Source organism: Alosa sapidissima, chromosome 17 (assembly GCF_018492685.1).
Source record: "Alosa sapidissima isolate fAloSap1 chromosome 17, fAloSap1.pri, whole genome shotgun sequence".
NCBI lineage: Eukaryota > Metazoa > Chordata > Actinopteri > Clupeiformes > Clupeidae > Alosa > Alosa sapidissima.
The window spans coordinates 11,165,117-11,309,295 of NC_055973.1; the positions used below are offsets into that span (position 1 = coordinate 11,165,117).

Here is a 144,179-nt window from a genome sequence, read left to right on the forward strand (position 1 = left end):
CTGTAAATCATCTGATCATCTAATATTTGCAGATATCTAGGCTATATTTAACATTTATTTGATATTTGCCCTGTTATGAAATCATGTATTGAACAATTTAAGCACAGCTCAGCTTTAAGAAAGTCAAATAGCCTAGATGCATGCTTAGCATTTTGTGATCATTAAGGCTACTTTCACAAACTCTTAGTCAGCTGTCCTCTGATTTACCGATATCTAGGCGATATTTGTAATATTTATTTAGTATTTGGCCCGTTATAAAATAATGTGGAACAAACAAACACAGTGTAAAACTTAAAACCCAAATTTGGAGACATCCATGTATGTTGAAATTTACTGCAAATTAAAAACGGGATTACTCTGGAACGGCTAACTGTACAGGGGACTGTACACCTTTACACCTTACACTTTACACCTTTGTGATCGGTAAGGTCTGCTGTTTATTCTGATATATGGTTTGTCATGTGTTAAACGAGGGGTTCGTGAAGTATTCCGCCGAGATGAATGGGTAGGGAGATGGACGCAAAACCTTCAGTAGAATTTATGATTAAATTGAATGATATTATTTACTTTTCTCGCGAACCGTTCACCACAGCAATTAGCGGCTGACATCATTTAAAAGCGGAGAAAAAGCTCTTTACTTGTGATGTCTGTGTGATGAGTAGGCTACTTAGTTCAACTGAGAAGAATGGGTGAATTTGGATGCACTTTCTTTCTTGCGCTAACTTTCTCCACTGCGTAATTTGCGCTGTGAATGCTAAGATTGTTTTGACAGGCCATAGGCTAAATATATATCGCTATTAGTAGGACGCAAAGCAGAATATTGAAAAGGGGGCACCAAGGCCACCGTGGCCTGTAAACCTCTGATTCTCAAAGGGGCGTCACGGCCAACGCAAGGGGCTACGACGGCCATGGCCGTCGTGGACGCCGTGAAATTCCTACCCTGGTTGTTATCCTTTCTATCTGTGCAAATTAATATAAGCTTGGTTATTAGCCTACATATTGATGGGCTATAAAAAGGTTTTTCATTACCAAGGTGTCACACAAGAAACATTTCATGATGGATAAAAGCAAAAAGCTTTTTTGATAGTTTCATTGATATGTTTTACAACAATAAGGTTGCAAAGGTCTTGGGAGCCTTTGCAACCTTATTGTTGTAAAACATATCAATGAAACTGGTTACAGATGCATTTCAAAACATCAGAATCTTCCAGTAAGCAGCATGGGAGCCATTATCTGCAAGTGGAAGAAACATCACTGCATCATCAACCGGCCATGCACAGGATCTCGTAATATTTCTGACCAGGGAGTCAGAAGGATAGTCAATTCCAAGAGCCAAGGACCACTCGGAGAAAGCTCCAGAAAGACTTGAAGGCAGCCAATTCAATTAAATAGTTCTGGAAGTAACTAAATATCAGGATTCACAAGAGGGACCCCTGGAATCTGTTTAGAACAATGGGCCAAAATCAGACCTGATACTGCGACCAATAAGTTTTGTCATACAGGAAATGTCTTGAAACTGTCTTTACAAACAAAGGCTTTTCCACAAAGTATTGAAGAAATTTCAGTAGGCACATTCAATCCTTTTTTCTGTGTCATTCCACTTTAATACACAAAACTCTTATGTTTGGATTTTTTATATGTGTGTTAATATAATGTGTGGTGAAAATTTCAAATAGACTCACTGGAAGTTTAGGCTAATTACTGAAAAAAAAAAAAAAAAAAGCATTCAATACTTATTTCCACCATATATTTATTTTACCTGAATATTATAACTTCCAAATTAAATGTCAAAATGAATGTCAGACGAAATTTAAAGTTTGACTGAGTGGATTTTGTATACAAAACATAGTGAAAACTGTGTAAGGTCACTCTCACTCTCCCTTGCTAAAGAGCTAAATGGTTTAGTCCGCCTGCACGATTCATAAGGTAGTCTATCTTTTGTTTATTTAGTTGAGCATCGCTAGTAGTGGACCGCTAATTGTTTTGCTGCTGGTGCAATGTCTTTCTCCAAGAAAGCCAAGTCAGGTTACTAAAAACAAAGCCCAAAACAGGAAAAAGAGAGACATCAAAATGAGGGGAAACAACTGCTAATAAACTTCTTTCCAAAGAAAGGTGAGCACAAATGTCAAAACACGAAATCCCATGGTGTTTGCTTAAATATCTCCGCAATTATTAGTGCTAAAACGAACTGAGACAACCGATTGGAATAGCGGAAAATACACTTTCATAGGTTAGGCTAATCTGATGCATTTCGTGATCCAGTCTCCATCACTTTCAGAAAGACTGCATGGCGCCAGTTTAATTCATGTGCTGTTGTAGGCTACATGCTGATCATTATCACTAGGCTAGTGGTTTAGGGCGCGATTTTCTTTCTCTCCCTTTCCGTTTTCGATAGTCTTTTTTTTTACTCAAGTAACGGATGGGATTTTTGATGTAGCGAAGTACAATACTTCACTCAAAATGTAATCAAGTAAAATTTAAAATACCGATTTTATAAACTACTTAAAAAATACAAAATACACAAAAAAACTACTCAATACAGTAACATGAGTAAATGTATTTCGTTACTTTCCACCTCTGATATCTAGGACCAACTGCAACAGGTAAAAGTTGAAATAGTCTAAAAATACTGCGTGAAAGCAGTAGTTATGCAACTGTGAGTGGAGTTGTAATGTAAAAATGTAATGTCAGTAACATAATGTCAGTAATGAAAATGATATTAACATAACAAGCACCAGCTGTGCAACAATCTTCAATGACACTTTGAAAAAATAATGAAACATTATAAAAAGGTAACTAAGATAAATCAGGTGAATTTAAGATTAAAAATACTTGAATATTTCTCACTGATGTAATGTTAGGAATCCTAATTAAATGTCATATGTTGTACCTTTATGAAACTACCTTATAAGATAAGATAAGATTAACTTTACTGTCCTTCATAAGGGAAATTTGTCTTGGGCGAAAAAAGTACCTTCACTGTAACTTCACATCATATCCATAAGGCTGCAACAAACATATGTAAGACTGAGCAGACAATACAATGAAAACATAAAATGCAAGGCTGTGACAAACATACATGTAGGACTTATACAAAGCAAGGCTGTGACAAACATGTAAGACTGATACAATGCAAGGCTGTGACAAACATATTATTATTAGTTGTTTACCTTTATTTAGTTTCTCGAAGAGTTCATTGAGGGAATCCCTCATTTACAAAGATGCCGAGATTACATGGTCACAAACCAATTAAATATACAAGTAGAGGAAGAGGAATGCACGCTAAAATACAATAAGATATAACTTAAAAGAAAATTCAAACAAGTTCATTTTGCCTACTATTTAAACTTATAAGTGATTTTGTTCTTATGCGACAGGCTTAAAGTTTTTTGTCATACCTCTGCAGTCATCTTCAGAAGAGTCACGCGATGTTGCTGTGACATCTATTGTGTGTGTGATATAATTAGTTTGTGTCATTCCACCTGTCTGATGGGATGACGGTGTCCCCAGTCACAGCAACATCGCGTGACTCTTCTGAAGATGACTGCAGGGTCAGCAGTCAAAACTGTCAGTTATGACAAAAAACGTTAAGCCTGTCACTTAAGAAACAAAATCATTTATAAAGTTAAAAGACAAAGTTCAGATATTGTACTGCTTTCCAGAGTTTTGCCGGATTTGAGGAGGAGCTTTCTATTAGGGTTGTGTAATAATTAGCTTTTCTCACAGAGGAAGTACAAATATTTCGTAATTGTTTAAAGTCTAACAAGGGCGATGTGTCTCCAGACCCTCTTGCAAGAGACCAGGATATATTTCCTTCTCTCAGGAGGGCTAATAATTCAAGCATAAACCATGGGGTTACCCTGTCTTTAAGTTGTAGGGCTCTATTTTGCACACCAGCGCAACTGACTTTGTATACTCGCGTTTTTGTCTTTCCTATTTTGCAGTCAATATTGGAATTTTCCCTCCACAGGTACATGTGCGCCCACGGGGGCGTTTCAGCGAAAAGAGGGGGCGTGTTCCGGCGCAAATGGTCCCTGTTGATATTTTTCAGAAAACAATTCTGCCACAGACCAGGGGGGTATTCCAAGTACGTGGTTTAGTGACAAACCTGGGTAAGTTAACTCAGAGTAAGTGGTAAACCTCCTAATAGAAGAGCTGTATGGCTTTAATCTCCTAACAATGCCATAGGGCTCTTGTTGTAAGAGGTTTACCACTTACTCTTAGTTAACTTACCCAGGTTTGCCACTAAACCATGTACATGGAATACCCCACAGGAACCTCCTGGTCTAAAGTCAGTGGCGCAAATTCAGATGCTATTTTAAGGGCGCATGCATGGCCACAGGCCTGCAGAAATGAATGCTATGCACACCGATCTACAGACACCTTGTGCACAGATGGAAACATTCAAAGCCTTGATAATATTTGTCCAATTCCCGGCTTTGTTCGTGCATTGGTCAACTAAAAATTTAGTAGCCTATATAGTACATCGACATGCAATATCTTTACAACAACAACGCCTAATTACGAAATATTAATTTGGACAACTTTATACAGCCCTATAAAGGCTAAAGTTACCTTTAGTTTTGTTCCAATTTACCGTTGTGTATGGCTTTACACATCGTGTGCACTTTAACATCAGCCTATAAGCATTATTCCAGCTGCGCTAAGGTTTTGACAAGCACCACAATTTTGCCTACCTTGTTGTAGCCCATCTGAAATAACTCCAAACATTGCTATGTTCACTCCATCCTTTCGTTGTTTTCAAAAAATGTTTTATATCCATGAAGTCTTGAGTTTGTGAATTCGCTTAAATAAGCTTATTATGTGCTGTTAACCAGCAACCAAAGATGGTAAAAGAAAGCAGCAAGTAGCCTTCGCTACAATTTCTGTAGTTGCTGCGTCCATTCATTGTTATTCTCTCTCCTGCTCAAACAAAAGTTGCATTAAGTTGCGTGCATTAAGTTGATGATAACGTGTTTACAAACTCTACTTTACATAAAATAAATATTGTAAATAGCCCACTGTCATGCAGTTAATGGGATACTGTGCAGAGTTGGAAAGTTAGGTCAACTTGGAAAGTCGTTGCCTGTTGGTAAGGTACAGCCGTAGTCTACACCTGCAGGAGCGATTGCTTGGGCGCCTGTGTTGAGAACACATTTCCACGAATCATGGATGTGTTGACGACATAAATTAGGAAATATTAGAGGACTTAATGAGAACTGCATGCCGATTCCATTTAACCCAAATGCCCCAGCAGCAGCACGGGAGAGGTCAAGGGCGTAGGTTTGGTCTCAGCTTTGGTAGGGACACATCCACAACTCCTGTTGTCACGATACCAACATTATTGTTTCAATACCAATAGCAAGTGAAGATTAAAGATTAAAATTTGATTTGTGTAATTTGTGAGATCATTCACATCAGTGGTAATCATAGAATTTGATTGACCCTCCACACACACACACACACACACATAGAAAGTGATGGTTGTCATAGGTTTCTTTTTCATATTTTGGAATTCATATAAACTATACATTTATATTGATAATTATTTATAGTATTTTATGATCTACATGATTACTAATAGCTAAACATATTTAGTAATTTGATTACATCATATTGATATTTAAATTATTAGACTACACTTGTCTATATCATCACATTTGGTGTGTAAATCTAATTGAATGCCTGTCACTTTAAGAGGAACGTGAATTCACTGAACGTGAAATAGTTAGGGATATGTGGATTCAATTCAGCATGTTTGCTATGTCATTAGATAAAATACATTTTAAAAAAACTAACAAGTCAAAGGAAATCTTTCTGGGATGAGATCATAGAAGAGATAAGTGTCTCGCAATGTTCATTTATGAGTATGGAAATGCACCAGTTTATCTTTTATTTCTTTGCATTGTGCAGGCTACATTCACAAATACATTAGCCTATATAAACAGAATATAGGAACAGGAAAATGTCTCGGATCCATTGTTTATTGCGACTGCAAGATTGGTAGCCCAATTAACAGTCAGTGATGGTGACTTATAGCCTATGGGACTGTCCGTGCGGCACACCCTTATTCAACATGACATGGTTGAAAGATTACAGAAGATAGCTTAGCTGTGACAATATCATGGGTAATATCCTAACAGCTAATGCTATTTCACACAGTAAAATACGCATTTGAAAACCTGGTCACCAGTTGCCAGTTTGTATGGCTAATTATTTTGCCTAAACTGCAATGAAAAAGCTTCCTATTTTGGGGTGGCAAAGCTGATCTACAAACCACAAAAAGGGGCAAAGATGTACATGCTGAAGGGCAAAGGGAATATCACAATGTTTTACTCTGGCCTTTTTTGGGATAGGCTATGTATTGGCAGACAGCCCTAACGTACCGTTGTCCCCGCTCACACACCCGCTCGCTTGACTGCCGGTGCAAACAAATACAATAGTCTTTTGACACTTTCCGTGCGTGTAGGCCTACTGTAGCGTGCATGTCAGATAGCCCTTCCCCCTCTGTTTTTCAGCAAATCATATGACGACGTTTTTTGCACTGTTGTGCTGGCTGTCTGAATGATCAGCAGCACAAATAAGTTCGCTAAAATATTGGTGCGGACAATTCTGTCATCTTAAAATATTGATTAGGACTAGTCCTTAGCGTCCCACCCTAAATCTACGCCCATGGGTGAGGTAATGTTAGATTACATTGCAAAAATATCACCATGTATTCATAAGCTTGTGATTCAGTGAGAGTGATCCCAAAACATCGGAAAGTGACATTCCTGTATTACATTTTGTCAAGAAGAAAAATCAATAGCAAACTGTTCACAACTGACTATAGCACTGTGAACCGTTCCGGGTTGCGCCTGGCAAATCCGCCATCATAATAGCAATCCGCTATGGAACAAGCGTGCCTGTTGTTAAAGGGAATGTGAGATGACGCTCTGATTGGTTTATTGCACGTTACGCCCAAACCACACCCATGAATAATGTGCGCAACAGTCAATTTTCCGCCAGTAAAATAGAAACAGCGCCCATCCGCCCACAAAGCGATTTGCGCAAAGTCAATTGCGTTAAAGTGCAAGATATAGCCCGTAGTGTCTTAAAAGGAGCATGCTTATTTATAACAGTGACAATTTTTTTTATAAAGAAATCAAGTGTCAGTTCAAAATCCATCATTTCTGAAGTAAGATATAAATTACTATAAAAAAAAACATCAGATAAAAAAGCTTGGCTATTAAAAGATTTAAAATTTCTCATTGTGACCATGTGAGATCTGGTCCCATCAGGACTGCCTGGGGGCCCATCAGGACTGCCTTTGCAGGGGCCCAGGATCTTGTGCTACGCTATCTTGTGCTTGTGGTCTGACAGGTTTAGCCTAACCCGTTTGAGGTAGCCAGAAGAGTTGTTAAGCCAGTTGATATTAAAGTCACCGAAGACCAGAAGCTCCCCATTACAATGCTTTACAAGCAGATTTGCAAAGGCATCTAATGAGTTTGAGACAGCAGAGGGGGTCGATAGACCCCTGCTACAGTAATAGAGGTAGAGCCTAAAATAATGTTAACAGCAACAAATTTAAAGCTATGTTGAACCGATAAAGCATTTAAAATCATTACAGGGAGAGTTGATTTGGCGTAGTTTGCCACATCACCCCCTCTCCCACTCCTATCGACTCTGAACAAGTTATAATCATTAAAAACATATATGTAAGACTAAGCAAACAATACAATGAAGACATACACAACAGTCTGCTCTGTTAAAAAATACATGGTCCCATCCTGGTGGCGAGCCCCTGTTCCAGAGACTTAAATGCTGGGCACCTCACCTCTCTGGGCACCGCACCTGAGATGTTTTTGCATTTGACAACTGATATGCATTTATAACGTATGATAAATATTTTTTAATTAAGTGTAGGAAAACCGAACATTGATCCTTCATTAAAAATTCTACTAGTATTGTCATTGTGTGATTTATCCACCATTTTGCTGCAAGACACATGCTTAATTTGGTTCTACTTACTACACTGACAAAGCTGTTTCATAGCTTTGTGGAGTGGCTTGTGTATTCATGGTATAAGGATATTTTCACGTCAAATGTATAATTTCTTCTGGAAGCCTAAATAAACCTGAGTGTTTATCGGACATGTTTCGTTTTTACTGTACTGCAATAGCCTAATGTTGACCTTAGAGCCATTGGTCATCATCTTAATGTTACGTCAAAAGGTACCAAGTAACTTGATAATAGCACAGTAATTGTCTCCTTCGATTGTCATCCCAGAATTAGCTAATGCCATGGTATGCCAGTTTAAAATAACAGCAGGGCATAGATGCCTGTCTATGATGCATCCTTAAAAAACAGTTTCAGTCTTCAATTTCTTGTATTTCAACAAGGTGTTTACACCAAGTAAGGAAGTGCATGGTTTAAAAAGGCTAAAAGTAAAAGTAACAGATCGTACTTGTAAAATTTCTTCTTCTTTTCTTACATGAAGGGATAGCGTCATTAGGCATGAACTGTGAATAGCCTACAACGTAGATTGTGGCAATGGTGGTTATCAAAGACCCGACTATTTATTTCATAATAATTATTTAATAGATTACTGTATAAGAGCCTTTCATTAAGATAGCAGATAGGCCTTTTTAAACACATAATATCCCACCTTCATCAGAACTTGGCTATGGGAGAGAATTTGTATATTGTGTTGTTTAAAGATGTCTATCGACCGATATGTCGGTTATCAGTTTTTGAAACCTCAAATATCGAAATCTGTATCGTTCTTTAAAATGCCATTTTGGTCGGGCTCTAATGTATCGTTCATTTTTTTAAGTTCTATATTGTTGGTGATGGATTTGTCACTTTCTGTTCTTACTTTTTTTCCACAAACCCCAAAGAATGTCAAAAACACTGGGATAAACACAAGTCCATGGACAGCCCCAAAGGAGATGACAAGAAACATGATCTTAAAGAAGGTTCTGAAGATGTAGCTCTTTGCTGCTGACAGGACAATAACCCCAGCAATTGTTGATAAAGCTCCCTGGATTATTGGATACCCAAGGTTATAGAGAGCATCTATGGCTTTTCCATTGGCTGTTCTCTTTTCACTTGAGACAAAGGCGTAAGAAATGTGTGCAGAAAAGTCAACAGAAAAGCCGATACAGATTACCAGGTTGATCATGGAGATGGAGTCCAGATTAACGTCCCACAAAGCCATGAAACCGGCTACGCCTGCTATTACAGAGGCAATGGCAAAGGTCACCCACAGAGAACAGAGAGGGTGTGGAATCAGCAGAAGGGCAATGACAAGCATAGCGACAGTAGCCACTATGATGTTCTGGATGGTATTGCTGACAATGACGGCATACTGATCAAAGTAAATAAATGTTGGGTGGTACACCATTAAGTTTACCCCATTTGCAGATTCACCACATTTACTAGCGGTGTCTCTAAAAAAACTCAACATGTTCTTTTCGTCTACTGCAGTCCTGACATTAACTGTTGGTATAAAGATTCGGGAAGCTTGAATCACACCATCTTGAATATCAACATCTTCACTGAAGCCTGACAGTTTAAGAAAGCTTGGTAAAAAACTCATGAATGTTTTCTGGTCTGAGAAATCATAACCAGTACCCTTTCCATATTCCACAAAGGCATCAAGCCATGAAATAGTCACATTTTTGGGCACCATGTCTGAATTTGCGAACTGTCTAACACAACCCATGAGATTGTCTTGTGCAGTCTTATTCCAATACTCAAATGTTTTGTCTTTTATAATTACCATAACAAACGGTCCAAAGTCTTTGAAATACTGATTCTCATTATCATAGTAATTAACTACGTATGAGTCATCTGTAGCTAAGTTTTTCAGATCTATACCCTCTTTCATCTGAAAACAACCATACATGCTCACACCCACATATACAAAATAGAGCAAAATAACAAAGACCTTGGTGTATCTTTTAGTTAAGAATGGACCATAATACTTCTTGAAGAAGACATTGATGGGCATTTCCTCCTCTGCACCTGTTTGGTGATCATAAGCTCCTCCAACTGAGCAGGCATTGCCCTTGTTGTCTGGATTTGGAGTTTCAACCTTCCTGAATGTAAGCCAGTGTCTGTTGCTTCCCTCTCGTCGTCCATTCAGGGCCAGAAAAGCACCGAAGAATGTGATGTTGTAGATGTAGCAGAAGAGGATGGCTGTGCCGGTGTACATGCAGAAGGACTGCACAGAGCGAAAAGGAGTCAGGAGGCCGATGTAAAAGGCCAAGGCATCAGTCAGAGTGGTGATGGTGATGGAGACTGCCGCCTCCTTGTACGTCTCTGCCATGCGATCTTCAACCTTGTCATGAACCCTCGTCTTCTGCCAGCAGGAGATCATGATGAACATGTCATCCACACCAATACCTATAGAAAGGGTTTTGTGCACGAACAAAGCAAAATTCCTCAAGAGTTTGATTTTATAATGTGTTTATAAAATAGATAACACTTTTCCTAAGATGTGCAGAACAAAGAATTTTGTTCAGTTAATTCTCCAAAGCAACGTCTGCATGACTTACAAAGAGACAGCATTGTTTTTCCCCCGAACATGACGTACCACTGCTAATATACTGATCTTGACTGAAAAGTAGTACAGTACGTAGTACGCAAGGGTGCCATCACTTGTGTGAAAGTAGTATTGCCAAATATCTTTTCGAGTCCAATGTGTTGTATTTATTATATCAGAGACAATTCATTCGGAATGGGTCATGCAGGAAGCCTACCTATTTTCTTTGTGATTGCCTCTATTACATTGTAACACTACAGTCTTATATACCATATAGCAGGGGTCTCAAACTCAGGCCCGCGCCCGGGCCTAATGTCAAAATAATAATGTAATTCGGCCCTTGAGGGTATTTTTTAATTGCGACAAACAACTACACTGATTAAAAAACCAATAGATCCAAGTACGGTGACAAATCCCATTTGTACTCTCCTCCACCAGTTGCTAGGCATCCATATATATATATATATATATATATATATATATATATATATACACTCTTTTGATCCTGTGAGGGAAATTTGGTCTCTGCATTTATCCCAATCCGTGAATTAGTGAAACACACACAGCACACAGTGTACACACAGTGAGGTGAAGCACACACTAATCCCGGCGCAGTGAGCTGCCTGCATCAACAGCGGCGCTCGGGGAGCAGTGAGGGGTTAGGTGCCTTGCTCAAGGGCACTTCAGCCGTGCCTACTGCTAACCAGTAGGCCACGGCTGCCCCTAAAGAGCTTCGATTCAAGAGCTTGTATTTACACGTGAGAAACACAAAGACGTGCATTTGTTTGTAATGACGCGGAAGTGATGCAGGCCATAGTTTTGCACAAATTGAAGCAGAAATAGACCTACACCAAAAAACGTTCACGTGTGAAGTCTTGGGTAGGCTATGTTATTCACCTAGATTCTGATTCTGAAGGAGAATATCTGCCTTTTGGAGATTATGATCGATCGTCTATTGACGGTGATAGTAACAGTGCGTCTGTGAATGAAGGTGCGTCTTTGCGTGTATACAACGGTGTCCACTAAGCATAGGCCCTACCATGCTTATTTCGACCCTCTGCCCAACATAGCTGGGGGTGGCAGTGGTAATCGTGATGATAGTGTCCGTAATGGACGTGGTACAGACAGCAGGGGTAATAAAAATAGGGCTCTAAAGAACAGTCACCCACGATAGGAACCGATTTGACCAGGCTACTTTATTGTAGGCCTATAATAACGGTTTGTGGATATAGGCTAGTAATAGTTTACTATTGTTGGTTTACATCTTAGGCCTACTGTTTTCCTGTTAATTTGTTATGTGGGTAATATGACAAAACCTGTAAACCTGCTCAAATATGTTCAACATCCAGTATTTACTGAAAGGTGCATAATTTGAGGTGCTTGCCATCCAGTGGCAAATTAGATACATTTACCCCCTTCATAAACTTTTTTTTATACTCAAAGATTCACAGTAGGACTTTCAAGCCTTACAAAGCCTTACAAAGACCACTTTCAAGCCATTGGTCAAAATCCAATAGTGTTGTTTTCTTAACCCTGGTGCCTAAAGTTTGCCATGCAGGTTTAAATAAGTTATGAGAAGAAAATATTTTTTATTTGGAGTGAAACACACACATACCTGTTTTTATGCTTTTTGTTTTTTATAATTTGTATTAATATTTATTTTATCATTATTTTATTTATAAACTAAGGTTGTTAGCACAGGTGTCTAAAAGGAGATAAAAGATTTGCACTTTCTCTTTGCAGTTTTGTGTAGTATTTGAAAAAATAGCCGTTCTTTTTTGTATTATTCTTTAACACTGATGTGGCCCTCCAATCAGATGATGTTGGCCGAAGTGGCCCCCAGCTCATTTGAGTTTGAGACCCCTGCCATATAGTATACTCATTATGCATGTCACTCAGCAACAGGCAACAGGAACAGGATAACATCAGAAAAATGTGCATGGATCTCTTATTTGTTTTCGCAGAGCTATGTATAATAGCCTAGGTGTAAAATATGATATATATTATATTGTATATATATATATATATAATATTTCATTCATATATTTTGGAGTTCCTTAATAGCCTAAAATAATTTGACATTTAAACATTTCATATTTTAAACTTTTTTAACACCTACCTTTAAAGTCATGATTACATTGTATCGGTTGTGTGTAAATCTAATTAGGCGCCTTGTGCCTTTCATTTAGTAGAGTAACTTGTGTCCGTGTCTATAGGCTATAATTTGGAAATGAGATGTGCATATGAGGATGTAAGTCAGGATGTTTGCTATTGGATTAGTTTAAATAAATATTGAAAAACCAAACTCAAAGAGAACCTGTCTTGGATCGCAGGAGTGTTATGCAATGTTTATTTCTGGTGAGCAGTTGACAAGCAAACATGGCGTGAGCTAACTGATGGCTAGAAGGAGGGTATGTAAAAGTTTGCCAATAGTTGCGTAGCCTGTTACTCATTTGTCATTAAAAACCAACAGTGAACGTAATTTCATTGCCTAGGTTACAGACACAGATTTGAGAGATGCAAGTCAGCAGATCAGCTATTATTATTTGTTGACATCAAACCTGAAGAGGGACACAGTTCACTTGCATAGAGTTTTTTCTCTTCTCATCCTCTAATCAACAATATAACTCTTGATGCAAGGGAGAGGCGAGGGCCCTACGTGTGTAGTGTGCGTAGAGGGCGGTCCGGCTCTGATTAAGTTACATTATGCTGTTACTGACCACTTACAATTTAAGGTAGGCTATGCTCTGTAGGCAGTGTTGTGAACATTGCTACCTGCAGAAGGTTATCTCTTCATGGCTTGACACTACCTTGCATGGAGACATATTTCACGTTAACAATGGAGATGTTAGGAAGACTAGCTTTTAGTTAACAGAGATGCAGATCATTTTCCTAATTCATTCATATGCACAACAGCCCACATTCTGCGTTCACTCCAGCGAGACAAAATAAATGTTTTTTTAAAGCTGTCATTGCCATAGGCTATTTGCTATGATATTTACCACTGTCAGACCTACAACTAGTCGCAATTTCCATTTTTTTTCGTGCAGTGGATTAGGCTAGCTCTTTTCGTGGACAGTTACAGGAATCTTTATTCGTTGTTTTAAATGCCATTGCTTAATGGCCTACGCACGAGTGGTTCAGTTTCAATGGGCTCTCGTACACTACAGGCTACCCCAAAAATTTATGCCTACTTGATGACACCAAATTAAAAAGTATATCTTGATCGGGGAAAGTTTTAGTTTCTTTTTCTGTCGACCCCCGGTTCCATAATACCATTCAATTGTGCCACAAATTAACAGAAGCATGGCAGGGCACGCCCCCAGTGAAAATGAATGAATGGAACACAGAAACGCTTCTCACGCGTCAGTCACTGATAGTAGAATGCGTCGGGGAAAACTGTTCACCAAGATGATCATGATGATAAGCTATTGGAGCAGCTTCTGATTTTTACTGAGTTTAAAGGGAAACTTGGCAGGATTTCCCCCTCTGCTGGAGAAATTGTGCATTATGCTATTTCAAACTGTGGGAAAAGGTAACGATAAAGCACATGGATTTGTTTACAAGATAGCGAACAGTTAGCATAAGTTTGGCAGAACTATGTGGATGTTACAAGGTAAGAAACACGATTTAAAACGAGTTTCTTGTTTCTCACTTCTCTTTCCGGGACGGTAAGTCTCAATGTTGCAAGGTTGGTTTTCCGCCTGGGGACACTAGGCGCAGCGGGGAAAGTCACCATTTTCACCGGAACAGGTCATTTAACCATCCGAATGATTTCTAAACGGGTTTATTACGTTGAAATAGTTGCCAAGTTCCCCTTTAATCTTAATCTTAGGTGATTCCATGTATGAAAACTAGTATTGCCAGGCATTTCAGAAATGGCCTGAGACTGAGGTGTGCCCCCCTGTTGTCTGGAAAGGTAATATGTAACAAGAGAAGACGTCATGATCATCAATTAAAGATGACTGTCAGAGAATGCCCTTTTTCTCTTTTGGGTTAGAAGGAAATATATAACTATGTAGATCAGTTTGGGAGTACATTTGGATTTTAGATTAGCCTGTTAAAGTTAATGTGCGAAAAGAGAATCACTAGCTTTAAATTGCACGTTTGAATTGTATCGTAACAGATGTACATCTGAATAGGCAATCATGTGTGCAATGTCCCAACATGTGTCAAGTTTTACAAAATGAGCCTTACCAAGAATCAGGAAGGGAGAGGTCGTCACAGTTATTGCAAATGGCATCCCACAATACAGAAGCAGGCCGAAACTGGACAGCACAGACAGCCCTGCAGAAAACACCCCAAAGCAGGCCACAGATACCTTGTTCCTCACACAGTCCAACCTGGGAATAGATGACAGGTACTTACCACACAGACACTTAACCACCATCAGTTGATATCATCTGCCATACAATGGGAATTCATTTCTGGAATAATCTGAACAAATGCTCTAAACCGTGGTAGGCATACTGTATAAGAGATGACATACCTTAGGCAAGAAAGAATAGATATGTTGATGGCCAAAAAATATGTGATGGAAAACAAGGGGGTCACACTTTTGCTATTCTTTTTCAGCTCTTCTTCTCTTGACAATGATGTGAAAATGGATATAGAGCCCTGCAACAAACACATGGAACAGACACATACTCTATATCAAATGGATTCATTTACAGGAATTTATTCACATTCACAGGAAACTATATTTAAAAAGCAGAGCCTTCCATTTTTACAGAGCATTCCATCTCCACAAATGACCAATAAACTTACTTGCTATCATTTATTTTCTGACTACTTTGATATTACTAAATAGGAATGCTCCTTTTGAAATTCTAAATTCTTTTCTTTTCTGTAGTTTGGGCCTTTTTCCCAGAAGAGTGATTCATGATTTAATTTGTGTGAATGATGCAACTTGACCACACCTGGAGACGCCAGAGAACCGTAAAATACTCAACAAATTAATTCTATGACTCCTCTAAGGCATTAGGCCTGACGCAAAACCTGGCGGATTATTATCCCAACGCAAAGTTTATTCCTATCTTACACTCGAGTTTTGCGCTATGCGCGTCTCTTTTATTAAACAATGCACTCAGGGGTGGGGCAATTAACGACCTAAGGTGTGGTCTGGCGCATTATCTAAAATCGCTATCATACACTACCTGAAACGCATAACGCCGCATTAAGAGAAACTTGATCAGAAATCCATGGCGAGTTGTTTACATGTTATTTTAAGAGCGCATTATCAACAGTTATATGGGCGGGTGCATAACGCACCCTGCTTCTCTCATCCACAGGAACGTGCACCAGCGCACATCCATGCAAAACATTTTGCATGTGTGCGTGTCTGTGTTCACTTGTGAGTGGTTGTGTAGGGGTAATGGGGTGTGTGTGTGTGTGTTTATTACATTAAGGTACATTACATTTGGCTGACGCATTTTAAGCCAAAGCGACTTACAACATGGTAAACAGTTTAAAGCTTTTTAAAACAATTCTCTCAACAATTCTAGAACCATTTAAGCCAATTTAAAAAGGTAGCGTACAATAAGAAAAAGTGCTTCAGTGAGTGCTGTTTTTATGCAGTCCAGGGTCAGTTCTAGTCAGGTGTAAGTGTTAGAAATAGCAAGGCTAGTTGTAAGTAGTGTTACGAGGAGATTCTCTGAAGAGCAGGGTCTTCAGGAGTTTTTTGAAGATGAAGAGGGATGTCCCTGCTATAGTAGGAATTGGTAGCGCATTCCAGCAACGAGGAACAACAGATGACAAAAGTTTGGATTGGCCTGAGTGTACCGGTGGCAGAGCCAGACGTCGTTCGTCTGGGGAGCACAACGGTCAGGAGGTAGCGTATGCCTGTATGAGGGCATTCAAGTAGGTGGGAGCAGAACCGGAATCTACTTTGCAGGCAAGCGTTAGAGACTTGAATTTGATGCGAGCGGCCATAGGTAGCCAGTGTAGCTGGATGTGCAGCGCGGTAACATGTGCCCTTTTGGGTTGGTTGTAGACCGCGTTCTGGATCATCTGAAGTAGTTTCACGTTGCAGGCTGGGAGACGTGTCAGGAGGGCGTTACAGTAGTTGAGTCGAGAGATAACTATGGCCTGTACCAGGATTTGGGTAGCATCTTGGGCCAGGTACTACTGTAAGTCCTGATTTTCTGTATGTTGTGCATGTGTATAGAGTGTAATGTTCATGTATGTTTATGTGCATGTTCCTGCATGTGTGTGTTTGTGCGTGCGCGTACGTGTATGTTTGTGTGTGCGTACATGTGCTTGTGTGCGTGTGTGTGTATATGTGTTTATGCGTATGTGTGTTTATGTGTGTGTCTGTGCCTACAAGTGTGTGCATGTATCTTTATGTGTGTGTTTGTGTATGTGCATGCGTAGTGTGTCACTAAATGTACATATATTCATTTATTGTATGGTCCCCCATGAACGGAATTCCACGAAACTTGGCATGCATTCAGAGGGTGTCTAAATGATCCTACACTAAAAATGCTGTCGGTTTTGAACCTGTCAGCCAAAGATACCTGCGACTACAATGGCTCGTTTTTGCTTTTTCATTTGTAACTAGGTGGCGCTTTACATCAAATGAGTGGATATGATGGGATGGGTTGACATGACCCCTGGAGGCCAACATACAAAAAAAAAAAAAAAAATCCGGAAGAAAAATCAGACAAAAGAAGACAAAAAAACTGCCGCTTCGCAGCGCGCCAGTCATAAATAACGGACATAGGTGCGTGTCTCCCTTATAGTTTCATATTGCCACTGTACACAAAGCCATCAACGTTTTTCTCCCACATGCAACAAGACTCAAATTTCACACATGATCTTCTTACCCATTCAGCATATTTTGTCTCCGATGAGAAAGTGTCAATAAACAAACTCAGCCAGGCATCAGTTTCATTTCCGAGGTCTTCTTCTAAGTAGTAGAACAATCGTATCGCATCGGCGCTCTGAATTTCCTTAGTTTCTGGTCTATATTTAACACCGCCAATAACTGTTCCAAAAAATGTTTTTCCATGAAATGGGTAATATATAGTCATATTGTCAATGTTGCTAGCCTTATACGTTACAATATCTAAAACGTCATTCGAGACACATTTGTTTTTCTTCTTAGCACACAGGTTTTCAAATGTCTTGTTTGTACTTGTCTTGAGACTTTTCACTCGCTCGTCTAATGTCATTATTTCTTGAAACGCCTTTACAGTGAGTATATTAGGCTTCTTCACCAGGATAAACGACGCATACACGCCCTCGGTATAGAGCTTCAATTGGGAGAAATCTTTGCCTGGAGGAAAATGTTGTTTGACAAACGCCCTCTCCTCTTTCGCTGGGCCGTTTAGTGGCGTGAACTGGTCCTCAATGTTATGTACCTCTCTCTGATGAAGAAAGTAAAATCCTCCTCCGAGTCCGCACGATATCATCAGAGGAAGAATGAAAAACAACCACGGATATTTACCGATGCAACGCCCAAGTACCTTAAAGGCAGCGGCAACAGGCTTTTCAACGCAGTTTGTGTTACAGTAAGACATGTTTCGTTTCTAACTAGCCTTACAAAATGAGTGGTTATTTATCCAGTATCCATGCGCTGCAACTGTCCGAAAAAGTTTCAGTTTAGCGAGGGAAATGTCGTATAAACGAAATGGTTGCCCGTTGCCAACATTTCCTGTAACTCGCTGTCGTTTTCAAGAATGACCAGAGGATGCAAATCAGATAGCCTCGTGACCTGATACCTAGGCTACTGGGATAATTCTTGCTAGTGTAGCAGGATTAATGGGTGGGGCGCCCCATAATGGCTGCCTAATTGGTTAGCCAATAGGTATACTTGGCTACTATATTAAATGGTAGGTTGCGTTTGCCCAGGTGGACGCCTGGACCCCTGCCTCTGCCACATCACATCGCACTCACTCCTGCCTGGCCGCCGCACCATCCATTGTTTGCATCACTGGCCTCCGTGCTGCATTTTCCTTCACCGCATCGTTTGCTTCCTGCTTCACTGTTCTCAGATAACGTGGCACAGAAGGAAATGGCGGTGGCGGGCCCAGGCACCTGCTACATGTTATTATTTGTCTGGTAATTCTTTCACACAAACTCTACAGACGTAACTACAGACGTAAGTCACAGACCACTTGGAGGTGCAAACAATTGGATATTTGGTTATTTGACCACCAGTTAACTTTTTTTTTCTTTATTAAAGACATAATACAAATACAAATGAAGATAATATAAAAGTGAAACAGTACGGTTACAATTATACAAAATAAAATTACAAGTTGCACAAAACAAAGACAACGATTAATAAGTAAATAAATGAAAAGAAAAACAGGAAAAGAAAAAAGACAAATTAACAAGGGGAATTAACAAGCACAATATTGTAATGTTTAAGCAATGTTGTAGCTTTTTTGTTATCCAATCTTTTAACAATTTCAAGAAAGGACTTAAGTTCAGCGCTAAATTGTTCTACATTTGGGGTAGCTAAAGCAAATTTTTGCTTGTGTATATAAAACTTAGTCATCAAAATAACAAGATTACAAATCAATTCTAAGCTAGTGTCTTCCTCATTTTCATAGTACATAAAGACATCTTTCAAAGAAAATTGAAGATTAGGGTTCAATTGAAGATTTCCCTGAGAGTGGCTCACAATGTCTGCCCATAACTTAGTAGTTATTGGACAACTGTGAAACAAATGTGTCAAAGTTTCGCTATGACCCTTACAAAATGTACATATATCTTCAGTATCACAATATTTGGAAACAAGAAAATTTACTGGATATATTGTGTGCAAGATTTTAAAGTGCACTTCTTTGACTTATGCAAAACCTAAAGGGAGTTAACCAGGACTTACGCCAGTTAATGGGCCCAATTATTGCACCCCAGAAGACTTCCCCCTAGGAGAGATCTTATTTCTTGCCTGAAGCACAACTCCAATATGTTTGTTACTGCACTTCTTGTCAGTAATTGGAACGCCATTTAGAGAAAGTGTAGGGAGAGTAATATTAATTGCATAACAAAGAGGACTTAAGTAGCTGTAACAAGCCAGAAGGGATAGCCTTTGTTACCATCAGTTAACTTTGAAACAGGCATTTTACTTCGGATAGACAATAGCAATACATCATAGGAGTGATTAATGTCAAAAAATCTAGACTGGAGTAACTCAACATTTGACACCTCCGATATGTTTAGTGTTCTAAAGATGTCAAATAGCCTGTTATGGTTACCACATTGATAGCCAGCTCCTTATGTGATCTCAATGGCGATGCAGCGTTTGTTTGCTACGGTGGCTGACCGGTGCAAACGACATGCAATTTATGACAACAGATGCAAATCAACAAAACACATGCGAATAGACAAAACACAAAGAACTTCAGAAAACATCTTCATCTTACAACACTTGCACATAATTTAGAAAATGCACTGCAAATTCAGAAAACATTTACATTTCAGAAACGAGCTGCCAATTCACAACAGCAATTCAGAAACGCGCTGCAATATTCACAACACAACGGAAGTGTTTCCGGGGGACACTTACAAGTGATGAACACCTTTGAATAGGTGGCGAACGGGTGTAAACCTACATACGTACAGACAGTAAAGGAGAGGTGTTCATCACTTTTAACTCATTGAGTGCCAAAAACATAATATTAAGTTTTTAGCTTTTTTTTTATGAAAAAACACTCTAACACTCTAACGAAACTAGACACTAACACAACCTTATATGTGATTTTGGGAACTCTGTGATGAATGGAAATTAAATATATGACGATCGAAAACTCATGAAAATGCACAATCTGGACATTTTATCATAACTCGGTTGCTGCTTTGGGTCGAATCAGTGACGCATGCACGTCAACTCAAAACCAGGCCATTTTCGTGGGTCTCTAGGACAAAGCTTCCAAAAACAGCTTGGCATTCAAGTCGAGTCAAGTCGGCTTTTATTGTCAATTTCTTTACATGCACTGGTCATACAAAGAATTGAAATTTTGTTTCTTACTTTCCCATGCAGACATAGACATACTTTAAATACAGACATACTGTAGACATACTATAGACATAGCCATAGACAATAAACATTAAATTAAAGTGCAAGACTGAAATATAGAACATGTATGTATCAAAATAGAAATATAGGACATATATATATTAAAAAATAGAGGTAGTTGTGTTGTATATTTATATAGTCTTAACAGTTACATGAAGTTTAAACTTGTGCTTGTGTGACCTGTATATTTACATTGATATGCAGTATGCAGTAATTTCAAGTATATCAGGCTTGATGTGAAGCAGCAACACGTTAGGCTGCGCAGTCACAGTGCAGTTCCACAGGGCGGTGTTGGGGGGGGGCGGGTTTGGGTAGACAGGATCCTAGTTTCCTAGGTTCCTGGCTGGCTGGTGGGTGGGGGGGGCTGTCAGTGATGGGAGAGTGGGTAGAGTGTTCAGCATCCTGATTGCTTGGTGGATGAAGCTACTTGCCAGTCTGGTGGTGCGGGAGCGGAGGCTCCTGTACCGCTTTCCAGAGGGCAGGAGGCTGAACAGTTTGTGTGCAGGGTGGGTTGTATCCTTGACAATCATTAGTGCTTTGCGGGTGAGGCGGGTGGTGTAAATGTCCTGCAGGGAGGGGAGTGGTGCTCCAATGATCCTCTTAGCTGTGTTACCAGTGCGCTGGAGGGTCTTCCTGTTCTGATCTGTGCAGCTTCCGCCCCACACTGTGATGCTGCTGGAGACGATGCTCTCGATGGTCCCTCTGTAGAATGTAGTCATGACAGGAGGCGTGGCACTTGCCTTCTTCAATTTGCGCAAGAAGTAGAGGTGCTGCTGGGCTTTCTTCGCCAGTGATGCTGTGTTGGTGGTCCAGGAGAGGTCGTCGCTGATGTGCACCCCCAGAAATGTTGTGCTGCTCACTCTCTCCACAGCATCTCCGTCGATGGACAGTGGTGGCAGTTGTTTGTGGCCTCTCTGAAAGTTGACAACAATCTCCTTGGTCTTGCTGACATTTAGCAGGAGGTTGTTGTCTTTGCACCATTTAGCCAGCAGGTCTACTTCTTCTCTGTAGTGAGCCTCATCGCCCTTAGTGATGAGGCCCACCAGTGTTGTGTCGTCCGCAAACTTCACCAGATGGTTGGAGCTGTGAGTGGTTGTACAGTCATGTGTTAGCAGTGTGAAGAGCAGGGGGCTGAGCACACACCCTTGAGGGGCCCCCGTGCTCAGGGTCAGAGTGCTTGAGGTGTTGTCCCCGACACGTACTGCTTGTGGTCTCTGCAACAGGAAGTCCAGCAGCCAGTTGCAGAGGGAGGTACTGAATCCTAGCTTGTCCAGTTTGCTGATGAGTTGTTGTGGTATTATGGTATTGAATGCTGAACTGAAGTCTATGAACAGCATTCTCACATATGAGTCTTTATTGTCTAAGTGGGTGAGGGCTGGATGGAGGGCAGAGCAGATTGCATCCTCCGTGGATCGTTTGGCTCGGTATGCAAACTGGAAGGGGTCCAGGGTGGGGGGTAGGGTGGCTTTGATGTGTGACATGACTAGCCGTTCGAAGCACTTCATGATTATGGGCGTGAGTGCTACAGGACGGTAGTCATTGAAGCATGATGGTGATGATTTCTTTGGCACGGGTATGATGGTGGCAGTTTTGAAAAGTGATGGGATGACTGCTTGCTCCAGAGAGGTGTTGAAAATGTCTGTAAAAACATCCTTCAGCTCTTCTGCACAGTCCTTCAACACTCGTCCTGGTATGTTGTCTGGGCCTGCTGCTTTGCGTGGGTTAATGGTGGCTAGTGTCCTCTTCACGCTGGCAGAGGACAGGTACAGGGGTTGGTCGTGGGGGGGAGGTGGGGTTTTCTGTGGGTGAGTGTCATTTTGTGCTTCAAAACGGGCGAAAAAACTGTTCAGGTCATTTAGCAGAGAGGTGTTGTTCTCACAGCTCCGTGGCGCAGGCTTGTAGTCAGTGATGGCCTGTATGCCCTGCCATAGGCTCTGTGCATCTCTGCTGTCTTTGAAGTGTGTTGTTATTTTGTCTGTGTAATCCTTTTTTGCCTTCCTGATGCCCTGGGACAGGTTAGCCCTCGCTGTTCTTAGGCCAGCTACATCTCCAGTTTAAAGGGTTACACTTTACTTGACAGTATCGACATAAGAGTGACATTGTAGTAAAAATTATTTGTAAGAACATACTGTATACAAATGTAACATACTGTATACAAATGTAATTTTAACATCATCAGCCTGTCTCCCTCATATTTGCATTAACTGCTGTGCCTGGTCAAGACGCCTCGACCATTTGCAAATCAAGTCTTTTGTCATGTACAACGGCCCAGCTTTTGTCTTATGCCAGACTTCACCATAGGTGATCGGCACTAATTAAGCACGCATATCTCCGGGGCGTGTCTGAACTTTTCCACTGCAGCAGACAAAGAACCTACTAACAGATATAAGGCTGTGACGGACAATGTTCGGGAGGTGACTTGAGGCAACTTGTTTCATGTTTCTCCTCCGAGCCGGCTTGTAATAAACCTGGGAACGTTTCCCTTTCTAAACACATCTCAGCACGGTTTTGCTTCCACGTCATTTGTAATTCTCACCACAACATGACACTGTCATGAATGTGTCATAAACAAGTCATAAACGTTTATGACATAACGCTTCTGTTATTAAGTGACATTTGGTTTTTGTCATAACAAGTTAGAGTTAGGATTAGAGTTAGAGGTTAGGATTAGGGCTAGGGTTCATATGTTCATGTCGATACTGTCAAATAAAGTGTACCTTATAAAGTGTTACCTAATTTTCTGTTTAAGCCCATTCTAGCTTCCATACTGCCATACATTATTTTTAAGGAACAACCTCTCCTGATGTTACAGTGTGTGTATAGCTGACAAACCTGCCTACCAGGTTTGGTGGCCAACTAAATGGCAGAGAAATAAACAACTGTAAATATAATTTGTGATTAACGGAGTCCAAAGAGCATTGTAGCAGTTGCAACTACAGAGCAGAAGTCACAGCCAATGTCGGGTTCAAAAGTGGCAGTTATAGAATATAACAATTTGGTGGTTGCAGGCGTATTTCATTCAGCAATTTATGTACAATCTGAGGAAGTAAGAAATGTTATTCTGACCATGCAGTTGCTGAGATGTGAGTTACATCATTAAACACTGTCCCCTTGTGGCCGATTTGTTACTTAGCAATGCTAAAATGGTAGCTTGTAAAGAAGTGATGAAATATAGAATTAACTAGATGTACCGCATAGCGGTACAAAATATGACCGCCGCTCAGTCCTGTACATCCGTTCCGCGAAAATAAATCACACTTCAATTTGTCTCCATCTTTTACTCCATCCCCCACTCTTGAAACTTTTGTGTATGCTTGTTTGGCATGCCTGAGTGTGTGTGTGCGGCTGCACAGAAAGTAGCCTACTGGTGCTGAAAAGGTGAATAGATTGTAGAATAGCCAAAGAAGATGTAGCATTGTTATAAAACCTTTAAAATCTCTAAACAATAACAAGTAGGGCAGTTCATCACAGTTCATCAATTGCAACTGGAATGATGAAAGGTCACTTACACCTGTAGGCTACATTGTATTTGGGAAAAGCAAAAGGTATCAGCATAATTTTATTTATTTATTTATTTATTTATAAACAAAAACATCTGTCATGCTGTTTTCAACAGCTATCAAAAACAAAGGTCATTTTTGGATGGATGGATTTTTTGTGAATGTTTCTTCTTCTACATAAGATTTTAGTCATCTTTAGTTCATGTGATACTTTATTGTCAATGCACAAATTAAGTAACAGTAGTCTGAAACGTAATGCTGTTTTACATCTAACCAGTGGTGCAAATAACTGACATGTCCAAATGGGCCTTGATGAAATGCGTTGCTAGACTGTTCATACACATTTTAACGGGCCAAAGTTGAAGAGCTGTTGTCCGTTATTGTTCGTGCAAATATAGGCTGATTCATGTTCCCTTGCATTGTGTAACTGAGGTCCATGGCTAGTCTAGCTTTCACCAGACCAAGCTCAATCTTTTAAGAAATCAAAAAATAAATAGTGGGCAGATTAGGCTGGGTTCACCCAGCCTAGTCCATAGGCACCCGATATTGTTTAATTTTCCGATTGAGATATCCACACTCTGGCTATTCTAAATGCAAAAATGCATCAGGGAGTTATGACAAAACTGTAACTAACAAACTAGATCCTAATAGAAAGCTGTTAGCTTCCCTAAGCTACAGGTAGGCTTATAAGGTAGGCCTATAGGCTATGGCTATGCCAATAGGCTATGCTGGCGACACAGATAAAATCTCCTTTGGAAACCAATGGCTTACGCCTTACAGTATCAAGCGGACTTAAATTGCCATATCGTGGCGAAAAGTTGTAATAAAATTCACGCAGCTCCATGAGTCAAGGAAAGCGCAAATGAATTAGCCACTTCTAAATGGGACCCACTACACAGTAGCTTAAGGTGTGTTGCTAAAGCAGCCATAATGAAATGAAGGTGTCATTGTTTGGATACTTCACACACACGTGCTTTTTTATTTCACAGACTACAACTGCCAAGCTGGAATCAAAGCACATCGATTCCCCTCTCACACCCTGCACGCACTTAAAACAAATAAACAGGCGTCTCAGTCTCACGCATGTATAGGCAAAACTGTATCAGACCGGTGTAACGTTGGTAAATCTTCTATTGCACAGAATGATTTTTGTAGCACGTGCAACAAATGACAGTCGAAAGATACAATTACAGTGCTGCTATCAATTTGCTTGGTATAACCGCATTTATAGTTTTCTACAAATGCAATCAATCAAATTGGCCTCCATCACTCAACCAACGCTAACGGTAACATTACCTAGGTCCTTATTGATATTATAAGATTAACGTACCTGCAGTAAAAACCAAGCATGTCCGATAAACATCCTCAGATTTATTTCGGCTTCAAGAAGAAATGGGAATTACATTTCATGTGAACATCGTCCTATCCTTATTAGACGTTCTCTCCGGTAAACTACAGTCCTTGTAGGAAGCGTCCATTGTTTTTCCAACCCACTTTTAACTTCCAACAAAATTACGTCTCACTGCAACGATGCGCCATCTAGTGGACAAACGACTACTTATCGCCATGCAGCCATGATGATGATGATGAATATTTGGCTTTCTTTTAATCCTACTGAATTTGTAATTATGTATCGGCCGTTCTAATACCGATAGTATGTGGGTGCCAGGTCAATCATACACATAAAATTTGGTGCAGTTCTGAACATCTTAACTGAAGATAGGTGCGATTAAAGCAGAATAATATTGCATTTTCATTTTTTACCGGGGGGGGGGGGGGGGGTGATTATTATTATAAATGAGTGATTATGGGCCAGGTTGATGTGGGCCCTTGAGACCAACATACCATAAAAGATTCTTCATCCTCAGTGCCACAGTTCAGGTAGTTATTTAGGGAAAAACTGCTTTTTTTGCGGTTCGGGGTGCCTAGCACGGGGGGGCAGACTTCCGTAAAAGTCTAGTGGGGCTACATACCCACCAAATTTCATGTGCACCGGTGTTTCGGTGTCCCGGGTATCGTTGACCAAAAATTCAGAGATGACTGGGAAAAATAAAAAATAAAAACTTTGACAATCATTATATGACCGCTTCGCTAGCTTCACTAGCGGCGGTCATAAATATTCAGTCAGTCAGTAACATTGGCCACACAGTATGCAAAGATATTCAAAAGTTTATTGTAAACATTATAAAATCTGCATACAAATAAAGTAATTTAGCTAAATGTTTTTATGTACCATTTACACACATATTGCAACTACATAATTACACACTACAAGCATATTGTCAAGTTATAATAATTACACATTTCACATGTAAAATATATTATACAAATGTTGACCAAAAATCTCAACAGATGAATCCTTTCCTTAACGGTCTAGATTGCTGGCACTCTAGGACAAAGCTTCTGAAAACAGCTTGGCATTCAATGAGTTAAAGGACCAGTATGTAGGAAATAATGGAAAATAAATTGTAACCATTCCAAAAATTATCACCATATGTCGTCAGAGAATAAGGAAACACAATGAATTGAAGTAATGGCTTATTTGACAATATTACTATAGCCCGTAAAACCCCGTAAAACCTGTGAAAAAAAAAAGTGTTACGGGGCGGAATCTCTTGGAATTTTCGTTTATGTTGAATGATTAATTCTAGAATAGCATATTAATAATGGGCTGGCGCATCCTCCTATTTGGGGTGCCAAATTAGCAAAGGTCAACTGTCAACAGCTGTCAATTGTAGTCATGAACGCCTACGAGAGGCAGGCAAATTTGCAAAATTAAAACAAGAAACAAATTAAGTGGACATCGGAGGTGCTTCTTGAGACGGCGACGTCTTCGTCAAACGAAGAATAAGTCTGACACAGAGCTGGCCATATTAGCTATCTTCAGCTAACTTCAGCTAAATAGACGTTGGTTAGAGAGGTATTTTTTGTTTTCACTGTTTCTGTAATGCGTAGCTGGGTCATGGTTGGAGAAACGTTAAAGCTGGCAACCCAGAAGAGGCTTGCGTCTGGTAGTCTTGAGAACGTTCACCAGTGTTTTGATTTTGGCCTACAGAACGTTCGGTAACAATCCTACAAATCACTCCTTTAACCAATTTTACTACACTTATGCTGCCAATATTGATATCATGGGTGTCACTTCACTTATGTCAGTGATATACAGTATTTGATACCCCATCCCCATTCACTCTTTGAAGGGAGGGAGGGTCTGCAAATAAATGATGTGTCCCAAAAGCATTGCAAATATTTCAATTGTTACTGATCGCCTTAACTTGCCACTGCATATTTCCTAAATGGTGTATCAAATAGGATAATCATTTTGATAAAGAAGACTTTAAGCTTTGTCAGCAAGCTGGTTCAGAATTGTCACCAAAGTGCCCATTGTGCTGTTTGGGTCCAAGAATTTGACCAGTGGAATGGTCACACCTCTACCCTTGGAGAATAGATTCTGAAGAGTCATGGCCAGCATAGAATCAATGCCTAGAGCTGAGAGGAGTGTGTCCTCAGATATCTCCTCAGGTTTAACATCAAGTGTCTCGGACAAAACAGTCCTGACATATTCACTTGGGGACTGATGGGCATGCTCAAAAACTGGGTCTGGTCCCTTACTGTTCCTAAGTTTCTCCTTCACCAGTGGGGCTAAACGCAACCCTAGAGATGCATTTTGTGAATAAAAATGACTTCCAATATTTTTGAAATTAAACTTACAAATAAGCTGCTGTGGTTTGTTCAGTAACAGGCAATCCTGAAGGCTTTGCTGTATTTCATTCAACTCCAGGAGCATAATTCCTCTTGTCTCTAAGATTTTCTGCAGATGATCTTTATTTAGCAACAGTCCAAGGTTTAGGGCACCCCAGTTGATGGACTGTGCAGCAAGCCCAAGACGCCTTCGGTAATGACAGAATTTGTCCAGGAATGAGTTGGCTGCAGCATAGTTAGACTGAGAAGGACTCCCAATGAAAGAAGCAACTGAGGAATAGCAAACAAAATAGTCTAGGTTGCAGTGTTTGGTGGCATGGTGCAAATTTAATACTCCGTTCATTTTTGGCTTCATGACTTTTTCATAAAGAGACCTGTTGAGATATTCAAGGATGCCGTCATGAAGTACAACAGCACTGTGAAAGACCCCTTTAATAGGTCTGAAAGGAAAATTCTGTCTAATGATACCCATAATCTCTTCTACTTCTTCTGTTACAGAGACATCACACTGCAAAGCTTCAATAGAAGCCCCACACTGCTGCTTCACAGCATCAATCTCCTGTTGCATCTCAGAGCTGGGGCTCCTCCTGGAGAGAATGACAATGTACCCTCCGCCTCTCTCAGCAATGAACTTCACTGTTTCAAACCCCAGCCCAGTGAGACCACCAGTTACAATGTACACATAGTTTTTGTTGAAGAGCCTGTACTCTTTTGGTAGCAGTGGAATCTCGGTAAGTTTACACTTGTCATCACCCTCTTTATTCAGCTTCACCACAGATATGGTCCTGGTGCTGAAATAGGATTCACCTTCTTGTGCATGTCGATTGCCATTACTGTCAGGGGTCACACTTTCAAAGCAAATGCTTGAGAGATTCAATAAATGTCTGTCAATGTGTAAAGCCTTAAGCCAATTCTCAATGTGACTACAATGTTCTGTGAGTTGTCCCTTCACCAGAATTTGAGGCAAGTGAAGTATGTGGATGTAAATGCTGTCATAACCAGCTCTAAGAATACGCTCAGAGAGAAAAACTAAAGCCTGGCTGTCACAAAGAATCACAACGTGCCTCACACCAGGAGCTCTGAAAGCACTCTGCAACAATGATTTATCAAATGGAGGTAACAAAACACAGGCATCAAATTTCATCTCAGCACCACAACCATTGATTTCTGTAACTATTGTGCAATTCCATCCTGATTTGTTACCAGTCTGGACAAGGACTTTACTCAAGCTTGAATCTGTAACAGTTGAGAGAATGCCAAGCCTCCCCTCCCCCTCATTTTTAGGTAATGTACAATGTAATATGTTCCATGCAATTGCAAAATAGGACATACATGGAATATCCTTCAAAAATGACACCTCATTGGTTGAGTAGCACAGTTTTTCCGAGAAAACAACCTTGGAGGTAGCTGCCACAGGACAACAGGATGTGATGATGTCACCCACTTTAAGTCTGGTCACGCCATGGCCCACTGCTGTGATAGTGCCACTAAAGTCAAGAGCTAGAAGTGTGTGGTCTTGCTTAGTATATTTATTCCAGTACACTGTCTCACCAAATTTGAGGGCAGATGTGCTCACTGGAAAGTAATCTGCGGAATGCACACAGATTTTGTTGAGCTGGACCTCCACATGTCCCTCTGGAATCTCATTGACCTCATCATCAGTAAGACTGGCTTTCAAATGCATAATTTTATAAGGGTCAGCAGTCTTTAAACAGAAATTCTGTGATTCCAGACGTTGCACCCTTCCCTCTTGATGGTCCATACTAATTGCAGGGTGTGTGTGGACTATATTTGGTGCATAAACCAGACCATCTTTTATACACAGCTCTGGATATTTGCTGCAGGGATATGATCTTAAGACCCGAGCCAGAGCTTTGATATTCTCAGATGAGACTGAGCTGATGTCAATTAGCTGAAACAAGAGATCTGGTACCTCAGCAGCACATGCTCTCGTCATTCCTGAGAGCACAAATCCAAGACTGACGTGATCGATTGTGCTGTCTGCACATCCATGAGTCACTGTCCTAATGGATTTCATGGTATTCATTGCTTTCAGGTCTACAATGATTTTACGAAAAATCTCACAGCAGGTAACTCCACTCTCCACCACTGCATCCACTGAGTACGTGGTAATATTTGTGACATCCCACATAAACAAAATGTCCTCAAAGTCATCCATATTATCTGAGAGACTCAACTTCTGCATCAGTGCCTGCAACCCATTGTTCAGCACTTCCGTGCCATAAACAAATGGCACATATACAAATTTACAGCTCAAATGGGACTGCAGGGAATGGGCAATTCCCAAATCATCCGCAAACACCAAGGTCATTTTTGCCTCAACTGATTTTGGTTCCTCAACAATTTCAGTAAAGTTATTGTGGTAAAAATATTGCTCAACAATGTCAGAGGGGCTTCCAAGATATTTGACCACCACTTGCTTGATCTCAACTAAGACCTTACCTTGTTTGTCTGTGAACCAACCGCATATTTCAAAATGGTTAACTCCAAGCTCTGTTGCCCGAATATAAATTACCATTTCATCTTGCAGAGGTTCAAAAATGGTCAGACTGCCAATGCTTCCTGGAAATCCAGGTCTTGCTATATATCTAGGACCAACTGCAACAGGTAGAAGTTGCATAAAATAGTCTAAAACTACTGGGTGAATGCAGTAGTCATGCAACTGAGAGTGGAGCTGTTCAGGGATAGTTACAACTGTGACGACTTCTCTCAATTCCTCTCCATAGTGGCTGTATCCTTCATTTCGGAAAACAGAGCTATGCTGGTACCCACCAAGACGGAGTTTCCTATATCCTTCATCAGAGCTCTGCACAAGTGTACATCTTTCATAGATGTGTTCTAGAGATATGTAGGGCTCTCCAGCCACCCTGCCTTTTCTGCATGATATATCTCCAGTTGCAAAGGTTGCTGTGTCAGAATAAACTTTAAACTTGGTGCCATCTTCACATGGTTCAAGTTTTACTTTCATCTCTGATGGGTTCTTGTTGACCAAATAGGGGCTCTGAAACCTGATACTGAGCTCCAGAGTATTCAACGGTACCCTGGGTTTTGCACTTGCCATGAAAGATGATAAGCCGAGGTCAACATAAAATGAACCAGGGATAATGGCCAACCCATTATGTTTATGGTCTTGTAGATAAGACACTGAGTCTGAAGACAGATCACAGCAAAAGTCTGCACCATGTTTTGCTGTCTTGATGAGAACTGGATGATTACTTGTACTGCCACTTGCTTTGGCCTCCAAAGTAATAGGTTTTTTAACCACATCAAAGTGATACCTTGGCAGATTTGTTGGTGGGGTCTCACATCCTCTGTAAAATGTGTTCCAGTCTACATCAAACCCTCTCTCAAACAAGTTTCCTACTGCCTGTAGCATTGTCTCATGATCTCGGACTGGTTGGACAGAAGACAACACTGTGACATCAGTACCCAGCGTCTCGATGATGTTCCTCTGCAAAGCTCGCTTGGGTCCTATCTCCACAAAGACCACATTCTTCTTGCCTTTAGCTGCTGCCCTCACCGCTGATTCAAATAATACAGGCTCACGTATGTTCCGAGCCCAGTATTTACCAGTGCAAAAATCACCATCTGAAACAGCAGCACCTGAAACAGTTGAGTACAACTCTGTCTTTCTATCTCTTTGTTGTAGAAGATGTATGGTGTCTTCCACCTCTGAAAGTATTTGGTTCATATGATGACTGTGATATGCAGTAGAAACATCCAAGGCACGAAGAAAAAGGGCATCACTACCTTCCAAACTGCCCAGGGTCTGTTGTAGTTTGTCTATAGCATCTCCATTGCCTGACAGTGTACAAGACTGCGGGCTATTGAAAGCAGCCAAACAAACCCTCCCTGAGTATGGAGGTAAGAGTTTTAAGACCTCTGAGACACCCATATTCCCAACAACCAGCATCTTCCCGCTAGTGACCTTGTTCTGCAGTGCACTACGGTAATGGATGACCTTGACAGCATCCTCAAGAGACAACAAACCAGAACAATGAGCTGCTGCAACCTCTCCTACAGAATGCCCAAGAACAGCATCTGGTTTTACACCCCAGTGTTGGAAAAGACAGAAAATGGCAACCTGAATTGCAAAGAGGAGTGGCTGAACCATGTCTGGTCTTGAGAAATCATTGCCTTCATCAGTATCATTTTCCAGCTTGTCGACAATGGTAATATCTCTGTAGCTTTGTAAAAGAGTCTCTATTTCTTTTACTTTTTGTCTAAAAATAGGCTCTTGCTTGATAAGCTGTTTGCACATGCCTCTGTAGGTAACACCATTACCACAGAACACAAACACCAAAGTGGCATCTAGCTTGGATGGCTTCATATGTTTGGTCAGAACAGACAGGAACTGCTCTTTCAGATTTGCCAATGATGATGCAAGAAAAGCTTTCCTATATTTGTGTTTTGAATGACTTCTCCTGCATGCCGATGTATATGCAAGATTTTGAAAGCTCTCAGTACTTTCCTTTTCGATCTCATCAATCATATCCGCGATCATCATTGTAAGTGAAATTTCAGAAGCTGCAGAGAGCACAAAATACTGCTGACTCTGAAATGTCCTATCTTCATCTACTGCAACTTGTGAGTTTTTGTACTGCTTGATAACTGTATGGGCATTTGTGCCACCAAAACCAAAGTTATTTATTCCTGCCACCCTTCCAGCTGGGTAAGAGCTTGGCCAGTTCTCTACCTTAGTGGGTATTCTGACATTGAGAGCATTTGCATCTATACTAGCACTGTCATCTGAGTAGAAAACTGAGGGCACAATTGTCTCATGTTTCATCATTAGTAGAACCTTTATCAGTCCTGCTACACCTGCAGCTGATTCAGTGTGTCCAATGTTACCTTTAACAGAACCTATAATGAGAGTCTCTGACCCTGGTGGTCTGGCTTTGGCAATGACCTTTGAGATGCTACCTGCCTCTATGGGGTCACCTACTGGTGTTCCAGTCCCATGAGCCTCTATGTACTGGACACTGGTCAGGTCACTCTCTGTAGAGTAGATTTTACTCAGAAGCTCCTTCTGCTGAATCATGGATGGCTTGGTCATCGGAGAAGCAGTGTGACCATCCTGATTGACTGCAGTTTTGCTGATAATACCCCAGATATGATCAGAGTCCTGAAGGGCCTGTATTAAAAAGAAGTTGTAAACCAGTTATGGGTTGTAAAGTATACAGTATATTTATCATGTTAGGTAGGTTTGGTACAGGATATAGATGTTTCCATTTACATCACATTTCTATCAAGTTGACACACACACACACACGCATGCGTGCGCACACAAAATGGTTATAAGTGTACCTTTTTGAAAGGCTTCAGAAGAACAATTCCACAACCTTCCCCCCTGCCATAGCCATCTGCTCTGCTGGAAAAAGGCTTGCTAGTGCCATCAGGTGAGATCATCTTGGCTTTGCTGAGAGACAAAAAAACTCTTGGTTCTATGATACAGCTTACTCCTCCACACACAGCCATATCACAATCACCTGTGGAATAAAAAAAGTGGGTGTTATAATAAAACACATATTTGTATAGGACTGCTTTTACATTATGTAAAAGGGTAAACATCTACTGGTATAACAAAAATACATTGAGAGCTTGGAATATATTAAAGGAAAGGTTAATTTTGTGATATCATTTATTATCTTGGTGTAAACATGATAGCCCAGAAATAATGAATTGAGAAATACAGGGCATGAAATGTCTTATGCAAAAAATGATAAAGTTTAAAAAGATTACACAAAAGTCAATACAAAACTAGGTACTGGGTATCATGATACATGGACATGTTAAACTTTATTTTGCTGAAAGCAGTATTGTTCTTCTAAAGTTTTCTTATTCCCGTCTCCCTAATTTTTGGCCAGCTCCTGCGCCTAGGCCCTTTGAGACAGACAGGAACACCGTTCCAACCCGTGTAAGTTGCTCGCGGAGATGACATCACGGATCCACATCGGTCGTCCGCCATATTGGATTGAACAGAAAGCGAAATAAAATTTTCACAGGTCACAAATTTGGTCCAAACTTCACAAAACTTGGCGTACATGATCCTTGGACCAAGCCTCACAAAAGTTACTAGAAGGATTTTTGATTTTCGGAAGTGTTTGCCGAAATCAACGGCGTAGCCGCGAAACAGGAAGTTAGGTATTATCTCAAGAACGCTGTCACGTATTGAAACAAAACGTTGTACATTAACTCGAGGCTCCAATGTGAGGATGCACAAGATAAAAAAAGAAAAACATTTCAAAATGTCATATCATTTGGCAACACCCCCCCCCCCCAGCTATTTGGTATCCTCATCATCTTCACCTTTGCTGCTGTAATTCTGTCACAATGCCACAGAGTCTGTCTACACTCATCAACAGGGCCGGAGTGGGGCCACTTTTCAGCCCGGGAGTTTCAGGCCCAAGACCGGCCCACTTTTTTAGTGGTGGTGGAAATTGGATAAATAAGGCAACATTTCAGCTCTTAATATCCTATAGTTTTTATTATAGGCTAATATTCCACTATTCCACAAGGATAGGTTGATAAGTTAACAAAAACAGGAAGGAAAAAATAAAGTATTTGAAATGTATCCCACAATTCCACTAAGAGGCATATTGAACTACTGTATTGTTTACATGTTTTTTTCTGCATGGGTCAGCTATCATGTTGTTGTTTGGTGATTTGCTCCTTTACTACACCCACTTCTGAGCAAACAAGCCATATAGGTTGATCATGTAGCATACTGCTGTCATGGCCTACTGTTCTTTCTTCCATAAAATAACTTTAATTCATATGGTTAACTCTATTATCCTTTCTACTTGTCCCTATAGTCATAGTTAATTTCGGGCTCATCATTTTCAGCGGGGGACTGGCTGATCTGCTGCTCAGGCTACTTTTGTTTTTAGGCCTATAGGCTACTGCATACACAGATCAAGCTTGAGTTTTGTTATCAATATTTGCATAATATTTGCAAAGTCTATGAATAGCCATATTGGATGATACCAAAATGCTAATATTTTAATTAATTTAATATGTTACTTGCGAATTGGTTGACAACGCTATAACGTCCAGTAGGTTATTAGCCCAATTACGCCGTTATAATCATGGCTATCTCTTTACCAGTTGCCACTTATGTCTGTCCTCTTCAAAAAAAATTGGAAGCATGGCACATTTGGCAGCATTTCCCTCCAATACTTTTCGTCTTTTTTACCTGGCCTTTTCAGTCCCTCATGGCATCGTTCTACCATCCATCCTCCCTGACGCTTATCACTACAGTAGGGCCGGCCCGGCTGGTATCTGAGAAAACTTTTTAGGAAAGACGGGCTACAGTATATGGACCCAACCAATTAACTCTTCTTGGGAGGGGAGAACAACCCATGCAGAGGCTGCGGTGTTAGGCATAGAATGCGAACGTGTGTAGCCAACTTTAAGAGAAGATAGATTAACGTGACAAATGCCAATATTTTTCCCTCGACCGGCCCAAAAGTGGAGCGGCCCACCGGGAATTCTCCCAATTACCCACTCCGGCCCTGCTCATCAATTGCTCTGCCATGGGTGTTTATGGACTTACAAACTGAAGTTGCAAGGAGAACATAGCTGACACAGTTATTTTCCCATTCATGGTGTAAATTTTAATTATTGTCAAATGTCATGATGGGAGAGAAATGTAATGTTAAAAAAAGTATGCAAATTCATATGTTTACGGGAAATTATGTATTGTGTTGTTTTGTTGTAATGCAAGGCATTCTGGACCATGTAATAGACAAGCAGTGGTAGGCAGCATTTAACTTGATTTCCATACTAATATGAATAGGTGTTTCTGTAAACCTAGGGACAATAAACAACCATCTCTGTTACAAGAACGAGCTAGTATCGCTCACTGAAGAGGGAACTAACGATAAAATGGTTGTTTTCCTCAAAGCATAGTATTTTCCGCCTGGAGTTCACAGGGTTGCCAACTCTCACGCATCTGGCGTGACACTCACGCTTTCAGCGCCAATCTCACGCTCTCACACACACTCAAGCCAAATCCATTCTTTTTTTTTGCAATCCGTTCATTTTTGTTGATGACTAATCTAGACCACAGCATTGTTTCTAAATGACAGGATACGAGTTTAAGGCATACATATGTCTAGACCAACAGCAGGTAGGTCTAATATCCGCCTACAACGTTCTCAGCGCAGTTTTCTCTGATTGTTGATTCGCTGACTTATGCTGCGATAAACGGTTCGCGAAAAAATTAACTTTCAAGAAATAATCATATTAGGCTACTATAGCTCTGCGCTCATTTCAATTCATATAGGAGGAATATTTCACAAACGTTTCGTTCCACACATGACAAACCGTAAACCAGAATAAACAGCAGACCTTACCGAACACAAAGGTGTAATGCAATCCCCTGTACAATAAGCCGTTCCAGAGTAATCCGGTTTTGAAATGGTAGCAAATTTCTATATGGTCTCCAATTTTGGGCTTTAAGTGTCTTAAAACTGAGCTGTGCTTAAATACCTACATATGTGTAAATATTAAAATCAGAGGATATACAGCTCATGGCTAAGAGTTTGTCGATGTAGCCATAATGATTTGTTTTCACAAAATGCTAAGCATGCATGTATTTAAGTGTCTTAAAAAAATGTGTTTATATTGGTCAATGCATAATTTCATAACAGGCCAAATAGAAAATAAATGTTAAAATATAGCCTAGACATAATATTAAAATCAGATGATGTAGGATAGTATAGAGTTAGATAAAGTTGGATGGCTCCAGAACTCACACCAGTGGATTGGGTCTTAAAGGAGCCACACCACTTTTATGACACTATAGCTGTTCTGTTGACCTTTAGATTTGTTGCTACTGGGCATGAAGGGCAGGCCAATGAGTTCTGTCCAACATTGATGGTAGGTTTAGAAAAAAAGTCAGCATATTTTAATCATATTGCAATAATACCAATAACCGTGGTCATTTTGGTCATGATTTTTCATCAAATTTTCATCTCTAGTGGCTGGTAGACTTTGGAATCCACCAGCCACAATGGTAGGTGGAAAAATATTTTAGGCTATTTCCATCCCTGATACATATGTACACTCATACACACATTCATACGTCTCAATCTGTCCATTTCTTTCCACAAAACTAGCCAGAAGTCATCATTTAAGGGGTTATTTTTCATTTTTTTCTACTGAGCTACTACCTTTTTCAGGTGGGCAGGGGGGCCCTTTTCATGTCTGTGCCCAGGGGCCCAGTGGCTCATAATCCTTCCATGCCACAGGGTTAAAACACTGGTCTTGTTTTCAAGTGCAATGAATAATTTAATTGTACATTTTGAAGAAACTTTTCCATTCTATTAGGTTTTTTTTTAAATAAAAAAACATAAATCAGGGATTATACTGTACATAGCAGTCCAGCACATTTTCTCCACAAAAAGAAATCACGCTGAAAGGCCTATATGATTGTAACTGTCTCACTAAATTGCATTATCCACACTCAATTCTCACTGGTATCTGCTAGACAACAAGTACCAAAACATGATTAGTTCATAGATTTCACATGTAAAATTCATTTTATACAACCCCACCTCCATCTTGCCTGTTCATAATTCTGAGAAATTCTTGATTGTTTGTGTTATGTTTATGTTATGTGTGTGTGTGAGTGTGTGTGTGTGCGTGCTTGTGTGTGTGCCTGCGTATGTGCCTGTGCATGCAAGCGTACATATGTCTACTGTGTGAGTATGTGTCATACGTATGATTACTGTGAATGTATGTGTGTGTGTGTGTGTGTGTATCTGTTTGTGCACACGTGTGCACATGAAATGGGTTAACATGACCCCTGGAGGCAAACATACGGAAAAAATGGTCATCCTAGGCCCTACAGTTCTCAAGATATTCACAGAGAACTGTGTCTGCCCTACCCTCCTTTCGGGGGGTCCAGTCCAGCGGGGGGGCTACAGATCAAAACGAAAAACGATGGTTCCATGCTATCCATGTGGGGGTACATGCCCACCAAGTTTTGTTTACCCCGGTCTTTCAGTGTCCCGGGAATCCTTGTTGGTGTACGTCACTAAATGTACACATAAATTATTTTATTGTAAGGCCCCCCATGAACGAAAGTACAGAAAACTTGGCATGCATTCGGAGGGTGTCATAATGATCCTACACTTTTCATTTCGTGCAGTTTTGACCTTGTCAGCTAGAGATATTGTGATGAAAACACCTAATTTTTTGCTTTTTAATTTTTAACTAGGTGGCGCTATACATGAAATAAGTGGTAATGGGATGGGTTGACATGCCCCCTTAAGACCAACATACATAAAAAAGGTGGACCTCCTAGGCCCTACGGTTCTCGAGATATTCACAGAAAACTGTCTCCGGCCACCTACAGGCCAGTTGGTGTATAGTAACATAAATTAATTTATTGTGTGGCCCCCCATGAACGGAATTCCACAAAACTTGGCTTGCATACAGATGGTGTCATAATGATCCTACACTTCCAATTTCGTGCAGTTTTGACTATGACTATGATACCTTCAATTACAACACCTCATGTTTACTTTTTTGTGTTTAACTAGGTGGCGCTATACATGAAATGAGTGGTTATGGAATGGGTTGACATGGCCCCTTGAGATCAACATACAAAAAAAAAATGGTCCTCCTAAACCCTACGGTTTTCGAGATATTCACAGAAAACTGTGTCTGCCCTACCCGCCTTTCGGGGGGTCCGGTCCAGTCCAGCGGGGGGGCTACAGATCAAAACTAAAATCGATGGTTCCATGCTATCCATGTGGGGTTACATTCCCACCAAGTTTCGTGTACCCCGGTCTTTCAGTGTCCCGAATCATTGACGGAAATTTGGGCATGCGAAAAATAAAAAAAAAAAAAATTAAAAAAAATCTGACTAAACCTATATGACCGCCGCTTCTCTGCGCGGCGGTCATAATTAGGTTTAGGGAAAAATGTAACGCACACGCACTATGGCTTCACAAAATCTCACTCCAGCCAAACGCCCAAAGTTGGCAACCCTGAGTTCACGACAGAACAAGCAGGAAATGTCACTTTAGCTGCTAACTGAAATATGCAGGAGAGTTCAGAGCAGCTAAACTGGTAGGGAAACTCCCACATACCGCTGTTAATACTGCTATTTCTGCATGTCTAAATTTAAAGATTAAATATGCTTTAGATTTGTTATCATATATATCGCGATTAGCATCATGTTACTAAGAAAAACAATTAAATGGGCTAACTTCCGTTAGCTAGCTATGGAGTATACGTTTAAGTTACTAGCCAACGTTAAATGGTCTCTGAAAATGCAGTTCAAACCTGAATACCCTGACTTATTTACATGTATTATAAAGTTTGTCATCATGTTATATTCCTTAGAGCAGTGGTTCTTAAACTTTTTGTCTGGCGACCCCACAAAAAAGTATGGCGAGGTCTGGCGACCCCCCTTTCCCCAAACCCATTCTAAGTCCTTATGCAAATACCCCCCTCAAACGTTAACAACTAAATCAAGCAAAAACTAGAAAGCAAAGTCATTTGTTTTATTTACTCCATATGAACAAGAACCGAGAAAACCAAACAATAACGATTAAACCTGTAGGCCTACATAATTACAAATTGATTTTGATTTGACAAATAAATTCATACTTGTCATAATTGTTCTACAATTTTCGATGACAAAGATTTCACCTCACACCTTGATGTTGATGCCTCTGAACGCTAGGTGGCAACGTTATATTACATTTTACATCTAAATACGGTGAAATCATTAGAATTATGGTATAGAAATGTGAGCCTTCACAAGTACCAGTGCTGCTGCTACCACCACGCGCATTACGCATTATGCATAGGGCACCAAGAGAGAGGGGGCACCAAGAGACAGAGGGGGAACCAACTTTTAGCCAGTAAATATCTTTACTGTGAACTGATTTTTAATCTTCTTAGATAATGTTTACAATGTCAATATGCACCAACAGCATGCTACATAAGAATGATACTTTCCGGGTTCTCTCTCAATCTCCATTAAGATCTAACTTGAACGTTATGCTACTCCATTTAATTGGGAACGCGTCTGAGCGCGCATGAGAGGGAGTGAGAGGGTGGCAGGTTCTGGCTGGCTTGTCATTGTTTATAATTGATAGCTACTTTTTAATAAGAAACTTTTAAAAGGAAATCACAAAGGCAACAAAGACGAGGCTGGAGGAGATTGCGGAGTTATCCGATTCCCTCTAGCTCGTTGGCAAACTATGGCCCGCCACACTTTAAACCAGCCCGCAAGGCATTTAATTAGTTTATCATAGGCTGCTTGCTCTTTTTTTCCTGTGATAGACGACGTTGTGGTTAGCTTTACTGCAAAAAAATGTTCACCCTCCCTAGAAAATGTTTACAATGTCAACATTAGAACAGCATGTTACATAAGGATGATACTTTTAGGGTTCTCTTGCAGCAGATCTAACTTGAACATTATGCTACTCCATTTAATTGTGAACGCGTCTGAATGTGCATGAGAGGGATAGGGAGAGTGGCAGGCTCTGGCTGGCTTGTCATTGTTGATAATTGATATCTACTTTTTAATATAAGAAACTTTTTAAAAGGAAATCATGAAGGCAACATAGACAAGGCTGGGGAAGACTGGTGACAAGATATGCTGATTGAAACACATTCCACTCAGATAGCGAGGTGGCTACCAGGCTCATATATCACTTCTAATTGCAAACAGAAAATGTCTAGCTAGCATCATGCGATTATATGCTTCTATTTCCAAAGGCTGTTTATACCAACTTGCTTATCATGCTTATTATTAAAGTGCAAGTTCAGTGTAAATTGACCCATAGCCTTGTTGTATAAGCTCACCACATGCAGCTTGTGGACATTCCTTTATTCTGAGATGCATCAATAGGCCATCAAAACAATTCCAAGCAGACATAAGGTGCTTATAGAGCAGGGGCCGTATTCACAAAGAATCTTAAGGCTAAAAGTAGCACCTAACTGAGGAATTTAGGAGAAACTCCTAAAAATAATGGGCGTGTCACTCGTAACTTTAGGACTCCTAATTTTTTTTAACTAAGAGTAATTCACGAAGCATTGTAGCCCTAAAAGTAGCACCTAAGTCTGGGACAGCTTAGAAAAAGTCAATAGGACTCCTAACCCACTAAGACCTATTCACAAACAATCCTAAGCCGCTTTTGTGGAATTTCACGTTGCAATGTTTTGAATGTGAATGCAGCTACAAGAGCTCCCAATCACGAGGGAATAATTGTGCATTGTAACTAAGTGATGCAATAACGCCACCAACAACAATCAAAACCATTCATTGTCAACATGTAAACTAAATGTAACGTTTCACTGTAAATCAAATTAAACTGTTTCTCCTCTTTGCAAACTTGTCATCATTCCCACGTTACAATCATCAGCCAATCAAGGTGGTCACTTCAATCAAGCTTGTGCATGAGTAATGACGTCAACCATGGCTACGGAGCTCTTATCTTAAAAGTTGTAATTTTTCCTTACTAAGAGTAGGTCTGAGCGGCTTTGTAAATAGGTTTTAAGAGAAAACTCCTAGCTAAAAACTTTTATTGCGATTTAGGAGTACTCCTAGCGGTAAGATAAAATGCTTTGTGAATACGGCCCCAGGTCCATTTAGATTATTTGTCAAATAAACCAGTAAAACAGTACAATAAAATCACACCCAATTTCTGTCATAGCAGAAATTACCAGAAGGATTTTTGATTTTCGAAAGCGTTTGTCCGTCACAGCCAAACTAAATTGCCGGCATAGCCAAACAGGAAGTAGGGTCATATCTCTAACCTGACTCTCGCCAGATGAATTTCGTTCCGCCTAGTTCCACTCACATCCATCTGGGATCGGTTCCGTTGAGAGTGATTTCGGCATCAGTTTGTATGGTAGAGCCAATCAGGACGTAGGGCGGGAGTTTCATAGATGTGACGTAGCGTAGAAGCGACTGTAAGACTGTTCTCAGCGTCACAGGTTGGCTTCGATGTGAGTGGTTGAAGTAGCACGTCAATAGATGACGGACAAGTGGCTTATCCAATCATATGCAAGCATTTTTTGATTAGGCCCAGCCTTCTGAAGCACCACTCCAATGGATTGATCCCAGATGGATGAGTGGAGCTAGGCAGAACGAAATTCATCTGGCGAGAGTCAGGTTATCATATCTCAGCAACGCTTTCACATATCAAAACCAAACTTGGTACATAGACTCGGGACCACATCCTGAGGACGCACAGTACATTTGGCGTCTTTTGACTACTAGGAGGCACTATAATCACAGGAGGTAGGCTCACATCCAGGGTAGGAATTTCACGGCGGCCACGACGGCCAATATTCTGGTTTGCGTCCAACTAATAGCGTAATTTATTAGCCTATGGCCTGTCAAAATAATCTTAGCATTCACAGCACAAATTAATTTAGTCTTTTATGCAGTGGAGAAAGTGACCGTGCACGGCAAGTATCACAGCTTTGTCTCGCTAGTTGCTGTGGTGAACGGTTCGCGAGTAAATAATATAATTAAATGAAATCATAAATTCTAGGTTCTGCTCCTATCTCCCTACCCTATTCATCTCTGTGGAATACTTCACGAACCCTTCGTTCAACACATGACAAACTATATATCAAAATAAACAGCAGACTTATGTCATTGTTCATCATTTTAGTGATCTTTCAGGTTACAAGATATATAGGAACAAATCTTGTTTTCTACCACTAAACTTTGACCCCGTCTCTGTGCCTCTTCCTAGTGCTGCACCCATTGTAACATCATTTAAATATTTAGGTATAGACATATATCCCTCATTGCATGATATTGCAAGTGATGGGAATTATTTTCATGACATTTTCTTGCCCCAGACTAGATGGAGGCTTAGCTCCATTTACATTGAAAGTGTACTCTCTCTTCCTTGCTTTGATCTATTCAATGCAGATGTAGGTGTGAAATGCTCCCCACTGAGCACCTTTTGCTTATACCATCTGTTCCACAAACTCCTTTGTTCTATCTTTGGGTAGACAAAGACCCTGGGTTAAAACTTAGCTGAATTATATGTTTGTGTTATTAACTGTAAATGTATTCATGTTTGGTATCATTTTTATAGTCTCAGTACAAGGAGTACAATGATTTAAGTGTAAGAATGTTAAGAACATCCTGTATAACATTTCTACCTGAGGAGCCTGCCTAATATGTTAATGGAAAATAGGTGTGTGTAGGTGTGTTTGGGTGTGGCTGACTGAACGGCGGGAAGAGAAAGCCAATCACAGGACGTTGTACCTACAGTATGACGTCCTCTTGAACCACACCCTTGCAAATTGAGCATAAAAGGCCAGTCAGTAGTAGTTAGAATGGTAGTCGATGCTTCTGAGCTGAAGACTGTATTCTCCCTTGACGCGCGTTATTGTAAAGTAAAGCCTGAATCTTGGATATCTGGAATTCTGCCGAAGTCTGCTGTGTTTTTGTCAAGTAATTATATCCACCCACAATTACTTTCACAAGTAAAAACTTCTTTCTGAAGTCAGTACAGATCTATCAAACTGGTCATCTTTGCCCAAGTCATTATATGCACGAATTTCAGTCATCAAAATGGACGTTTTACCACGAGTTAATTTTTATAGTGCAATGATACCCTTGCCACACCCTGCACACTTTTGGGACAATATCAACTCCACAATAAGGAAATATATTTGGAATGGGAAACGTGCAAGGATTAAGCTGTCCACTATGCAACACTCTAGGCAGGATGGTGGTTTATCTTTTCCTGACTTTAAAGTTTATGCCCAAGCATTTGTGTTGCGCCCCATATCAGTCTGGATTGATTCAAATAAAAATGTGGCATGGAGAGCCATTGAAGAATCAATGGTCACCCCCTATAATTTAAGAGATTTGTTTTTTTGCAAGGTTCCTATTCGACAATGTGCCCTTCGTTTTGGTCCAATCATAGCCCATTTATTATCCACCTGGAAGGTTGTAGAAAGACAAACAGGATCTATATCAAAATGGCATCATCACTTTCCACTTTTTAATAATAATGGGTTTCTGTCTGGGAGTACCCCATTTAGATCTTCGCAATGGGCAGAATGCAACATTACAACTCTTGGAGACCTGTATGATGACAAAGGCTTGAGAACCTTTCAGGATTTAAGATTTAAGTACAATATACCGGCCAGGGGCGTCGCCAGCCGATTTTACCGGGGCTTCAGCCCGGGGTAAATTGAGCTCAGCCCGGGTAGCCAAAATTGTTATTTAAGTTTTTTTTTTAAAGTTGTGCGTTCTATCCCTTGTAGCCTGTTAGAAGCGAATCCCGAACACTAAACTCTGACAAGGAGAAGCAGAACGGGCCGGGCCGGACAGGGCTGGGGGTGGCTGGAGAGCTGGTTGCTTCGCGGTCTGGTCTGAGATCAGTGGATCTGTGCTCACAACTAACGTTACTGCTGTCAACTAGTCACTGGGTGGTTCAGCGTCATAGGTTGCAGTACCCTACGTTGAGAGAGCAGATGTGACATGGTCAGCAAAAAACAACTGAAACTGTTTGGCTTTTTCAAATGAAAGGCAAAGGGTAATAATTCATGTTTGCAAACTGAAATATAAGCTTAGTCCTGTCCGACCGACTCCATAAAGGCCAGCTATTAGTGTTGTTTACCTATCCTGTCGCTAGCTAGCTGGGTAGCAAGCTATCCTTAGTAAACACTAAGCAGGAGTCAAAATTAACTTTTTAAAATGTGAATATCTACTAGTCACTGACAAATGAAGTGGCGAAATTCACCAGCCATTCAATAGGTAATCCGCATTTTCTGTCTGAAATCTACTAGCCAACTTCAATATTTACCACCATTTGTCTGGTGCAATTTAGAACCCTGCTAGTAGGCTAAGCAAGCATTAGGCAACTGCAAGGCATCTGGTCAGGTAAATTGGCACGACACATTTCAGTGCTGGTTTTGAGAGAGGGAGCGAGAGAGAGATATTACACTCAGCTTTAAATAACTAAATTTAGCCAGAAGGGAACATTTGTAGTGATGTTCTGAGGAGCAGACGAGGATGTTACACTCTCTAACACTATAGCATATATCGTAACACCCCCAATTATCACCACTTTTGTTCAGAAATTCTAAAACAACGATGTTTTTTAACACTTCAAAATAACATTTACTAAATGAACCTTACATTTTTCAGTAGCCATAGTTGTGTAGATTTGAACAAAATCTGGTTTGGTTCTTAACGGGAGCATTTACTGCCTGAAATATCCGATTTTGTTTACCACGCTCGGAGTTATAGTGCTGGCCTGATGGGTCGCCTATTTACACCGTTTCAACGGCACATGGACGGTTAGACCGAGAATTCTCGTCGTGAAATTAAAATTCCACTGGAGCTCCAAGCGGTTGTGTACACGCAGCCTTACAACACTGTTTACAGCTCCTCGAGTCACGGTCAAATGTCATTTTTGGTACATAGCTAATTTAGATACACCTATCTTGTGGGTGGTTGCGTTTCTATAGGAGTCCGCTGTCTTGGTTTGTATAGAAATGGATATTAAGTGACACATACACGCAAGACGGTGGAAATACGGGACCGGTGGAAATAGGGGGAGTTACTATAGGATTTTTTTGTAAGGGAGGAGATGTTTTAACAGTGACAAACTATAAACCATTAAATATCTAGAGGGGGCTGAGACAGCTTTCATTCACCCTGTAATGAGCCATTTAACCATCAAAGTGATTACAAAGCTGGTGACAAACATAAAACAGCATTAAAAAACCCAAGTTTCATGGGAATGAACATGTTTCACGGGAATGTGTTTAAATGTCCACTGAAATGTATGCAAATGCCCTATGCATAAGCAAAGCATTTGTAATTAGAGCTGTAAATTGCAATCTCAAAAGTTCTTTGTATCCTGCAATGTAGTATGTTTTTGTTGGTTTGCCACACACTGATCTGATCCCATGATTTTGTAGAGGGTAACAGCAAAGATGGGTTACAAATAGAGGAGGAGGAGCCAGCAGCAGGAGCAGATAGGCTTATGTCAGGATCAGGCATGGACATTGGTAACCATTATTCAGAGAAGGAGAAGAGAAAAGTGTAAGTGATGAAGGACAACAGCAAGTTATGAGAAGGACAGCAGTAAGTGATGAAAGAAGAGAAAGTGATAAGAACGGACAGATACTGTAAACAGACTGAGACAGAACTGACACAGCAGCAAGTGATGGGGCAACCAACTCGCATGATGACAGAGAAAACAGGAAGTGATGAAAGATAGAAAAACTGCAAGTTATTACAGCAAAACAGCAAGTTACTAGAAGGACAAGAACAGTTGAACTGCTGATGAGAAAAAAAACAGCAAGTGATGCCAAAGACTAGTGCAGGGAGATAGTGTGAGAAAGACAGAGTAATTGATTAACCATAAGCAACTGATGAGACCACAGAGAGTGATGAAGAGAACAGCTAGTAATAAGGACAAAAAAAACAATAGCAAGAGGTGATTATGATGCGTTTTCTCTCTCTCTCTCTCTCTCTGTGTGTGTGTGCAATCCCATTTTAACATCAAACATTTTACTGTATTTTTGGTAGATCTCTGGCATAGATCAAACAACAAAAGAGCAGTCAGGTGATGGAGAGAGAAGGGAGATCAACAGAAGGAGGTGCAGAACATTTGCTTAATGATACATTACATGCAACCTCACACTTAAACGTGTATGTACTTAGTAATTCAATAATAAATAATTTGGGCAGTCTAATGCAGTCTGTTGTCTACTATAATAACACATTTTATGTACTGTGTGTGTGTATATATATATATATATATATATATATATATATATATATATATATATATATATATATATATATATATATATATGAAAAATCCTCAGCTAATCTTTAAATTTACATCCGGTCCAGCCGGGCTAAGCCCCTGATACCGGCTTCTACTTCTAGTTGCGCATCAGATCAGCTCTTAAGGCTCTTGGTGTTCCTTTTAACACGAGACTACCAGTGCATAGTATTCGCAATGTTATATATTTCAATGACTTCATCCCTTCTTCTGCGTCATCTATTTATTCCTTCCTGATGATGAAAGTACACAAGCCTCTTGGAGCAATAGCAGTTTGGTCAAAAGATTTAGAATGTGAACTGGAAGATACCTTTTCTGATCACACATGGGAGACGATCACTATGTCTTCTAAGAACCCTAATCATCAAATGATCCATTGGAAACTAGCACACAGAGTATATTTAACACCATTTAAGAGATTTCATATACGTCTAACTACCTCACCTAATTGTACTTTGTGTTCAGATGGAAAGACAGAAACCTTTTTACATTTTTTGGGGGAATGCTCATCTTTGGTACCTTTTTGGCAACAGCTAACTGGGGACATTTCAACTCTGATTGGGACTGATATTGTTATAACTCCAAGTCTATTTTTTCTAAATGATGATTCCAACCCCTCATTGACACTTTTCCAGAGAAGTCTACTGCTGGCTGCTTTTACTGCAGCCAAAAAAATGTTAGTCAGCCGATGGAACCCCCCACATGTTATGTGTAGACGTCAATGGGCTCTAAGTTTACTTAATATTATATCTATGGAACTCTCAACAGCCCGTATACATGGGGTCAGATCACAAACTCTAATGAGGTGGAACCATGCTTTTGAGGAAGTCGAAACCTTTATGGCTGATGGTCATGTCTAAGGTGCTGTGTACTGTTGTTTTGAAATCCCTCTTTGTTTTTCTTTTCTTTAAAATAATTGAACTTTTTTTTTTACTGGAAAATATGTTATTTTCTTTCTTTATAATTGTATACCAATGTACTTTAAATGTTTCATAACATGTAAGATTGCAGATGCTCACCACTGGGTGGGGGTGCAGGGAGGGCGGTTGGAAAGTGTTATACCTCTGTATTTGTTATTGATTGTGAATATGTCCATCATAATAAAATAAAAAACAATTGATCACAAAAAAAAATAAACAGCAGACCTTACCGAATACAAAGGTGTAAAGCAGTCTCCTGTATAGTTAGCCATCCCAGAGTAATCCGTTTTGAATTTGCAGCAAATTTCAACATGCATGCTCCAAATTTGGGCTTTAAGTTTCACAATGTGTTTAAATTTTTCTACATGATTTCATAACAGGCCAAATACAAAATAAATGTTACAAATATCGCCTAGATATCAGTAAATATTAAAATCAGAGGATATACAGCTGACTAAGAGTTTGTGAAAGTAGCCTTAATGATCACAAAATGCTAAGTATGCATCTAGGCCAGGGATTCCCAAACTATGGTATGCGTACCCCCGGTGGTACGTGAGCTGCTTCTAGGGGGTACGCGAGATACAAAGGGCTATGGCGGACAGGTGTAAAATGAAAATGTCAAATCTTTTGTAATTAATTCATGAATAAATACATAATTTCGAATCAGGTCATAATGATATGGAAACATGAAATTAAAGGATATCATTTATAAACTCTGTATGTGTTCATCAAAAAAAGGGCAGCTTATTAAACATGACGCCTGGAATAGCTAATAGAATGCGTTACTTTTGAATGCGTTGGATGGTCCGTGGTCCGTGGGGGGAAAGTTTCGCGGATATAACAGGCAGCCTAATGTTGTCCAAACGAATACATCCTTGTCAGGCGTTGTTGTAGGCCTATTATAAGATATTGTATGTGGATGTAGTTAGCCTACTATGCAGGCTACTTTTCATAAGTTTTTAACTGACCAAATGCACGCACCTAAAACCGGGAAACGGACAAATGTTGTCAACGCACGGGGTGGGGGGGGTGGTGTACGCGAGCCGAGTCGGAATGTAGGCGGTGGTACGCGGGGGGAAAAGTTTGGGAACCGCTGATCTAGGCTATTTGAGTTTCTTAAAGCTGAGCTGTGCTTAAATTGTTCAATACATGATTTCATAACAGGCCAAATATAAAATAAATGTTAAATATAGCCTAGATATCTGTAAATATTAGATGATCAGATGATTTACAGTTCTATGTAATATGTCATGTTTTTGTAATGTTTCATACAGTGATCCAGGTCTACTGCTGTGAATAGGCTAAATACAATTTTGATCATTTTTATAGCCTACTACTGTACAGTTAACTTTGGCCTTGGTGCCCTGACATGTGGCCTTGGTGCCCCCCACCAAATATGCCCAACTGAAGGCCAAGTGGCCTTGCCCCTAAAATGGTGATATTCCAAGCCTGCACACATCTCAGCAACGCTTTCACGTATAGAAACCAAACTGGGTACATTGACTTGGGTACCCTTCATGAGGACACACAATACATTTGGTGACCTTTGACCACTAGGGGGCGCTAGAGTTACAGGAAGTTAGCTCATATCTAAGCACTTTCATTTATCAAAATAAAACTTGGTACAGGGACTCAGGACTCCATTGTGAGGGCACACATATAATTTTGTTTCCTTTGGCCTAGAGGTCACTGCAACTAGCATAAAGGTGTTTTAGCATTTCGGATGTATGTTAATGTACGTAACCTTTGAGCTGTATGCCCGATTTAAAAAAAATGAGGCACTGTTAGAATTCTTTGATCAACCCAGGTTCAACGTAGCATATTCCACTTTCTGCTCACGTTAGTGACCGCACCAGAGCAAGCACACTTTCGCAGTTCCTCCGGAAATGCAGTCTAGTTTGAAATGTACTCAATCACTGAAAACTATTTAGCTGAGCAAGTGTAGAAATGTCAATGTATGAACCTGAAGATTGTCCACAAAAATGTTCAGACTTACCTTGTCTAATGCTTTGACATGCAAGGTGAAGGGCCACAAGGGATGAGGAACAGGCAGTGTCAAGTGTGAGGGACGGTCCCGTGAGGTTGAAGGTGTAGGAGATACGATTGGATGCTATGCTTGTGGCCAGACCAGTTCCAGTCCAATGACTGATTTCATTATGATGGAGATTTACTCTGTTGAGCTCAAAGTCTTTGTTCATCAATCCTGCAAAAATAAAATAAAAATAACAAGTAGGACCTTGGCTGATATAGCGAGTAGGCCTGGATTCTAAAAGGGGATTAAATGCAAAAACCCTGTCTCCTCGTGTGACCAGATTTGTACAGACTAGTAAATTGGCACATTTTTGCAATGATAATGTAAACTACAAACTGACCTATGAAAACTCCAGTCCTGGTGCCACTGGCCTTTTCCATGGGAATCCCAGCATCCTCCAGTGCTCTGTAGGAACACTGCAGCAGCAACTTGTGTTGAGGATCCATCTGGTCAGCCTCAGCATCCGTGATGCCAAAGAATCGCTGGTCAAATTCATTCAACCTATTTTACAAATATATTTACACATGAAATGTGAATGAATTATAAATTTAAAAATGCAAAAACAATGAAATACTTGAAGATACATTTTACTGTATATGAGGTCCTGTGATATTTAACTGAACTTTTTACCCATTTATGAGAGCAGCCCTGTTAGTCTGTGTCTTCCCAGGTTTGTTCTCATCTGGATCATACCACTGGGAGCAGTCAAATCTCTCATCTGGAATCTCTACTGCACAATTCCTACCTTCCACTAGAACCTTCCAGAAGTTGTCAAGGCCCTCACCTGAATTTTACAAATATTAATACATATTAATACACACATTATAGTGTGTGTGTATGTGTGTGTGTGTGTCAGTGTTGCGCGGGTTTGGTCACAAGCAGCCCGAGCTCGCCCGATATTTTAATAAACCCGACCGCAACTCGGACCGCGAATATTAATTAGGACAAAATTATACCCGACCAGCGATCCGACCCGCTTAATTACAAAATGTGTGCTTTTGGTTATAGCCTACCATGCAGTGTGACAGTAGGCCGTTTCTGTAAAACAAACTAATTTATTTGCGAAACGTTATGCAGCAGTATACTGTAACTAACTACACATATGCAGGACAAAATGTTTGCGCAGGAGAGAGAATGAGAATAAGAGCGCAAGCATGCACACAACCAGCAAAGGATAAGCTAAACACTAAGACAAGATGTCAAGGCCATGGACATACATTTTTCTTTTGAAAACAAAAATGGTGAAGGCAGCAAGGTAGGGAGAGATACATGGCTGGTCAAAACGTTAGCATAAGAACTGGTTGGCTGAATGAAGCACAAAGCTTTACTGAAGCACATACACTGTTTAAAGGTCACAGACACAATGAACCAAAGTAACTTTTATGCATGCGCGAACCTATATGGCCTATGCATACCGGTAGATACTGTATAGCTATGTAGTCTGTGTACCATAACATTTATTCCTGAAGGCGCCCGAAATGCACCCTAGCGGCAACAATGTGGGTCTGGCTCGTCAGGCTACCTGCTCACGGCTGTAGGCTAAAAGTTTAACATGGGCAGGTGGCAAAGTATCAGCATTATTTTACTGAGTGACTTGTCATCAGGTCTTGTACCTAGTCTAAAAAAGCTGTTCCGGGTCAGTATATAAACCACAAGCAAGCTATTGCATATATTGAGGTCTGGGAATTGCACTTAGGCTGCTCGGTTTGTCTAGTGCCGGGTTTATGACGAGTTACTGCATGTTGGTCGTGCCTGTTTTGTGGCTGTCATACTTTTAAATGGCTTCGCAAGAAGTACATAGAACATAAATTGCACTACTGTCATCTTCTTTAAGAACCTTTCCAAATATTTCCCATATATCGCTTTTCCTGGAGGGGTGTCTATTATTTTAACTTCTCGCGTCTTCAGCTCTTTAGGCCTACTGTCTCCATCTCTACCGTCTCCACCTATGTGGCATTAGGTCTACTGTAGCCTATGCTTCAACCAATGAAATCTTTGAAAAGCAATGATGAGTTAAATATTGATGCCAGCCTTCTCGTGATACTTTAAGTTTTTTAAAAATATATATATATATATATATATATATATTTAATTAATTTTAACTGACCTGCCCGCAAATGACCCGAGTATCATAAAAATCTATTTTTTTATGACTCATAACCGTGGGTGACAGCGGTCTCGACCGCTTAATTTCGGGCGGGCCGCGCAACACTGGTGTGTGTGTGTGTGTGTGTGTGTGTGTGTGAGTGAGTGCACGTGCATGCATTTGTGTATTTATGTGTGTGCTATTTTCTAAACCTTCCAGAAAACTTTATTTCATATAGAATAGTTTTAACTTAAAAGAGGGTACAACATCACATGCCTCCTGGAAAATCACATCCAACACCAATCACAGCAATGTCCTCATCTTTGTTCTCCATTCTTGTGGAGGGTCCTAAGAATAAAGTGTGTCACATTACAGAGCCTTCTAAGTGTAGGTACATAACATATAACATTTCACCTATAATATATTCCATAACATCTACAACAACATATAACATGACTTAGACATAAACAGCATGATAAAACACAAAAAGCTATATGTCAAATGCAATGTAAAAGCATTTTCAAATTTTAGGGTGGTATACCTTCTCAAAAATCACTATATGAGACTTATTCCCCTCAAATAGGCTACCGTTGTATCGCCATAAGTTGGAAGGACTTGCAGATGAGTAAATAATAACTTGCTATTATTTTTTATTATTTATAATTTGAGTGAATAATTGTTCTTAGTTATTTCATATTATTAATTAAATTTAACATGTTTAGATTTCTCTGGATGTCTTCAAGTTGGCGGCATCCCATCGTTCTATATAGGCTATTTTAGGCAGCACATGCTGTATGTGATTTTTAAAATGACTGAACTTCTCTAGTCCTCTGGTAGGCCTTTCACAAACATGGTTGCAAAGCAGGACAGTTAAACTAACTAACTAACAACTGAGTGTGGATCCGGGAGATCTGTGGTGTGTAATTGAACCAAATTAGATGGACAGAATCTTGTCAACGTCCAGATTAGCTCGGCTCATTTTGTGACAGGTAGGTGAATCTTATTTTATCAACTCATTGCGGGTTGTACTGTAAGCGTTGAGCTCATGTTCTCTCTCACGCACCTGGGGCCCTATACCTATATGTTAAAGGAGAATTCCGGTGTGATATTGACCTAAAGTGTATTGAAACATGATACCGAGTGTGAACGTATGTCTCATAGCCCATCTCGGCTTGTCCGCTGCACTCCAAAATCTGGCGCTAGTTAGCCGATGCTACCAACAGCTTTTTCAATAGTGGTGCTTCGGCATCGGGCTAGCCATGCAAATAAATCACTGTTTTACACCCATTTACGAGGTTCAATGTATCTCCACACTTCATTGGTAGACTTCCGAGGGCCCTGACATTTAAAACGAGACACTGAGAACTTTGAAAAAGCACTGGTAGTTTACTTACAAGACGATTTAAACAGACAGTATCTTCACGAAGTTTAGCGTTTGCAGCCATCTTGAATTTAGTCACGATAAGTCGAGCAACGAGTAAGAATGAACAGGTATGATAAGGGATCAGATTCCAAAAATAATTCAGTGGAAATGCATGGATTCCAGTTTCTTCCAGTAGCAGCAACTGGAATCCATGCATTGGTAGCATCGGCTAACTAGCGCCAGATTTTGGAGTGCAGGGGACAAGCCGAGATGGGCTATGAGACATACGTTCACACTCGGTATCATGTTTCAATACACTTTAGGTCAATATCACACCGGAATTCTCCTTTAACTTCCTATGCCTATGTTAACTTCCTTACTTCCCACCTTCATATCTCTGTGCCCATATGAAGAGTTTGGTTCCAAAACGCTAGCCATTTTAGTACATTTTCATATTCTTTTTACATTTTGTTTTCCAAGTAATTTCAAAAAGAACCAATTTGGTATTGTTATTTGATTTATCTTTACTCAATCAAAACAACAAAACTGCAATTTTAATGATATTACCTGAAATACACAATTAAATATTGTGTAAAAAAAATGTGTAAAAAAATGTTTTTAAAAACGGAGATATAGCGTTTTTGTATGTTAACTTTGTATGCCTTCCTTCCTATCCCTATGCTATGCCTACTGTATATGTTAACTTCACGATACAGACCACTCCCTTTTCAAATAGGGTAGAGGCTTGTGTTATCTTGATCCTCCAACAGAATCATAAATTACTCAAATAACTTGTCATTACTTAGAACTCATCATTACATATAACCCCAAGTCTGAAAAAGTTGGGACACTGTGTGAAATGTGAATAAAAACAGAATGCTATGATTTACAAATAAATTCTCTATTTAATTGAGAAGAGTTCAAATCATGGTAACCCTCTATTTAATTGAGAATAGTTCAAAGACAACATATTATAGAGTATCAACTACGGTCTTACCTCATCTATGTGATAAGAAAAATCCAGAAACAAAATCTGCATTTCAATCTGCAGAGGATTCTTCTAATGATCCCTTAAGCTACACTTCTTTAGCTCTGTCAGACTCCCATCTTTTATAGTCATCCCTGGATAAGGAAGTTCTAAAACATTGAGAGGTTCCGAGCAGAAATTAAACAAATACGAAAATGTTACTCAACATATTGTAAAAGCAGAAGTTATGATGTAACTGTACAACACATCTCTCACATGTTTTTGACGGAAGTACTTACTCTAAAGCAGTGTTGTGCGTGAACGAGTTCAAAAGAACGCGTTCATTGAACACGCTCATTTTTTCGTGAACGTTGAACTGAACGCAACACATTTTTAAATAAAGAACTTGAACGTGAATTAGTTCACATTATGTGTCATGAACGGCAGACATCACTGTAAATGAACGTTGGAATTTGTTAACTGAGTGACATCTGTTTTCTCTTTTGAAACGCAACGAGAGAAAGTTCCTGTATTCTCGCTGGTGCCGCTTAATGCTGCTTTCGAGATGTCTCGTAAATCATCGTACACTCACCCGTAGAACATGTACCAATGAGTGGCTTTAGGAACGCCTTTCTCTCGAGCCACGAGGGGCATTAGCAGGAGGCTAGTCATTGTTATTGTTTTGTGCTACATGTAGCCTCTAGCTAAATGGCTGGAAAACAAATTGTTACATTGTATTGCAGGTACAGCAAGACCGTGCAATGCATGAATTGGCGACCGGATTGAAGCAGCAGTTTAATCTAGTGTGTAAGAGCATTACATCAACTTTAACATGACCAACACAGTACATATGCAAAAAAATACATGTCATCTCATCTCAACTATGGGCGCAGCCATGTTTGTTGTAAGGTCGTATGTCCACCTCGGGGTATCCTCAAGTACTCCGAGGTAAAGTGGGCGTGCCTGCCCAAAATGGCGCAAGAAAGCTGGGTAATTTACACTTTCCAACTCGGCGGCGGATTTACGAGACATTTACGATACATCTAGAAAGCAGCATAAATCATGTATCACCAGACAGAAATGGTTTTGACATTGTGTGCGCAATGCATTGCGGGCAACGTAGTGTCCGGCTGAGAATAGTTGAATAGCATACTGGCTTCTGCACAACGTTACCCGTGATGAATTGCAGCAGAGCGGGGTAGGCATAGCAACGCCGCGTAGCAGGCAACGACGAGAGCGCCGAGGGCTGGATTTCATTGCACTAAGTATAGAACTGGTCTACCTCGTCTGTACTGCTGCAAGTTTCATCACCTGGTAAGAAACCCACAATTGCAGTGTCATGAGCAAATGTCTAATGAGCAGCTTCAAAGAACGTATAGTGATTTCTAGCTCGTAGTGTGAAAAAAAGTATTTATTTAAATATCTCATGAAAAAAGTAAAATGAACTGAACTTTGAACTAGTTCAGAATTAAAATTGTGAACTTTGAACATGAACTGTTCACTTTGAGCATGTACGAACTGAACTTGAACTAGTTCAGAAAAGCTGTGAACTGGCACAACACTGCTCTAAAGGCAGACAACCCTAATTAGCAAGCAGAAATGTCCTAGCCTGGTGTTTAGGGTGCATCGTAGACAGGTGTCTCATATCTTCCATCAGCGGCTACTTTGAGTAAGGTTGCCAACTGTCCCGAATTGTCCGGGACATCCCGTAATTATGACCGCCGCGCAGCGAAGCGAAGCGGGTTTAGTCAGATTTTTTTCTTTTTTGCATGTCCAAATTTCCGTCAAGGATTCCCGGGACACTGAAAGACCGGGGTAGACGAAACTTGGTGGGCATGTAACCCCATATGCATAGCATGGAACCATCGTTTTTCGTTTTGATCTGTAGCCCCCCCGCTGGACTGCACCCCCCGAAAGGAGGGTAGGGCAGACACAGTTTTCTGTGAATATCTCGAGAACCGTAGGGCCTAGGATGACCAATTTTTTTCGTATGTTTGCCTCCAGGGGTCATGTTAACTCATTCCATATGCACACATGTGCATAAACAGATACACATGCACACACATACATTCACAGTAATCATACGTATGACACATACTCACACAGTAGACATATGTACGCATGCATGCACATGCACAAACACACATACGCAGGCAAACACACAAGCACCTACACACACACACACACACACACACACCCACACACATAAACATAAACGTGTACACGCACACATGCACACAATTCAAGAATTTCTCAGAATTATGAACAGGCAAGATGGGGGTGGGGTTGTATAAAATGAATTTTACATGTGAAATCTATGAACTAATCATGTTTTGGTACTTGTTGTCTAGCAGATACCAGTGAGAATTGAGTGTGGATAATGCAATTTAGTGAGACAGTTAGAATCATATAGGCCTTTCAGCGTGATTTATTTTTGTGGAAAAAATGTGCTGGACTGGGCGGCGGTCATATTTTGTACCGTTCTGCGGTACATCTAGTTTGGATGATTTTGATTTGTCCCGACAGGGACAGCTCCAATCACAGCCTCATCGGCCTTGTCAAGTTGTCAATGGGCAATAGTAAGCTACTGTAAACGCACCTGGAACAAAGTGTCCAGTGTCGCCGCTACCACCATGCGCATCTCACACTCTGCGTAGGGCACCAAAGGACAGACCCGCTGGCACTAGTTTCATCTCGAGCATGCATGTTATTATGAACACATTTAAATAGATGTTGCCGGCATTCAAAAAACGGATATGCAGTTATGTCACAACTTTCGCGAAGTACTGGAAAAGGCTGGTAAGCAAGCCATAAACAGATCAGGGGATTCACTTCCCATCATTTCCCTAAAAGGGATGGGAAGTGAATCCCCTGATCTATTAGTGGCTTGCTAGTATAAGGGATTCACTTCCCTTTTAGGCCAGCAACTTAACGTTACTAGGCCTACTCAGATTATTCGTTGACATCAAGAAACGAACACAAGTTTACACGACTGCTGATTCACTTTATTTCACTAATTTACTCTACCACTTATGCGGTGAATAAAAGAGCATGAGCTATGCATCATAAAGCAAGAAAAACAAAACAACACACACATGCTTTTGATGCTTGCTGTATCCCCTTACACAAAATAACTGCAGTTTTTTCGAAGTAGCAGTTCAGTTATACTAGCCTACAGTAGGCTACAGTGCAATAGCCTAGTATTTTCAAGTCCAAAATACTGCAGTGCAGTTTTCTGTGTCCAAAATACTGCATTATATATGCAAATATTTCCTCCAAAACTGCGAGGAAATCTGCAGTTTGACACTTGAAGTATAATGCAGTTATTTTTGTAAGGGTCTGGTTGTGCTAGTAGCCTACTGGCTGACTGTTCTTCACCTGTGTGTCTGTAGTAGGCTACTTGCCAAAGACCAGTGTTGGGAAAGTTCACTTTTTCGAACTAGTTCAAAGTTCAGTTCACACATTTTAAAATGAACTAGTTCAGTTCATAATTCAAAATTTTGAACTAAGTTCACAGTTTCAAAAATGAACTAGTTCATAGTTCTTTTTTTCCATGTTGCTGTGAACTATTATTTTTCTAAATTATTGCCACAGCCCATATAGAATGCAGTTAATGGGATTTGGGTCAAGGATCTGTCTTGACTGTCTTGATTTTTTTATTGGCTTGCACATACCTTGAAAGCCTAGCCAGGTGCTTCAGTTCAATGTGCCATTGCAGGTTTGCTGTGGATGTGACTGAAGTGTGGATTTTCTTTTTGAAAGCCGGCGAGCAAAGTTTGCACAGAAGTGTAAGATTTCCCCCATCCTCACCAACCTTGTCATAAAACTCGTTTAAATGATCATACGACGCCTCTGTGCTGCTTTGTCGCCTAGTTATGACAGTTAGTTGAATACTTTTGCATGTAATGACTCAAGCGATGAAATTTGTTTTATGGGGTAGGCCTGCATTCTCCCAGTTATTTAACCATTTAGCATACCATTTTCCAGTTTGTAAAGTGACTGTTTTGGACAACAGTAAAATGTAATTATAAAAAAAGAATGCTGACTTACAAATCAAGTCAACCCTATATTTAATTGAGAATAGTTCAAAGACAACATATGAATTGTTTAAGGAGAAAAATTGTATTGTAAAGTTAATTTTGAATTAAATGCCAGCAACACGTCTCAAAAAAGTTGGGATGAGGGCATTTTACAACTGTGTTTCTTCACCTCTTCATTTAAAGAGGCCCTATGCAACAATTACCTTAATTATGCAGGTTGAGAGTCGTTCTGATGGTTCTACAACACTTTTTGGGTCATTTGGTGGGTGCTTCGTCTCCCCCTAGTGCTTCTCCGCGGAAAAAACGAATATGCAACTTTCTAGTCGCGGTCCGAGCACATCCGGATGTAACTCGGCCGAAATACTCGAAAATGTAGTCAGATTGTAGTTTCTAAGAAGACTGCAAAACGGACTCCGACTTAGCTTTGTTACTGTTGAAATTGTAAGTAGCCTACCCTTGGGTGAACTTCATTTTTGTAATGTGATTTGATAGTCTCTTGAACAATGTGTTTGCTCGTTTTATTGTGAGCCCTATGTGTTTAGCTTGGTTTATTGATGGCTAGCTCGCTAGCTAGTGGGGGTTTAGCGTAGCAGTCACTTGCTACCAAAGCTGCAGGTGGAGCTATGTCGTTAAAAATGTGAGCCCAAATCAGGCGAAAAACCCAGAAACAGCGAAGGAATAACCAGACCTGCATAGGGCTTCTTTAACAACATTCTGTGAATGTTTAGGAACTGAGGAGACAAGTTGCTAGAGTTTTGAGAATGAAATGTGGTCTCATTCCTGCCCAACAATATTGTGCAGGCTACGGTTACGGAGTCAAGTGAGGTGGAAAGTTAAATTAAATGTCTCAGACAGACCTACATATTTACCATGAAGCCTTGTCATTTTAATATAAATAGTATTGACTTATTTTAGCCTTCTACTAGGCCAAGGCGTCCCTTGATTGCAAATTTTTTTGTTTTTGTTTGTTTATTTTTCGCCAACCCATTTCATCCGAGTGCAGCAAAAGAGCCAGTGGTGACTTGCGAGCTCCAGGTTCCCGACCCATGTCATAGACAATGGGAATCAGAATTTTTACTGACCCCATACAATTATGTACAGAAAAAGGTCTGGTTTTCATGCAGTACCATCTGAGGTCCAAAAGCCATCCAATATTTGTTTCTGCCTTGTCCCTTGTTTTAAAGGTTTCTCTCGATTCTCTGAATTTTTAAATGATATTATGTAGGCTATTGTAGATGATGAAATCATAAAAGGCTTCACAATTTCATGATAAGAAACAGTATTCTTATATTTTTTATCATTTGCCTACACAGGTTTACACAGAGTGATGAATGTCGCCACATCTTTACTTCTGAGAGACTCAGTTTCTCTGGGATGCTCTTTTTGTATCCCCATGGTTCTAGTCCATCAACTGTTGAAGGAGAGAAATTTGACTATTTCATGGAAAATATCAGCACATTTTGAATTTGATGCCAGCAACACGTCTCAAAAAGTCGTGTTGGGATGGGGGCAACAAAAAGCTGGAAAAGTTGTGTAATGATAAAGACAACAAAAGGAGGAACATTTAACAACTTTTTTGAGACGTGTTGCTGGCATCAAATTCAAAATGTACTGATATTTTCCATGAAATAGTTCCTTTTCAACGAACAGAAAAAAGGAACAAGAAGCTAATGTTACGCAATGGATTTTTCATTTCAATGAACAGAAAAAAGAAACAAGAAGCTGATGGCACACAATGCTATATTTCTACAATGGAACATGCAACAACCACTTCCCCAATTAACCATACGGTTGTGTTAACATCTGTATATTGTAATATACAGATATTGTTAATATCTTATATTATTAATATACAGATAATCCCAAAATTGTTATTATTATTATTATTATTATGGAAAAAAAAATATTTCCATTTCACATTTGGTCAAACATGTAAAATGTAGTAATATACTGGTTCCATGCTGAATAGTCCTACCCAGTGCTGGTTCAGACCTCCATGGGGCCCTCCTACCTGAACTCTGAGCGCCAAAATGTAACCATTTTTTATAGTATCATCTGACACCTCAGTGCTCCCAATACAATCATCCCACCCAATTTTAGATGTCTATGGAAGTTACCAAATATAGTGTTTTTCCCTATAAAGGGGGCTGTTTGCTTTTGATGCTTGCTGTACATATCCCCTTGCAATAAATAACTGCAGTTTTGGCAAAGTAGCCAACAGTTCAGTTATACTACAGTAGTAGGCTACAGTGCAGTATAGTATTTTCATGTCCAAAATACTGCATTTCTGTAAAGTACATGCAGTACAATGCAGTTTTTTGCGTCTAAAATACTGCATTCCCTGCATAAGAGCTGCAAATATTTTCTCCAAAACTGTGGTTTTCATACTCAGAAATCTGCAGTTTGACACTTGAAGCAAGCAGAGGCGATTCTAGAGTCTGTGGGGGCCCCAAGCAAAAATTCCAAGGGGGCCCTACGACATGTGTTATCACCAATATGTTATATCGCCATTAGGTTATTATGTTAAATAATAAAAATACAAAAAGCGTATTATTATTATATTTTGACATGTATCTCACCACTGCAAGCTGGCAGCTCGACTTGCCTTACATGTGTGTGTAGAGCAGACTGTCCTGAATCTGGCAATATCATTGCCATGGTGGGAGGATTCTCTGGGGCTGAGCAATTTACAGACATATGTGGTGTGCGCCTTACAGAAATAAATGGGCATTTTTTTGAAAAATGACCTTTCTGCGCTCCATATCTGTGACACGAACTGATCTGACCTGACTTGATCCGAGTTTGCGTGTTAGTGGTGTACGCACTCATAATGATTCTCTACAACAACTTTTTACTGCATTGCCATGAACAAAGTAGAGGCAAAAAAGGGGTTTCTTTGTTGAACAAATTGGGATGCAATGTGAGCCTTGAATTGGATGCCATGCAGGAATTTGCTAGGATCTCAAAACCGGATTATGAACATGCTTTTTGCCATAGAAACACACGATAGCGTTGATTAAACATGCTTTGCCACAAAAACAGACAAAACGTGGGGTAAGTCCAGCTATATGAAGTTATTATTTTGGTGCCACTTCGTCGATTTTATAGAAGGATGTACTTGGTATAATGATAGCCCTGTGTCTCCTCTTTCATTTGATATGCTTGCCATATCTATGCGATCACGGGTTCGCGAGTAATTCAAACGAGAGTAATGGGTGAACGCAGAGAAGTATAATGTAATGTAATGCAATTTGGTTTAATTTCATGCTTTTTTTTTCCATACTTGATCGTACAGACAAGTGCGTAGTCTCGTTGGAAAGCCCCATCTGCTTTGTAACTCAATGTTTCATCTCGCTGCAATGAACTGTTGCGGTAGCCTAAATTACATTTGCTGCCAGGGCTAGTCTAGCAACTCTCCGTTGGCTTGTGAGCTCCAGAAATCGAAACTTAATCAGGCCAATGAAATCGTGTATAGAGTCGTTAGGTGGGCTTAACATAATGATTGATGGCAGAGTTGCAACGGTTTGGCTTGAATTCCCTGCTACTTGAAAACAAATAAGATGGATGTTGCTGCTGGCGAACAGTGTGACACGAGTTAAGCTTTTATTAAGTTGGCAAACGTTTGAACTAGCCAACTAGCTCCGCTGGTGGGAAACGCATGGGACTCATAGCGCTGCCGCTGTCCTATTGCGTGCAGAGGGAGTTTGAAAGACAACTGATTATCCCGCCCCTCGGACTGAGCACTGCGAACGGTGAGTGCCCAGACCCTACATTTTAATGTGGGTCTGGCTCGTCAGGCTACTGTTGCAGAGCAATGTAACAAAGAAGAAAGGGTGTGTTTTTGACGCACTTTGTGTCAATCGGGTTCTAAAAAATTAACGTGTATGCTTGGTCCTTACTGCATCGCGATTAACATGTTATGGCTGACAGCCTTAATACAAACATAAAATTAACCCAGGCTCGGACTGGTAATCTGTACAACCGTGGGCCGTTCCACATGTGGGCCGGTGACCTCCGGGATTTGTAAAAAAATGTTTTAAAGTTATTTAGCCTATTTGCGGCACGTCATGTAGGCCTAGGCCTAGCCTATAAATGCAGTTGCATCCATTTGGCTTGGGGGGTGACAGGTCAATAATTTTGGCTTACGATCGCGCCCCCCTGCCCCACCCCTCAAGTAGATTTGTCCAAGCAGGCGCGCTAGGTTTGTGCGGAAATATAGCCTACGAGTGCATGGTAGCCTAGGTTGTGTAAGTGCCCTCCGCTGGCTGGTGTTCACATCATCGCAGTTTAACCGTAAACAGCAATGAGAGGTCTAGTTTTATTCCATAAATTGTTTTTATAGACGTTAGTTGCACACGCTACCAAGAGCTTCCATTTACTGCACCATGTAGGCTACTGTAGTGCGGTTCTGTCAACATAAAAAAAACTACGGGTAGCCTACAATTTTCGCTTGGTGGAAAAGTGTAGCACAGGTTAAAGAAAACCCATTCATTTTTGAAGCTGATCCTACTCAAAAGGAACTTCAAAGTATTTCCCATATAGTAGGCCTAGCCTTTTAGCTCACAACGACAGTGAAAGTGAAACTTGGAAAGTGAAGTCTCTCCACCGAGCGTTACATTAGATGCACAATCAATCGCAGGTCGATGCAAGTAAAAAGTATCAACTGGCAGGTTATTAACGAAGGTAGCCTAATTTTGCCAAATGTGATGACGGCACACAAACTTGGGCAAAAACGTTTAGTAGGCTATACACTTGTGGTGATAGCCTACAGTTAATGTGAATCGCGGACTATAACCAAAGTAAAGGAGAAGATTTGCACCAAATAAAGGCTGTTGTTGTGTTTCTACAACATTTTGGCACAAAATGTAATTTCTGTCAACTATGACGATGTCCATGTTCAGTATAGAGTGCGGATCGGGCCGCAAATTTCTGTCCGAACCCAGCCCGCGTCCGACAGAGTTGCGTCCGAACCCGACAGGCATTTTCATTTTTATGTCCGAACCCGACCCGAGCCCGACGCAGATGACGCCTCAGTTATTCCCATGCTAGTGAATAAACGTTCACGTTTGTGGATATCCTGTCTTTTTAGCCCATTAAACGGAACACACAACAAATTGTCTACAGAATCAGATGAGCGTGCACGCACGCAGGTCACACACAGCGCACATTAACACAAGAGGCCCAAGCAAGCATAGCCTATTGAAATAGAATTCTTGTCTTACCATTGACGAAAAGTCTTAAAAATGAACTGCAACAGTTGTTGAAACTACAGTGCCTCAGTCACTGATCCATATGCAGCATCGACAATTGGGGCAACTCGAGGAAATCCTCATCCAGTTGAACGAGACGACCTACCGGTAGCCAATGTCTTTACCACAGTATGCAACGCAAATGATCTTAAAATCTCCTGATAGGCTAAAAACATTTTTTAACGTCACCCAAGACTGTGCTTATGTGCATATGTGCGAACCATTTGTTTATGTATTGTGACGCGTGTGCATTTCAGGCGGCATAAACAAATCTTGCACACAGGAAGAAAGCTATTAGGTCTTTTTTACATTTTACTTTATTCTCAAAAAACAAACGTTTGCATCATGTAAAGCAGACCTGTTGGTTACCCAACATAATAATGAATTTTAAATGTAAAGCTTCCAATGCATATCGCCCCGATGTGTTCGAACCCGTACCGAACCCGACTACAATTTCTAAATATTTGTCCGAACCCGACCCGACCCGTCGGGTCCCGTGGGGCTCGGGTCGGGTAGCCACACTCTAGTTCAGTAGCCTATATTTTTAATTTATAGTCAAGCATTGACATGTGGTTTAATGCATGGGGTAGGCCGTCCGGAGAGACCCCCCCGGACCCCCGTGTTATTGTGATTAAGCTATAGGTCCAAATCTAGGTCTCAAATGTTTGGGTTCAGTTTATGAAGTGTTGCTACAGCATAATACTGTGTGTTTGTTATTTATGGGGGAAATCAGGGGGGGATTTTTTTTATTTTATTTTATTTAAAAAAAAAAAAAAATTGGGGGGGTTGTTGGTCCAGTGGTGGGCCGGTCCAGGAGAAAATTGCCAGGGTCGAATTTTGTTCCCAGTCCGACCCTGCGTTAACCATCTCCTTGCTTAACTAGTTGTAACTGTTTCTGCCAATTAACATTAGCCTACTATAACTTCATTGAGTAGCCTAGGCTAAATGGCAAACTCCGATCCGTCATCACTGCACCGATTCAAGTGTTCAAGTGTGATCACACCTGACGAAGACCTGAGTCAAAGATAATGAATGCGTAGCAAGATGGGTCGTCCTAGTTCATGTCTATGTGGGCAAAGTGGAGTTCAGTCAGAGACGGGCTCTGGTTCAGTTCCCGCCTGCAGAGGCGTGTCACTGATGACTTCAAATGTATGAAGTCATCAAGTCATCATATGCCTCGGTTCCACGCCAGACAAGCCGGAGTACAAAACAAACTTGGTGTACACCTTCATTAATGTTGATTTTCTCCCGACTGGAGGGTCATACGGTCACGACATTCTACTGAAATAGGGAGGAGGGTTTGGAGATCATGATACTGTGTCCGAAATGTGCATCCATTGCTCAAAAAAAATAAGGATTCTGCCATAGACCTCAATGTTAAAAAGGGAGTCCGATCACTGCATAAATGTGCGGGGGCGTGTACTGCTACCCTATTTGCATACATTTCCAGGGACAGGAAATGGCCTCTCATGAAGTATCTTCGTAATCAACCATATTTGCCTGAGTGGTCGAAACGTTGTGTATCACCCACCATTAAACTGGGAGCTTTAGACACAGTGTGCGGATATCTCTTCTTTTGTTTTAGCCTACTTATGAAAAAGAGCATCCCAGAAATGCAGGGTCTCTTAGAAGTAAAGATGTAGGGGTATTCATCACTCTGTGTAAAACTGTGTGCACAAATGATAAAACAATGTCCTTTTAATGCTTCTTAACATGAAATTGTGATGTATTTAGGGAGTTCATTGTCTACAGGACATAATATTATTAAAACATTCAGAGAATCCAGAGAAATCTTTGCAAACAGGGGAAATAGCTGAAAAACAAATTGGATGGCCGTGGTCTTTTGGACCTCAGATGGCACTGCATCAACACCAGACCTGTTTCTAGACCTGTCATTGTATGGGCTCAGGAAAACCTCTGATAACCATTGTCTATGTGCCCAGTTTGATACTCAATTCAAAAACTGCAGCCAAAATTGTAACACCTAAAATTGAGACATGATAAAAAAAAAACACCACCCTCTTATCTGGGCCTGAGCTTGTTTAAAGTGGACTGAGGTAAGGTGGAAAGAAGTCCTGTGGTTAGACCAATCAAAGTTTGCCATTCTTTTTGGAAATCATGGACTCATCTGGGCTAAAGAGAAGAGGGCCTATCCAAGTATCCAACCCAGGGCCGGCGCTAGCCATTTGGGTGCCCTAAGCACAAATGCAAATGCTTGGTGGTGCCCTCCTTTCAGGGGGTCCAGTACAGCGGGGGGGCTACAGATCAAAACAAAAAACGATGGTTCCATGCTATCCATGTGGGGTTACATGCCCACCACGTTTCGTCTACCCCGGTCTTTCAGTGTCCCGGGAATCCTTGACGGAAATTTGGACATGCGGAAAAAAAAAAAAAAAAAATCTGACTCGACCTATATGACCGCCGCTTCGCTGCGTGGCGGTCATAATTAGGCCTACAATAGTTTCATTGTTTTTGCATTGTTGCATGCATGAGAAATACTTCTCAAAACAACAGCAGTTTACGGAGTCCCGGATATGTCATGGGGAAAAAAATAAGTTGTGGCCACGAAATAGCAATTCGTTCCCACAAAGTACTAATTTGTGGCCACGAAATATTAATTCGTTCCCACGAAATAGTAATTCGTTCCCACGAAATAGGTAATTTGTGGCCACGAAATAGGTAATTTGTGGCCACGAAATATTAATTAGTTCCTACGAAATAGTAATTTGTGGCCACGAAATAGGTAGGCCTATAGGCTGTGCACTGGACAGCTGGATGAGCAAATCAAGCGCAACTCTTCAAACAGGAACAGTCGCTGTCACACAATGGACAGGGATATGGTAGAGTGCTATTTTAGGCTGGGAATGAAATACAAAGACATTTTGAAAAGCCTGGCATTGGAGGGATTCATTATTAGCGAGAGGCATCTCCACAGACTATTAAGAGCCAGGTCGCTGCACCGGCGTAGGTACGACTTGAACGTGTCTCTCTCGTTTGTGTTTTTTTATAAGGGATAAATGAAACACTTGAATGAATTGAATGAAACGTAATTTACAAAGACATTGTAAAACACTGAAAGTTAATATTTTGTCACTAGCAACCTACATATGTCCTCTGTCAAATACAGTTGCATTTACAGCTCTGAACAAAACCGTTCAAGAGTTATTTAAGGAGAAGTCGAACGTGCGTTATGCTTCATTCGTCCCTCCTGGCTGGGACAAATGAAACAGCATGGGGGACGAAAGAAACATACAGCTTAAATTATGTAAACTTCCCACAACTTCAATATTTGACAACATACCATGAATGGTACTTCAAGTATCTGTTATTTTAGATAGATTGCTGCTGGGCTATATGTCTTGGTTCATGTCTGTTAACAACTCATTTCCGTCATGGTGATGCGAGTATTTCGCGGTTATGGAAATAGCATGCACTATGCCATTAATATAGCTAGAATAATGCATGTTTCGAATTATATAATGTTTCTATAGTACAAAATGTTATTTCACTCTGTTTTTATGTGGTTAAAGCCACCACACATCCAAATAAGTGCCCTTCATGACCCACAGGCCGTCAGTCTCCATAGGTTAACATGGCAAAACTCGACCCCCTACCTGATAGCCCCAAATATATTTGCATCTTTCTAAAACTGCTTTTCCATGTCTCACCTGCATAAAATATAGTATAAACACAGATATGTGTGCATTGACTTAGAATAAATGGGGTTTACTGCCTGGTCGGGACAAATAGGTGTTTCAATCGTCCCCCCATAGAAATTTAGCATTATAGGCTGTTTTGCATCCATTACAAACAAACATGCAATGTGAACGTCTGGGATTGGGGAGAGCACTAAATGCTCTACTGAATAAGCATGAAGTCAAACCTTTAAATGAGAAACACTCTTTAATAATAAAAAAAAATAAACCGCTAATGAAGTAAACTTGTGACCATCAGAAATCGTTTATCGCCTGCAACTCCGTGATAACAGGACGTAACAGGAAGGCATTTGGCTGAGCAACGGAGGTTAATATGCTCTATGTTTTGTCCAAATGATGTCTGTCTATCATCGTTGCACTCGGAGAAAACCAGAATGTTTCATTCGTCCCCCGTTTCAATCGTCCCGGTTGTACCCTACTGCAAACCAGAGAATTGAGAGCTGGTGGGGAGTGATGAGAAAAGACGACAGGCTTCTACTGGCGCTCGATTTGCTCACCCAGCTGTCCAGTGCACGTTAGATAATACATATTTCGTGGCCACAAATTACTATTTCGTGGGAACGAATTAATATTTCGTGGCCACAAATTACCTATTTCGTGGGAACAAATTACTATTTCGTGGGAACGAATTACTATTTCGTGGGAACTAATTAATATTTCGTGGCCACAACTTATTATTTTGTGGGAACGAATTGCTATTTCGTGGCCACAACTTATTATTTTTTTCCCCAAAGACATATCCGGGGCTCCCTAGCAGTTATATGGGTGCTGTTGTTTTGGAATGTTTCCCTCATGCAAGCATCATACACTGATAGAATATTTATATGCTAATTACATTTAATTTGAATGCCTGAATGTAAGGATTCAGGAAACACAATACCAGCTTTTGTGAATGGTAAATGGCGGATCAGATCATGCGTAAATCACTGATCTGGAGATCTTTAACTAAGACTAATTAATAGCTTTTGGCTGACTTTAATACTTAATGTAGCGCCCCCTAGGCCTATCTCCTGGTACTAAAGGGCGTTTCCCGGGTTCTTAAACTAATCCCAGTAAAGTATATATAATATATAGAATTCTTGCTGACCTTCTGTTTAAATGTCTGTTTGTGTCTTTACATGTACTTTGAATAAATAACTTTTTAACCCTTGTATACTTACTTGTGTGTAACTGACTTAAACCATATTCACATGAAATAACATTTACATAAGCAATCTATTACCCAATAGGGCTGTCACTTTTGTGAAAAAATCCTGTTCGATTTTTGAGACATAAGTGTTCATTGAATCGATTGTAAAATCGATTTTTTATGTCTAAAGACGTTTCCATTTTCAACGCCAAATATAGGCCAATCCACAAACAACTGCAGGACCAACGTAAAGAGGGCGCTTGTAGACGCAAGCCAGCAATATTTCTGATTTATTGGCGTGAAGTTTCGTGCACAATGACAAACAGAAGTGCAACATTCTCGAAAACCAGTAAGCCGAGTGGACTGCCATTACATCAGTGACATGACTGCAGGCTTCAACCTAGCTGTGTCTGTGTTTACGATTAGAAATGTCAAACAAATTTCGCCTACGTAGAACTCGATTGCACAGTTTGCGTAGCCTACCGCTTTGTTCTTCCACATCGAACTCCTCAAGTTATTAGGGCCCATCACTCGTCTCTCTACATGTCGCACAGGTTGATCGCGTTGTCCTCCATTTTTTGGCAAAACACGAGCAGCATAGCAGCTGATTGAAACAGCTGTTCCCGGTGCGTAAAATTGGTGGTAATTTTCTTTTTAGCGTTCGCAATGCTTTCTGCACTTCGGAATTATTTTATATTTGGTTAAAATCGATTCCCTATTTTAGTTTTCGAAACTTGTGTTGTTTGGTCCAATCGATTGTGCAATCGATTTTCGAACGTAAAGTGACAGCCCTATTACCCAATGGTATCTTAACACTAAGTAAACACTCAGAACTCAGTTATTAAACTGTTAAATAAAAATAGTTTACTGAATATAAATATTCAATTTACCAATATAAACAAAAAAATAAGATACAAGTGTATCAATGGAGCAAAGTATTCAACACATACTTTCTTAGCAAATGTAAAAGAAATCAAAATGTTACACGTACCTCAAAAGCCTCAAAATGCAGTAGGAGCTTAGAAACTAGTAGGCTACATTAGCCACACTTTAGCTAACAGTTAACAGTAAGCTTAAAGTACAGTACACAACACATTAACATGAAAACACACACACACACACACACACACACACACGCACACACACACGCGGGCCCACGCGCACACACACATTCACACCTGATTCACCCACCCCAGTCCTAGCCGGCAAATGAGCTAAAACCTAGCAGCTAATCGTTGCAGGCCTGGAGCGTCGCTTGTGGTCGGCGTGGCCAAAAACAAATGACCCCTTCACTCCGTTAGAGCAAGAGAAACAAATAACGATACCTTAATCCCAAGTGGTAGGTTTCCCGTCGAGTCACCGCACCGGCACAGGCAGGCAGTCTCTCACACGCAATGACCATGGACTGGCTGCTCACTCAATGACAGGAATCCTCTCGGTGACGAGATGACAACTTTTCCAAAACGTCAACTACAAAGTCTTCGGCTTCCAAGTTCACAATTTAGTCCGACTGGCAAAATATACGTTTGTCACGTTCTATTTCAAAGTTTAGTCACTTAAGCACGGAGCAAGTCCTCAACGTGGCTTCTCCTCAACTATCCAGTCTCCTCTCTCGCGCGGTTTGCAACCTTTCACCTCACATGTAATTCCATGCATACAAAAGTCATACAATGAAATATTTTTTAACACAACATCAAAATATTACATGTTACATTATACATTTCACTTTGCCAATGAAATATTTTTAACAAAAACTCTTAGAATGAATTTAAACACATACATGACTTAAACACAGTTGTGTATCAAACTACAACTCCCATAATCCCTTTCACTTACCCAAATTGAATGGAATGGAGATGAACTACAATAAGCTTATTTCTTGAGCTTACTCCTAAATTCTAATATTATATAACTTCAAGATAATTTTAGTTCTAATGAGCAATTATGAACTTTATTTAATCTAAGTTATGTAGCACTTATTTATTTAACTTAAATGCTTTTTAGCACTGCGCTACACCCTCCCCCTTCTAAAGGCTAGCATGTCCTCATGCGCTATCATTTAGACATGAATAAGTCCACTTCTTTCAGGGCAAGGATTAGCAAGAGAGCATCTAAAACACTGGGCCATAGGATGACACCAAAGTGTTTTGCACTTCCTCTTCTCAGGCTCTTGATTTATGTGAACCACAGTAAGGGGCTTATCGACTGGCTTCCCTGGCTCATCATACGTAAAGCGTGTCACAGGTTTTACCTGCCTTTTGGGAGGTTTTTCACAGGTAAGTTCTTCCACAGGCACTTCATTTTCAACCACTTCCCTCTCAGCAGGATGTTCTCCCCCTTCAGACTCTGAGGCGTCCACAGGGTCAGGTTGTGGTTGTAGACTACTTCCTGCTTCATCATCTACAGGCGTTTCTCCAACTTCATTTTCCACAGATGATTCTCCAGCTTCTCCAACTTCTTGAGCATGGCTTTGCTCCAAGTCATCAGACACTGGGGTACTCTCGGGTTGGATTTCTCTTTCAGGAACAGCAGGGGGTGTGGATCTGAACAGTTCGCTCACATCATCTCTCAGAGGGAAATACGACCCATCATATTCCTCATCAGATGAAGACTCTTCAAATCCATCTTCAGTATCCATCTCTCTGACTTCCTCATTCCGTGTTTCCTTTCTTTCCCGTTTTTGTTCTGTTTGGGTTCTGGTCACAGGGCGATGAGGGGCCTGTTTGCTCTCCTCAGGGGTCGTCAACCTCACAGACTCTCCTATGGGTAACAGGTGGTCTCTATGAAGTGTCCGTATACCTCCCATTCCTCTTTCAGGTTTCAATCTGTAAACAGGTAAGTCTGGCAATTTCTTCACAACAATGTATGGCAATGAATTCCACCTATTCTGTAACTTGTGTTTTCCTGTAAATCCCAGATTCTTTATCAACACTGTCTCCTTGTTCCAGAGTATGATGTCTCACTCTTCTGTCAAAGTTTTTCTTGTTTCTGTCATGGTTCTTTTGCGAAGCTTCAGATGCAAGCTTGTACGCATTCTGCAGTTCTCTTTTCATGTCCACATACTGCTGGTACTTCACTGCATCCTTCCCATCAGCAGAAGTGTTGAAGCACACATCAATGGGCAAACGGGCTTCTCTCCCGAACATGAGTAAGTATGGCGAATAGCCAGTAGCCTCGTTCTTCGTACAATTGTACGCATGGACTAGTTGACTGATGCTCTGACTCCATTGTGACCTTTTAGCTGGATCCAAAGTTCCTAGCATTGACAGTAGCGTCCTGTTGAATCTCTCTGGTTGTGCATCACCTTGCGGGTGGCAAGGCGAGGTTCGAGACTTACGGATGCCTAACATCACCAACAGTTCTTTGATAAGGCGACTTTCAAAGTCTCGTCCCTGATCTGAATGGATTCGCGAAGGTAATCCATAATGCACAAAGAATTTCTCAAACAGGGTCTTGGCTACAGTCATGGCTTTTTGATCTTTACACGGGAAAGCTTGGGCGTAACGGGTGAAATGATCTGTTACGACCAACACATTTGCGATCCCTCGGGAGTCTGGCTCAATAGACAAGAAGTCTATACAAACTAGGTCAAGTGGACCTGTACTTGTGATTTGACTCAATGGAGCAGCTCGTTGTGGAAGTGACTTCCTTGCAAAGCATCTCCCACAGTTCTTGACATAATTCTCAATGTCAGTGGTCATTCTTGGCCAGTAAAATCGTTCCTTCAGGAGTTCAGTTGTCCGTTCGACTCCAAGGTGTCCAGTGCCATCGTGGAGGGAACGAAGGACCATCCGACGGTATTTCTCAGGTAAGACTAACTGTTGTCTTTCGTCTCCAGATTGTTTGTTCACCACCCTGAAGAGAAGGTGATTCTTCACAATCAGCTTGGGACTTTGTCTTTGCAGGAGCACTATGCTTGGATCTTGACTCTTGGCCATAGCCTGAAGCTGGCCAGTCTCAACAGCTTTTTTTACCGCACCTATGACTGAATCTTGTTCTTGAGCTCTTCTCAATTCATGGTGGCTCAATTGTTCCAAGTTGCTTATCTCCAACTGTGTCGGACAGGCATAGACACTAGGAACACTCTTGGGGTTGGCTCCTAGTTGGTCTATAAGTCTGTTTGACTCAGTGTTCCTGTATGGAGTTGCTATTTGGCAGATGGCTCTAACCCCAGGGGGAGATATCTCGTTCCAGTCAGGAGACACTTCAGTGGATGGTAACTGACGTGAGCGCAGATCAGCGTCAATGTTGTGTCGACCTGGTCTGTACTGGACTTTGAAATCATAGGTGGCGAGAGCTGACAACCACCTATGTCCAGTTGCATTGAGCTTGGCAGTTGTTAGGACGTATGTGAGTGGGTTATTATCTGTTCTCACCGTGAACTTAGCACCATAAAGATAATCATGGAACTTGTCCACGACCGCCCATTTCAATGCTAGTGCTGCTCAGGGGCACTGAGTTTGCGGCTTGCAAATGCTACAGGCCTCAGGCCTTCAGGATATTCTTGATTGAGGACAGCGCCTAAACCATTCAGACTTGCATCTACATGGAGTACATATGGTTTTGATGGGTCAGCAAATGCTAGCACTGGGGCATGAGTGAGGCAGTGAATGATATTATGAAATGCCTTGGTGCACTCTTCGTCCCAGCGCTCCCCAAAAGGCTCTCCTTCTTTGAAATAATACTTCTTCTCTTGGGCAGCCTTGTGCCTATTCTTAGGAGGGTAGCCTTTTGTGAGCTCAGTGAGGGGTCGAACTATGGCTGAGTAGTTCTTAACAAACCTTCGGTAGTAGCCACAGAATCCGAGAAACGATCTTAAAGATCTCAGATCTGTAGGCACCTTCCAGTCCTTGACCGCACTCACTTTCTCAGGATCGGTGGCTATTCCTAGCGCAGAAACAATGTGTCCAACATACTTTACTTGTGGCTGACAAAACTGGCACTTGTCAAGTGAAATTTTCAGACCACACTCTTCAAGTCTGTCGAGCACTTTAAATAGTCGTTCTTCATGTTCCTCTAAGGTTCGTCCGAATACTATGATGTCATCTAAATAGACAATCACCTGGAGCAGATGCATGTCCCCAACGGCTCTCTCCATCAACCGTTGGAAGGTTGCCGGGGCTCCAGTTATGCCTTAAAATTCATAGAACCCTAGAGGACATATGAATGCTGTTTTTTCTCTGTCTTCTTCAGACATGGGTATCTGGTAGTACCCACTCCGGAGGTCTAACACAGAAAACCAACGACTGCCAGACAGGCAATCCAAGGCATCGTCGATCCGTGGAGTGGTGTACTGGTCAGGGATTGTTCTGTTGTTTAACGTGCGATAATCAATGCACATCCGTACACTCCCGTTCTTCTTTCTGACAATTACTATTGGCGACGCATATGGACTTCTGGATTCTTTGATGATGCCCGCTGCCAGCAGGTCTTTAAGGTGGCGGCGTATGTCATCTATATCCGCTGGGGCTATGCGTCTGGATCTTTCTCTGAAAGGTCTTGGGTCACTGAGTCTTATGTGGTGCTCCACACCCTTGGCGAGACCCACATCCCACTCATCAAGAGAGAATGCATTACCTCTTTTGGATAGCTTCTGATGCAGCCTGTTCCTCCAGACCTCTGGAATCGGAGATTCACCAAAGTCAAACAACATCTCCTCAAGGACCTTGGATGTAGATTTAGGTCTCTGGGCCATCATAACTGTGTCAGTGGGATACACATAAGCAAGTACTGTTCCAGCAGACAGAGTAACTTCCCTCAGTGTCTCATTTCTCAACAGTACTTTGAAACTGTTGACATTTAGCTCAGACGATGTTAGCACCACGGGCTGAATGAGAACTCGAGCAGGTAGCGTCATAGAAAGTGGTGTTTCAACCATGACAATGTCTTTTTCTAAGGGTTTCTTGCACCCAACTTTGCAAACTGCATATCGTTCACCTCTGGCAGGAACAGATAGAGGGCCCGGACCCATCCATTTGACCTCTCCAATGGGCTCTTCCACATCTATCTCTTGGCTACGGGAGAGGAGCACTTGTTTTGTCTGTGGTAAAATTCTGAAAGAGCGAGCCTGTGAGTCTGAAGTGTCAGCATCTTTGCACAGAGCAGCTAGACGATGGAATAAGTTGGCATTCGTCCCAATGATGACAGGAATATGGTCTGGGCCACTTGGCTTGGGACAAACTAATGCTAATACGGAGATAGACTCACTCACTCACTCCGGTAAGTGTGGCTGGAAACTCCACATCTACTACTATATAGCCTAGATATGGGTAACTGGAGGAGCTCAAACCCCATATTGAAAGACCAGTGATGGGGTGGATGGGAACATTGGGTAAGTATTTCTTTTGCCACTTGTCAAATATTATCGTGACTTGAGATCCACTGTCCAATAAGGCATTACACGAATGGCCATTGATCTTGACGCTTTAGTGAACGAAGCAGCTTTCTGATCACTTCCGGGGGGTTTTCTGATTCTTGGCACTGGCTGGCAATGTGCCCATCGCCACCACATCGGTAACAAAAGAAATTATCACGGCTGACTGAGGGCCTGCTTCTCTCATAAGAGCTCACAGCTTGTCGCTGAAATGTCTTTCTTCTTGGGGTTGCGCTGCCCTCTACATTCATTACAGTCAGCTGTTTTTGCAAATGCTGAACTTGAGCCTTCAAGCTTTGTACTTCAGGGTCTATTCATGCTTCAGCACTCGCAGAAGTCATCTTTGCTTTCTGTTCTGGGGCTTCAGGTGATACTGGGGCCTTGCATGACTCTTCCAGCTTGGCACGCAGCTCCTTGACCTCAGCTTTCAATGCTTGAATTTCAGCGGGTTTTGGCGGTGGTGACGTTTTAGGGAGCACAGGTTTCACCGTGGCATCAAGCTTACACCAGGCAGCTTCATTTTCTTCCTCCTCACGAATCTCGTTCAGTAGCTTCAAGAAAGTAGGCGGGGATTCTTTTCTCTCTCTCAGTCTTAACTTCAGCAACATCATGTCGGACTCAACAGCGCCACGAAGAAGTTGCTCAATTCGCACTCTATCAACTTGTGCAGGTTGTAGTCCACCTCTCTGAACTACTTTGGTCAATGACTTGTCTACTCGACGGAGAAACTCAGACAGCGCTTCACCGAAGTTCTGGCGAAGAAGTCTGAATGCAAAATACAAATCTTCACCGGACTCTGAAGTCCCAAACGCACTTTCAAGCGCAACAAGATACTCAGATGCACTTGCATCACCATTAGACAATCTAACTGCCTTGATAATCTCAAGGGCAGGACCCTTTAAGCTTTCAACAATGCGCTTACGCTTCTCTTTTTCAGCACAATCACTTTCTGCTATCATCAGCTTAGCCTGCTCAATCCAATTCTCCATGGTTTCCTCTCCCGCCGGAGTAGGCACCACACCTGAGAAAACACGCAGTCGCTTGTAAGCAGTGGAATCACTAGAACACTTTGTGGTCTTTTCCAAGAGCTCACCAACTGCTCGAATTACAGCTTCAGGAGAACTAGTAGGAAAAGGGGAAAGCAAAGCTTGAACATCAGTCATGGATTTGCCTTCATCTTGTAGAAGCTTTCTGAGTTTTGCAGAAAAATCATCAGGGACAGGCTCTTTTTCTCTGACGACCACAATCTTCCACACAGGATCACCATCTTTAGGTAATACCTCAGTAGGAACACGCGAAGGATCAATCTTTTCATGACATTCACACAGCACCAGCAAACTTGTTTTAGACGGACCTTCTTTTGAAGAACGAACACGTACTCTACCAAATATTTTCACAGTTTCAATTGTGCTCTCAATAAAGGCTACAGCAGCATCAACTGGAACATCCAACAACAGCAATGCATGATCGGGCTTAACCATTGCATCACTACACCAATCCAGTAGCTCTTGTTGCCAAGCAGAACTATTTCCTAACTCCATTTTTTCACTCAAGAATATAGACAGCAATGAAAGTTCAACTTAACACTCTTTGGAGCATCAACATTATTAATCGGAAGGAAATAACAGCAAGAATCATCCCAGCAGTGCCTCCATTTTGTGTAGCGCCCCCTAGGCCTATCTCCTGGTACTAAAGGGCGTTTCCCGGGTTCTTAAACTAATCCCAGTAAAGTATATATAATATATAGAATTCTTGCTGACCTTCTGTTTAAATGTCTGTTTGTGTCTTTACATGTACTTTGAATAAATAACTTTTTAACCCTTGTATACTTACTTGTGTGTACAGTGGGTCCCCGTTAAGTTTGGACGGGTTCCTTCATGAATCACGCACCCCATTTTCTCAGCAGAAATGGCACAAACTGCAGTTGACACAAACAACCACAAGGTGTCACTTGGGTGCCACTACTATTTTTGATGCGACTGACTTACTGCTTCCATGACGCAGCGGGGGCACGGGAACTTAAATTGATCACGGTAGTTTAAGCTTACACTTGACAAAACATTCTAATATGAAATTGTAGATGCAATTGTTGTAAAATGGTGCAGCTCCTTTAAGAAAGCACCGTGTGCAGGGATGGAGAGAGAGAAAGCGAGAGGGGATAGGCCTATGGGTGTTAGAACTTAGCGTGTGGAAAAAGTACGTGCTGTTGAGACTGGAGCGAGTCATATTCAAAATAATGCAAAAAAAAGGCAATTATCCTCATTCATTGCAACCAAAGCATGCCTGCTTGCCGACGTTCAAACGAAAAATATATCAAAGCACCTTTTGCGTTTGAATGTAGCACGAAAAAATGTTTAAACAGCTGGACAAATGATTTAGCTAATTGATTATATAACCTGTACACCAGCAATTGTTGAACATTTACCTGTACAAGTACATTGACAGTAGCCCAGCCTAACAGCATGTTGTAGGCCTACTGTAGAAATTTCACTTAAATTGCAATCGCAACATGCCTGCTTGCCAACGTTCAAACGACAACGAAACAGATAATAAAACAACAAGAGGGTTGAGTCTGAATAATTCCAAAGGGGGCAGATAGGGGCCATTGCACTTAAAACTTAAAAAGATGAAGCTTTCTGAACTTTGAAATTGCGATCAGTGACTGGCATCGGGTGAACGAAGCTTTTCGAAGTTGAACAGGCTATTAAAAACTATTTGCGCACCTCCATGTCACAGGAGAGACTGTGAGCCTGGAAAGACGATAGATGACGGCTCTGGTCATCCCATACCCTCCCCCCACTTCCTGTAGCCTACCATTATGAAGGCCTGTAGCCTAAAACGACTCGTTGCCGTTTTGTGACATTAAGCTTTTTCACGTTAAGCCCCCTCCCCCATCCCCTTCTTTCACAAGCAGTGGGGGAGCGCGGGGCACAAAGTAACACTTTTTGGTAGACAAAGGAGGGTTCTCCGCGCTTCTGTCGTTTGGCCACAATCCGTTGCAACCAGGCCAGGACAGATATTTTAGAGAGGAGAGACGCCGGTGCAGCTCAGATGTCTTCTTAATTTTCTTTATTCTTCAGTAAAAGGTGCAGAACATTATTAAACTTTGACTAACATTTCGATGTGTCGATGTTTTTGACTAACGAACGTCAAAACGTTAGTCAAAGTTTAATAATGTTCTGCACCTTTTACTAAAGAATAAAGAAAATTAGGAAGACATCTGAGCTGCACCGGCGTCTCTCCTTCTCTCTAACACTTTTTGGCTTTGGCTAAATATTTCTAAAATCATTTGAGTTTCGCTAGTCACATGTTTTAACAAGCAACACTTGTTATTGAACTAATAACAGACGTGTCGAAAATTGACTTTATTTTTTCATACGGAGAAATAACATATGCAGAGTCTAACCAAGGTCAATCTTGCCAAAAAAGCCCTCAAACCTGAAAACACATGAGGCAAAAGTGCAAAACATCACAAAACTAACTAAACTAACACGCGCATATTTTTGTATTGCAATCATTGTAGCCTACAGTTGTAACAGCGCGTAACAGTCGTTTTACTCCCCGGATGCGCTCATTATAAAGAACGTTTAACGTGTCCCAAAAACAGCTATCAATTAATCACCAAACGTCTTATAAACAAGTATTGCCAGGAGCAACACCTTGCAAAAAATGATAACAATAGGCCTAGGCCTTTATATGGCTCTGCTTCTGCCTAGATTCAAACTCAGAACTACCTGAAAGTTGCAGACCTGTTCTGGAAATACGTGCATTAACCCACTCGACCGTCAGACAACGCTATCTGCTTCGAGTAGGCCTATTGGGTAGGACTGTAGCCTACACTGGTTGCTGTGGCAGTCTTGAGTGACCGAATTCGTTTTTCTTTGTCATATGTGTAGAAATCTGGGGTATTTCTGTATGTATTCTGATGTGTTCATCTGTGTTACTTTTGTGTTACTTTTTGTGTGTAGTAGAGACGTGGAGAGGTACATGCCATTGTTTGTGTCTGCACATAGGATTTACCATCAACAGGTCAGACTGCCATGTTCCTGGCCGTAGTCATAGCATGGGCAGAATGAGATATCACCTTGTTATTCTGTTTTCAGGGCTAGTACTTTTCCTATTATTTTTGAGCTATGGCTGGTACCTTCCACGTTGGCATGATTTACGTTGACATGATTTTAGTATAACAGGCTTTGTCTCAGGTTTGGACTTGGAGACGGATCGAGGAAGCGACTCGGGGAGCATCTTATGCCAAGACGCTCAGCAGCAGCCCGCTTCTACTAACTACCACACCTGTTAGACTCTGTGCAGTTTTACTGTTTGAGACTTAGCCTGTGCTCGGTTAGTGAGTGTTGTACCATCTACAATAAATTCTTTTAATCACCGATCCTGATCCAGCCGTCAAGCTTTATTGACCATCTTCAGTACAGACATCAGAACTAAAACACAACGCAAAACGATCGTGAATCCAACATTTGGTGCCGTGACCCGAACGCAAGAGGAGGGGGAAGACGAGAACATCCATTCGGCGAGGTCAGACTGAGTCTTCGGGTTCAAACAGACGTCGAGGGCAGATTTTGAAACTTCACATCTGTAAGAAGAGTCTACTTTGGGGCCCCGGGCTGACGTGACCAACCCCAGCTGGAAGCCTACCAAGAGGGAGGACGCTGTGCGCGTGTGCACCCGCCGCAGTGAAGAAACTCTGACCAGGTGAAAGCAAAGGGTTTTCTTCTCCTCTGTGCGTGAAAAGAACCAAGAGTAAAGTTAAAAAATAAACATAATTTAGGGAGTAAATTAGAATTTTTTTTATTTAAAGCTGCACATTAATGAGAGTATTGAAGTTTGTGTCATTAAGTGTTTTGACAAGTAACGTACCTATATCAATGATTGATTAGCGCTAGATGTCATTTGATATAAGAAGTTTTCCGGAAAAAAGTAAACGGTTGAAGTGTACACATATTTTGGGTAATTGGAATAGATTCGTGAACGAATTAAAAGAAGTAATCGATTAACTACGGACAAGCTTGGGGGATTAAAGCTTTTCTTTTTCTGTACTGCCATTACATGCTGAGCTGTGTGAGTTTTGTGATAAAAGCTGTGTGGGTTTTGTGATAAATGCTGTGCGGGTGCCGAAGAGAAAATAGAAGGAGTTACTGTTGCTACAGTCATTATTGTTGCTGAAGTGAACTGTGTGGTTGTTTCTCAAGGTCTTTGTTTAGTTTAATGGCCTAGGACTAAACTTAGCGTTACAGTGATACGGAGAGGAGACAAAATCACCAGAGGGGGGTGTTTTGGTTGTGCAGTAGGTGAAAAGTGGAATAGGGTTTCCAACCTATGTTTTTGTTGACTTGGTCAACTGTGAATTTAACGAGAGATCGTTAAAGGTGTGTGTGTGTTTTTGTCGTTGTCCAGCCGGTTTTGGGGAGAAAGGAAATAGTCTGAGTTAAGTGGAACTGACACTGGTGAAAGTTATTGTTGTGGCTTCATGCTGTGAGTAAAATAATTTGCCAGGTTCCGGAGCGAGAGAGATAAGGAGAGAGTGTTTTCTTTTCCCTGGCGGGAGCAGCGAGCGTGTGTGTGTGAGTGTGTGGGAAAAAAAAGGAGAAGGACAGAGAGAGAGAGAGGTTTTTTTCTCTGGCCAAAGCAGAATCGCAAAAGTTGGCACTAAAACATCACACACTACTGACAAATTTAAGTAAAAAGTTTAAATAAAGGACCTCGTCCTTGTACGAACACATAGTCTAATTCGTATGGCTTCGGGCCCCAATAATAATTTGGAACAAGACATTGTGCAAGAGAGTAAGACATCAGAGATGGTTCGCGGGCGCAATAAGCAAAAAGAAGATAAGCAAGCAGCTGACCATGATGAGGAGGAAGTGAAGCCTCAGCAGGAGGAGACATTCGCTGAAATACAAGATTATGTGTCAGATTGGATGGCGAAGAAATTTCAATTGGGCAAATTTGAGGAAAAATTGAGAAAAGATTTTGAAATTGATCCAGCATCTATTGTCCAGGGGCGCTGGCCACCTAAGAAGGTTCGTGAGGTGTATTTGAGTTGGAAAAAGCACAACAGACATCGTGAGCCCTATGCCTTTTTGTTAATGAGCCAACTAAGGCGATCCTTTATGGGGGCTATGCGGGCATCCTGTTCGCAGGAGGTGGATGCCGAAAAACACCGTACTACATGTCTGGCAGAAGAATTGAAATCTCAAGCAGGGAAAGCTGGCAAGAGGTTGCAGACGGCCGCAATTGTGGAAGAGTCATTGAGAAGGAAGATACACAGAAATTCGAGAAGTGAGATGGAGAATCCGACACTGCACGGCTTGGACCCAGCAGCGCCACCTGCCATGGTGGAGGCTTCTGGAAGTGCAGTGGACATCTCTGACACTATTGAGCTGGGAGGCAGTTTCATCGCACACTATCCGGCTATTGGAGGTCTGTTTGAGCCAATGAACAGCACCCCACCTGGCGGGTACCAACAGCCAACAGGGAGAGGCCCCTGTTACCAACAATCTACAGCTGATGCTCAAGCCAGCATGGGCCTACCAACAGGCCCTGGCCTCTACGCTTCATATGTGACCCACTACCAACAACCTGCTCAACCCCAGCAGGGCCATTACCAGCCACTGGCCACTGCTACAGCACCCATTCCAACACCATCCATGCTGTTACCAGCGCCACCTGCAACCAATCCCCAATACCTGTCGCCCGAACAAGCCAACCAAGCACCAGCGAATGATGACGCAACTGCTGTCCCCGTGACTGACGCCCCATCCACATCTGATGCAAGCCAGGGAGCGGCTGCTCCCGTAATTAAGCCCAAGACCAAGAGGCGCAGACCACCAGCAGAGGGATGGGATGTCTGGGATGAATCAGCTGATGAGGCCCTCATATGCCCAGTACGCACAGTAGCCAACGCTGATGGTGTGTCTGTGTTCTACCAACCAGCAAAGGGCGACGAAATCCAGAAGTGGTCCGCCGCCATACAACACCCTCGGGATGCCGGACGGCATACCTGGACGAAGATAAAAGAACTCAAGGAGATGAGAGACCTGCACCCTTTTGACGCATTGAAGATCCTACATCGTTACGTTACTGCCTTGCTTGAAGGCAACTACCAAAAGACCTGGCAGTCGTAAAAGTGAAAGCACACACAAGGCAAGACGCCCTGGAGGCAAGAGGCAATGCATTGGCGGATGCGGCGTCAAGAACAGCCGCAAGAAAAAGAGAGGGAGGGGATAACGAAACGACTAACGAGAATGGACACGGAAATGGAAACACGGACGGATCTAACGGTAACAGGAATTTTTTTGAAAATGACAAAGAGAAATGCATGATGAGAGTGACCAAGAAGATCAAGGAAACATCTGAAGAGGGAAAACGGGAAAGTTTGGCCAACATCAAAGACATGCAGAACAGCGCAAGCCGAGAAGAGAAGTGGACTTGGATTGAAAATGCGGCAAAGCTCCATGACGACAACCTGTGGAGGTTTGGAACACGAACAGTGGCTCCAGAAAGTCTTCTGCCATACCTGGCGACGCAAATTCATTCGCTTGGACACGTGGGAGTGGAAAAAATGAGGAACAGATTCATACAGGTCTGGTGGGCCCCAAAGTTCACAGCAACGGCCAGGGACATCGTCAAGCGGTGTGCCACCTGTCGGCAAAACAACCACGACAGAAAGGTCAAGCTGCCAACATTGAAAACACCTGCTCCACCAGGGCCTTTCAGAGTTCTTCAGATAGATTACATCACCCTTCCAAAGTGCAAAGGCTATCGCGACGTTCTGATTGTCCTGTGCAAGTTTTCTAGGTGGATCGAGGCGTTCCCTGCACGATCCGGAACTGCACTACACACTGCCAAAGTCCTCGTGAAAGACATCATCCCACGATACGGATTGCCGGAACAGATCTGCTCAGACAACGGAACACACTTCACTGGAGCAGTCTGCGCGGAGGTGGCCCGCATGCTGAATGTGCAATGGTCCCTGAACTGCCCTTACCACCCAGAATCCTCTGGGCAGGTGGAGAGAGCCAACCGGACGCTGAAGGAACGACTGGCCAAGAAACATCAAGAAGGCATTCCTTGGGTTGACGCCTTACCAACAGTCCTGTGTAGCATGCGTGCTACAAGCAACAGGGACACAGGACTCAGCCCATTTGAGATCGTGACTGGCAGGCCTTTCTCAGCACCAGGCACGATCGATCTGAGGAAAGCCGACATCCACCTGACATCAGATGCAATGCTGAACTACTGTGTGCAATTGACAGAGGCGGTCCAGACAGCGGCTAACCAAGTGAAAGAGGCCTGGGGAGACCCCCCGGAAGGTGGGCACTCCCTAGTGCCAGGTCAGTGGGTGATGATTCACAAGCCCCAAAGGTTAGCGCTAGAAGCGAAGTACGATGGGCCGTATCAGATCTTGTTGATAACACAGTCGGCAGTAAAGGTCCAGGGCAAAATCAAATGGATACACGCGAGCCACTGCAAACTAGTTGATCCGCCGGAAACATGACACGCCGAGCAGGGTACGAATTATATCTGATTTTCCGCCCGTCTTCTTTTTAGAAATAGGGTGTAGACCAGGGAGGAAGATTCACGGAAGACTTTCATTTTGACGGTGGATTTGTTGTTTTCACGGGAGGTCAGAGGAAAAAAATGAAAAGGGTAGGGACACCAGTGTAGAATCTTTCCCTGTAAAACCGAGCCTGCTTGGAGTGTTGTGCTAATTGACTCTTGGTGACACAAACTCATGCTCAGAAAGGTGATAGACTTGGACAAGTCTTACCTGTTTTTTTATTATCGGCATTAGCCATTATCTAATTCAGGAGTGATTACATATACCTGTGAAATGTTTAATCATTATGTGCTTGCATGTTATATTGTTATGTTACAATCAATACTATAACTTGATTATATATTACATTTAATCATTATATGATTGTTCTCACTGCAACCATGACTATCCTCCAACTGATACTGCTCTTTACTTTCACTCCACATGTACCTATGAGGTTGCTCGAAGCCACGGACATCATCCAGGACAGAGACTTTTGCCTTTGAACTGAACTGTTGCCTGCCGGTCTCCTTCACTTCTCCCCAAAAAGACTCTGTTTCCCAAAGGAATCCTCAACTCCATCGTTCTCTAACAGCGATCAGCTCACTGAATTCTGTGTTGTGTAACTGTTGTTGTGTGTCTCCTTTATCAACTGAAAAATGTCACCGAGAATGTTGTTTTGTTGTGCTGTTATCCTGTGTCACCTGGTTATTGTTACTGATACTCTGTATGACAGCCATCATGATGTGCACAAGGACAACACTTTTCTGAAGACGGCTCATGGGTTGGCCCAGGCCAAGCGTAAGCATTCGTGTTGGGTATGCGGGTTAATGCCATCTGCCTCTGAAGTGTATCCTTACATAGCCATCCCCTTTACCATCCCAGAGTATGTAGCAGCCTTTAACAGTACTACAAATGGTTCCCCTGATGACATCTTTCCCAATCCTCCATGGGCCAGAGGGCCCCCTACTAAGCTTAAATTGAGTTATGCCCCACGTGGTGTGGTCTGTTGGGTGGCCGACAAGAGTGGACGGTCGGTGGTAGGTCAGAGCATCTGCCCATATGAAGTTCAGGTTGGACAGACTGAGGTTTCCATTGAACAGTCAGGTGAAGTGGTCCTTATTCCCCTTCCCCCGATGATGCGTGTTCCAGGTGGGACGCCAGGAAGCACGGTCGTCACTAATGCACTAGCCCCTGTGTGTGTGGACAGTATGCATATTCCTATCTTCACCCTAATTGGCAAGGCTCCTGTTATTTATCTTATGTTGTTCCAGCTGTGAGGATTGTGGGGAGGGAACATTCATACACCCTAGGACTAAGCATGACGCTTTTGGGGGTCACAGTACTGTTGCAACCCCGACACAGAGATTCTTTACCGCTTTAATTCCAACTTATGGCCTAACTGTGGCGCTTGATGAGATTAGAGATCTGGTACACATTGTTGATGTAGTAGCTAATGACACTGCACGTGCTCTTTCAGACATTAACCGAGAACTGTATGCAGTAAGACAGGTTGCCCTTCAGAATAGACTCTGCCTGGACGTGGTTTTGGCCAGTAAGGGAGGTGCTTGTGCTCTGATTGGACAGGAATGCTGTACTTATGTGCCTGACTCGACCGGTAATGTCTCCAATTACATCAAAGATATTTACACCCACGTGCAGCAGCTTAAGCGGGATAATGGTAGCTGGTCCCTGGGAGGTTGGTTGAGTAGCTGGGGTGGGCCCCTGTTTGCTCAGATTGTCCAGTTCATTATGCCCCTGCTCATTCCCATCTTTGTCATCTACTTAGCAATCCGAGTGGTGTTGTGTATCATTAAGCGTGCCACCACTACCAATCCAAGATTGGCCCCTGTTAGAGTACCTCCTGCCCAGCCTCGGGATGAACCGAGGATGTGGGTTTGATTCCTTTCCTTTTTAATTTTTTTATGTGTGAGACAATCCTCCGGAACGAAATCAGTTATTATGTTTTTCTTTTAAGACACCGGCACTTCCTCCTTTTCGAAGTGCTAGAGAAGTAATCTTGTCTTGGTTTGTCCTCTGTTCTTTAGACCACATCAGACTCCTTTTATTTGTTTTGTATGATCTATAAAAATCTGTGTTTTTTAATTGATCAAGAGGGGGGACTGTAGAAATCTGGGGTATTTCTGTATGTATTCTGATGTGTTCATCTGTGTTACTTTTGTGTTACTTTTTGTGTGTAGTAGAGACGTGGAGAGGTACATGCCATTGTTTGTGTCTGCACATAGGATTTACCATCAACAGGTCAGACTGCCATGTTCCTGGCCGTAGTCATAGCATGGGCAGAATGAGATATCACCTTGTTATTCTGTTTTCAGGGCTAGTACTTTTCCTATTATTTTTGAGCTATGGCTGGTACCTTCCACGTTGGCATGATTTACGTTGACATGATTTTAGTATAACAGGCTTTGTCTCAGGTTTGGACTTGGAGACGGATCGAGGAAGCGACTCGGGGAGCATCTTATGCCAAGACGCTCAGCAGCAGCCCGCTTCTACTAACTACCACACCTGTTAGACTCTGTGCAGTTTTACTGTTTGAGACTTAGCCTGTGCTCGGTTAGTGAGTGTTGTACCATCTACAATAAATTCTTTTAATCACCGATCCTGATCCAGCCGTCAAGCTTTATTGACCATCTTCAGTACAGACATCAGAACTAAAACACAACGCAAAACGATCGTGAATCCAACATATGAATGCTGTCATTTTGTTAACATTACTGTTAAGGAGATGCTGTAGGAAAAGTCTATATTTCAACATCGTTAGTGTAGTAAAAAAAAATCAGAACTATTCACAAGGTTTCTGGGCAGCATATTAATGTTCTGTTAGCAAGCGAACTTCTCATGACTACCGACAAAGTAGCCTACTGCCAGCTGACGAAGCTCTCATTTTAAAACATTACTGAGAGACAGACACTGTACAATCAAGAAATCTTGCCACTGAATCCAAAACTATGTTTAACATTATGTACAAGGCTTAGGCTACAGTGGACTAGCATGTTTCAGGGGCTGCTAAAAACAGAGAAACGCACTGAAAACTCGGCCATTCACAGCCCTTGCTGTCGAATGCGCCGTCTGGTTCGACCGTGGAACTCCACAGCGGACTATGCTGCCCCCAAGCGGCTGCAGTTGTACTTACATTTCACCATTCACCATGATCGTGAATGAAGTGTCAATTTTTAACTGGGACCCACTGTAACTGACTTAAACCATATTCACATGAAATAACATTTACATAAGCAATCTATTACCCAATGGTATCTTAACACTAAGTAAACACTCAGAACTCAGTTATTAAACTGTTAAATAAAAATAGTTTACTGAATATAAATATTCAATTTACCAATATAAACAAAAAAATAAGATACAAGTGTATCAATGGAGCAAAGTATTCAACACATACTTTCTTAGCAAATGTAAAAGAAATCAAAATGTTACACGTACCTCAAAAGCCTCAAAATGCAGTAGGAGCTTAGAAACTAGTAGGCTACATTAGCCACACTTTAGCTAACAGTTAACAGTAAGCTTAAAGTACAGTACACAACACATTAACATGAAAACACACACGCACACGCACACACACACATTCACACCTGATTCACCCACCCCAGTCCTAGCCGGCAAATGAGCTAAAACCTAGCAGCTAACCGTTGCGGGCCTGGAGCGTCGCTTGTGGTCGGCGTGGCCAAAAACAAATGACCCCTTCACTCCGTTAGAGCAAGAGAAACAAATAACGATACCTTAATCCCAAGTGGTAGGTTTCCCGTCGAGTCACCGCACCGGCACAGGCAGGCAGTCTCTCACACGCTCACACGCAATGACCATGGACTGGCAGCTCACTCAATGACAGGAATCCTCTCGGTGACGAGATGACAACTTTTCCAAAACGTCAACTACAAAGTCTTCGGCTTCCAAGTTCACAATTTAGTCCGACTGGCAAAATATATGTTTGTCACGTTCTATTTCAAAGTTTAGTCACTTAAGCACGGAGCAAGTCCTCAACGTTGCTCCTCCTCAACTATCCAGTCTCCTCTCTCGCGCGGTTTGCAACCTTTCACCTCACATGTAATTCCATGCATACAAAAGTCATACAATGAAATATTTTTTAACACAACATCAAAATATTACATGTTACATTATACATTTCACTTTGCCAATGAAATATTTTTAACAAAAACTCTTAGAATGAATTTAAACACATACATGACTTAAACACAGTTGTGTATCAAACTACAACTCCCATAATCCCTTTCACTTACCCAAATTGAATGGAATGGAGATGAACTACAATAAGCTTGTTTTTGAGCTTACTCCTAAATTCTAATATTATATAACTTCAAGATAATTTTAGTTCTAATGAGCAATTATGAACTTTATTTCATCTAAGTTATGTAGCACTTATTTATTTAACTTAAATGCTTTTTAGCACAGCGCTACATTAATGCCAAACAGTGTTTTATATAGTCTGTGCTCTGTTTTTTTATGGAAGTTGCATAAATCCACGTCGTTCTATTAAATGTCGTTTCATAATTAAATAGCCTTCCAATAGGTTGAAGCAGCTTTGCTACCAACGTGCACACGCATGCATTGAATAAACGCCCATACCACGACTTACTGTAGCTGCTGTTGTGCCTAGAATTACAATGTACTAGTGGTGTCTGGTAATACTGTGGAAGATCCTTATGTCGACAGATGGCAATTCATGACATCAACATAATTGATTTGGCCGCCATATTGGATTTAATCAAAACCACTATCAAATTTCCCTATGTCACAAATTTCATCGGATCCTCACCAAAATTGGCACAGACCATCTTCAGACCATGCCTTATCAGTGCTTTGATTTCCATAATAATTGACGGAAGCGTTTGCCCGTAGCAGTCAATCGAAATTGGTGGCGAAGCAGCCAAACAGGAAGTGAGCTCATATCTCAGCATCCGTAGCATCTATCAAAACCAATTGGTGAGCAAACTAAGTACATTGACTCCTGACCTAATTGGGAGAACACACAACCAATCTGGTAACCTTTGACCGCTAGGGGGCGCTGTAATTAGCAAAACCTTTTTTTGCCCGTAGCTGCTGAAGTGTATTATTCTGCCATGGAAGTCTATGGCAGCCCATAGAACCATCTGGTAAAAAGTTGTGAAGTTTGGCACACTGATTAGAGACAGTCCTGTGATAAATTTCATCAAGTTTTAAGTTGGCACCTCATACACTCTAGCACCACCAACATGTCAAAGTTGGATGTGCGTTCACGCACCTAACCTTTGACCTGTCGCTCTGAGTTTTCAAAAACCAGGTGTTGTTGGTATCCTTGGACTAAGCCGAGTTCAATGCACCCTATGATGTCAATTTCCGCCATGATGGATTTTCCGCTATATTGAATTTTATCAAAAACACTTAAAAGTTTAAAAACTTTTAAAAGTTTTAAAAGGTCACAAATTTTGTCCGATTGACTCCAAACTTGATGCACATCATCTTCAGAGCATGTCTCACAAATGCATTGCTTTTTGTCTTTCGAACTAAAACCATTTGGCCATAATAGCCAATCGAAATTTGAGGCGAAGCCGCCAAACAGGAAGTGAGCTCATATCTCAGCAACCCATTCATCTATCATAACCAAACTTAGTCCATGGTCTCAGGACCCAATCAGGGGGACGCTCAAGAAATCTGGTGACCTTTGACCTCTAGGGGGCTTTGTAATTAAGAAACATGCCTTTTTGCCTGTAGCAGCAGTTGTGCTTAGAATTAAAACGCACTAGTGGTGTCTGCTAATACTGTTGGAGGTTCTTAGGCCGACTCAAGCCAACTTGTGATGTCATCATAATTGATTCGGCCGCCATATTGGATTTAATCAAAAACACGTACAAGTTTTCACAGGCCACAAATTTCAGCAGATCCTCACCAAAATTGGCAGAGACCATCTTCAGACCTTGCCTTATCAGTGCATTACTTTCTGGAACAATTGACAGAAGCATTCGGCTGTAACAGCCAATCGAAATTTGCGGCAAAGCCGCCAAACAGGAAGTGAGGTCATATCTCAGCAACCCTTGCATGTATCAAAGCCAAACTGGGTACATGGACTCAGGACCCAAACAGGGGGGCACTCAATAAATCTGATGACCTTTGACCTCTAGGGGGCGCTGTAATTAAGAAACATGCCTTTTGGCCTGTAGCTGCTGTTGTGTTTGGAATTAAAATGTACTAGTGGTGTCTGGTAATACTGTTGGAGGTCCTTAGGTCGACCCAAGCCAACTTGTGATGTCATCGTAATTGATTCGGCCGCCATATTGGATTTAATCAAAAACACGTACAAGTTTTCACATGTCACAAATTTCAGTGGATCCTCACCAAAATTTGCATAGACCATCTTCAGACAATGCCTTATCATTGCTTTGCTTTCTGGAACAATTGACAGAAGCATTCGGCTGTAATCGCCAATCGAAATTTGCGGCGAAGCCGCCAAACAGGAAGTGAGCTCATATCTCAGCAACCCTGCCATGTCTCATAACCAAACTTACTACATAGATTCATGCCCCCATTAGGAGGACGCTCAAAAAATGTGTTGACCTTTGACCTGTAGTGGGTGCTGTGATTAGCAATATTGCATTTTGATCTGTAGTTGCTGATGTTCTGATGTTATCTTCTGTGTTCCATCCAGTTCATTCTAATGCGTGCGTGGAAGGGCGGGGCAGGACGGGGTGGGACGGGCAGGGGTGATTAGGTGGGGGGGCTGGCTGGCGGAGGCAGTGGCAATACTCAGCTCTGTTTCAGCCCTACAAAATCAGTTATGTTTGATGTTGAACTTGTTGAAAGTGTTGATCGTGAGTGTCTGCTGAGTTCTATCTTGTCGCCGTGGTTACTCCGGCCTATTCTGCTTGGCCCCTTCATTGCTGCTTGCAGCTATATTTTTAATTATGTTTCCCATTGTAATCGTGCAATTTGTAATGCTTTGCACGGACGTGCGCTGGTGTGCGTTCATGAATGATAGAAGGATGGTGCGTGCACCTGCCAATATGACTGTTGACATGCACTCTTAAAATAGCATATGAACAACTCGCCATTGACTTCTGACCAGGTTTAGGTGGTGTACGATAGCGATTTTTAGACAACGCGCTAGGCCCCTCCCTAGGTTGTTAATTGCCACACCCCTGGGCGCAATCTTTAAAAAATAAACGTGCAAAATACCGAATTCAACTTTGCGCGAGTGAAAAACGAACTTTACGCCATGCGCTGCTGTCCAAAATACAGCCCCATGTCTAAGGTGTCTGCCATGGGATTGAGGCATAATCGAACAGACCACTGGGAGGTGGGGGAGGGGGCACCAGAGGGAGACTGGAGAGAGGGCCGCACAGGAGATTCACCTTTTTCTTGACTAATTTGCTCTAGGCCTATATTACTTTTGTATTGCTTTTGCATATTAACATGCTTTAGGCCTGTTTTATTTGTTATTTATACTAGTAGCCTATTGTGATTTTTCATGACCCAGATTTTTTGGTGCCCCCCCAGGCACTTGGTGCCCTATGCGCAGTGCGTGATGTGCGTGTGCGGAGCGCCGGCACTGATCCAACCTATCCAACTTGTTTTAGTGCTCAGTTCAAAACCCAACATCTATGCCGGTGTTCAGGAGCATTAATAGATAGATAGATAGATACTTTATTGATCCCCAGGGGAAATTCAAGAAATGCCTAATGCCTACAGCATGGGCATCTTGCACATTTGGCAAAACACAATCAATTCTGAATGATGTATACAGGTTTTGAGCAACATATACTGCCATCCAGGCAATGTCTTTTCCAGGGACGACTTTGAGTATTTCAGGAAAACAATGCCAAAATGAATTCTGCACATATTTAAATAGTATTTCTCCATAGAGGAAGAGTCTGTCCAGGTGCTAAGGTGGCCTGTCTGCAGCCCGGATTTGTCAAATTAGGTGCATAATGGAATGAAAAGCATGACTAAGAATACCCCATACTGTTGAGCAACTGAAATTATATCGGGAGTAATGGGACAACATTTCATTATCAAAACGGTAGCAAATTGTCTCCTCAGTTCCTAAACATTTACAGAATTGTGTTAAATGAAGAGGTGAAGCAGCACAGTGGTAAACATGCTCCCGTCCCAACTTTTTTTGAAACATGTTGCTGGCATCAAATTCAAAATGATTCTTTCCATGAAATAGTTCAAATTTTCATTTTCAACATTTTATACGTTGTCTATGTCCTTTTTACTGATAAATATGGGTTTACGAGACTTGTATATTATGACATTGTTTTTATTTACATTTTACACAACGTCCCAACTTTTTCTGTTTTGGGGTTGTACAACAAGGCTATGGGTCAATTTATACTGAACTTAGACTTTAAGTCTTGAGCCTGCCTTTGTTCTCTGTCCGATCATCATCTTTTCTGTCTGTTGTTCTTGCCTGTTTACCAGTAAGTTTTGCTAAGGTTTTTGATTTGTTTTGTGATATTTGTTTGACCTTGGATTCCTGTGTTTTGCTGACATACGACTCAGTTTATACTTTTTGTGAATTAAAACGTTGTGAACGTTTTTGGCGTCCTGCATTTGGGTCCTCCATTACGAAACCTGACACTGTCTGTCTCTCCTTCGCACACACACACACACACACACACAAAATTATTACTTTTAACGGACACACAACAGATAGCACATATTCCCATTCATTACAGCGGTTAACATAACTTTAGCTTTCTTACTGGGTATTTCCAAGGCTTCAGCAATGACGTTCCACCGCTTCTCTTTTTCAATTCGGTCATGATAAAGATAGTCTTAGTCAAGTTTATTTATATAGCACAATTTAAAACAATCTGTGGTTGACTCAAAAATAAAAAAACAGAAATAAATAGATAATATAAGACAAAATGAATCAAGACATACAAAAAAGCACAACAGGAAAAAAAAACTAAAATAATATGTACATATATATAGCCTATAATTACATTCCACAATTCATTTAAAAGCCATTAATAGCATATGTTCTTTTAACTTGGCTTTAAAAGCACCAATAGTTGGTGTAGATCTAATGTGAAAAGGGAGGTTGTTCCACAACTTGGGCCCAGCTACTGAAAAAGCACGGTCACCTTTATTTTTTAGACGACTCTGAGGTACTGAGAGCAGTAGTTTATCTGATGACCTCTGATCTGAGTTCTGGGAGGGCAGTGAAAGTGTAAAAGCTCACTTAGTTATTGGGGAGCTTGTCCATTTAAAGCTTTAAAGACAAAAAGAAGAATTTTGGTGAGCAGCCTTGCAGCTGCATTTTGCACCATCTGAAGTCGGGATAGAGTGGACTGAGTGACACCAAAATAAAGGGAGTTACAGTAGTCCAGGCGGTATGAAATAAAGGCATGAATCAATATCTCAAAGTCTTTGAAAGAAAACATAGTTTTGGCTTTACTTAAGATTCTAAGGTGGTAAAAAGATGACTTGACAACAGCATTAATCTGTTTCTCAAATTTAAAATCAGGGTCAAGTAGAAAGCCAAGATTTCTTGCATAAGGTTTTACATATCTGGCAAAAGACCATAGTTCACTAATTGCATTATTTGCAGCTTCATGTGAACCAAAAAATAGAATTTCTGTTTTGGATTCATTCAGTTTTTAAAAATTGGTCGACATCCATTGTTTAATCTCTTTTAGGCAATCAAGCAATGGGTTTAGAGCACCAGAGGAACCACATTTAAATGGGAGATACAGTTGTGTATCATCCGCATAGCAATGATAGGATATACCGTGCTTTTTCATAATTTGACTGAGTGGCAACATGTACAGTGAGAATAAAATACAACTAAGCACTGATCCCTGTGGAACACCATAAGATAAGGGGGCAGATGAAGATGAAGTATTGAAAGAAACTGAAAAGGTTCTTCCCTCTAAGAAGGAGGCAAACCATTTCAGTGCAGTACCTGAAATTCCAACCCAGTGCTCAAGGCGCTCTAAAAGAATGCAGTGATCTACAGTGTCAAAGGTGGCACTAAGATCTAGTAGCATAAATAATGCACAGTTCTTTGCATCCACAGATAGTATCAAGTCGTTAGTGACTTTAATTAAATTCCGTGCTGTGTTTAGGTCAGAATCCAGACTGGAAGATGTCTAACATCTCATTCTCTGATAGAAAGGATTGGAGTTGTTGAAAGACAACCTTTTCTAGGATTTTAGAAAGAAAGGGCAATTTTGAGATGGGTCTATAATTGTTAAAGTCAGTGTCATCAAGCTCTGGCTTTTTAAGCAGGGGCTGCACTATTGCATATTTAAAATGAGTTGGTACTTGGCCAGAGATAAGTGATGAATTGATAATAGAGAGGATGGAGGGACCCACACTCTCAAATGCCTCTTTCACCACCCTTGGTGGAATACAGTTGAGTGGATAAGAGGAGGGTTTTACATTAAATACAACTTGTTTCAGGTGTGACAAGGAAATGGGTACAAAGCTAAGTAAGGAGGCTGTGAGCACTGGAGGAGTTTCTAGATATACATGTGCATCAAACGTAGATACTTGGTCACGTATATTAGAAATTTTGTTAACAAAGAAATCAAGAAAATTACCACAGTTCAAAGAAGGAGCAGTATTTGCAGTTTCCTTGGGACTGATTAAGGATTTTAAAGTGCTGAAAAGAACCTTAGGCTGGTGACTATGATTAGCTATAAGCAGTGCTGGTTCAGACCTCCATGGGGCCCTGAGCAAAATCCTGCTAAGGGGCCCTCCTACCTGAACTCTGAGCGCGAAAATGTAACCATTTTTTACAGTATCGTCTGACACCTCAGTGCTCCCAATACAATCATCCCACCCCATTTTGGATGTCTATGGAAGTTACCAAATATAGTGTTTTTTCCTATAAAGGACTAGGAGAAAGAAACATAATTGTGTGTGAATCACCTTCACACAGCAATAAATGCCCAGTTTCAGTGTCTGGGCTGTTTGCTTTTGATGCTTGCTGTACATATCCCCTTGCAAAAAATAACTGCAGTTTTTTCAAGTACAGTTCAGTTATACCACAGTAGGCTACAGTGCAGTATAGTATTTTCATATCCAAAATACTGCATTTCTGTAGTAAAGTACAGTACTATGTAATACAATGCAGTTTTTTTTGTCTAAAATACTGCATTCCCTGCACAAGAACTGCAAATATTTTCTCCAAAGCTGCGGTTTTCATACTCAGAAATCTGCAGTTTGACACTTGAAGTAATGCAGTTTTTTTGTAAGGGTCTGGTTGTGCTACAGTAGTAGCCTACTGGCTGACTGTTCTTCACCTGTGTGTCTGTAGTAGGCTACTTGCCAAAGACATAGGCTATGAACTGGCTCCCCTGATTCTCTTATTATTTCAATATTTCTTTCAAACGTAGACTATTTTAAACAATAATTTTAATACTTTATATAGGCCTGATTTACGATGTGCGTCTATTGTCCATGCAGCACAGCGAATCAAAGTTAATACATTAGGCTAGGCCTACTTTCCAATTTGCATATGTTCAGTTGTAGGCTACAGGGGTGTAGTGGGCGTTGGACGCGGGGGAGTGCCGTCCCCCCACTTCTTGGAGCATTGTTTTGAGCATTTTAATATGAATTTATTAATATAACAAGTGTTGTTACCAGTGATAACAACGCATCACGCAAACGTCTCCAATTAGGCGAGGTTTTTAAAGACATTAAAAACTACACAGCTCGTCATTCCGCGTTACCCGAAAGTAGCTAGAAAGTGGCCAGAAAACCATAGATTATACAACTGCCTGTATCCGAGTCTAGCAAGCATCTTCATGGCCCACTGTTGCAATTCCTTCGTTTGTGTTTTTCAGAAAGCAGGGAGGCTAATCCAGTGGTCAAAATGACACGATAAGCATGTGTGAGTAATAGCCTACGAGTGATTTTTATCGAGGGAGCTCCAATATAAGTGATAAGGCTATTTAAGTAATGACCCAACGGTGAACCTGAACAACTTTAGGAAAAACTTACGATTGGTGTAGCTACTTTCATCCAAACAAAAACTTTTCAAATGACTGGCACTTGCCTGCCCAATGTTCTTTCTGTTTTGTTTTATTGGCTGTGCACCTCTAGATTTTAATCATTCGCAATGACATTCATGACGCCCCCTCAAATTGAGCTACACTGCCCTGACTCAGTTATCTATGAGCCTTAATACAAAGAAGACTGACTTGGTGGTTTCCTATGTCCATTTCGTTTTCATAACTTTATATATATTCTGGCCTTTCCAAGTGAATGTCAGTTCTCAACATATGAACAGATTTTTTACAAAATAAAAAACTTCAGTAATATAAACAATAATAATAGTATTTTTGAAATATAATTAATGTTTAAGTTATGTGCAACATCTAAATGAAAAAGAGACTTGAAAAATAACATTACCGTTTTTACACACATGTACAATTTCACAGTTGACCCCTCTTTCAAAAGATCACATGCAGTCATAAAAAACCCTAGGATTTTTTTTTCCCCAAAAACAAATAAAAATAAGAAATGGGAAAACTAGCATAGATGCCAGGCTTCTTAAATGCTCGGACCAGCTCTTTTGTCCCAAACAAGCATTCACAAAGGACCTGGCAGGAACACTCAAAAGCCTAGCTAAGGGGAAGCCAGTTGTGTAATATACAGAGTGCCTCAAGACCTACAATGGTTATTCATAGACCAACCAAAGCCTTTAAAACAGATGAATTGTTGCCACCACAAAAAAAAAAATTACACTATACTGAGTTCAGGTTTACGTGCCATCAATAATGTGCCCAGTTGTTATATAATGTTTCAAAACCAAAACCACTGTGTACCCTGAACATATGTGGTCTGTATTTTCAAACTCATTCTTTCACACCATTAAGTAACTTGCGTAAACATTTGCATACATGTAACAAAGTACGAGGAGAATTCATTCATGGCTAACCGCATCAGAGCAATTGGGAGACACTGCTACACTACCATCAGGTAGGTTATTCCCCTTAATGCTATTCTGATCCTCCTGAGATGCCTGGTTTTGGTGACAGCTATCTGTGACCAAAGCATTGTTGCTTGGTGTGTGCATGTGGACCTCATAGGTCTCACTGTCCACCGTGAACATTGGGATGGTGCTTGCCAGGCACACCTAGTCAATTGCAGTGTGCTGGTTGTTAAGCGTCACACTCCAGATAGCAGAACATGACTGCGACTGACATACCTGGTTATTGCTGTCCGGCAAGAACGAGTGATTGACGTAGATTTGCTTGTCTTTGTTCTCGTCCTCTCGACCCATTTTTCTGCTTGCTCTTGGCTTGGCAGTTGCCCATGGCCTGGCCCTCCTCCTCATTCTGATTACGGATTTTGGCAGGGGTTCCACTGCACATGTCAAAGAAGGTGAGGAACACCGGAATGAACATGATGCAAGAGACCGAAGAAGATCACCAGGAACATGATCTTGAAAAAAGTCCTGAAAATGTAGTTCTTGGAGGCCGAGAGCACCACAACCCCTAGTATAGTGGACAATGCGCCTTGTAGTATAGGATAAACAAGATGGTAGAGTGCTTCGACAGCTTTTTCATTTGTACTTGGCTTTTTGCTAGACACAAACGCATATGAGATGTGTGCTGAGAAATCCACAGAGAAGCCAATGCACACCACAAGGATGATCATGGAGATGGCATCTAAATTCACATCCCAGAGGGCCATGAACCCTGTGACCCCTAAGATGACAGAGGCTATGGAAAATGTCACCCAGAGAGAGCACAATGGGTTCGGAATCAAGAGGAGAGAAATCACCAGCATCACTGCTGTGGTGATTGCAACATTCTGGATAGTGTTAGTGACAATAACAGCATATTGGTCGTGGTAAATAAATGCAGGGTGATAAACCAGTAAAGGAACTGGACACCTCTGGGCAGTATCTCGCAATTTGTTCAGCATATTCATTTCATCAAGGACCGTGGATATGTTTACAGTCTGGATGAAGAAACGTGAGGCATGTATGGAATTGTTAGTGAAACTAACATTGTGCTTGAAATCTGAGTAGAATCTCAAAAACAAGCTAAGGTTATTCTTGAAAATGGGTTCAGCGCTCAAATTCAGGTTGGTGTGTTGTCCATAGTATTTGTATGATTTCAGCCATGAGCTGAATATGTCCTTTTCAATAAAAGAAAGGTTTTTAAAGTCTTCAACACATGACTCAAGAGCCTATTTTTCTCATCCCAGTAAGGAAATTCCCCACGTATGATGACCATAATATTTGGACCATATTCGGAAAAGTATGCCTTTTCGTCGTTGTAATATTGTACTACATAGGGGTCATCAGCTGCTAGGTTGCGCAGGTCTATTCCCTCCTGGATCTGAAAGCACCCATACAGGCTGACAGACAGATATATGGAATAGAGTAGAATAACCAGAGTCTTAATCCCAGATTTGGTCAGGAAGGGTGCATAATACTTTTTGAAAAAGTGGTTCATGGGCTGTACCTCCTCTTTGCCCGTGTGGGGGTCATAAGCCCCTCCCACACAGCATAGGTTGTACCAGAGCCATAGAAAAAGAGAGTTGCGACACTCTTTGAAGTCGCCGCCAAGCGCCAATGGTTCACGTACGCTTCAACAGTTCCAAACAGCTTTTTGCGTGTGCGTTATTGAACGGGAAACATTACAACAAACCAAAAAGGAGTGTTATTACGTGTTAGCATGCTTGCATTATAGTGTCAACTAGATGTACCGCATAGCGGTACAAAATATGACCACCGCTCAGTCCTGTACATCCGTTCCGCGAAAATAAATCACACTTGAATTTGTCTCCATATTTTACTCCATCCCCCACTCTTGAAACTTTTGTGTATGCTTGTTTGGCATGCCTGAGTGTGTGTGTGCGGCTGCACAGAAAGTAGCCTACTGGTGCTGAAAAGGTGAATAGATTGTAGAATAGCCAAAGAAGATGTAGCATTGTTACAAAACCTTCAAAATCTCTAAACAATCACAGGTAGGGCAGTTCATCACAGTTCATCCATTGCAACTGGATTGATGAAAGGTCACTTACACCTGTAGGCTACATTGTATTTGGGAAGAGCAAAAAGTTTCATAATGCATAATGTTATTTATTTATTTATTTATAAACAAAAACATCTCTGTCAGTTCCATGCCGTTTTCAACAGCTATCAAAAACAAAGGTAATTTTTGGATGGATGGATTTTTTGTGAATGTTTCTTCTTCTACATAAGATTTTAGTCATCTTTAGTTCATGTAATACTTTATTGTCAATGCACAAATTAAGTAACAGTAGTCTGAAACTTCATTGTTAATGCACAAATTAAGTAACAGTAGTCTGAAACTAAATGCTGTTTTACATCTAACCAGTGGTGCAAATAACTGACATGTCCAAATGGGCCTTGATGAAATGCGTCGCTAGACTGTTCATACACATTTTAACGGGCCAAAATTGAAGAGCTGTTGTCCGTTATTGTTCGTGCAAATATAGGCTGATTCATGCTCCCTTGCATTGTGTAACTGAGGTCCATGGCTAGTCTGGCTTTCACTAGACCAAGCTCAATCTTTTAAGAAATCCAAAAATAAATAGCGGGCAGATCAGGCTGGGTTCACCCAGACTAGTCCATAGGCACCCGATATTGTTTAATTTTCCGATTGAGATATCCACACTCTGGCTATTCTAAATGCAAAAATGCATCAGGGAGTTATGACAAAACTGTAACTAACAAACTAGATCCTAATAGAAAGCTGTTAGCTTCCCTAAGCTACAGGTAGGCTTATAAGGTAGGCCTATTTACAACATAAATTGTCAATAGGCTATGCTGGCGACACAAATAAAATCTCCTTTGGAAACCAATGGCTTACGCCTTACAGTATCAAGCGGACTTAAACTGCCATATCGTGGCGAAAAGTTGTAATAAAATTCACGCAACTCTATGAGTCAAGGAAAGCGCGAATGAAGTAGCCACTTCTAAATGGGACCCACTACACAGTAGCTTAAGGTGTGTTGCTAAAGCCGCCATAATGAAATGAAGGTGTCGGATACTTCACACACACGTGCTTTTTAATTTCACAGACTACAACTACCAAGCTGGAATCAAAGCACATCGATTCCCCTCTCACACCCTGCATGCACTTAAAACAAAAGTGTCTCACACATGTATAGGCAAAACTGTATCAGACCGGTGTAACGTTGGTAAATCTTCCATTGCACAGAATGATTTTTGTAGCACGTGTAACAAATGACAGTCTAAAGATACAATTACAGTGCTGCTATCAATTTGCTTGGTATAACCGCATTTATAGTTTTCTACAAATGCAATCAATCAAATTGGCCTCCATCACTCAACCAATGCTAACGGTAACATTAGGCCTACTTTATTGATATTATAAGATTAACGTACCTGCAGTAAAAACCAAGCATGTCCGATAAACATCCTCAGATTTATTTCGGCTTCAAGAAGAAATGGAAATTACATTTCATGTGAACATCATCCTATCCTTATTAGACGTTCTCTGCAGTAAACTACACTCCTTGTATGAAGCGTCCATTGTTTTTCCAACCCACTTTTAACTTCCAACAAAATTACGTCTCACTGCAACGACGTGCCATCTAGTGGACAAACGACTACTTATCGCCAATACTGGAAATGCAGCCATGATGATGATGATGAATATTTATTTTGGCTTTCTTTTAATCCTACTGAATTTGTAATTATGTACCGGCCATTCTAATACCGATAGTATGTGGGCGCCTGTGTGTGTGCATGTGTATATGTGTGCACCGCCATCTACAGGCCAATGAATGTACAGTCACTAAATGTACACATAACCTAATTTTTTTTAGTTCCCCCCATGGATGAAATTCTACGAAACTTGGCATACCCCCAGAGAATGCCAGGTCAATCATACACATAAAATTTGGTGCAGTTCTAAACATCTTAACTGAAGATAGGGGCGATTAAAGCAGAATAATATTGCATTTTCATTTTTTACCGGAGGGGTGCAAATCACAAATGAGTGATTATGGGCCAGATTGATGTGGGCCCTTGAGACCAACATACCATAAAAGATTCTTCATCCTCAGTGCCACGGTTCAGGAAGTTATTTAGGAAAAACTGCTTTTTTTGCAGTTCGGGGGGCCCAGCACGGGGGGGAGTGGCCCCCGGGGACGAAACAAAATTTTTCCGTAAAAGTCTAGTGGGGCTTCATACCCACCAAATTTCATGTGCCCTGGTGGTTCGGTGTCCCGGGTATCGTTGACCAAAAATTCAGAAAGTAGATGACGGGGAAAAAAAAACAAAAAACTTGACAATCCCTATATGACCGCTTCGCTAGCGGCGGTCATAATTATATACTGCGAGTAGTTTGCAACATCGATCTAAAATATGTTCTTTGGTAGTTCTAACATTGAACGTTTGTTTCCTTGCTGGACATTCCTACATTTGCCTGTATCACGCTATACTTTACTTACATTGTCAAAACGTAGGCTATGCATTTTGTATCCTTTTTGTGTGTGGACATTAGATCCAGTGTCCTTTTCAGCATTCAGTAGCCTAATAGCCTAAAAGTTTGATCAATGCATTAAATCTGTTCAGTTCTTTTAGAGAAATAGCATAAAGGTGGCCACCACACAGCCTTGGTAACATTTTAAGACTAAGCCATAAACATGTCAAAAACACATAGGCTAAATAAGAATCAATAACAACTTAAATTTGAAAATGTTGATTAATACTGCAAGATAAGACACCCACTGTTTCAATAACACACTTGTAACTCAATAAGCAATCAACTATTTCAATAAAATACTTATAACTTATATTTCAGCCGGCTGGTGAGACTATGAAAAGGATGACTGATACATGTTTTCAATAGAATTTTTATTAAGTTTTCAATGTGTATTTAAAACAAGAACAGGAACAAATGCAAAAAAGACTGGGAGGAAGGTATGGTGACACTGCAACATAAAAAGGAGGTCTGACACTCATTTAGGTTTCCAAAAAATAAAAAGATTTCAGTTTCAAGTGTTGAACAACACTTGTGTGTGAACTACACAAAAGACACAATGTGGAAGGGATGGGTAGCCCTCCGACTCTGTACACCTATAAGAGGGACATGGTAAGGAGGATGCAACATTTGGCTGGAGTCGGGAGTGTTATGGGAGGTGTGGAAGATGCTGGATCAACACAACTCCGTTTGTGTAAGGGCCCCATCGTGTGGACCTCAAACCTAAAAAATGATCTTATCTGACCATTCCAGTCATATATCGCACACCCTTCTTGTCTTTATCCAAAAAAAGACATTTGTCCTACTTACAAAGAATGAAAGGCAATGCCCTCTTGTCACGTCAGTCTCTTCCATGCAAACTTCGCTATGTATTTGACAAATTACTTGGCAGATAAAGCAATCAAAATTATTACACCAAGAACACCAACACGAAATGTAAAATTACTGAAAACTAAATGAACTGAAACCGATCATCAGTTGGAGCAAAAACTCCTAATGTGGGGTACTATACAGACGCTATACTGTCCCACGACCACGCTCGTGCCACACTCGCCTACTGCTTGTGCCACTGTCCCGTTTGGAACAGTGATAGTGGCACAGGACTGGGCTGGCAAAGGACACAAGAGCCAGGCACCAGTAACAACAACAATAACTTATAATAGTCTAGGTTTTGCTCCTACTGCTTCCCCTGAAATTCATAACTGAAATCCCCTCGTTCACGAGTCGTGGACGCTAGCCTACTCATGTCATGTTTAGCCCACGGTTCAGTTCATAACGCCATAAAACTCGCCATCTAGCAAGCTAATCTATATCAGGTTTAAAGACAATAATCACATTCATTTCATCAATTTTTCACCTGAAGAGCGTTAATCACAAACCCATTGATAACTAGCACATCTGAATATAGAGTTACCATGCTGTATGAAATGTATTTTATCAAGATAAAGTTTGTGTTCCCCCTCATAGCATGTCTAACGTTAACACTGTATGTGAATGAGCTGACTGCTAGCTAACGTAAGCTAGTAAGCTAACGCAATCAGGTTTGAAAAATGTAGCATTATAAACATAATAAAAACCTGTTGACAACCAACCTATCATCTAAAGTTGCCCTACTACAATAGGCTAACCAAATGAAACCTGAAATTCATTATTGACGTAGGAACATTATCTTTAAGCTAGGCTCTCTCCACATCAAGGTTTGCAGGCTAACTTTTGGCTTTAAAATTTCAGTCAACATTTAAGCAATAAATATCAGTTAAACAAGCAGCACAAAAACCTCAAAGAACAATACCAGTATCTACTAGTGCAGTTGGTATAGGAAATGCATATGCCAATTGAAAAAACGTCGTACCTTCGTCTACTTACCACTGACAACATCAGGCAGAAAGCAATGGAAGTGAATGGGGCTAAAGCAAAGTTGTTTAGCTAATTGTAAAGCTAATTGTCAAAGTTAGGAACTTTTGAGCTCTGCATAACGCCGAAGTAGCCCTGAAAAAGCGCCGCCATTGTTTCCTATGGAAGTCTATGGGAGTGTCGCCACTCTGTTTTTCTACCGCTCTGGGTTGTACCATTTCGACTGTCCCACTAGGCCCTCCTCCGGCACCTCCTTACAGGTCAGCCAGTGCTTGTTGCTGTTCTCCATTCGTCTCGTCCATTCAACACCAGGAAGGCCCCGAAAAATGTGATGCTATAGATGTAGCAGAAGAGGATGGTGGCGCTGGTGTACAGGCAGAAAGACTGGACGGAGCATAATGGGGTCATCAGGCCGATGTAGAAGGCCAGGACATCGGTCAGAGTGGTGATGGTGATGGAGATGGCTGCCTCTTTGTAGGTGTTTGCTAAACGGTTTTCCATTTTGTCATGGACGTCGGTCTGCTGCCAGCAAGACAAGAGGATGAACATGTCATCGACTCCAATCCCTTAGAGAAACAAAATTGTTAAAAAAAAATAATAAGTTTCAGTGGTACTGTATCACTGCATCCTCTACCCAGTGTTTCTCAACCTTTTTTCAGTCGCGGCACCCTTTACGTGAAAGATAAATCTCGAGGCACCCCAAACTTTAAAAAAATTTTTTTATGTAGATCATCATTAGAATACACACACTGTCTCTGAAGACCAACAAATGCATAACGCATGTAGAATACTACAACTCATGCACACACACACACACACACACACAGGAGTGTGACTCTCAGTGAGAGATTTAGGCCTGGGACGATGCACAGACACACAGCTCCTGGTCCACAGCTCTTATACAGTATAGAACATCTATTCCGTGTACATGCAGGCCAGTTATTCCTTTCATAATCGCGGGGCAACGTAACGATGCGTTCTGAAGCCATGTTTTTTTTTTCTTCCCTCCCACGCCGTTGTGCACCAAGGGAGGGGTGGCGCTTTTCTCCCTTGAGATACTTTCTCCTCCGATAATAAATTTGTACTCGTAACGAAAGGCAATTCAAATGTAGCCTACTTGAGTGAGAAATACAGTTTTGAAAAAGGAATATGGAAAGTTGCTGTTCCTCGAAAAAAATACTTTTTTACTCATATGCGTTAGGCTACTTGTAACGCATTATACCCACCCCTGGAAGATGAATCCGAACATGAGGTAGGCCTAATTGTCATTTTAGTCTTTCTAGTCTTGCTGGAGGTCTCTACCTCCTTCACTGAATGACCACACGATGAAGAGGATTATGTTGAGGGCTCAGATTCAAATGGATCAGACTCTGGAGCATTTCTTTTCAAAAACCTTGTCCATGTTGCTGCTAATTAACCATTAATGTCGAGCGCTGTAAATATTTGTAGACGTCATACAGGCTACGTTCCAAACACTGATTGCTAGCCTAGAAATCTAGACGCACCCTAGAGGCGGCAAATTAATTTGCTCAGCCTGTACGTCTAGTATCAAACCATAGGGATTTCTATGGGCTGACGCAGTGGACGTCATCCAATCACAGCGCTCTATTTTGTTAGAGAGTCTTAAGGCGGGCTTAACAGGATGACGACAGTCCTGCGACGGTGAACAACAAGGAAGGTGGCTATGGCAAACGAAGAGCGGTTGTTTGAATCGGCGTTGGCGTCAACTTTGGAGGAGTTGGACTTGTGCTTTTCTTTGAAAGTTGAGCAACACAATGCACTTAAGTCATTCCTTTCGAAGAAGGATGTATTTACCCGTTTTGCCGTCCGGATACGGATATGGTCGTAGCGCTGGCCTATTGCATGCCTAGGCAGTTTGAAAGACAATTCTCTGCCCGCCCCTTGGCCAGGCTAACTGATTGCAGCTTCGGTGTTAGAAAAAATAATCACTATTTTCTCTGATGTGGCCTCCATTTACTTAAGATAAAGCTAGAATAAACATTCCAAAATTATGCATTAATTTATTTCAATTTAATTGTATTAGCTTAGTGTCAGCTCTGTGGCTCATCTGAGGATGCCAGACGTCACCCGGTGGAGAAACACAGCTCTACACAGTGTTCTATTAAAGATGGATAAGTCTGATAAAGGTTCACTGTAAAAAGTTTCTGTAAATTTACACCCAGATTCCAACATTATTCACCTGTTTCCTTCAATAAACAGGACTTTCCAGTCATTAGTAAGACAAATGTGTAAAATCAGGCTCCAACACTGTTATTTACCACGCCCGTAATGTTTATTCTGGAACACACGTACTTCCTGTTATCTATTAACGTTACCTTCGATCTGGTGATGGGAAGCTGTCTGCTGAGAGAAGACGATACGTTGGAATCATACCCAAACCCATCAACACAATAAGGTGAGTTTATCTGTCATCTTTGACCAGAAATACAACGTTTGAAAGCACACTGGTCATGTTTATACAAGTTGTATAATACATCTCTGAATATTACCCTGCTGAAACGAAGTTAGTAGCAGTGCTATTCAGCTAGCCCGGCATGCAACAGGAAGATGTTTACATGTCATATGTGGGCATCAGTCCACTGCGTCTATTTATGTGAGCCATACCTAAATTCATGACAATATGCCCAATATAGACCTTCCATGCTGTGTTCCAGATTGCCAAATAAAAGAGACATGCAGGTCTTGAATTTCCCCTGGGGATCAATAAAGTATCTATCTATCTATCTATCTATCTATCTATCTAGGTCTTTAGACACACATATATAGAAACCATAAACAATGTGGTTTTGATAAGACAGACAATTTCAAAAGCAAGCACCCTCACTTTGCCCACACATACACACATTCCTCACACAAACATCTTATCACACCCGCCTCATCACTTTTAATCATTCAACGGCAGACACACATACACACACACACACACACACACACACACACACACACCTTTCATACTCACCTTGCAGACAACTCACATTCACTCACTCCTTACACACATACACACACACACACACACACAACACACTCACAGAGATTACATTCACTTTCTCACACACACACACACACACACACACATCATGAAGAGTTGTTCAGTGCCTTTCTTTTCTTTTGCTAAGGGATGTGCGACTGTAGCTGATGTTGAGTCTTCCAAGCCTACCTGTGACGCCTCGCCTGATATTACTAGGTATGTTTGTTTTCATTCACTAGAGTAATAATGATCAACATATACATATTTAAATCAACTTTTGAACACTAAATGTTTTTTTTTTTTTCTGTATTGAATTTTGTTTGGACAAAATCCTAAAAGGAATCTAATCATAGTTGACATGTGGATCTATATCTTAAATTGAATATGATAAATTCTTTTTTTCAGGTGAACGACAAGGTAATCATCAAAAGTGGATGGTCAGCATTGAATCCTTAATCGTTTGTGAAGGGTCCAACCTCGCCACATTTCTAACAGGGATTGCGACATGTTTCTCCACCTTCTATATTCTGAATCTGCAATATCAGGAGGAGGCAGCGTGCACCCTTGAATTCTTCCAGAGGTAAGTTCATGTCACACTTTCGAACCAGGGTTTGTTTTATGTGTGGTATGTATTGGGGGGGTTGTGTAGTAGTCTACTATGTAGTTATAAGCACTACTATGCAGGATTACACCCTCTGAAGAGAGCAATCATGCATAGTACTGCTGTAATAACCACATAACACTATACTTCTACTTCATACAACTGATTAAATCAAATATAAATGCAGTTACAGTAAGTAATAAATGTCAGTTAATTTCATTGTGAGAAAGTGTGTTAACGTTACAAATTCACATCCGATTCATTCACTTTGGCACAATTTTCCTCTACATGAATCCTAGTGTACCCTATCAGTCTTTGTAACTCTCTCTCTCTCTCTTTCTCTCTCTCACAGAAAAAGGCCCAGAAGAAGCCTAAGAACAATCACTAATAAGTAAAGTGAATGTTACTTGATTTCTCATGAATGTTACTTGATTCCCTCCCTGATTATCATTTATACTCATCTCTTACTTTAAATTCTTCTGGACATAATCTGTCCAGTTTATTCATTCTCACATGTACACAAGGCCAATGCGATGCAATGATATTGATAATTGATAAATATCTGTGATGATTATTCTGTATCTTATTTGATTTTGAAATAGTACTACTTTAGATAACATGTCTACATTTTACATACATATGTGATACACAAGCCTAATGCGATGTTTTTATTTTCCATGATAATTCTTTTGTACCTTATTTCCGATTTTTGAAATACAACTAGATCACGTGTCTACATTTTACATTCATACGTGATACACGAGCCTAATGCGATGTTTTTGTTTTTCATGATAATTCTTCTGTACCTTATTCCTTGTTTTTTGAAATACGATTTTATAGCGTGTCTACATTTTAAACGGGCCTAATGCAATGTATTTGTTTTCCATTGTAATTCCTCTGTATCCTATTACCTGTTCTTTGAAATCCGATTTTCAAAATACTACTATGTATCTACATTTTACATTCATACATGATACACGAGCCTAATGCGATGTTTTTATTTTCCATGATAATTCTTCTGTGTCTTATTCCCTGATCCTGAAATACGATTATAGTCAGTCTACATGTTCCTGAATTACTATTTACTATTATCTTGCTTCATGTCCCTTCATCTTTCAAAGATTACAAAGATTACTTTACTGTTAGACTGTCAAGTAAGTGCTGTGAAATAAAATATCTGTTAAACTACAAATAAGTAACTGATGTGAAAAAATGGATTTTTATCTTTAAAATGTTGATTTGAGAGTGGATGAACTCAATATATGGCACTTGTTTCCTGTAATTGTAAAAAATTAAAGACCTGTTGTGTAACTAACGTGAAGATCACATTTTTTTCTTGTTACCCAACATGAAAATGATGTTATATACTTAACAGGAATTTAATGTTATGGTAGTCTGCGTTAAACAACGGGAAGCTCCTGGAAATCCTGCCAGTTGTTTCCTGTTAATTTACAGGCAATTAATGTTGTTATTTTACATTAACTTAATGTTAAACCAGGGCACCGTTAAATAACAGGAACTTCCTGGAAACTCTGCTGCCAGTTGATTCCTGTTTTTTTACGGGAAATTTTCTTACAGTGTTGAGCTCACAGCCTTACCTAATATCAGAAAGGGTGAGTTGGCCACTGTCATGACGAAAGGCACTCTAATGTGAAGGGGAACTCAAATTCAAGCTGAAGGAAGCTAAGGAGGATTACAGAAAGAAGGTGGAACAGAAGCTGCAGGAAAACAACTTGAAGGAGACATGGGACTGCATGAAGGTTATCACTGGCCTGAAGAAGAACAGCAGCTCTGTGGAGGGGGACCTGGACAGGGCGAACCAGTTGAACCACTTCTACAACAGGTTTGACTGCCCTGCTCCAGCTCCAATGGCGGTGGTCTGTCCACCATCCCCCAGCCCCCACCCTCACACCCCCTCAATACCAGCGCAACACTCACCTCCATCATCACAGGCTATCGTACCCCCACCATCACTGGATTTTGCACCCCTCCCCCACATGGCGATCATGAACAATGAGGTGACAACGACCTCAGTCAACAGCCATCAGACACACAGATCCCAGATGCACCCCTCCCCCTCCCCTCCCCTTACACCCCTCACCATTACAAAAGATCAGAAGTGACAGTCCAACTTAAGAAATTGCGCAGAAATAAAGCAGCTGGGCCTGACAGACTGTGCCCAAGGCTACTCAAGGCCTGTGCTGCTGAACTGGGGGAGCCACTGAAGCACATCTTCAATTTGAGCCTACGCCCTGGACAAGTTCCAACACTGTGGAAGACATCATGTCTCACCCCTGTCCCTAAGAAGCCACACCCTAGTGAGCTTAATGACTACAGACCTGTCGCTCTTACATCACATGTGATGAAGACAATGGAGCGATTGGTCTTAGGCATGCTCAGACCCCAGGTACGCCATGCACTAGACCCGTTACAGTTTGCTTACCAGGAGAAAGTGGGTGTGGACGATGCCATCACTTATCTTCTACACAGGACACATTCCCACCTGGACAAGGGGGAAAGTGCTGTGAGAATCATGTTCTTTGATTTCTCAAGTGCTTTTAACACCATCCAGCCCCTCAGATTGGGAGACAAGCTCTTGCAGATGGGTGTGGACGCTCACCTGGTAACCTGGATTACAGATTACCTGACCGAGCGACCACAGTTCGTCAGAAACAGAAACAAAAAGCCTGGTGGAGGACTTTGTGCAATGGTGCAAACTCAATCATCTTCAACTTAACACTTCAAAGACCAAGGAGATGGTGGTGGATTTCTGCAGGTCTAAGCCCACTCTGCTACCAGTCCACATTGATGGGGTCAATGTGGAGGTGGTTAGCACCTACAAGTATCTGGGTCTCTGGACAATAAACTGGACTGGTCAGCCAACACTGATGCACTCTACAAGAAAGGGCAGAGCAGGCTGTACTTCCTGAGGAGGCTGCGGTCCTTCAATGTGTGCAGTAAGCTCCTCAGGATGTTCTACCAGTCTGTTGTTGCCAGCGTCCTCTTCTATGCAGTAGTATGCTGGGGAGGAAGCACAAGGAAGAAGGATGTGGGGCGAATTGACAGGCTGGTAAGGAAAGCTGGCTCTGTGGTTGGAGCTGAACTGGAGTGCATCACTTCACTATCTGACAAAAGGACCCTGAACAAACTGATCAACATCTTGGACAATGAGTGTCACCCACTCCACAGCACTATTGTTAAGCAGAAGAGCCTGATCAGCTGGAGACTTCGCTCACTGTCTTGCACAACTGACAGACTAAAAAAGTCATTTGTCCCCAGGGCCATTGAACTGTTCAATGCCTCACTTAAGGGAAGAGAGATAGACTTCTCTCCATAGTCTGTCTGCCTCTTCACCCCCTCCATGTTTGGTACTGTCTGTCCACTAGCCACTTGTACCACTGTCTTTATGCCTCACTGTTTGCGTGCTATATTAGCACATTAGCACATATGCATAACCCCCCCCTCCATGCCACAGCCGAACTGTGGCCACACTTATACATTTTCTTAAATAGTTAAATATATTATAGATATATAGACTTTACTTTACTTTATTTCTGCATTGTTGCACTGTTGACTTATTCATTTGCACTATCACCATGGCCACTATCACCATTGCACTACCACCATGACACTCATTCACACAGAGCACCTAGAGCTACCCAACCTGATGCTACCCAACTTCTGGTTCAGGCAATAGTCATCTCACGACTCGACTACTGCAATGCCCTCCTGACAGGTCTCCCAGCCTGCGCAGTGAAACCACTTCAGATGATCCAGAACGCGGCGGCACGCCTGGTCTACAACCAACCCAAAAGGGCACATGTTACCCCGCTGCTCATCCAGCTACACTGGCTACCTATGGCGGCCCGTATCAAATTCAAGTCTCTAACGCTTGCCTACAAAGTAGTCTCCGGTTCTGCTCCCACCTACTTGAATGCCCTCATACAGACTTACACTACCTCCAGACCGCTGCGCTCCTCTGACGAACGACGTCTAGCTCTACCACCGGTACGCTCAAGCCAATCCAAACTTTTCTCATCTGTTGTTCCTCGTTGGTGGAACACACTGCCAGTTCCTACAAGGGCAGGGACATCCTTTTCCACTTTCAAAAAACTCCTGAAGACCCAGCTCTTTAGAGAACATCTACTCTCATAGCAACACTTACAACAAGTCTTACTGATCCTAGCACTCACCAGCCGTTAAACTGACAAGTAACTGTTAAAATACAGCACTCACCGACGCACTTATTCTTACTGTACTCTAATGTGTTTTTTTTAAACTGTCCTAAAATTGTGAGAATTGTTCTAAAACTTACTGTTTACCATGTTGTTAGTCGCTTTGGTTAAAAAAGTGTCAGCCAAATGTAATGTAATGTAATGTAATGTAGAGCACCTTACCATACCTTACTATGCACAGAGAATCACAGGCTCAGTCCCTGCCTCAGTCATTGCAAGCGCCTCTGATTTATTAATCACCACTATGTGGATACTGTTTTTAGAATTGATTTAGATTAAGTGTTAGTATAATTTGTATTTTTGTAATTTGTATTTTAGTATATTTTTATATATTGTATTAAGTGTTAGTATAATTTGTATTTTAGTATATTTAGCATATTCTTTATCTTCTACTGTCCTTACTGCTTAGTTGTGTTTTCATATTATATACTTTAATTACTCTGTCTGCTGTTAAAGAATGTGTTTGTGTTGTATGTATGCTGCTGCTGAGACCTTGAATTTCCCCTGGGGATCAATAAAGTATCTATCTATCTGAAGCATCATCCCAAAGGATGAGAGCACTGCCAGACCAGCAGAGATCACACCAAACGTGGCAACCCACACTTTATTCCTCACACAGTCAAATCTGTCAAGCAAAAAAAAAAACACCTTGTGCTGATAGCTGATCCCAAAGGTAACTTAACCTTACACGTGATCTTAACCTCACCCCCATATTCTGTGAGGGTATAAAAATATTAAATGTACAAATGAAAGATATATAAAATGTGACAGTATTCATGCATATGTAGGCTATAATCATGCATGTCAGTGAAATACAAAATGGTTCATACCTTAAGCAAGACAGGATTGAAAAAAGTATGGTAATTACATATGTGATGGAAAACAAAGGAATGACATCCTTTGTATTTGCTTCAAATTCTACCTGTCTTGACAGAGAGGTTGAATGGGTAACCTATGAACAATACACATTGCATCAGTATAAATATTTTTTACACATACATAAAATCTGCAAGCCCCACATAATAGTTGTAAACGTAATCACAAATTCTACAATAAGCCAGAGGACACAGAGGATGCATTATAGGTGCAATATAATTTTAGTAGTCTAAAGAAAAATGTCTCAAGATCAAGGCTTGAGATTGTATCAATAGCAAGACACCAACACATACTGTATGCAAAGGAAAGGAATATGGAGCAAAGTTAACTTTTTCGTATCTTTAAGAATGACATTCAAAGAAGTCTTAATGAATGTTTGTTTTAAAGCAGTCATAGGGTTGTAAGTCACTGTAGTGAATTTACAGAACTGACTGATGAGCAGTGCCTCCCCATCAGCAGTGCCTCCCCATCAGTAAAAAGTAGTTTCATCTCGAGCACGCATGTTATTATGAACACATTTAAATAGATGTCGCTGGCATTCAAAAAACGGATATGCAGTTACAGTATATGTCACAACTTTCGCGAAGTACTGGGAAAGTCTTGGTAAGCAAGCCACAAACAGATCAGGGGATTCACTTCCCATCACTTCTGGTAAGTGAATCCCCTGATCTGTCTGTGGCTTGCTAGTATAAGGGATTCACTTCCCTTTTAGGCCAGCAACTTAACGTTACTAGGCCTACTCAGATTATTCGTTGACATCAAGAAACGAACACAAGTTTACACGACTGCTGTTCTCACTGCTCATTGCACTGCTCATATGAGACACTAGCGCTATAACTGTCTGTCATTAGCTTGACTCAAGGGAAGATGGGAAGGAGGCCTTGATTCACTTGCGGGGCCCTACGCAACATGCATAGTGTGCATATAGGGCGATCCAGCCCTGGTGGTGCCACTGATTCGCTGGTTTGGTTCCTTTTTGGTTCAACATCACTGCATGTTCTAAAAGTTTTTCAATTATGGAACTGATAAAGGCCCAGTACAATTTAAACTATCAAAGTGTCATTCCTGTATTCCTCAAATTATTTAAAATATAAATATATTAAACACACACAAAAGCAAGCTACATGTATATAAGATATTTGGGAAATAGGGAAAGGTAAGTGGGTGGCCTAATTCACTTTATTTTACTAATTTACTCTACCACTTATGCGGTGAATAAAAGAGCATGAGCTATGCATCATAAAGCAAGAAAAACAAAACAACACACACACATGCTTTTGATGCTTGCTGTATCCCCTTACACAAAATAACTGCAGTTTTTTCGAAGTAGCAGTTCAGTTATACTAGCCTACAGTAGGCCAGGGGCGCAGGAGGCACGGGGGACGTGGGGGACATGTCCCACGCAGTGCTGAAAAGACGGCCGTCGTCCCCCTCACTTTTGATAAGGAAAAAAAGCCTTATATACGCTAAATAAATAATAACCTATAGGGTTTGCGCTAACTATGTAACCCCCCCGCCCCCAATTAACAGCATCACATCACTAACTACAGTCACCTACAGTACTGTAAGACTGCACAATCTCATATTCACTCTGTTGGATATCTGAAGCCAGTTTGTCTACTAACAACCATCATTAGAGATGCTTTTCGTTTGGAGCGGCATACTGGTAGGCCATCAAAAGCACAACATCTATGCTCCTTTTGTTTTGTATTGAGACAATTTCAAAAGTGCATAGTTTCATGTCTTTTCTCTTTGCAACACTACAAAGCATTCTGTGAAAATGCAGCAAATGTCCAAGCACATTAATGCTACTAAACATTGCCATCTTGTGGCACAATAACTGCCTTACATCATGGTTTGAGGGAGCCCAAGCCCACATTTGCTTCTGCCATCTATAAACACCCACTGACTGAGCCTTTGTGGGCTGGAGGAATATCATAGGTTTCTCTAGCAATACATGCTTAATGTATAGCCCAAATTATAATTAGTACTTGGTTATTCATTGTTTATGTTAAATAATAAAACATAATTTAGCAAGGTTTACCCTGGCACTGTTTCATTCAATTCCTTCTCACAAATTCACATTTCCCTATACCCCCTATATGGCAGGCTTTATGCTGCCATATTTAGGTACTCTGTATGGTAATGTTTCCCAACATTTACTAAAAACTCTGTCCACAAAATACACATATCTTCTGAAACAGCACAAATTAAAAGGGTCAGATGCAATTTTCAGTGGTATATATTTTTATTGACATGCTTTTTAATTGATACATTTGATTAGGAAGGTTACAACAACATTACACTATACCAAATAATGTTAATATGAATATGAGACATGATAAATAAGGTCATATTAATTATATTAATGATTGTGTAGATTTTTTTCACTTTATTTCAAACTATTAACTTTAACTAATGTAATGTTCATATCCTGTATGTTGCTTTGAACAAAAGTATCTGCAAAATATACAACCATAACTATTACCATAATGATTAATATAGCATCATGCACATATTTTCCTCAGAAAAATAGTTGAGCTAGGGGATATATTTTACACTCTACTGTCATGCATTCTCAATCTGTTTGACAAAAGCTTTTGTTGTGAGCTTCTCTGCTATAAACCTGAAACACACCATCTGTGCTACATCTGTGATCTATAATGAAGTATTATCATTATTGTCTTCATGATCTTCTCTTGTATGTTCTGTCAGTAAAGCTGCCAGGGTAGCAACAGTACAGCTAGGATCCAGTAAGTTGACAAGAGAGATGTTTATACCTCTCCCCTGGAAGATAAGATTCTGCAGGGTTATACCCAACATGGAGTCAACACCCAGAGCTGAGAGGAATGTCTCATCATTCAGCTCATCATACTCAACACCCAAGGTCTCACTGAGTATGGTCCTGACCAATTCATGCGGGGAAGAAGGCAGTTCATTATGTGCAGCCTGTGGATCAGACATTTCTGCATCTTTCAGTTCTCCTTCAACCAGACTCCTCAACCGTTTAAAGAGAGAGGGATTTTGTGCAAAACTATGGTGATACATGGTTTTGAAATTGAACTTGCAAATAACCTGTTGAGGTTTGTTCAAAAGTAGGCACTGCTCTAAGCTCTGGAGGATTTCTGGACCCTCCATCACCATCATGCCTTTGGCCTCTAGAAATTTTTGCAGATGGTCTTTGTTCAACAGAAGGCCAAGGTTCAAGGCCCCCCAGTTGATGGACTGCGCTGCAAGTCCGAGACGCCTTCTATAATGACAGAAGGTGTCAAGAAATGAGTTAGCAGCTGCATAGTTTGTCTGGGATGCATTGCCAAGAACAGCAGAGATAGATGAATAGCACACAAAGTACTCTAGTTTACAGTGCTTAGTGGCATTATGCAGATTCAGTGCTCCGTTCACTTTAGGCTTCAGAACCTTCTCATAGAGGGATTGGTCAAGGCTTGCAATGAGAGCATCATGAAGTACAACTGCACTGTGAAATATTCCTTTGATTGGACAGGAGGGGAATATTTCTTTGATGTTTAGGATGGCCCTTTTGACTTGTTCACTTACAGCAATGTCACACTGCACACTGACAATCACTGCCCCACACTGCTGCTTCACAGTATCAATCTCCTGTTGCATCTCAGAGCTGGGGCTCTTCCTGGAGAGAATGACAATGTACCCTCCACCTCTCTCAGCAATGAACCTCACTGTCTCAAATCCAAGTCCTGTGAGTCCTCCAGTCACAATGTACACACAGTTCTTGTTGAAGAGCCTGTGTTCTCTTGGTCGCAGTGAAATGTCAGAGGCTGCATGCTTACTATTGCTTTCATTTAGTGCCACCACAGGCATAGTTCTGACACTGAAATAAGACTCTGGCTCATCAAAGGGCAAAAGCTCAATGCTTCCAGTTGTGCTCCTCTGAAATGTAATAGTTGGAAGAGATAGCAACTTTTTGTCAAGGTGCAAGGCTTTCAGCCATTTGTATATCCGTGGCTGGTTTGCTCTGATAGAGCCTTTAGCTAAGATGCTAGATGTGACAATGGTATGAATACAAGCATCATTGTCTTCTCCAAGAATGTTTTGGGAGACAGGAGATGAGAACTTACTATCACAAACAACAACAACATTCTTAACCCCAGCAACAGTGCACGCTTTGACTAATAGAGATTTGTCAAATGGAGGCAGTAAGACAAGTGCATCAAATTTGTTCAGATCTTGCAGTGGCCCACTCAGCTCAGTTGCAACAAAGGCATTCCATCCAGACTTATTTGCAATCAGAGTGAGGGCTTTCACCAAACCTGAGTCAGGGACGGAGGAGAGGATGCCCAACTTGCCATCCCATTTCAGTTTGGGTAAAGTTGAGTGGAGTATCCTCCAGACTACTACATAGTATGAAACACATGGGAGGTCACTCAAAAATGGAAGTTTCTTTGTTTTGTAGCAAACCTCCTCTGGTACCACAACTTTGGAGGATGCAGTTACAGGGTAGCAGGCAGCAATGTGGTCTCCCACTTTTAATTTGCTCACACCCTTCCCAACCGATGTGACTATACCACCGAAGTCAAGAGCCAGGAGCTTGTGGTTCTGATTTGTGTGTTTGTTCCAGTACATTGTTTGACCAAAGTTGAGGTCAGAAACACTGACTGGATAGTAGTCTGAGGAGTGGACACAAATTTTACCAAGCTGAACCTCAACATTTTTCTCTGGTATCTGTCCAACTTCCTCATCAGATGGGATGGCAGATATGCTGATTATTTCAAAAGGGTTTGCTGTCTGCAAAGTGAAGGACTTTGCTTGTGAACAGTGATCCCTTTTCTCTTGGTTGACTGTGAGCATTGTGGTGTGAGCAATTTGTGGTTGGAAAATCTGACCGTCTTTCACCACCAACTCTGGGTATTCGCTGCAGGGGTAGGAGGTCAGGACCTGATTGAGGGCTTTAATGTCCTCAGTTGAGACAGAGCCGATGTCAATCAGCTGAAATGTAAATTCAGATATTTCAGCTGCACATGCTCTTGTCATGCCTGAAAGCACAAACCCTGGACTGATATGGTCCACTGTGGTCTCTGAAGATCGATAGGTCACTACTCTGACAGAGTTTGAGAAATTCACATTCCTCAGTTCTAAAACTATTTGCCGCAACTGTTCACAACAATTTACCATGTTTGTCAAGACATCATCAACTGTCCTAGTGGAGAGGTCTTGATTGCTCCACAGAAACAAAATGTCTGTGAAGTTTTTTCTCACATCTGAAATGTTCATCTTGGAAAACAATGTAGCCAGTCCCTGTTTCAACACTGTGTTTGCATATTTTGAGGAGATATATTTAGAGCCTTTACTCAAGTATGGTTTCAATGCTGCTGAAATGGCATTATGATCAGAAAAGACCAATGCAGTTCCTGGAAGGGTTTGCTCCACATCCTCTGAAATGACGTTGCAGTCATTTTGAAAGAAGTACTCATCAACAACACAGGAAACACTTCCAACGTATTTGACAATTAGATGTTTCACCTCGACAAGAACTCTACCTTCTTTGTCTGTAAAGCAGCCACAGACCTCGAAGTGATCAGCTGTCATATCTGTTGCACGCACATATATGATCATTTCATCTTGCAGAGGTTCAAAGACAACTAAGCTCCCAATTGCTGCTGGAAACCCAGGTCTAGTTTCATTCCCCTGAGAGCTTGTGACGAGTGTCATTTGCAGAAGGTAATCCAGTATAACTGGATGAATGCAAAAGTCATGTACTTGACTAAGCAATTCTTCTGGAACAGTCACAGCAGAATATGCTTCCCTGAATTCCTCCCCACAAAAAATGTCTCCTTTGTTCTTGAAGACACCACCATACTGAAACCCTCCCATGTCTAGTTTTCGGTACAGATCATCAGATTTAACAACAGATGTGCATCTCTTAGACAAGCATTCTAATGAGATGTTTTGCTCCTCTGCCATTTGCCCTTTTTTGCATTTTATGCTTCCTGAAGCAAAGACTGTGCTGCTGGAATGAATCTTAAAAAGGGTCTCATGCTCAACTGGTTCAAGTGTCACCTTCAGCTCAGGTTGACGCTTAGTCAGCAGAAATGGACTTAAGAAGCTGATACTCAGTTGCAGTGTGTTGAGTGGAGCCTTTGGTTTGGCATTCGCCATGTAAGCAGACAGGCCAAGCTCAACATATAAAGCCCCTGGGATGATGGAGACTCCATTGTTTTTGTGTTCTGACAGATATGAGAGTCCTTGGGATGACAAATCACAAACAAACTCATGAGCTCTTATCCGTGTTTGTTTAAGGACAGGATGGCCGCTTGCTGTACTCTCTGGTGCATGTGAAATTTTGATGTGTTTCTTGACACAGTCAAACTGATACCTTGGAAGGGAAGTTGGAACAACCTGGATGCCAGAATAGAATTGATCCCAGTTAGCACTGAATCCTAACTCAAACAGCTTACTGAAAGTGGCAAGCAGTGTCTCATGATCTTTTTCAGGCTGTGCTAAAGACAGGACAGTAGAGTCATTCCCAAGTGTCTCCATGATGTTTCTGTGCAAAGCTCGCCTGGGACCTATCTCTACAAACACAACATTCTTCTTGTCTGTAGCTGCTGCTGTCAAAGCTTTTTCAAATTCAACAGGCTCACGGATGTTCTTGGACCAGTATGAGCCAGTACAGAAATCATGATCGCTAGCTATTTTGCCTGACACAGTTGAGTACAACTGCACATCCATTTCATTTTCCTCCAAAATGCCTATGCTGCTTTCTACTTCTGGGAGAATTGGGTCCATCATCTGACTGTGGTATGCAGCAGGGACATCCAAGACATGAAGAAACAGAGTCTTGCTGTTTGCCGAACTGCTTAGAGTTTGGTGCAGAGCCAAAATGGATTCTGCATCACCAGAGAGAGTGCAAGATGTAGGGCTATTATGGGCTGCCAAACAAATCTTCCCTGAGAATGAAGGCAGGTATTGAAGGACATCTGTTACAGCCATGTTACTGACAACCAGCATCTTCCCACCAGTGACCTTGTTCTGCAGTACACTGCGGTAATGGATGACCTTCACAGCATCCTCAAGTGACAACAGACCAGAGCAATGAGCAGCAGCAACCTCTCCTACAGAATGCCCAAGAACAGCATCTGGTTTTACACCCCAGTGTTTTAAGAGAAAAACAATGGCAACCTGAACAGCGAACAACAGTGGCTGGACAACATCTGGTTTTGAGAAATCAACCTCAGCTGTGTCATTTTCAAGTGTGTCCACTATATACAGACCATGGTAGCGTTGGAAGATGATCTCAATTTCTTTCATCTTTTCTCTGAAAACAGGCTCTTCTTTGAGGAGCTGACTGCACATCCCTCTGTAGGTAACGCCATTCCCACAGAAAACAAACACCAATCTGGGATCTTGTTTGGAGGGGATTATCTTTTTATCAAGACTAGACTTAAGCTGTCCTCCTAAACCTGTCAATGATGAGGCTCTGAACACCTTCCTGTATTTGTGTTTTACATGACTTCTCTTACACGCTGATGTGTATGCAAGACTTTGTATGTCAGCTGTTGTCTCCTTGTTCAGCTGTTCAGCCATATCAGCAATCATGCTGGTAAGAGATTTTTCTGATGCTGCTGAGAGCACAAACATGTTCTGAGATTTCCGAACCTCTGTATCTGAATTGTTCGGTTGATTATACTCTTTGATGATAACATGGGCATTGGTCCCCCCAAAACCAAAGTTGTTTATCCCTGCAGCCCTTCCAGTGCTTGGGGCTATCCATTTTTGTGGCTGAGTAGGTATGATTACATTCAGTGCTTTAGCATCAATGCTAGATCCATCCTCTGTGTAGAACACTGAGGGCACAATTGTTTCATGTTTCATCATTAGGAGAACCTTAATCAGTCCTGCCACCCCTGCTGCTGATTCAGTGTGCCCTATGTTTCCTTTAACTGAGCCCATATAAATCTGCCCTGATCCTGCTGGTCTTGCTTTAGCAATGACATTAGAGATGCTCCCTGCTTCTATTGGGTCACCTACTGGTGTTCCAGTCCCATGAGCCTCAATGTACTGGACACTGGTCAGATCTCTCTCTGTAGAGTAGATTCTGCTGAGAAGCTCCTCCTGCTGAGCCATGGATGGCTTGGTGATTGGAGTGACAGTGCGGCCATCTTGGTTCACGGCTGTTTTGCTGATAATGCCCCATATGTGATCACAGTCTGTTAAAGCCTGTCAAATGTAGTCAGAATATTGATGTGAATGTTAATAAAAAATAGCATAAATTATTCATATTAATTTGAATATGAATTATGTAACATATTATACCTTTTAAAAAGAATATGAACCATTGTAGCAATATGAAATATTACTTTTCATCTACTTTTTAACCCTGAGTTATTTGTTTATAATAAAAATGTTAACATGTGATACCTTTTTCAGAGGTTTTAAAAGGACAATGCCACAGCCCTCCCCTCTGCCATATCCATCTGCTTTATTGGAGAAAGGTTTGCTGGTGCCATCAGGTGAGATCATCTTGGCTTTGCTGAGAGCCACAAAACTTTTTGGCTCAAAAATGCAGCTGACGCCTCCACACAGAGCCATATCACAATCACCTGTACGATGACACAAAACCATTCATATGATGATATGTTTATGGTGAAACTTTGGACCGTGTGGTTTTCATATCACCGAAAGGAGTGCAATGAAATCTAATGGTCTTAATAAAAGATTAATTACAATTATTGTAGGCTACATGAATATTATTGATTAGTTATAATTTGAAACTTTTGTGTTGCAATTGTGCTTTTACCTTGTCTGATGCCTTGGCAGGCAGAGTGAAGGGCTACTAAGGAGGAGGAGCAGGCACTGTCCAGAGCAAATGAAGGCCCAGTGAGATTGAAAGTGTAGGAGATCCTGTTGGCTGCCACACTCATAGCCGTACCCGTGGAGAAATAGTGGGTTATTGTGTTGCTGCTGCTACTTAAACGGATCTCATAGTCCCTGTTCATGAGACCTATGAAGAAAAGACATTTCTTATCAATCAATTTTGCCTCTGAAGGAAAAAGAATATTTCAGTGAATGTTATTGTTTTGGTCAGGGTAGCACCAGACTTACAATAAATTGCTATTGTGAGAAAAAAGTTGAATATAAGGAGATATTACCTATATAAACCCCTGTTCTGGTGCCACTAGCTTTTTCCATGGGAATCCCAGCATCCTCCAGTGCTCTGTAGGTACACTGCAGCAGCAACTTGTGTTGAGGATCCATCTGGTCAGCCTCAGCATCCGTGATGCCAAAGAATCGCTGGTCAAATTCATTCAACCTATTTTACAAATATATTTACATATGAAAAAATACATTTATAAATTTAAAAATGCAAAAACAATGAAATACTTGAAGATATATTTTACTGTATATGAGGTCCTGTAATATTTAACTGAACTTATTACCCATTTATGAGAGCAGCCCTCTTGGTCTGTGTCTTCCCAGGTTTGTTCTCATCTGGATCATACCACTGGGAGCAGTCAAATCTCTCATCTGGAATCTCTACTGCACAATTCCTACCTTCCACTAGAACCTTCCAGAAGTTGTCAAGGCCCTCACCTGAATTTTACAAATATTAATACATATTAATACACACATTATAGTGTGTGTGTGTGTGTGTGTCAGTGTTGCGCGGGTTTGGTCACAAGCGGACCGAGCTCGCCCGATATTTTAATCAACCCGACCGCAACTCGGACCGCGAATATTAATTAGGACAAAATTATACCCGACCCGCGATCCGACCCGCTTAATTACAAAATGTGTGCTTTTGGTTATAGCCTACCATGCAGTGTGACAGTAGGCCGTTTCTGTAAAACAAACTAATTTATTTGCGAAACGTTATGCAGCAGTATACTGTAACTAACTACACATATGCAGGACAAAATGTTTGCGCAGGAGAGAGAATGAGAATAAGAGCGCAAGCATGCACGCAACCAGCAAAGGATAAGCTAAACACTAAGACAAGATGTCAAGGCCATGGACATACATTTTTCTTTTGAAAACAAAAATGGTGAAGGCAGCAAGGTAGGAAGAGATACATGGCTGGTCAAAACGTTAAGAACTGCATAAGAACTGGTTGGTTGAATGAAGCATAAGAACTGGTTGGTTGAATGAATCAAAAAGCTTGAAGTTGAACTGAAGTTGAAGTTTACCAGTTCAGTACAGATTTGATTTTAAGATTCTATTATTGGTTTTTAAGTCTCTAAATGGAACTGTCCCCGTCTACCTGAAAGACCTATTGCAGCACTACACCCCTACCAGGTCTCTCAGATCCCAAGAAAGGCTCCTCCTGGTCCTACCCACTACCAGAACTAAACATGGAGAAGCTGCTTTTAGCTCATATGCCGCTAAAGCTTGGAACTGCTTACCTGAGAACACAAAAACTGCTCCAACAAGCTGTTTTAAAAGTAGGCTAAAGACGCACCTCTTCTCCCTCGCCTATGCCTAGGTCTTTCCATCCCAACATTCCTTAGAGCTCTCCCCTCCCTCGTCTATGCAAACACTTTTCTGGTTTTAGGGATTTTATGGTTTTTATGGATTTTATGGATTTTATGGTCTTATTATTAAACATTTTTGTCTCACCTTAGCTTTTATTGAAATATACATTTAAAACTCTATTTTTGTACTATTTTTTTAATGTACATTTTTAGAGTATAAATGCACTTTCCCATTTTTATTTTTTTATTTTTGCGTGTGAAGCACTTGCGTGTGAAGAATTGCCCTGGTACGAAAATGTGCTATATAAATAAATCTGCCTTGCCTTGCCTTGAAGCACATACACTGTTTAAAGTCACAGACACAATGAACCAAATTAAGTAACTTTTATGCATGCGCGAACCTATATGGCCTATACATACCGGTAGATACTGTATAGCTGTGTAGTCTGTGTACCATAACATTTATTCCTGAAGGCGCCCGAAATCTAGACGCACCCTAGCGGCAACAATGTGGGTCTGGCTCGTCAGGCTACCTGCTCACGGCTGTAGGCTAAAAGTTTAACATGGGCAGGTGGCAAAGTATCAGCATTATTTTACTGAGTGACTTGTCATCAGGTCTTGTACCTAGTCTAAAAAAGCTGTTCTGGGTAAGTATATAAACCACAAGCAAGCTATTGCATGCTTGAGGTCTGGGAATTGCACTTAGGCTGCTCGGTTTGTCTACCAGTGCCGCGTTTATGACGAGTTACTGCATGTTGGTCGTCCTGTTTTGTGACTGTCATACTGTTAAATGGCTTCGCAAGAAGTACATAGAACATAACTTGCACTACTGTCATCTTCTTTAAGAACCTTTCCAAATATTTCCCATATATCGCTTTTCCTGGAGGGGTGTCTTTATTATTTTAACTTCTCGCGTCTTCAGCTCTTTAGGCCTACTGTCTCCATCTCTACCGTCTCCACCTATGTGGCATTAGGTCTACTGTAGCCTATGCTTCAACCAATGAAATCTTTGAAAAGCAATTATGAGTTAAATATTGATGCCAGCCTTCTCGTGATAGCCTACTTTAAGTTTTTAAAAAAATATATATATATATATTTAATTAATTTTAACTGACCCGCCCGCAAATGACCCGAGTATCATAAAAATATATTTTTTTATGACTCATAACCGCGGGTGACAGCGGTCTTGACCGCTTAATTTCGGGCAGGCCGCGCAACACTGGTGTGTGTGTGTGTGTGTGTGTGTGCACGTGCATGCATTTGTGTATTTATGTGTGTGCTATTTTCCAAACCTTCCAGAAAACTTTATTTTATATAGAATAGTTTTAACTTAAAAGAGGGTACAACATCACATGCCTCCTGGAAAATCACATCCAACACCAATCACAGCAATGTCCTCATCTTTGTTCTCCATTCTTGTGGAGGGTCCTAAGAATTCCAAGGTGTGTCACATTACAGAGCCTTCTAAGTGTAGGTACATAACATATAACATTTTCACCTATAATATATTCCATAACATCTACAACAACATATAACATGACTTCGACATAAACAGCATGATAAAACACAAAAAGCTATGTCAAATGCAATGTAAAAGCATTTTCAAATTTTAGGGTAGTATACCTTCTCCAAAATCACTATATGAGACTTATTCCCCTCGAATAGGCTACCGTTGGATCGCCATAAGTTGGAAGGACTTGCAGATGAGTAAATAATAACTTGCTATTATTTTTTATTATTTATAATTTCAGTGAATAATTGTTCTTAGTTATTTCATATTATTAATTCAATTTAACATGTTTAGATTTCTCTGGATGTCTTCAAGTTGGCGGCATCCCATCGTTCTATATGGGCTATTTTAGGCAGCACATGCTGTATGTGATTTTTAAAATGACTGAACTTCTCTAGTCCTCTGGTAGGCCTTTCACAAACATGGTTGCAAAGCAGGACAGTTAAACTAACTAACTAACAACTGAGTGTGGATCCGAGAGATCTGTGGTGTGTAATTGAACCAAATTAGATGGACAGAATCTTGTCAACGTCCAGATTTGCTCAGCTCATTTTGTGACAGGTAGGTGAATCTTATTTTATCAACTCATTGCAGGTTGTACTGTAAGTGTTGAGCTCATGTTCTCTCTCATGCACCTGGGGCCCTATGCCTATATGTTAACTTCCTATGCCTATGTTAACTTCCTTACTTCCCACCTTCCTATCTCTGTGCCCATATGAAGAGTTTGGTTCCAAAACGCTAGCCATTTTAGTAAATTTTCATATTCTTTTTACATTTTGTTTTCCAAGTAATTTCAATAGAACCAATTGGGTATTGTTATTTGAGTTATCTTTACTCAATCAAAACAACACAACTGCAATTTGAATGATATTACCTGAAATACACAATTAAATAGCCTGACTTTTTAATGTTTTTAAAAACGGAGATATAGCGTTTTGGAACCAAACTCTGTATATGTTAACTTCGTATGCCTTCCTTCCTATCCCTATGCTATGCCTACTGTATATGTTAACTTCACGATACAGACCACTCCCTTTTCAAATAGGGTAGAGGCTTGTGTTATCTTGATCCTCCAAAAGAATCATCTTTAAATTACTCAAATAACTTGTCATTACTTAGAACTCATCATTACATATAACCCCAAGTCTGAAAAAGTTGGGACACTGTGTGAAATGTGAATAAAAACAGAATGCTATGATTTACAAATAAATCCTCTATTTAATTGAGAAGAGTTCAAATCATGGTAATCCTCTATTTAATTGAGAATAGTTCAAAGACAACATATTATAGAGTATCAACTACAGTCTTACCTCATCTATGTGATAAGAAGATTCCAGAAACAAAATCTGCATTTGAATCTGCAGAAGATTCTTCTAATGATCCCTTAAGCTACACTTCTTTAGAGCTACTTTCTGTCAGACTCCCATCTTTTATAGTCATCCCTGGATAAGGAAGTTGTAAAACATTGAAAGGTTCCGATCTGATCTGAAACAAATACGAAAATGTTAGTCAACATATTGTAAAAGCAGAAGTTATGATGTAACTGTACAACACAGATCTCGCATGTTTTTGACGGAAGTACTTACTCTAAAGGCAGAAAACCCTAATTAGCAAGCAGAAGTGTCCTAGCTTGGTGTTTAGGGTGCATCGTAGACAGGTGTCTTATATCTTCCATCAGCGGCTACTTTGAGTAAGGTTGCCAACTGTCCCGAATTGTCCGGGACATCCCGTAATTTGTCAGGGACAGCTCCAATCACAGCCTCATCGGCCTTGTCAAGTTGTCAATGGGCAATAGTAGGCTACTGTAAACGCACCTGGAACAAAGTGTCCAGTGTCGCCGCTACCACCATGCGCATCTCACACTCTGCGTAGGGCACCAAAGGACAGACCCGCTGGCACTAGTTTCATCTTGAGCACGCATGTTATTATGAACACATTTAAATAGATGTTGCCGGGATTCAAAAAACGGATATGCAGTTACAGTATATGTCACAACTTTCGCGAAGTACTGGGAAAGGCTGGTAAGCAAGCCACAAACAGATCAGGGGATTCACTTCCCATCACTTCTGGTAAGTGAATCCCCTGATTTGTCTGTGGCTTGCTAGTATAAGGGATTCACTTCCCTTTTAGGCCAGCAACTTAACGTTACTAGGCCTACTCAGATTATTCGTTGACATCAAGAAACGAACACAAGTTTACACGACTGCTGTTCTCACTGCTCATTGCACTGCTCATATGAGACACTAGCGCTATAACTGTCTGTCATTAGCTTGACTCAAGGGAAGATGGGAAGGAGGCCTTGATTCACTTGCGGGGCCCTACGCAACATGCATAGTGTGCATATAGGGCGATCCAGCCCTGGTGGTGCCACTGATTTGCTGGTTTGGTTCCTTTTTGGTTCAACATCACTGCATGTTCTAAAAGTTTTTCAATTATGGAACTGATAAAGGCCCAGTACAATTTAAACTATGAAAGTGTCATCATTCCTGTATTTCTCAAATTATTTAAAATATAAATGTATTAAACACACACAAAAGCAAGCTACATGTATATAAGATATTTGGGAAATAGGGAAAGGTAAGTGGGTGGCCTAATTCACTTTATTTCACTAATTTACTCTACCACTTATGCGGTGAATAAAAGAGCATGAGCTATGCATCATAAAGCAAGAAAAACAAAACAACACACACACATGCTTTTGATGCTTGCTGTATCCCCTTACACAAAACAGTTTTTTAGAAGTAGCAGTTCAGTTATACTAGCCTACAGTAGGCCAGGGGCGCAGGAGGCACGGGGGACGTGGGGGACATGTCCCACGCAGTGCTGAAAAGACGGCCGTCGTCCCCCTCACTTTTGATAAGGAAAAAAAGCCTTATATACGCTAAATAAATAATAACCTATAGGGTTTGCGCTAACTATGTAAACCCCCCCCCCCAATTAACAGCATCACATCACTAACTACAGTCACCTACAGTACTGTAAGACTGCACAATCTCATATTCACTCTGTTGGATATCTGAAGCCAGTTTGTCTACTAACAACCATCATTAGAGATGCTTTTCGTTTGGAGCGGCATACTGGTAGGCCATCAAAAGCATAACATTTTCGGTTTGGTTTGGGATCTAATTATGACCGCCGCACAGCGAAGCCGGGGTACACGAAACTTGGTGGGCATGTAACCCCACATGGATAGCATGGAACCATCGTTTTTCGTTTTGATCTGTAGCCCCCCCGCTGGACTGGATCCCCCAAAAGGAGGGTAGGGCAGACACAGTTTTCTGTGAATATCTCGAGAACCGTAGGGTTTAGGAGGACCATTTTTTTTGTATGTTGATCTCAAGGGGCCATGTCAACCCATTCCATAACCACTCATTTCATGTATAGCGCCACCTAGTTAAACACAAAAAAGTAAAAATGAGGTGTTGTAATCGCAGGTATCTGTGACCTAACATAGTCAAAACTGCACGAAATTGGAAGTGTAGGATCATTATGGCACCCTCTGAATGCACACCAAGTTTCGTCGAATTCCGTTCATGGGGGGGCCACACAATAAATTAATTTATGTTACTATACACCAACTGGCCTGTAGGTGGCCGGAGACAGTTTTCTGTGAATATCTCGAGAACCGTAGGGCCTAGGAGGTCCACCTTTTTTTTTGTATGTTGGTCTTAAGGGGGCATGTCAACCAATCCCATTACCACTTATTTCATGTATAGCGCCACCTAGTTAAAAATTAAAAAGCAAAAAATTAGGTGTTTTCATCACAATATCTCTGGCTGACATGGTCAAAACTGCACGAAATTGAAAGTGTAGGATCATTATGACACCTTCCGAATGCATGCCAAGTTTTGTGAACTTTCGTTCATGGGGGGCCTTACAATAAAATGATTTATGTGTACATTTAGTAGGGGTGTAACGGTTCATGTATTCGTATTGAACCGAAACGGTACGGGCGTCACGGTTCGGTGCATGAATTTACACAGAGAATACACGGTATAAAAATACATAAAACTCGTGTGCGGATTAATTAATGTCATGCGCAGTTACTGTTAAGTAGTGAGAGTTACAGGAGTTCTTTAGCGACACCTAACGCTAATCTGTAGCCTCGCCTTAGCTCTGAAGCTCTGATTGGCGCCTATGTTTTTTTTTTGTCAGGTCGTCGGTCGAGTCCGTCAGTCATTAGCAGCACTAAGGTTAGACCCACAAGAGTTAGAGGATCCGCTGGTCTCTTTAAGATCGCAAGTTTGAGAGTACAGTAACGTTAGTACAGGCGAAAGAGTGGTGGATAAGATGAAACTGTGTGTCGGCGTTGTTTAGCAGTTGTTGGGTATGTGACTGGAAAAAATGCTACACATATTCGAAGCCATCACCCAGATGATGTAGACTACCAATCACTGAAACGAGGGGAAAAACTTCCCCTGCGCTTCAGCAGCCTTTGGATACACATACAAATAGGGCCGAAACCTATGGCTTAAATTCAATGATTTCGTAATGACAGAAAGCTATGTAAATCGCGTGGTAATTACCTTTATGTTGGGGTAACTTGTAACTTCTCACATGAGGAGCTGGTAGTGTTAAGTGCATAGACAGTAAAATAAAGTGACAACGCTAACCAGGCTAATAAACAAACCATGCTACGGTGAGTTAATGTCAAAGGGCAAAGTCACGTGACTTCTAGTTGTAGTCTGTTTATGAAATGAAAGGAGCAATTTCGTTTTTTAAAAAAAGGCAAAATAGTGTGATATTTTCAGTTAGTAGGCTAGATTATTACTTTACACACAATAAAAAAAATATTGAGGCAAATTGTAAACCCTTCCATATTCCACAACTAAACACAGATGTTGAAGGTCTTGCTTAAGTGGATTTTTAAAAAAAATCATTTTTCTATGTAATTTGCACTTTCAGAAATAAGAGATGCTGTAGGCCTATTTTCAGTTTTATAGCTGATTGTCTTATTTTGTTTACAAGTTACAGATGGAGTCTGGGTACTTATTGTACTGTTTAGCCTACATCTTACACACTTCAGGCTGTTGCAGATAGCTCAGGGTAGAGACTGTATGACACTAGGTGGTACAGCCTGAGACATGTAAAAAAAAAAATGCTTTCTGCATTTTTGTTTTGCTTTTCCCTCCATTGTACCGAACTCGTACCGAACCGTGATGTCCAAACCGAGGTATGAACCGAACCGTGACTTCTGTGTACCGTTACACCCCTAACATTTAGTGACCGTACACCAACAAGGATTCCTGGGACACTGAAAGACTGGGGTACACGAAACTTGGTGGGCATGTAACCCCACATGGATAGCATGGAACCATTGTTTTTCGTTTTGATCTGTAGCCCCCCCGCTGGACTGGACCCCCCGAAAGGAGGGTAGGGCAGACACAGTTTTCTGTGAATATCTTGAGAACCGTAGGGCCTAGGATGACCAATTTGTTCCGTATGTTTGCCTCCAGGGGTCATGTTAACCCATTCCATATGCACACATGTGCATAAACAGATACACACGCACACACATACATTCACAGTAATCATACGTATGACACATACTCACACAGTAGACATATGTACGCATGCATGCACATGCACAAACACACATACGAAGACAAACACACAAGCACACACACACACACACACACACACACACATAAACATAAACGTGTGCACGCACACATGCACACAATTCAAGAATTTCTCAGAATTATGAACAGGCAAGATGGGGGTGGGGTTGTATAAAATCAATTTTACATGTGAAATCTATGAACTACTCATGTTTTGGTACTTGTTGTCTAGCAGATACCAGTGAGAATTGAGTGTGGATAATGCAATTTAGTGAGACAGTTAGAATCATATAGGCCTTTGAGCGTGATTTATTTTTGTGGAAAAAATGTGCTGGACTGGGCGGCGGTCATATTTTGTACTGCTCTACGGTACATCTAGTTTGGGTTTTGGGTTGCCAGGTTTTAGCCTATGACAAAACGGTTGAAACTGAAACTAACTGATCGTGTATGTGTAGGGTGTATTTCATACACAATCTGGCAACCTGAATGGATCAATGATTTTAAAATTAAGTTTGATGGCCATGCAAATTACGGGAGTTTTCCGGGAGAAATAACAAAACGGGAGGGTGCTGGGAGATGACCTTGAAATACAGGAGAAACCCGGGAAAAACGGGAGTGTTGACAGGTATGTTATAAAGGCAACTTTCTGTTGCAATTTTCTGTGTGTTCTGGACTGGTAACTTGTTAAGCCAACATGTTCTAACATTGCATAAATATTAACTGCAGACACATAGTGGAGAGTTGATTTGGTTTATACCAGACAATTTAGGTACTGTAGGCCTAACTAGGCTATTTGATCATGTAGTCTATGTTTGGATCATAGGCATGATGATTCATTCATGGCTTCATAAAATATCAACATCATGTTACTTTTAGAGTATTCTACCATTGGCCCAAGTAGTGTAAAATAAATCTAAAAAAAAATAAATAAAAGTAGAATTGCACATAGCAAGAAGCTGGTCAAATTTTAATCAAAAAATATTTTGAAAACAATCAATGGTAATATTCTGGCAAGTTTAAAATATGATGGTCGAAAGTGGGCCAGAGGTGGCGATCCGGTAAATCTAATCTCACTATGGGTTTGTGTTCACAATTTGGTCCCCCTCACTTTCAAAATATCTCCTGCGCCCCTGCAGTAGGCTACAGTGTGTGTTGCCCCCTGCAGGTAACCCCCAGAACCTAGTCAACGTCAGGCGTTTCTCAGACGTAACCCTAGGCCTAGGCAGTTAGGACCCACGATACCCCCAAGAGGTTATTGCAGGTAGCAGGGACCTACTGTCGAGCGAAGTTGCACGTCTTCCCTCTGCGGCGCAGATAACCTATTACTCCTATTTTATATAAATATCCCCCTTGGAAGTTGATCTGTAGAGGATTTATTGGGATGCTATAAAATAAGGAGCAGCTACGCCTAGGTCTCAGACAGTGGACTTGTTGTAATACAGTAATTTGACAATGAGTGTCGTTAATGAGTTGTACTGCCACCTAGTGTCTGCTTGTAGTTCCGGTTGTATCTTCTGAGTAAACACGTTGAACTTCAATAGGTTATGGGCCCAGAGCATCGCTAAAAAGGCTGTGTTACATGGAGTTTTGTGTTAGATAAACGGTGTTGTGGAATTCACAATGGAAGATAAGCTGTTTATTGACAAGCTGAGCGGACCAGAGAACGTGGAAATTTCAGATGGAACATTTCCTGAAAGCGAAAGGACTATGGGGCATGGTAATGGAGACTGATATCCTAGCTAATGATGCTAACGCACACGCTCAAGCTGAATTCGCGAAACGGAGAGAGAAGGCATTCTCTATGTTAGTGCTGAATGTAAGTACACCCCAGTTGTATCTGATAACAAGCTGCAAGACTCCAAAAGAAGTGTGGAACACGCTAAAAGGACATTTTGAGAGAGATACTCTGGCAAATAAACTGTTCCTGAAGAAAAAATATTTCAGATGTGAAATGAAGGAAGGAGAAATATTAAATGAACATTTAAAACGAATGAAGGAACTTACTGATCAGCTAGGAGCAATAGGTGCTGTGATTGAAGAGGAAGACCAGATAGTAACACTCCTGGGTAGCTTACCACCAAGCTATGCTACAATTGTCACTGCGCTAGAAACAAAGATAGACAATTTGACACTGCAATTTGTTCAGCAAGCATTAATAAATGAAGAGCAAAAACGAGTGAATGCTACTGATAACTTCAATGATGCTACGTCAGGTGGTGCATCAGCCATGTCATCACAGTTTCGTGAAAATATGCAGGCTAACTCCAAGGCAGTAGGAGCTGAAAGAGCTCGTGGAGATGTTACAAATGTGGGAAAGAAGGACATATAAAGCGTGACTGTCCAAGTTGGAAAAATAAAAATAAAACCCACAAGGCTAAAAGCATGATGTGTAAAAATGCAGAAGACTCGTCTGAATGTGCCTTTGTCGCTAAAGAGGCAAACCCGATCAAGAAGCCACAACAGGTTCAATGGTTGATTGATTCAGGAGCGTCAAAGCACATGACATGTGATAAAGAAATTCTTCAAAACTACCAGCAATTCTCAAAAGCACAGTCTGTGAAACTCTGTGATGGCAGGGTGGTTGACGCCCTAGGTCTTGGCAATGTCAGACTGAGAATGACTTTTAAAATCAGTGATACAAAAATTGTCACAATGTATGACGTGCTGTATGTTCCAAAGTTATCTGGGAATCTTTTCTCAGTGGGAGCTGCTACAAGAAAAGGGAACACAGTGCAGTTCAAGAAGTCTCGCTGCTACATACGTTGGAAAGATGGAACACTTCAAGGAATGGGAACACAAAGATCTGATGGACTGTGTCAGCTGGACATCGAAGGAAGTTCGTCTGTCTGTTATGGTGCATCAAGTGGATCAGTATCAGCCAGCCTGTGGCACCAGCGCCTGGGTCACACCACAAAGCTGAAGGAACTGAAAGATCTGGTGAATGGAGTGGACTTCTCTGCAGAGAAAGAGATTCCTTTCTGTGAAGGATGTGTGGAGGGCAAGCTCTCTAGAAAGCCATACAAGCCAGTGGGAGAAATACGCTCCAAACGCAAGTTGCGGCTGATCCATAGTGACGTCTGTGGTCCCATGCAGACTGAATCTATAGGTGGAGCAAAGTATTTTGTGACTTTTATCGACGATTACTCTAGATGCTGCAAGGTATACTTTATGAAACAGAAAAGTGAAGTCCTAAGCAAATTCAAGGAATTTGAGAAAACATTCTCCAATGATTGTGGGCAAAATGTCACAAAACTGAGAACAGACAACGGTGGTGAGTACACATCAAGGGAGTTTCAAGAATATTTGAAGGCTCAAGGTATTCACCATGAGTTGACTGTACCTCACTCACCACAGCAAAATGGAGTTGCAGAAAGAAAGAATAGGACATTAATAGAAGCAGCTAGAAGTATGCTGTCTCATGCTAAGTTGCCAAAGATGTACTGGGCAGAGGCTGTAGCAACTGCAGCTTACATACAGAACAGGCTTCCAACATCCCTCCTGAAGCAAGAGACACCCTACGAGAGATGGTGTGGCAAAAAACCTGACATGAGTCACATGAGAGTGTTTGGCTGTGTTGCTTATGCACATATCCCTGACGTAGAAAGAAGAAAACTGGACAAGAAAGCTGTGAAGCTTCGTTTCGTGGGATATGCAAACAACGCAAAAGGCTATCGTCTGTTTGATGAAGAGAAAAGGAGAATTCTAATTCGTCGTGATGTCATCTTTAATGAATCAGACTTTGACTGGAAAGAGGAAGTGGAAGTAACCTGTTCAGAGAACGAGGTAACTGTGAACACAGATGAGAGTGGAACACAAGATGATGAGGTTGCTGTCAATGAAGCTGCTAGAGAAGGCAGCAGAATCAGAAGGGCTCCGAGGAGATATGGATTTGAGGAGTTCGCTGATATGGTGACTATTGATCATTATGCCAATATGTGCTGTGTTACAGAACCGAGCACACTGAAAGAAGCAATGATGAGTCCTAATGCAAAGGAATGGCAGGAGGCGGCTGACTTAGAATACGAGTCACTGTTGGAAAATGATACGTGGGACTTAGTGGATTTACCAAGGGATAGGAAGGCCATAGGATCAAGATGGGTGTTCAAAGTCAAGCATCATAGTGATGGACGAGTAGAGAGATACAAGTGCAGACTCGTCGCCAAGGGGTACTCACAGTTGTACGGTGCCGACTATGATGAAACCTTTTCACCCGTGGTACGATTCAGCTCAATTCGTACATTACTGTCTTATGCTATCCAGAATAATCTACATGTGCACCAGATGGACGTCGTGACTGCATTCCTAAATGGACACCTGGAAGAAGAAATCTACATGGACCAACCAGAGGGATACATCAAACCAGGGCAGGAACACCTGGTGTGCAAATTGAATAAGTCAATCTATGGACTGAAGCAGTCTCCGCACTGTTGGAGCAAGGCTTTCACAGAGTACATGAAAGACATTGGATTCAAACAGAGCACATCAGATCCCTGTGTGTTTGTGAGATCAAGACAAGAGCTTGAGATACTTGCAGTTTATGTGGATGATCTAATTCTTATTACAGAGTCAATTACAAGCATGAACAATCTGAAAATGTCTCTCAAGAAGCGCTACAAGATGAAGGACATGGGTGAACTGTCCTATATCCTGGGCATCTCTGTTGTCCAAGACAAAGCAAAGAACTGCATCTGTCTTCATCAGAAGAATTACATTGAAGCCATTCTTCAGAAATATGGGATGGACAATGCAAATCCTGTTGCAACCCCTGCTGATGCCAATGTGCAATTGAAAAAGAGTGATGGTGTCAGTAAGCCAGTGGACCAAAACACCTATCAGTCCATGGTAGGAAGTCTGCTGTATGCTGCAATGGCCACACGACCAGACATAGCTCAAGCATTGAGTGCTGTGTCAAAGTTTAACGCAAATCCAGATACTGCACATCTGACTGCAGTGAAGAGAATTCTTCGATACTTGAAAGGTACAGCAAACCTTGCTCTCAAGTATGAGCGGTCAGAGTCTGGAACTTTGATCGGCTTCTCAGATGCTGACTGGGCCGGTGATCAGGATGACCGCCGCTCAACAACTGGCAACGTATTCTTACTGAGTGGAGGAGCAGTGAGTTGGCTTAGTAAGAAACAGGCAACAGTTGCACTTTCAACAGCTGAAGCTGAATATGTAGCACTCGGTCAAGCTGCACAAGAAGGTACCTGGCTGAGACGATTACTGAATGATCTTGGGATGGATGCTACACCTACAATGATCCTGGCAGACAACCAAGGAGCCATTGCAATCGCGAAGAATCCAGTGGATCACTCAAGAACTAAACACATAGACATTCGTTACCACTACATTCGTGAATGTGTGCATAATGGGCAAATAAAACTAGAATATTGCCCAACAAATGACATGAAGGCAGATATCTTCACCAAGCCACTGACTAAACAGAAGTTTGAATATCTCAGGAGAGGGATTGGGCTTTTCCCTATGTAATTGTGTAATGTAATTACTAGTATAGGCACTGTTTTTGTGTTGAGTAAAGAAAAAACGTCAATGTAAAAGTAGAAGGAGTAAGAAAAGGGAATCTTACAAGTTTTGTTTGTTTAGTCTAAAATAACTATCTTGACGTTATACAATGTGAAGGAGAGCACGGCTCTTAGTAATATAATTTAGTATGAAGTGCCTTAATGCCATTGTAAAATTTAGTGGGAGTGTTGTAATACAGTAATTTGACAATGAGTGTCGTTAATGAGTTGTACTGCCACCTAGTGTCTGCTTGTAGTTCCGGTTGTATCTTCTGAATAAACACGTTGAACTTCAATAGGACTAACGTGCAAAGATGTTTGACCCTAGAGATTATCTAGAGACACAGGTTATAGGCTACTTCTTGCTCAGGTTTTATAAGGATTTAATTACCGTAAGGTTTTATTACCGTCCTGCAGTACTAAAGTCCAACTAACCCAAGTCTTAGACAGAGCAGATGAATAACCACAGAAGAGTCAAGTTATCTTACCCTCCTGCTGGAATTTGTAGAAAAACCAAGAAAAGACACAAATACTGCTTGAAGAATTGGATGCCAAGGTTAAATGAGTTCTTTACTTTTCAGCACTTTGGTGATGTTACAAAATGCGTCGTAATATCCACTTGCAGGTTACAATGTTGTAGAAAATGGAAAAAGAGTAAATCCACAAAATAGGAAAATAGTAAATCCACAAATGGAGAAGAGATTACAATAAAAATGGTAAATCCACAAATGGAGAAAAAGAGAATATAAGTCCTCAAAAAGGGGAAAAAGTCAGCTGATTGTCTTCTGCAGTCACTCTCTGTCGGAGTAGCAGGTCTGATATCTGCAACAGGTTCCACGGAGTTTCGGTCCGCGACTCAGCCTGGCACGACGTCCAACACTTTGCTTCTCAACGAATGTCGGAGGACGAATTCTAACAACCGCACGCGACATCATAAAGCAAAAACCCAACGAATTGAAGGAAGGAAAAAAAGAAAAAGCAGCCCCGATCATTTGGTTCGACCCCTATTTATACTAGGTAGTCTTGACCTCCCCCACACATTCCTAAGGCAAATCAATCCTACTTTCCCACGACAGTTTAGAACCTTCTAGAAGTTCCCACGATAGCTGGGAATATTCTCACGGTAGCTAATACATTCTAGAAGTCACTGATCTTAACCAACAATTTAAAATGACACACATTACTTCTCCGGGTTACATTTCGGAGATGCAACATTACATTCAGTAATTATGGTTTAGATAGTTTCAGAAGTTACACAAACAGTTTACATTCAACGACAATTATAACAATGTGACACATTACATTTAACAACGTACACTTACAGTCATCAAGAGAGTTCGGTTACATTCTTACAGGTTACAAACACTTATGGCATTACAGTGCAATCTGAATACATTCATTTAAACAGTTTTGAGACATACAATTCTCTAAGTACATAATTCCCTAAACTTTACAATGTCAGGCTACTAAAGTACTTGTATTGATACACTTCATTCATCGCACTTTATTATTATGACCGCCGCGCAGCGAAGCGGCGGTCATATAGGTTTAGTCAGAGTTTTTTTTTTTTCTTTTTCGCATGCCCAAATTTCCGTCAATGATTCCCGGGACACTGAAAGACCGGGGTACACGAAACTTGGTGGACATGTAACCCCACATGGATAGCATGGAACCATCGTTTTTCGTTTTGATCTGTAGCTCCCCCGCTGAATTGGAACCCCCGAAAGGAGGGTAGGGCAGACACAGTTTTCTGTGAATATCTCGAAAACCGTAGGGTTTAGGAGGACCATTTTTTTTGTATGTTGATCTCAAGGGGCCATGTCAACTCATTCCATAACCACTCATTTCATGTATAGCGCCACCTAGTTACACACAAAAAAGTAAAAATGAGGTGGTGTAATTGAAGGTATCTGTGACCTAACATAGTCAAAACTGCACGAAATTGGAAGTGTAGGATCATTATGACACCCTCTGTATGCACGCCAAGTTTTGTGGAATTCCATTCATGGGGGGGCCACACAATAAATTAATTTATGTTACTATACACCAACTGGCCTGTAGGTGGCCGGAGACAGTTTTCTGTGAATATCTCGAGAACCGTAGGGCCTAGGAGGTCCACCTTTTTTTGTATGTTGGTCTTAAGGGGGCATGTCAACCCATCCCATTACCACTTATTTCATGTATAGCGCCACCTAGTTAAAAATTAAAAAGCAAAAAATTAGGTGTTTTCATCACAATATCTCTGGCTGACAAGGTCAAAACTGCACGAAATTAAAAGTGTAGGATCATTATGACACCCTCCGAATGCATGCCAAGTTTTGTGTACTTTCGGTCAATGGGGGCCCTACAATAAAATAACTTATGTGTACATTTAGTGACGTACACCAACAAGGATTCCCGGGACACTGAAAGACCGGGGTACACAAAACTTGGTGGGCATGTACCCCCACATGGATAGCATGGAACCGTCATTTTTCATTTTGATCTGCAGCCCCCCCGCTGGACTGGACCCCCCGAAAGGAGGGTAGGGCAGACACAGTTCTCTGTGGGCAGACACAGTTCTCTTTTATGGTATGTTGGTCTCAAGGGCCCACATCAACCTGGCTCATAATCACTCATTTGTGATTTGCACACCCCCACCCCCCCGGTAAAAAATGAAAATGCAATATTATTCTGCTTTAATCGCCCCTATCTTCAGTTAAGATGTTCAGAACTGCACCAAATTGTATGTGTATGATTGACCTGGCATTCTCTGGGGGTCTGGGGGTATGCCAAGTTTCGTAGAATTTCATCCATGGGGGGGTCTAAAAAAATTAGGTTATGTGTACATTTAGTGACTGTACACTCATTGGCCTGTAAATGGCGGTGCACACATATAAACATGCACACACACAGGCACCCACATACTATCGGTATTAGAACGGCCGATACATAATTACAAATTCAGTAGGATCAAAAGAAAGCCAAAATAAATATTCATCATCATCATCATGGCTGCATTTTCAGTATTGGCGATAAGTAGTCGTTTGTCCACTAGATGGCGCATCGTTGCAGTGAGACGTAATTTTGTTGGAAGTTAAAAGTGGGTTGGGGAAAAACAATGGACACTTCCTACAAGGACTGTAATTTACCGCAGCGAACATCTAATAAGGACAGGACGATGTTCACATGAAGTGTAATTCCCATTTCTTCTTGAAGCCGAAATAAATCTGAGGATGTTTATCGGACATGCTTGGTTTTTACTGCAGGTACGTTAATCTTGTAATATCAATAAGGACCTAGGTAATGTTACCGTTAGCGTTGGTTGAGTGATGGAGGCCCATTTGATTGATTGCATTTGTAGAAAACTATAAATGCGGTTATACCAAGCAAATTGATAGCAGCACTGTTTGTATCTTTCGACTGTCATTTATTGCACGTGCTACAAAATCATTCTGTGCAATGGAAGATTTACCAACGTTACTGATGCTGACTGTCTGATACAGTTTTGCCTATACATGCGTGAGACTGAGACGCCTGTTTATTTTGTTTTAAGTGCGTGCAGGGTGTGAGAGGGGAATCGAGCACGTGTGTGTGAAGTATCCAAACAATGACACCTTCATTTCATTATGGCTGCTTTTAGCAACACACCTTAAGCTACTGTGTAGTGGGTCCCATTTAGAAGTGGCTACTTCATTCGCGCTTTCCTTGACTCATGGAGCTGCGTGAATGTTATTACAACTTTTCGCCACGATATGGCAGTTTAAGTCCGCTTGATACTGTAAGTCGTAAGCCATTGGTTTCCAAAGGACATTTTATTTGTGTCGCCAGCATAGCCTATTGACAATTTATGTTGTAAATAGGCCTACCTTATAATCCTACCTGTAGCTTAGGGAAGCTAACAGCTTTCTATTAGGATCTAGTTTGTTAGTTACAGTTTTGTCATAACTCCCTAATGCATTTTTGCATTTAGAATAGCCAGAGCGTGTATATCTCAATCTGAAAATTAAACAATATCGGGTGCCTATGGACTAGGCTGGGTGAACCCAGCCTGATCTGCCCGCTATTTATTTTTTGATTTCTTAAAAGATTGAGCTTGGTCTGATGAAAGCCAGACTAGCCATGGACCTCAGTTACACAATGCAAGGGAACATGAATCAGCCTATATTTGCACTAACAATAACGGACAAAAGCTCTTCAACTTTGGCCCGTTAAAATGTGTATGAACAGTCTAGCGACGCATTTCATCAAGGCCCATTTGGACATGTCAGTTATTTGCACCACTGGTTAGATGTAAAACAGCATTTCGTTTCAGACTACTGTTACTTAATTTGTGCATTAACAATAACGTTTCAGACTACTGTTACTTAATTTGTGCATTGACAATAAAGTATTACATGAACTAAAGATGACTAAAATCTTATGTAGAAGAAGAAACATTCACAAAAAATCCATCCATCCAAAAATGACCTTTGTTTTTGATAGCTGTTGAAAACGGCATGGAACTGACAGAGATATTTTTGTTTAAAAATACATAAAAAATAAATAAATAAATAAATAAATAACATTATGCTGATACCTTTTGCTTTTCCCAAATACAATGTAGCCTACAGGTGTAAGTGACCTTTCATCAATCCAGTTGCAATGGATGAACTGTGATGAACTGCCCTACTTGTGATTGTTTAGAGATTTTAAAGGTTTTATAACAATTCTACATCTTCTTTGGCTATTCTACAATCTATTCACCTTTTCAGCACCAGTAGGGTACTTTCTGTGCAGCCGCACACACACACTCAGGCATGCCAAACAAGCATACACAAAAGTTTCAAGAGTGGGGGATGGAGTAAAATACGGAGACAAATTGAAGTGTGATTTATTTTCGCGGAACGGATGTACAGGACTGAGCGGCGGTCATATTTTGTACCGCTATGCGGTACATCTAGTTTTTGTTTTTGTTTGTTTATTTTTCGCCAACCCATTTCATCCGAGTGCAGCAAAAGAGCCAGTGGTGACTTGCGAGCTCCAGGTTCCCGACCCATGTCATAGACAATGGGAATCAGAATTTTTACTGACCCCATAAAATTATGTACAGAAAAAGGTCTGGTTTTCATGCAGTACTATCTGAGGTCCAAAAGCCATCCAATATTTGTTTCTGCCTTGTCCCTTGTTTTAAAGGTTTCTCTCGATTCTCTGAATTTTTAAATGATATTATGTAGGCTATTGTAGATGATGAAATCATAAAAGGCTTCACAATTTCATGATAAGAAACAGTATTCTTATATTTTTTATCATTTGCCTACACAGATTTACACAGTGATGAATGTCGCCACATCTTTACTTCTGAGAGACTCAGTTTCTCTGGGATGCTCTTTTTGTATCCCCACGGTTCTAGTCCATCAACTGTTGAAGGAGAGAAATTTGACTATTTCATGGAAAATATCAGCACATTTTGAATTTGATGCCAGCAACACGTCTCAAAAAGTCGTGTTGGGATGGGGGCAACAAAAAGCTGGAAAAGTTGTGTAATAATAAAGACAACAAAAGGAGGAACATTTAACAACTTTTTTGAGACGTGTTGCTGGCATCAAATTCAAAATGTACTGATATTTTTTCATGAAATAGTTCATTTTCAACGAACAGAAAAAAGGAACAAGAAGCTAATGTTACGCAATGGATTTTTCATTTCAATGAACAGAAAAAATAAACAAGAAGCTAATGGCACACAATGCTATTTCTACAATGGAACATGCAACAACCACTTCCCCAATCAACCATACGGTTGTGTTAACATCTGTATATTGTAATATACAGATATTCTTACTATATTATATTATTAATATACAGTTAATCCCAAAATTGTTATTATTATTATTATGGAAAAAAATTATCTCCATTTTACATTTGGTCAAACATGTAAAATGTAGTAATATACTGGTTCCATGCTGAATAGTCCTACCCAGTGCCAGTTCAGACCTCCATGGGGCCCTAAGCAAAATCCTGCTGAGGGGCCCTCCTAACTGAACTCTGAGCGCCAAAATGTAACCATTTTTTATAGGATCATCTGACACCTCAGTGCTCCCAATACAATCATCCCACCCCATTTTGGATGTCTATGGAAGTTACCAAAAATAGTGTTTTTCCTTATAAAGGGGGCTGTTTGCTTTTGATGCTTGCTGTACATATCCCCTTGCAAAAAATAACTGTAGTTTTGGCAAAGTAGCCTACAGTTCAGTTATACTACAGTAGTAGGCTACAGTGCAGTATAGTATTTTCATGTCCAAAATACTGCATTTCTGTATAGTAAAGTACATGCAGTACAATGCAGTTTTTTGAGTCTAAAATACTGCATTCCCTGCATAAGAGCTGCAAATATTTTCTCCAAAACTGCGGTTTTCATACTCAGAAATCTGCAGTTTGACACTTGAAGCAAGCAGAGGCGATTCTAGAGTCTGTGGGGGCCCCAAGCAAAAATTCCAAGGGGGCCCTACCGACAAGTGTTATCACCATTATGTTAAATAATAAAAATACAAAAAGCGTATTATAAAAATTATTATATTTTGACATGTATCTCACCACTGCAAGCTGGCAGCTCGACTTGCCTTACATGTGTGTGTAGAGCAGACTGTCCTGAATCTGGCAATATCATTGCCATGGTGGGAGGATTCTCCCACCATTGAAAAATCCATTGCGTAACATTAGCTTCTTGTTCCTTTTTTCTGTTCGTTGAAAAGGAACTATTTCATGCAAAATATCAGCACACACGTCTCAAAAAGTCGTGTTGGGATGGGGGCAACAAAAAGCTGGAAAAGTTGTGTAATGATAAAGACAACAAAAGGAGGAACATTTAACAACTTTTTTGAGACGTGTTGCTGGCATCAAATTCAAAATGTACTGATATTTTCCATGAAATAGTTCCTTTTCAACAAACAGAAAAAAGGAACAAGAAGCTAATGTTACGCAATGGATTTTTCATTTCAATGAACAGAAAAAAGAAACATTTTTGTACGGTTGTGTTAACATCTGTATATTGTAATATACAGATATTGTTAATATATTATATTATTAATATACAGTTAATCACAAAATTGTTATTATTATTATTATTATTATGGAAAAAAAATTATTTCCATTTTACATTTGGTCAAACATGTAAAATGTAGTAATGGGCAGCCGCGGCCCACTGGTTAGCACTCTGGACCAGTAACCGGAGGGTTGCCGGTTTGAGCCCCGACCAGTGGGCCACGGCTGAAGTGCCCTTGAGCAAGGCACCTAACCCCTCACTGCTCCCCGAGCGCCGCTGTTGTCGGGATTAGTGTGTCCTTCACCTCACTGTGTGTTCACTGAATAGTCCTTTGACAAATTCTGGAAAATTCTTGGATTCTGCCATAGACCTCAATGTTAAAAAGGGAGCCCGATCACTGCATAAATGTGCGGGGGCGTGTACTGCTACCCTATTTGCATAAATTTCCAGGGACAGGAAATGGCCTCTCATGAAGTATCTTCATAATCAACCATCTTTGCCTGAGTGGTCGAAACGTTGTGTATCACCCACCATTAAACTGGGAGCTTTAGACACAGTGTGCGGATATCTCTTCTTTTGTTTTAGCCTACTTATGAAAAAGAGCATCCCAGAAATGCAGGGTCTCTTAGAAGTAAAGATGTAGGGGTATTCATCACTCTGTGTAAAACTGTGTGCACAAATGATAAAACAATGTCATTTTAATGCTTCTTAACATGATGCTTCTTAACATGAACAAATGCTTCTTAATGCTTCTTACTTCTTAACGTTTCTAGACCTGTCATTGTATGGGCTCAGGAAAACCTCTGATAACCATTGTCTATGTGCCCAGTTTGATACTCAATTCAAAAACTGCAGCCAAAATTGTAACACCTAAAATTGTATTGAGACATGATAAAGAAAATACCACCCTCTTATCTGGGCCTGAGCTTGTTTAAAGTGGACTGAGGTAAGGTGGAAAGAGGTCCTGTGGTTAGACCAATCAAAGTTGGTCAAATCAAATCATGGACTCATCTGGGCTAAAGAGGAGAGGGCCTATCCAAGTATCCAACCTATCCAACTTGTTTTAGTGCTCAGTTCAAAACCCAACATCTATGCCGGTGTTCAGGAGCATTAATAGATAAATAGATAGATAGTAGGGGTGGGCGATATATATCGTCTGCGATAATATTGTGATTGTTGTTTTAACGATGTGCAAATTTACATTATCGAGTATTTGGTATCTTCCTTGGTAAGGGAGTTTTTCCTTGCCCCTGTTGCTCTTGGGTGCTCCTTGTTGGTGCCCCCCACCCCCATTAATGCACAAATAGGCTGACACCAGACATAATTTCACTGCATTTCTTACTTCCAGTAACTATATGCATGTGACAATAAATTTCCTTGTATCCTTGTATTTAAATTACTAATGGGGAAAAAACACTCGAAATCACACACTGAAGACTCATACATTCCCAGGAGGTAGGCTATGTGGGAGAAGTGCAGCAGAGCAAGTGTCACGTGATCACCAGTGGGTCACAATGTCCCACGCAGCCTATTGTTTATTTTGTGCAGCGAGAGTAGCCTACTTGGGATTTTATACGCTACTTCTGTTCAAGTAGCATTGATGAGACAGTCACGTTTTTTCCTACACGGTATTATATGGAGAGAAAACATTAGCCTTTGAGTATTTTAATAGTCAGTTGTAAACAAATAACTATTCTCATGTAACTCTTTTGTAAATGGACTGAAGTTCGCTCTAAATATCTATGTTTACCGATTATGCTAACCGTTAGCATCTCTATGGGATTTCTCGTATACATTAGCCATAAGCTAACGCATTAGTTTATATTCTGTAACTTGGAATGCTAGCCTACGTGATTGCTCTAAAACAAAACATAGAAGGAAATAGCTGAGATGTAGGCTACTCTGTTGGTCTGCTCTTTGTTTTAGGCTACAGTGAATCCTATGTAAAGATTTGAAAGGAACTTCAGCTTCAGACTTTCTCTTGGGAAACTGTCAGGCCTATTCATCTTCTCTAATGTAGCTGGCTAGACCGTGTCATTGCCACACACACAAGTGAGGGCAGAATTGGAAATGTGTCATAGAGTGACAATGCGTTGGTTGATTTGGTTAAAAAGTCACAGGTTAGGTTATTGGTTATTATTGTAATGATGCTATTCATAAATAATGAGCTGTAAAGTAACTCAGACTTTAACAAAAACATTTTTTTAAAGAATATCGACTAATTATCGTTATCGTCAAAATCACAAAACATATCGAGATATTATTTTTTGTCCATATCGCCCACCCCTAATAGATAGATACATTATTGATCCCCAGGGGAAATTCAAGAAATGCCTAATGCCTACAGCATGGGCATCTTGCACATTTGGCAAAGCACAATCAATTCTGAATGATGTATACAGGTTTTGAGCAACATATACTGCCATCCAGGCAATGTCTTTTTTGTTCAGGGACGACCTTGAATATTTCAGGAAAACAATGCCAAAATGAATTCTGCACATATTTAAATAGTATTTCTCCATAGAGGAAGAGTCTGTCCAGGTGCTAAGGTGGCCTGTCTGCAGCCTGGATTTGTCAAATTAGGTGCATAATGGAATAAAAAGCATGACTAAGAATACCCCATACTGTTGAGCAACTGAAATTATATCGGGAGTAATGGGACAACATTTCATTATCAAAACGGTAGCAAATTGTCTCCTCAGTTCCTAAACATTTACAGAATTGTGTTAAATGAAGAGGTGAAGCAGCACAGTGGTAAACATGCTCCCGTCCCAACTTTTTTTGAAACATGTTGCTGGCATCAAATTCAAAATTATTCTTTCCATGAAATAGTTCAAATTTTCATTTTCAACATTTGATATGTTGTCTATGTACGGATGTACAGGACTGAGCGGCGGTCATATTTTGTACCGCTATGCGGTACATCTAGTTTTTGTTTTTGTTTGTTTATTTTTCGCCAACCCATTTCATCCGAGTGCAGCAAAAGAGCCAGTGGTGACTTGCGAGCTCCAGGTTCCCGACCCATGTCATAGACAATGGGAATCAGAATTTTTACTGACCCCATAAAATTATGTACAGAAAAAGGTCTGGTTTTCA

General features: G+C 41.0%; 4 protein-coding genes, 2 long non-coding RNA genes and 1 pseudogene across 7 annotated transcripts; 2 read left to right on the forward strand and 5 right to left on the reverse strand.

The window, feature by feature from the left end:
* Positions 1 to 7,867: 7,867 nt before the first annotated feature.
* Positions 7,868 to 18,424, reverse strand: LOC121688889 (patched domain-containing protein 3-like). Its single transcript, XM_042068813.1, has 4 exons — positions 17,353 to 18,424; positions 15,018 to 15,145; positions 14,726 to 14,871; positions 7,868 to 10,389 (listed from the first exon to the last, which is right to left on the reverse strand). Exons 1-4 carry the CDS (start codon positions 18,046 to 18,048, stop codon positions 8,741 to 8,743), a joined length of 2,619 nt encoding a protein of 872 aa, XP_041924747.1. The 5' UTR covers positions 18,049 to 18,424; the 3' UTR covers positions 7,868 to 8,740.
* Positions 18,425 to 27,018: 8,594 nt separating this feature from the next.
* Positions 27,019 to 69,748, reverse strand: LOC121688888 (phthioceranic/hydroxyphthioceranic acid synthase-like). 2 transcript variants are annotated; one of them, XM_042068812.1, is made up of 7 exons: positions 69,412 to 69,748; positions 51,899 to 51,970; positions 50,167 to 50,320; positions 49,877 to 50,037; positions 49,501 to 49,707; positions 33,083 to 33,264; positions 27,019 to 32,909 (listed from the first exon to the last, which is right to left on the reverse strand). In XM_042068812.1, the coding sequence occupies exons 2-7, from the start codon at positions 51,954 to 51,956 to the stop codon at positions 27,390 to 27,392; spliced, it is 6,282 nt and encodes a 2,093-aa protein (XP_041924746.1). In that variant the 5' UTR covers positions 51,957 to 51,970; positions 69,412 to 69,748; the 3' UTR covers positions 27,019 to 27,389. The 2 variants fall into 2 exon arrangements, with proteins under 2 accessions (XP_041924746.1, XP_041924744.1); XM_042068810.1 differs by lacking the exon at positions 69,412 to 69,748 and adding an exon at positions 53,983 to 54,071.
* LOC121688892 lies at positions 28,397 to 34,165 on the forward strand. Its single transcript, XR_006024720.1, has 3 exons — positions 28,397 to 28,485; positions 33,094 to 33,174; positions 33,643 to 34,165. It is a non-coding gene; the product is annotated as an uncharacterized LOC121688892 (long non-coding RNA).
* Positions 69,749 to 74,773: 5,025 nt separating the features above from the next.
* LOC121688919 (paraneoplastic antigen Ma1 homolog) lies at positions 74,774 to 75,940 on the reverse strand. Its single transcript, XM_042068832.1, has one exon. It carries the CDS (start codon positions 75,938 to 75,940, stop codon positions 74,774 to 74,776), a length of 1,167 nt encoding a protein of 388 aa, XP_041924766.1.
* Positions 75,941 to 95,923: 19,983 nt separating this feature from the next.
* LOC121688920 lies at positions 95,924 to 111,534 on the reverse strand (annotated as a pseudogene).
* Positions 104,499 to 106,439, forward strand: LOC121688662. Its single transcript, XR_006024649.1, has 4 exons — positions 104,499 to 104,760; positions 105,482 to 105,549; positions 105,739 to 105,913; positions 106,287 to 106,439. It is a non-coding gene; the product is annotated as an uncharacterized LOC121688662 (long non-coding RNA).
* Positions 111,535 to 113,552: 2,018 nt separating the features above from the next.
* On the reverse strand, positions 113,553 to 124,389 carry LOC121688661 (phenolphthiocerol/phthiocerol polyketide synthase subunit C-like). Its single transcript, XM_042068395.1, has 7 exons — positions 124,311 to 124,389; positions 122,847 to 122,918; positions 120,459 to 120,612; positions 120,171 to 120,331; positions 119,819 to 120,022; positions 119,440 to 119,621; positions 113,553 to 119,238 (listed from the first exon to the last, which is right to left on the reverse strand). The coding sequence occupies exons 2-7, from the start codon at positions 122,902 to 122,904 to the stop codon at positions 113,704 to 113,706; spliced, it is 6,294 nt and encodes a 2,097-aa protein (XP_041924329.1). The 5' UTR covers positions 122,905 to 122,918; positions 124,311 to 124,389; the 3' UTR covers positions 113,553 to 113,703.
* Between the last annotated feature and the right edge of the window lie 19,790 nt (positions 124,390 to 144,179).

Excerpts from the sequence above, each read along its gene's own strand:
- LOC121688889 (XM_042068813.1), bottom strand. The coding sequence starts at position 18,048 with ATGTCTTACTGTAACACAAACTGCGTTGAAAAGCCTGTTGCCGCTGCC. Across the intron at positions 14,872-15,017 it reads TCTATTCTTTCTTGCCTAAG|GTTGGACTGTGTGAGGAACA; the intron begins GTATGTCATCTC and ends ATCTATTCCCAG. Across the intron at positions 10,390-14,725 it reads CTCTCCCTTCCTGATTCTTG|GTATTGGTGTGGATGACATG; the intron begins GTAAGGCTCATT and ends CCCTTTCTATAG.
- LOC121688888 (XM_042068812.1), bottom strand. The coding sequence starts at position 51,956 with ATGGAGAACAAAGATGAGGACATTGCTGTGATTGGTGTTGGATGTGAT. Across the intron at positions 50,038-50,166 it reads AGGGCTGCTCTCATAAATGG|GTTGAATGAATTTGACCAGC; the intron begins GTAAAAAGTTCA and ends TTTGTAAAATAG. Across the intron at positions 49,708-49,876 it reads CAGGACTGGAGTTTTCATAG|GATTGATGAACAAAGACTTT; the intron begins GTCAGTTTGTAG and ends TTATTTTTGCAG.
- LOC121688919 (XM_042068832.1), bottom strand. The coding sequence starts at position 75,940 with ATGGTTAAGCCCGATCATGCATTGCTGTTGTTGGATGTTCCAGTTGAT.
- LOC121688661 (XM_042068395.1), bottom strand. The coding sequence starts at position 122,904 with ATGGAGAACAAAGATGAGGACATTGCTGTGATTGGTGTTGGATGTGAT. Across the intron at positions 120,332-120,458 it reads AGGGCTGCTCTCATAAATGG|GTTGAATGAATTTGACCAGC; the intron begins GTAATAAGTTCA and ends TTTGTAAAATAG. Across the intron at positions 119,239-119,439 it reads TTTTAAAACCTCTGAAAAAG|GCTTTAACAGACTGTGATCA; the intron begins GTATCACATGTT and ends TACATTTGACAG.